The sequence below is a fragment of the Mirounga leonina genome, unplaced genomic scaffold, assembly GCF_011800145.1.
Source record: "Mirounga leonina isolate KUSES-001 unplaced genomic scaffold, KU_Mleo_1.0 Mir_170, whole genome shotgun sequence".
NCBI lineage: Eukaryota > Metazoa > Chordata > Mammalia > Carnivora > Phocidae > Mirounga > Mirounga leonina.
The window spans coordinates 10,069,787-10,182,800 of record NW_023270433.1 but is presented as its reverse complement, the minus strand read 5'-3'; the positions used below and the strand labels follow the sequence as shown (position 1 = coordinate 10,182,800).

The window sequence follows — 113,014 nt, the reverse complement described above, 5'->3', positions numbered from 1 at the left end:
CAGCCAAGGATTTTGTTGACAAGCGAAGTCGCTGCTGCCGAGATGTTGCCAAGATGCCAAAGTCACTGTTGTCCCAACCTGTTCTGGCTTTTTGGCAACGGGCCCTGACAGACGCAAACAGCTGCTGCAGCCGGACAAGCTTCTTATGGAAGGAGCTAGGGCTTCTGAAGCCAGACGGGCCTCGGTGTGAATCCCCGCTGTGCCACCTACCACCCGTGGAACTTGAGGGCGCTCCTGCACGTTTCTTACCTCAGTTTCCTCATCGGTAAAATGGGGATGACGACCTTGACCTTCCAGGAATGTTGTGCGGTTGAAATGAGATAGTGGATGTGAAAAAGCTCTAAGTGGGAGTATGGAGGGCATACAGCAGGGCGAGGCACAATTTCGGTCAAGGACCTCAAAGACTGACTTAGGGCATCATCTTGGTCCTACTCCCAGAACCTCAAGTTGTGGCAGACCTGAAGTGACATTTGTCAGCAAATGCAAGCATGTTCTCAAAACTGATGACTTTTCCTTGCCTTATATAACAGAGCCCAGAGGGCAGATTTCTTTCATCCAGTGTGCCTACTCGGATGGATTGGTACTGTCTGTGGAAGCCGCCCCCCCAGGCCCAGTGTAAGGGAGAACACTGAGAGATTAGTACTGTCTGCCATGAGAATAAAAAGTCAGGGGGGTGTTATATACGCTACATTTTACCATTCCTATTGTAGAGCAAGGTCTAAAAATACTTCTCGCTCTAGTTTTTGTCTAGATGTGTATGGCGGCCTCCACACTGATCTTTCTGCTTCTTGTCTCTTCCCACCCTCCGATCCTCAACTTAGCTGCTAGAGGGAATTTTCTAAAATGAAAATCGGATCATTTCATTCCATTACATAAGGGTGATCCGAAAGTCAAGTTTCCATTTCCAAGTGAAATTGAAAGATTGAATTATCCAAGGCTAGTGCAATTCCATTTCCTATCACCGTCCCATGGCTCCTCCTCTTGTTCCGAGGATCAAACCGCACTCCCAGGGTTGACATTCCAGGCCCCCACTGGCCTTCCCAGTCTCATCCATGGCCACTCATTTCCAAATACCCCCTCCTAGAGCCCCATCGATCTGAGCATCTTCAAGAGCAGACTTGTGAGGATTCAAGGCAGCTTGGAAAGTCAGACTGAAAACCCTGTATCCAGACTCACAAGATCCAATCAAGATCAGAGGGGCAGACAGAGACCCCTCGGCATTTGCCACCAGTGAGTTTAACAAACCAGAGGGGGCTGACAAACTTCCAAGGACCCCTGCGGTGCAGTTTACCAAGGCTGTCATCCTGCTCACCCTGAACCACACTGATGAGATTAGTCCTGAGTTGCCCCTACAGAGGGTAATGTACTCTGCTCTCTCTCTCGTGATTGCCCATTCCAAGACAATTTCCTCATCAGCAAGACACAGGATGGAGGCTTTCAGGCACTGCTGTGTCCAAAGCTTTCCTGCCCAGGGTCCAGACATGCATAAGGGTTCCTGCCCCACCAGAGCCAGTGGGGTTCTTCTCCATACCCCCTCAGTCCTAACTCTTGCTATTCCCCTGAAGGCAATCGGATAATTCAATCTTTCAATTTCACAAACTTTACCCTGAGCTCCTGCTCAGGGCAGGATCAGGGATGAGCACTGGGGATTCAGATGATGCACAATTGTTCAGTGGATATTGTCCACCTGGCTGGAAGGGCTGATAAACACAACCTGGATGGCATGGCTGGGGAATGAGGACCTCATAAACAAATCTCAGTGTGCTTCCGAGATTGGGATGTTTACTGAAATCATTAAGCGAGAGTTGAGGCTTGATGAAGAGGCATGAATGAGCATCTTGAGGGAAAATACCTTCATTAAAGAAAAGAATCCAAACAGGCCTTTTTCTTTTCTTTTCTTTTCTTTTCTTTTCTTTTCTTTCTTTTCTTTCTTTCTTTCTTTCTTTCTTTCTTTCTTTCTTTCTTTCTTTCTTCCTTCCTTCCTTCCTTCCTTCCTTCCTTCCTTCCTTCCTTCCTTCCTTCCTTCCTTCCTTTCTTTCTTTCTTTCTTTCTTTCTTTCTTTCTTTCTTTCTTTCTTTTCTATTTAACTTTTTACTTTGAAATAATGTCAAGGTTCTAAGTTATAAGAGTAGCACAAAGGATTCCCATATACCCTTCCCCCAGATTCGCTTATTCATGTTTGTGACATTTGCTTTATCATTCTCTCTCTAGGTATATCTTTTTTCTGAACCATTTGAGGGTAAGTTGCAGATATGATGCCCCTTTAGCCCTAAATACTTCAGTGTATATTTCCCAAGAACATAGATACGCATGTAACCACAGGACAATTAGCAAAATCAGGACATTTAGCATGGACGTAACATCCTATCTAATCTACAGCTCTTATGCAAATTTGGCCAACCTTCCCAATGATGCCCTTCAGAGCAATTTTTCTCCGGGTTCAGAATCCAATCTGGAATTATATGTCACATCTAATTATCATGTCTCCATAGTCTCCCCCAACTTGGGAACAGTCCCTCATCCTTTTTGTCTTTCATGACATTGCCATTTTTGAGGAGTACAGGTCATTTATTCTGTAGGGTATTCCTCAATCTTCATTTGTCAGATATTTCTTCATGATTAGATCAGGCTGTGCATTTTGGCCAGGGCAGAAACGATTATTGTCTTTTTCAGTGCATTCTATTAAGAAGCACTTGTTGGGTGCCTGGCTGGCTCAGTTGGTAGAGCATGCAACTCTTGATCTTGGGGTTGTGGGTTTGAGCCCCACGTTGGGTATAGAGATTACTTTAAAAAAATAAAATCTTAAAAAATAAAAAAGAAGTACCTGATGTCAAGTTGTCCCATCACTGGTGATGGTTATTTTGGTCACTTGGTTAAGGCATGTCTACCACTTTTATCTACTGTACAATTACTATTTTCTCTTTGTAATTCACAAATAATTTTTATGGGAGTACTTTGAGACGGATATTTTATTCCTTTTTTTTTTTTTTAATTATTTATTTTGAGAGAATGAGCAAGAAAGAGAGAGCACATGAGCAGGGGCAGAGGGAGAGGGAGAAGCAGATTCCCCTACTGAGCAGGGAGTCCAATGCAGGACTCGATCCCAGGACCCTGGGATCATGACCTGAGCCAAAGGCAGATGCTTAACTGACTGAGCCACCCAGGCACCCCAGATATTTTATTCCTCATCAAACTTTCACCCTCTATGTTTAGATCTTGACAATTCTTTTTTTTTTTTTTAAGATTTTATTTATTTATTTATTATTTGAGAGAGAGAGGGTGAGAGACAGAGAGCACGAGACGGGAGAGGATCAGAGGGAGAAGCAGACCCCCCGTTGAGCAGGGAGCCCGATGTGGGACTCGATCCAGGGACTCCAGGATCATGACCTGAGCTGAAGGCAGTCGCTTAACCAACTGAGCCACCCAGGTGCCCTAGATCTTGGCAATTCTTATCTATATTCATTATTACTCTGATGATTACAAAATTGTGACTTAAAATATCTGTTGTTATTAGCATTCTACTGTAAAGAAGAGCTTACAGTAGATGTACAGATATGCTTGTATGGATGCTGGGCCATGAATTCTTATTCAGTGGGTTATAATTCATTACTATCATTATTTACTTGATAACCAAACTGTTACAGATTTGTCTGGAATGAAAGCTCATTCAAGCTAACTACTATGGAGTTTTGCTGGATCTCTCTTACTCATTGAGTCCTTGCTTACTTTCAAGTGCAAAAGGATGCTCCAGGCTCATCTTGTACTCTTTCTTGCCTGGCCCAGATATCAGTCCTTTCTCCACAGAGCTCTGGTTCCTTTGGTAGAGCATGATATTTAGAAGCTAGGAGCTAGGGGTGCCTGGGTGGCTCAGTTGGTTAAGCGGCTGCCTTCAGCTCAGGTCACGATCCTGGAGTCCCGGGACTGAGTCCTGCATGGGGCTCCCTGCTCAGCAGGGAGTCTTCTTCTCCCTCTCATGCTCTCTCTCTCATTCTCTCTCTCAAATTAAAAAAAAAAAAAAAAAAAAACCTTAAAAAAAGAAGCTAGGAGCTAGGCACTGGGTGGGCTTATTGTTTCTAGGTCCTCTCAGTGGACAGAACTAGGAAATACATGCATACCTAAATATAAATCCAGGGGTTCATCCTGCTACCTCCTAGTCCAGGCCAGTACCACAGCATTCTTCCTGGACTTCCCCATGGCATATTTGTGTGTCCCTTCCATATCAGTGAGAAACCTGGCTCTCAATATCCTCAATGTATTTCATCTTTTACTCTATCCTCCAGTACACAGAGAATAGGTTTAGAATTGCTAATCCATGCCACTATGAAAAACAAGCCTATTAGGTAGAGTTTTCAATATTTGTTTGCAATTTTTTAATCTTTTTTTTTTTTTTTTTTAAGTAAGCTCTACACCCAAAGTGGGGCTTCAACTCATGACCTGAGATCAAGAGTTCGGTGCTTTAGGGCGCCTGGGTGGCTCAGTGGGTTAAGCGACTGCCTTCGGCTCAGGTCATGATCCTGGAGTCCTGGGATCAAGTCCCACATCGGGCTCCCTGCTCGGCGGGGAGTCTGCTTCTCCCTCTGATCCTCTTCCCTCTCATGCTCTCTGTCTCTCATTCTTTCTCTCTCAAATAAATAAATAAAATTAAAAAAAAAAAGTTAGAGATTCTTGGGGCGCCTGGGTGGCTCAGTGGGTTAAGCGACTGCCTTCGGCTCAGGTCATGATCCTGGAGTCCCGGGATCGAGTCCCGCATCGGGCTCCCTGCTCAGTGGGGAGTCTGCTTCTCCCTCTGACCCTCCCCCCTCTCATGCTCTCTCTATCTCAGTCTCCCTCTCAAATAAATAAATAAAATCTTAAAAAAAAAAAAAAAAAAGAGTTCGGTGCTTTACTGACTGAGCCAGCCAGGTGACCCTTTAATCTTTTTGGTTTTTTTCTTCACAGATTTGCATGTCATCCTTGCTCAGAGGCCACGCTCATGTTCTCTGTATTGTTTGAATTTTAGTATATGTGCTGTCAAAGCAAGGACACAATTCTTTTTATCTTCAGACTGAGAGTATATATCAAAGTTCTGTATTCAAAAGTTACCTGGATTGGTTCTTTTTTTCCTTCCAATGTGGTTTGTTATTCATTTGAAATATAATTCAATAATTTATAAATACAGAGTTATTTCATTGGAGATTATTTCCTTCCAAGGCTTGTTTTAGTTCCCTTACCAATAACACATAACTAAACTTTCTTTTTCTGCTTTTTCACTTATCTTCTTGCTATTTTTGTTTTCATAAAGGAAATTAACCCATTTACATGTATAGTGAAAGCTAATATGTCTGGTCTTTTTCCTGATATTTTGTTTGTGGTTTTCATTTGTTTACCTCTTTAATATGTCTTTTTTTTTTTTTTTTTAAGTAAGCTCCATGCCCAACGTGGGGCTCAAACTCACAACTCCGAAATCAAGAGTCAGAAGCTCTACTGACTGGACCAGCCAGCTCCCCTACCCCCGACCTCTTTAATATGAATGGGAGAGAATTAGCAGCCCCTTTCATCTGCCAGTGCCCCGCATTTGGGCTGGAACATAGTAATGCTCAGCAAACGTTTGTGGAATGTTGACTAAAAGCTCAACAAGTAGCTTTTCCTTGTACCTGGACAGAAAGACACAGAGTCTTTGACCTTATTGTGATGAGAGTGATGACTATCACAATAGTTGCCATCAAGCTGAAAAATGCTGTGGAAAGTCTTAGCAGAGGGCTGTTGTAATCACTGAATAAACTACACGTGTTATATTTGAACACTGACTAAGAACCAGGCATGGAGCTATATTATCTTATTTGATCCTCACAATAATCCTATTTTACAGATGAGGAAACAGGGTTTAGAGAAGTAATTTGTCTTCACAACTAGGAAGCAGTAGAGTTGGGATCTGAATCCAGACCTGACGTCAAAATCTACCTTTTACCCACCACATGTCCCTGCATCTACATATTCAGAGACAAACACATACACAAGTAATCCCAGGAATTCTGAAGCTGTTGCTTACAAGGTCAAAGTTTCCTCAGCTGGACCCAACTGCCAGCCAGTTCCCCGGAAACCCGTGGCCAGAATGGAGACTAATCCCATGTGGTCAGGCCCATGAAGGGGTAAGGAAACGTTCCTTTGATGGTTTAGAAATGTTCCACCGTACAATGTCCTCCCCATCAAAGTTAACTCGAATTTGTAAGGTTTGGCCAAAGTATGAGTAAACGAACATTCTTTGGTTCTGCTGGTGTGAGTGTAAATAATGACAGTCAACACTGATAAGAGCTTATTCCAGTTCAGGCCCTTTACACAGGGATTTCTCAACCTCAACACTATTGACATTTGGGACTGGATCATTTTTTGTTGGTGGAGGGGCGCTGTCCTGTGCATTGTAGGATGTTTAGCAGCCCCTCTGGTCTCTCCCCATCAGTGGTACCACACCCCAGTTGTGACAACCAAAAATGTCTCCAGACATTGCCGAATGTCCACTGAGGGGTAAAGTCATCCCCAGTCGAGAACTGCCACTTACGTATATCACACTAATGTAATTCTCAAAATAATCCTGTGAAATTGGTATTTTCATTACCCCCATTCTATAGATAAGGAGGCTGAGGCACAGACAGGTTAAGGTCCTACCTTTAAGGAGCAGTAGAAAATGGATTAAAACCCAGGCAGTTAGAGTCCAGAAGCCACAATGTTTCACTGTAGTGGACAGTTTTTCTGATCTGACCTTTCCCTAGAAAAATTTGGGAGAATATAAAAAGAAATAAACATGCATGCCATTTGGCCCACAGTCCTATGTCTAGAACTTTAAGGAAATGTACACACAGGATGCTCTTCTTATCATTTACTCTCATGAAAAGCTGGAAGGGCAGTGAAGACCCATCCAGAGCGGGTCATTCTTTTCTTTCCTGTGGGCCTACGTGCTTAAGCACTGAACTCAAGCCAAAATTATTATTATTATCTTTAAAAGATTTTATTTATTTATTTTATTTTGGGGGGGCAAAGGGAGAGGGAGAGAGAGAGAGGCAGACTCTCTGCTGAGCTCAGAGCCTGATGTGGGGCTTGATCCCAAGACTCTGAGATCATGACCTGAGCCCAAACCAAGAGTTGGATGCTTAACTGACTGAGCCACCCAGACACCCCCTAATTACTTTTTAACCTCATAAGTTATTCTACAGACATTGAAAAGGGTTATACTGACACAGATAAATGTCCTCAATATTTTATGAATAATAATTTAAGAAAAGAGTAGAAAACCCCATGTAGACTATGGTTTTGTTTCTAGAAAATTTCTATGTACATATAGCCAGGGGGAAAAGTACTATTTGTAACTCGAGGTGATTGCAGTAGCTCTTGCCCTTGTTGAGAATATTACCTGATGGGATGCTTGGTGTGAGAGGAGAGCCAGTCACAAAAGGCTACATATTGTATGATTCCATTTATGTGAAATGTCAGAATGGGCAGATCCATAGTGAGAGAAAGATTAGCAGTTGCCAGGGGCTGGGGGAGTGAGAACTGGGGAGTGACTGCTGATGGGTATGAGGATTTTTTTTTTTTTTTAAAGATTTTATTTATTTATTTGAGACAGAGAGAATGAGAGACAGAGAGCATGAGAGGGAGGAGGGTCAGAGGGAGAAGCAGACTCCCTGCTGAGCAGGGAGCCTGATGTGGGACTCGATCCCAGGACTCCAGGATCATGACCTGAGCCGAAGGCAGTCGCTTAACCAACTGAGCCACCCAGGCGCCCGGGTATGAGGATTTTTTATGGGGTGATGAAAATGTTCTGGGATAAAATAGTGATGATGGTTACACAACCTTGTGAATATACTAAAACTCACTGAATTCAGTATACTTTTACAGGCTGAATTTTATAGTATCTGAATGATGTTTCAGTAAAGCAAATTCTGACAGAAATGCAAGGAGAAATTGACAAATCCAAAGCAATGATTAGGAAGCCATTTACATGATAGAGTCTGGCTGCCCAGGAGCCCTTGGGACCCCTGGAGGGGCATTTCCCACAGTGCATAGAAAAAGGAGCTAAAGTTAATTGAATATCAAAGAGTACCTGGACAAGATGGGGACAGTCAGGGCTGACACAGGGCTTCCATGCACACCTATGGGTACTCACTTCTGCCATATCTCCTGGCACTCTCCCATTGCTCTCTATGTTCAAGCCCCAAGAACCTCTTAGATTAGAGGTTATTCCCTTTAATGGGCTTTAGTGGAGCCAAAGGACAGTTTGGGGGATGATGGTCATAACCTCCATCAGCCCCCACTCCTACCCCTAGTAAGCCCACAATCCAGGTAAAAACAATGTGCAATTACTGCAGGACAAACCCTTCAGCCCCCACCTCCAACTAGACCGACTTCCCCAAAACCCAATTCAAAATCACATAAACAACAAGGAGCCTTGTTTTCCTTGCATAAAAAGAAGTCCCAGCTAGGGCAGTACAGAACTGTTTATCCAAAGGCTAGAGGACATCATTGAGGACCCAGATTCTTGCTTTTTTTTTGGCTCAACCACCATCAGATGTTAGTCTCATCCTCAGGGGTGCAAGATGGCTGCAGCAGTTCCATATATCACATCCTCACCATCAGTGTTCAGAGGTAGAAAAGAGTTTGGCTGATCCTTCCCAGAAGCCCTCCTACAGACCGTTTTCCCCTCCTCAGAGTCAGAGCTGGACCACGTGCCCTCCCCCGCCCCCAACCACTGGCAAAGGGATGAGGTCCACTGTGATCTGCTTAGACTCATTAGGATTTACCTGAGTAAAGTAGTAAGTTAATGGCTGGAGGGGTAGACACCAGAACAAAATCTGGTTTCTATAGCGATGGAAGAAGGGGAACTGGACACCAGCCATGGTGGCCACATTGGAATTCTTCCTCCAGAGGCTTGCCCTCTACAGCATGCTCTTTCCCGATCTCTCCAGGTTAATATCTCCTCTATACTCATATCAACCTGTCACCTCCTCCACGAAGCCCTCCCTGTCCTCACTGGCTAGGTCAAAGAACCAGCACCTTCTTCACAGCTCTGGCCACAGCTGCAACTAAATAATCACATATGTCATTCTTTGATGAAAGTCCGTCCCCCAGAGGCAGATCTACCCTTTATCCCCAGGACCCAGTCAAAGCCTGGCACATAGTAGGTACTTGATAAACAGTTATTGGTTAGACAAATGCATCAATATATTACCAGAGGGAGATGTGAGTTCTGGAAGATGATATCAAGAGCTTTCTCTGGGTGATGAGATTTTTTTTTTTTTTAAAGATTTTATTTATTTATTTGAGACAGAGAGAATGAGAGAGAGAGAGAGTACATGAGAGGGAGGAGGGTCAGAGGGAGAAGCAGACTCCCCGCTGAGCAGGGACCCCGATGTGGGACTCGATCCCGGGACTCCAGGATCATGACCTGAGCTGAAGGCAGTCGCTTAACCAACTGAGCCACCCAGGCGCCCTGGGTGGTGAGATTTTTTTATTAAAATATAACACACAGCAGAGTGCTCACACCTTAGGCGTAGCTCAATGACTACATAAATGTGTAAGCAGCTGGGGGGCGGGGGGATGACATGGAGTAATTTTATTTTCCTCCCTGTCCTTTCATGGGAGGTTTAAATCTTTTTCAGTCTTACAAGGGGATGAGTCATTTCTACAAAAACAAATCCTTTATCATTATTATTATTATTTTAAACAAAGAAAATGTCATTTTCAACTATTGGGTATGTGGAAGGAACCCATGGGGTGCTAAGAATGTCTTCCTTCCCTTGTTTTGTTTTCCCTTCCTCCCCGGTCCCCCAGCAGGAGCACCCTCCTGGAGTTTTAGATAACCTCCTCCTTCCTCCAGGGGGTAGGTAGGAGTGTTGCAAAGGCCCAAAAGGCTATGCTGGGCTCAGGATTACAATGAGGCAAAAAGGTAAATTTTCATGAGAAAAATGATATAGGTGTTTGTGTCTTACTTTCCTTTTTCTCCAAAAGCAGGAATTTGGGGGATTTGAAACGTTTGGCTCTTAATAGAGAACTGGAATTTACTCTTAAAGATACGCCCATGTTAATCATTTGTATGTGATGAAGTGTTCATTGGTTCATTTGTTCACTCACTCATTCACTGGGGTCTGCCTCCGTGCCTGGCCCACCCTAAGCGTGGGGAACAGAGAGATGGATCAGATCTGGTGCCTGTCCCTGGGGAGACAGACAACCGTCACAACAATCACTTCAGAGTATGACTGGTGCACCAGTGGTTACTCAGTGGGCATGACGTACAGCAGAGACTATCGTCCCAGGGAAGGGGCATTTGAAATGGGTTTTGAAGAATTCATAGAAGTTTGCCAGGCAGAGAAGGGGTGGAAAGGCATTTCAGGCAGAGAGAACAGCTGAGCCAAAGCACAGAGGCTAAGATAGCATAGCACGTTGAGTGCGGTGGTCAAGGCACGGATGCATAGCCGGAATGCCTGGGTTTGCGTCCTGCCTTACCCACCTCTTAGCTGTACCATCTTGAGCAAGCTTTTCGCTCTCTCTGTGCCTCAGTTTCTTCATCTATCAAATAGAGCTAATGACAGCACCTACCCCATAGGGTTCAAGAGGACTAACTCAGATAAATCACCAAAGAGCTTACTCCTTTTTTTTTAAAGATTTTATTTATTGGGGCGCCTGGGTGGCTCAGTCATTAAGCGTCTAACCTTCAGCTCAGGTCATGATCCCAGGGTCCTGGGATCAAGCCCCGCATCGGGCTCCCTGCTCGGTGGGAAGCCTGCTTCTCCTTCTTCCACTCCCCCTGCTTGTGTTCCCTCTCTCCCTGTGTCTCTCTATTTATTTGACAGAGATGCAGTGAGAGAGGGAACACAAGCAGGGGGAGTGGAAGAGGGAGAAGCAGGCTCCCCGCTGAGCAGGGAGCCTGACACAAGGCTTGATCCCAGGACCCCGGGACAGGACCCTGAGACCACGACCCAGCCAAAGGCAGACGCTTAACTGACTGAGCCACCCAGTCGCCCCCCCTTAATGTCCTCTTTAAAGACCCTATCTGCAGGGGCGCCTGGGTGGTGCAGTCGGTTAAGCGTCTGCCTTTGGCTCCGGTCGTGGTCCCGGGTCCCGTCTCTCGGTGCTGGGATCGAGCCCCGTGTCAGGCTCCCTGCTCAGCGGAGAGTCTGCTTCTCCCTCTGTCCCTTCCCTGTTTGTGCTCACTCTCTCTCAAAAAAAAAAAAATTAAAAAAATAAAGAGACAGGGTGCCTGGGTGGCTCAGTTCGTTGGGTGACTGCCTTCGGCTTGGGTCATGATCCTGGAGTCCCGGGATCGAGTCCCGCATTGGGCTCCCTGCTCGGCAGGGAGTCTGCTTCTCCTTCTGACCTTCCCCCCTCTCATGTGCTCTCTCTCTCTCTCTCTCTCTCTCTCACTCTCTCAAATAAATGAATAAATAAAATCTTCAAAAATAAATAAATAAAAGTAAAAGTAAAGAGACAATTAAGGTAAAATGAGGTCATTAGAGTGGACCCGAATCCAGTTTGACTGGTGTCCCCATAAGAAGAGGCTAGGACAAGATAAGCATGCAGGGAGGACCACATGAGGGCACAGGGAGAAGGCAGCTGTCTACGAGCCAAGGAGAGAGGCCTCAGAAGGAATCAACCCTACGATACCTTTATCTGCGACTTTCAGTCTCCAGAACTGTGAGAAAATAGATTTCTGTTGTTCAAGCCACCCAGTCTGTGGTACTTTGTCATGACTGCTCAATACGGAGTCCAACAGTGCGGTGGAGGGACTTGGGGTTGACTAGATGAGGGAGCTGAGGGACAGAGAGGACAGCCCGTGGATTCCGTAGTAGAAGGAGGCACTGTCACTGAGATGGGACGGGGTGAGGGCAAAGAGTGTGAATTCTGTTTCGGGCTGGTGGGAGACGTCCACGAAATGAAGTATGAAGTATGCCGGGGGAGGAAATGCGGGTCCCGGCTCCGGCCTCCACCCCCTCCCGTCTCTGCATCTTGGGCTCCGAGTGACCTGGCCCCGGACCTACAATGGCTCTAGCAAAGCTGCCGTGGTGACAGATGCTGTCACACTCAGCCCTAGTGCAGACTGGGTGGGGTGCTGCCAGCCGGGCCTTGCCTCAACGTGCAGAAGTGGAAGGAAGGGTGGGCCAGCGAAGGCACAGGGCTCAGAGACAGGGCCAAGGGCGCCCATCCTTCCAGGAAGAGTCTGGTCACCAGGATAAGGCTCGTTTGTTTTATGTCACCTTGCAGCTGGCCCAGCCCAAGTCACAATCTACTTGGGCACACTGGGCTTTCACTCCTACTGATGGTACGCGTGCCTCCTCCCTGGCTGTCACGTGTCTCCCCGGCTCAGAGAGGTGAGGGGCTCTGTCCAGCGGGTCGCACGGGTCTGCGCCACACTGGAGTCCGCGCTCTTCAGAGCTCTGACAGCCAGCTTGGTTCCAGGTTTCCCTCCAGGTGGACTTGGGCCATCCACACCAGACTTCGGCAGTCACTTCTAGAGAGGTCATCTCTGAACATGTATTCCTAGATTTTACGGTTAAGAAATTTGTTTTGTTTTGTTTTGAAGGAGGTTTCAAGGCTCATCTGCTAAAACTATTTCATGTAAGAACTTGGAAGCCTTTGGAGGCCGGAAACCATGGTTACCGCAAAGTGCTCGGGTGGCACAAATGTCTGCCAAGTCCTGGGCCATCTGGGGAGCCCAGGCTCTGCCCCAGCGCAGCCCTTGGGGATTCCCCCCACCCCCTCAGGGGTCCTGGCCAAAGCCACTTCCTGTGGACCAGGTCTGAGCTCAGCCCGCCTAGAAACTGGCCGGCTTCCCAGCTGTGGTTTTCGCCGTGATGTGCTGAGAGCCGTCCCACGGTCTGAGGCCTGGCTCTGGCCAATGCCTCGCCTCCAGGGGAGGGCTAGGGGAGAACTGGGGCTTGCATGCAGTGGGTCCTGGGTTCAAATCCCACCTCTACCTCCCAGAGGTCCACGAGACCTGAGTGTGGGCAATGGGGCCAGACTCTGGATTAGAACCCAGATTCAACCACTGCCTAGCTACGTGGCCTTGGGCAGCTCATTGTTTCCTCTGCACACATAGGGACGTAGAAGAGTACTGACGTCACAGGCCTATGGAGGGTATTCAATGACCTGATATGTATAAAGTGCTTGGCACAGCGCCTGACACAGACTAAAGGCCCAGTAAATGCGGGATACTACTGTTACTGTGCCTTTGAGCAGTGCCCCTTCAGCTCCCTGAGCCTCAGTTTCCCCATGTAAAATGGGAGTGATATGGGACCCTACCTCAGAGCACTGATAAGCTGATTAGATGAGATGACGCAAGGAAAACATTTAGCACAGTACCTGGCAACTAGTGAATGTTCAAGTTACTAGCAATTATTTTTATTAGCCCAAAGCCCTTCTGGGAAGCTCACCCTCTGGAAAAACTGCCCGAGAGGTTAAAGGATGGAATTAGTGAGAAGAGAGGCAAAGCCACACATCCAACAATTTCTAGTTTAAGGCTGCCGGCAGCCCTGAGGCCCTGTAAGCCCCTTGGTGAGCGCCACAGGTCGGGCCTAGGGAATGTGGAACGTGAAGGGTCTGGAAAGCAGCATATCCTGATGCCGAGGCTGACAGCTGACGGCAGGGGCTTCTGGGAATGGAAGTGGCTGGGAGGTTGTCAGCTGTGGGGCTGGGGGACTGGGCTGGGGGAGAGCAGAATGCCAAGGCCAAGGGTGGGGCAGGGTGTGGCAGCCTAGAATCTGAGCCTCTGGGTGGGACAAGGGGCACAATTCCAATCTGGCTGGGAGCTCAGGCGAGTTCCTGCCCCTGTGAGCGGCACTTTGCTCCTCTGTTACGTGGGGCCAGTGATGCATTCGATGACTCAGAGAACATATGTGCGCTCCCTGCCAGGTGCATGGAAGGTGCTTAGTCACAGGGCTGTTGCTACAACCTGGAGGCCTAGACCAGTGCAGGGGAGAAACTGGGGACAGATCCTCCTGACTGCACGTGGGACAGAGCATAGCCAGAGGGTGTAGGATGGCTGAGTCTGGCCTTAGAGCATCTTGGCTTCCCACCTCAGCAACTTTTGCAGGCTGAGCAGACCCAGGCAGTTTCCCTGGCATCCTAAATGCGGAAGCAGATTTCCCAGCCGAAGGGTGGGCCTGGTGATGCCAGTGGGCACTGGAGAGGGACCCTGTGGGTGAGGCTGCCCTCCCAGGGACTTTCTGTACCCCCACCCCCATGCTCTGCAAACTACTTCTTCCTGAGACTCACTCTGGGCCCTTCCTCCATCAGCTAGCATCAGGATCACCACACATTCCTCCCCAGGCTCCAGACTCCAGGTTTGCTGCACGGGGAGTTCAGCCTCACTCCTCTCCGAGCACTGGGACGGTGACCTCCAGCTGCAGGAGCCCTGATGTGAGGTGATAAAATGCCTACACGATGAGACGAAGTGAGGTGAATGACGTAGGTATTGTGACCTGGCGTTAGGCTTCTACTAACCTGACTGAATCATCTGCTCCCAGACCACAGCTGACCACGGGTAACTGAAACCGTGGAAAGCAAAACCTCAGGTAAGGGATCTACTGCATGACACAAATCTAGGACCCTGCAGCCCACACCTGCAGAAGGCACGCCCATGACAAGGACCGTGCAACATTTACAAAAAGTGACCACACACTGGGCCGTAAAGCAAGGGGTTGAAATCATTCTGAGCACTGTGTGACCACGTGTATTCAATCTAGAAATAAAGAGACCCCCTGGGGACTTGGGGGAGGGCAGCCGCCCAGGCACCCCGTCAGTCTTGGTCATTGGAACAATGGGATGTGTGGCCATCTGGCCTCGTTGTTCCTGAGGTGTTTTTCAAAACCAGCATTTATTGAGTATCTCCTGTGTGCCAGGTCTGTGCTCTCTCTTGTGACTTCCCACCAGAATGTGGCAGGTCCCATTATCATCCCCACTCCATAGAGGACAAAGTGGAGAGTCGGAGAGTTCAAGTGACTTGCCCAAAGCAAGTATAAAGCAGTCCAGGGCTGTAAGACTCCATGAGTTTAATTACCTGCGAGGCTGGTACGATTGATAACCTCATTTTTCAGATGAGGAAACAGAGGCCAAGGCACAAGGCCAATAAGTCATAGATTTGAACTGGGGATCTGAACCCAGGTCTAGAGATGGGTATTAAGTCTTTATAGGGTGGGAAACTGAGGCTGAGGGCTGCTGGGACCTGCTTGGGAACACACAGCTGGGGGTGGCAGGAGGCTGAGATTCAGGCCTGAGCTTCTAGAAAGGGAAACAAGTCTGAGAGGAAATGACCACAAATGCCTCCCACCTCCACCCAGACAGGAACAGAAGGACAATGCCCCAGACAGACTGAAGGAGAGGGCTTCTCACCCCCCACCCCAGCCCCAGACACGGGGGCCCCAAGGCGGACAGGCATCCATTATCGTGAGGTCTCAGGGTTGGGGCAGCTGAGCAAACAGCCGTCCCCCCGGCAACGACACAAAATGGCCATTGAGGAAGATCAGGGCCTGGGGGAGGGGTGGGGCTGCTGTGAGCCGTCCCTAAGTGGAGGAGGGAGGGGCTGCCTGCAGGGCATCCCAGCCACCAACCCTCTCAATCTGCGGATGCGCAAGCTAGGACACTGGCCTGGGATCACAGAGCTGGTCAGTTCCGTTCCCATCACTCTGGAGTGGGATGGGGGGCTGGGTGTTGCCCTGAGGGAGCCAGTGCACCGTTCCAGGCATGAGGGGAAGAGCCCAGGAAGCCACAAGCTGCCTCTAGTTACTCCTCGAGCCCCAGCTCCAGGTGGCTCAGAGCAGCCCTAGCCCAGGGAGCTCAGGGTCCCGCAGCAAGTGGAGGCTGCTGGTCTCTCCTTGCCCTGCTGGCTCCTGCTTTCTGGCAGGAGCTCTGCTTTTCACCCTACCCTTATCTCGCATGCCCCCTGCCAGCTGTCTCCTAGAAGGGCAGCACAGGCTGCTCAGATTGCCACAGGGCACATGGGCGCCAGGTGTGGCCGAGACAGCTGGGAGGGCAGGTGGGCAGAGGGGGCTGTGGCCGCCAGAGGCTGCAGCTGGGACGGGACACCATGGCCCCTGCCGCACGCCTGCTCAGGGCCGCCCAAGGGGGCCCGGCCTTCTGACATCCTGACTCTGCCACTGAGGCTGGCTGCTGACCCTGGTTTTGAGTCTCTTCCTCTGCCAGGCCCTCGATATCCCCATCTGCCAACGTATTTGCCTGGGGTGAAAATGTGATGCGGTGCGCATCGCATGGCGCCTGCTGGCACCGTGATGCTTGCGTTAGTAGGATTATTATTGCCTCCTGGTGGGCCTGAGAAGAAAAGGTCAGGAGGCCAGAGAACCTCTGCACAAAGGCCTGGTGGGTTACTTGACCCCTGGAGTTCAGTTCTTCCTCCAAGTTGGGCCACCCCCTGTCCCTGCTGAATACCATTCCCCGTTCCTCGTCGCTCGCCCCGCGCTTGTGGCAGCCCAGCCCACCAATGTGAAATTAGAGCAGGGCCAGGGGCCCAGAATCCCACCCCTGGGTCTCCTCTTCCCAACCTTCCATTTACCCCGTCAAGGAATCCCAAGGTTCCTTCTTTTTCTTTTTCTTTTTTATTTTTAAGTAGGCTCCACATTCAGCGTGGAGCCCAACGCAACGCTTGAACTCACATCCCCAAGATCAAGACCTGAGCTGAGATCAAGAGCCAGAAGCTTAACTGACTGAGCCACCCAGGCACGCCCTCCCCCCCAAGGTTCCTTCTTGCACCCTCTGGGTTCCATGACATCTACTCTGAGAACCACTGCACAGGGGATGTGAGCCAACCCCCTTACCCTGGCATTTAAGGCCTCCATTTCTTGCACCTCTTTTCAGCTTCTTAATCTTGCTTCCCATAGATGTCCCTCCAGGTGGCCCACACCCCGTTCCTGCCTTCCAGATCTTTTTCTCCCTGTTTTGCATCTGACAGATACATCCTTAACTTCAGGAGCCTAGAAGCTCAGAGTCTCCTCCCAGATGACCTCTCTGACTGCCCAAAGGGGGCCCACTCCTCCTCCCTGAGCTCTCTCAGGCCCTGCAGAGCTCAAGTGGCAGGCACACAAGGGCTGAGGGGCAGGATTTGGCAAGAGCAGGAGAGAGGGATCTAAGTGGGAGGAAGGCAATGGGGGTGGAGGACAGAAACAAAGAAAAAAATGAAAAAAGGGGAGAAGAGGAGAGGAGAGGCTGGTGTGGGGTCTGGCAGCATGCCCATCCCCTCTCTTTCTTCCCCACTTTGCCCTGACGCCAAGCCCATCACTCCCAGCTCCACTGGGATTCCAGGAGCTCCATTCAGGGCCCAAGTGGGTCAGCAGCCCAGGGACCAAGGGACAGAGAGGGGATAGGAGCCACCACCCATCCCTCAGTCCTCTGGGTCAAGTGTTAGGACGGGGCTGGTCCAGGTCCCATCTGGGGCCACACTGGGAGGACTCAATGAAGTAGGACAGGGTTTAGTCCAACTCCGTGAGCAGAGCTATGGCCATGCCTGTCTTTCCGACGCTGTTGGGTCAGCCAGGCCGGTGCACTGGTTTCACCTCTCAGGGCTCTGCTCCCAGATGATCTGTCCTCCTGGGTACTTCCTAGGGTAGGGTCAAGTTCCCCCAAAACACCAGCAGGTGAGGGTAGGGCCACCAGATGCCCAGAGCCTGGGCCAGACCTCACCCTTCTCCCCAACTCTTCTCCCCCAGAGCCAGGATGGATGCAGGGAGACCAAGGAGCTGGACACCAGCTTCATCTGGGACCTCTCTATATAGGATGCAGGGGAGGCTGAACCAGCTGGGGTAGGGATGGGCATTTGGGAGACTTGGGCAAGTGTTCCAAGGCCTCACCATTTATTTGGTTCCAAGCAAACAAATAATGCATACATTTCCTCAGGGCATTCATGCAAGCATCTGGTGGTTCAATATCTACTGAGCACCTGCTTTATGTCCTGCCCATGCTAGGCTCCTCCAGAGGCCCCCAAAGCTGGCCCGGGCACCATGGAGAGAGCAGTGGGGGCCAGGGGAAACAGTTCACAGGGCCTCTGAGTTCAGACACTTTGGGCTTGAGTTCTGGTTCTGTTTCCTTGTCATGCTAAGGCTAAAGCCTTGGGCAAATTGAACCTGTTTCCCCACCTGTGAAATGGGGGTGAAGCTTTCCACCACTGTGGAAAAAAACACAGGAAATAAGGGATATGAAAGGAAAGCCAAAGCTGTACTGATCGGAGCGACATAGAATATATATAATGTAGCCACCGATTCATTCATTCATGCAGTCTCATCACTCAGAAAGCATTTTCAAGACCTCCTCTGGGCCTAGGCTGAGCACAGGGATGAATGACAGACTTGCAGTCAGGGTGGCATGGCAGGAAGGACCATTTAGGACTCAGGCCTGGCCTCCATTCTGGCTCTACAGCCCACCAATTGTGCTGGCTTGGGGAAGTTACCTCCCCACTCAGACCCTAGTCTCCTCATCTGCAAAAAATAAGATTGTACTCGGTAGTCCATATCAACTGAGGTCAATCACCCCAGGCAGGCCCTTGAGGGCTGTGAGTTTCACTCCCTCTTCTTCTGCCCTGATTTTTGTTGGCCTGGAGCTAATTTCTTCTGAATGCATCTAGAAAGTAGTAGGTGGGGCTTGACTGCAGGCTGCAAGTTGGGGAGACAGATGGAGTGACTGAGGCCTGAAGGGTCCAGGTTCTTGGTAACCACTGAGAAATGGTATTAGGCATGAGGCCCCAGGCCAGGTTCTGTTTACTTGGTCTCATTTAATGGGGCAACCCCTCCCTTCTCAGAGCCCCTTGGACCAAGCATCACTGTTTCCACTTTACAGAGGGAAAACAGGGTTCAAAGGCAAAGTCACTAGAAGGATGCCCACCCCACAATTGTTTACCGCTGTCTCCTTTAAGGAATGAGGCTAGAGGTATGGGGGAGTGACTTGTGTTGTTTATTTTTTAGCCTTCTATATATACATATATATATTTTTTTGCAGCCAGCATGTAATTTAAAACATTTTTAAAATTAAAAACATCAGTCTGTCTGCTAGGAGTAAAGCTGTGTAGAAATGTAGTGCCCAGAAGAGGCACAGAGAAGTCACAGACCCAGGTTCCATCCCCGAGGCCTGGACCCATCCCTTCCATCTCCACCACAACCCCAGAGTCATGGGGAGCCAAATGCATCCACGGAGATGCAGGTGCAGACCTCACCTGAAGAATAAAAACAGCTACCACACTGGGAGCTGGGGAAAATGGGTGACTGTCCCTCTGCTATGTCCAGGATGTTTTAAGAATTTAAAATAAATAAAGGGGCGCCCGGGTGGCTCAGTCGTTAAGCGTCTGCCTTCGGCTCAGGTCGTGATCCCAGGGTCTTGGGATTGAGCCCTGCATCGGGTTCCCTGCTCCGCTGGAAGCCTGCTTCTCCCACTCCCCCTGCTTGTGTTCCCTCTCTCTCTGTGTCTCTCTCTGTCAAATAAATAAATAAAATCTTAAAAATCAAATAAAATAATAAAAAAGTAAATAAATACCATAAAAGTCCTCTCTGGCTAGGCCGAGGCCCTGTCTCCACAAGTTGGATGAGCCTGTCACAGAGGCCCTGCCCGGACAAACCCCCCCACCCCCATTCCATCCTAATATGGGCCTGGCACGAGGAGTGTGTTCATGACCTTCCTGGTGCTTATCCCAGGGCCTCAGAGATTTCTCCTTTTGTGTAAGAGTTACTGGAACGTGGGATTGGCCCAAGAGGCCTGTGGATAAGTGTCCCTGAACCGGAGAGCTTGGACGGCAGCACGGGGCCGTGGCCCACGATCGGGAGAGTGGGTGGTGGTCAAGCCCCCTGAGCTTCTCCAGTTCCCTCTGGCGTCTGGGTTACTCTGCTACCCAAACAGAAAAACGGTCTTAGAAAAAAAACATGCTAAAAATATAGTAAGATAAATAAATACAACCGAATTTCTAGGTCTAGCAAATTGCACGCCAGGAGAGCCGAACAGAAGGTGTAACTCTGATCCCACAAGGAACCGCCAGAGGTCGGGACCCAGAAGAGAAGAAAACCACTGCAGTCGCACTTTTCCAGAAAGGGTAAGCCCGGCAATCATGGACTCATTAGCCCAACACTGACTGCCAAGCAGTTCTGGACAGATTATCCAGCAGTGATCTGAGAGTGCTCAGAAAAGGACGCAGTGACTAGAAATGCCATGGAGGGTCACTGGGAATGAAACCGCTATGCTTCTCCCTCTCTCCTTTACCAACAGGGCAACAGCGCCCTTTCCAGATACACCTCCCAGAGTTTCCGTAAGACCTGGGAGTTGATCTTCATCTCTTTTGGGCTACACTAGAAAACCGTGGACTCACGATATAATATTTCAGTAACACAGCTGACCAACACGGAGCACTTACTACGTGCCAGACGCTGTTCCAAGCACTTGGCATGTATTAAAATTCAATCCTCAAAACAAGTGTAGGAGGTGGGTGTTAATCATTATCCTAATTGTAGACATGAGGAAAAGGAAGCACAGAACAGTTGGGTAACTTGCTGAGGTCACAGAGGAAGGATGGTGGAGCCAGATTTGAACGCACTTGTCTGGCTCCTGATCCCACTATGCGCAGCAGGTATCGAGCCTGGAGATCCCTGATTGATTAGCAGAGGAGCATGGAGCTGAGGGGTAAAAGCCCCAGATCCTACCAGGAGTGCCAATCAAGGTGCCCTGCCCCCGGCGTGCACATAAACCATGTGGGACCAATCATATGCTCTCCAAGGATCCTGCTGCATCTGGGCACACTGGCTTAACTGCCCTGTTTCCTGTCCTTCCCTGGCATAGCAGTGTTGCTGTCTTTCCCATCTTTGATTCCCCCCAGCCCCTTATCAGATGGTCTCTTTTGGCCATGGATGGTTTCTGTTGTTTGCAACCAGAGAGCAGGCTTGAGGCAGGAGCTCATTGCTCTCCTCCCCACCGAGATCTGCTCCTAAGGGAGTGGGCCCTCCTTCACCGCACAGTTAGTTTACAGTTCATGGGCGTGGATGGGTGCGGATGGGTGCAAAGAACCCAGAATCGGTGGAGGTCTCTAGTGGTAGGCCACAGGGCTCTGTCTATATCCTCTCCCATTGATCATCATTTTCACAGTTTGAATTTAGAACACAGAAGAACTGTGTTCTTCATAAAATTCGCAGCTGCCACGGTGGCGGAATCAATGTTTTGTGCAATGATTTAACAATGCTTTCAAGACTAGATGGCTGGTTGGGATCCAAGAGGATGACATCTAACCAGCATAAGGTAACGGTTTGCGTGTTTCCAATGAATCCATTGTGCAAGTAACATATAGCGGAGGGAGAGCTGGCTGGACAGTAGTTCGTGGGAAAAAGCTCTCACTGCAAATTCATTGAGTCACCAGAATAATGCAGCTGTTGAAAAGACAAATGCTTCCAGTAATGCAGGCTGCATTGCTAGAGATTGAGTGTCTAGAAAACTGGAAATGACAGTACCTTTCAACTTGGCACTTGTCAGTCCATTTACATAGAGCATGTCTCCAGGTCTGGTCTCAACACTTTAGTAGGAGGAACAATGACAACTACAGTGCATTCCAATAAAGGTGGTCCAGGTGTTGATCCCACTTGGGGAGCCAGGATCCCTGTGTGCCAGTAACTGCAGGGGAAGTCCAGAGAAGAAGCCCCACAGACACAATAGTAGGGGACCAGCTGTGAAAATCACAGAGATGTTTTAGCCAAAGCCCTTTGGGAGGCAAGTCAACAGAAAACAAAACATTATACAACAAAAACCATACTGGAGCCAACTCAGCAAAAATAGGACTTTAAGGAAATGGGTGTAGTTTAGGATGGCAACCTTGGGGACTGGAGCTGGGAGCTGGGAAGCTGGCAGGAACCAGGGCAGTCTGACTTTCCACCTTTCCTCTGCTGGCTCTCAATACAAAACAGCCTTCTCTGTTTCCTGGGGCACTATGGGAAAGTACATCCCATCCTTGGCATGGTGTGACACGCTAAACTGCTCAGGCATGGGATTGGTGGGGACAAGGAATGGAGGAGGGTGTGAGGAAGCCAGAAGCGGGCAGGAGGGGTGGGCAGGGGCCACATAGGCAGGGCAGAGTATTAAAGAATAATCCAACAAACACCTGGATGCCCAAGGCCCATCTGTGAGCCAGAATATCACCAGGAGCAAGTACCGTTTGGGGCCCCCTGCGTCCCCTCCCTTCTCCTCATAGTTAACCACTCCGCTGATTTGCAAGTTTGTCATTCCCTGCTTTTCTTAAAGTTTCAGTGCATATGGATGTATGCCTGAGTAATGGAGGGCTGCCTTTGGCATGTCTTGATTTTTATATGATGGGATCGTGTCTAGAGCATCTTTGGCCACGTTGCTTTTTGTTGAGCATGTTTGTGAGACGTTTGCATGTTGATATGCAGAGCTACGTTTTGTTCATTTCCCTGGCTGGGTAGCTGTCATTGACTATACAGTCATTTATTTCTACAGCTTTTTTTTTTTTAAAGATTTTTTTTTTATTTATTTGACAGAGAGAGACACAGCGAGAGAGGGAACACAAGCAGGGTGAGTGGGAGAGGGAGAGAAGCAGGCTTCCGCCGAGCAGGGAGCCCGATGCGGGGCTCGATCCCAGGACCCTGGGATCATGACCTGAGCAGAAGGCAGTCGCTTAACCAACTGAGCCACCCAGGCGCCCCTATTTCTACAGCTTTTGACTATTTGGATTGTTTGCCGCCTTTCGGAGCTAGTTGGCTGCGTCCCTGGAGTGGAATTGGAGGGATGTGGGCTGGGCCTGTCTCCCACCCTGTTAGTACAAGGCAGATTCTGACTCACCCAGGACTTTCCAATAGTGGGAGTTTCCTATGATGGGACAGGCTGTCCTGAGGGGTAGTGAGGTCCCATTCACAGGGCTGTGGGGTGTGTGTTGGGGGGGGAGACGGGCTCATATCCCAACTTCTCCAAGCTATATTGAAAGAGTGTCTGGTGCAAGGAATGAGCTGAGGCCTTGGGGGTTATCGGACATAGGTTTGAATCTAAGCTTTACTATTTTCTTTATTTTTTTAAGATTTTATTTATTTGAGAGAGAGAAAATGCGCAAGGGGAGGGAGAGGGAGAAGCAGACTCTCAGCTGAGGAGAGGAGCCCCCCCCGCCATGCGGGGCTCAATCCCAGGACCCTGGGATCATGACCTAAGCCGAAGGCAGACACTTAACCAACTGAGCCACCCAGGCGCCCCAGCTTTACTACTTTCTAGCTATATGAACTTGAGCAAGTAATTTCCCTCTGAATTTCCAGTTTCCTCTTTCAAGTGGCTGTGTACTCATGGCAGTTTGAGAGGGAACCAAGGGGCCTGGGAAGGCAGGTATTTTGAGAAAAAGAAGAGAGGCAAGGCTGGTCCCAGGACCGTGGGTCACCTTCAAGAGTAGGAAAGGCCAGCAAAAAACCCCCATCCCGGACAATCTGGGCTGGGAAGGAGAGAATGTGGCAGACTCCCTGAGAAGGAAGAGATAGTCAAGGGGACCCTTTTGGAGAGGTTAGAATCAGGGTCCCCCAATCCCATAGGCAGAACCTGGGCAGTGAAATACTTCTGCTGTCATGGTGACCATGATCCACCACTCGCACCCTCCCTTCCCCCACCACGGACCACACCCTGCTACAGATGCAGCCTCTGCCCAAACCCTCAGCCCCCGCTGGGCATGGAGTCAGACTGCCCCCCCGCACCAGGTTCTCTCTACATCGTGAGGTATCTCCGGGCTGCGGGCCACTTGGGTGAGCCTGACGAAGGGCATTCAGAGCTTCGTGTCTGGATTTTAGGCTTGTGGCTGTCACAGGCTCCTCCACTTCTTTGAGTGCTTATTGCACCCCAGGAGCCCTTGACGGCTCCGTCTCACTGATTCCTTACAAGACAGACACTGTGAGCTTGCTCATTTTACAGTTGAGGAAACAAGGCACTGAGTGATCAGGTGACTTGCCCAATACGCAGAGCTGGTAGTTGGCAGAACTTGGGTTTAATCCAGACTGGTGGTTCTAAATGCCCCATCTCTGGGGCAGGAGCTCTGACTTAGTCTCGGGGATGGGCAAGGGAAGGCACCCTGGGGAAATGATATTTGAGCTAGATCCCAAGGTAAGCATCAAGCCAAGAGGACGGGGAACCCCATATGCACAGGCCCAGGTGGGGAGCGAAGCTGGAGGGATGGGAAAAAGGGCCCTTGTAGTTGAGTTCAGGGAGCAAGGTGGGGGTGGGAGGGCAGGGGACAGGGATAGGATGTGGAGAGGTGGACAAGCTTTGGCTCCTGAGGCCCCTGGAATTCATGGTGGGTAGTTCCAGCCACAAACTCCAGTGTCAGGCAAAAAGGTTTTTATTTTATTTTATTTTATTATATTATTTTATTTTATTTTATTTATTTTATTTTTTATATTTTATTTATTTATTTTATTTTATTTTATTTTATTTTATTTTATTTCGTTATGTTAGTCATCATACATTACATCATTAGTTTTTGATGTAAGCAAAAAGGTTTTAATCCTGGGGGCTGGCTCAGTCAGTAAAGCATGTGACTCTTGATCTTGGGGCTGTGCATAGTTCAAGCCCCACATTGGGCATTGAGCTTACTTAAAAAAAGGGTGGCTCAGTTGGTTAAGTGTCTACCTTCAGCTCAGATCATGATCCCAGGGTCCTGGGATCGACCCTCACAGCTTTTCCCTCTCCCTCTGCCTCTCCTCCCTGCTTGTGCTCTCATGCTCTCTCTCCGTCAAATAAATAAATAAAATCTTTTTTAAAAGGTTTTTTTTTTTTTTTAAGAGAGAGCGGCGAGCAGGGGGAGGGGCAGGCAGAGGGAGAGGGAGAGAATCTTAAACAGGCCCCATGCCCAGCGTGGAGCCAGACATAGGGCCTCTCACGACCCTGAGATCATGACCTGAGCTGAAATCAAGAGCCACCCAGGTGCCCCCCAAAAAGATTTTACCCCCAGCTCTACCTCTACCAGCTGAGTAGTCCCTGGGCCTGGTGGACAAGGTCTTTTCACAGGGCTCTGGGAGTGATGCGCTGGGCCAGGTTAGGTGGTTTTGGGCCCTCCAGGTAGAGCAGGAACAACCAACTGGCTGGGGAAATGCCAGATGGGGCATGGGCCTGGGGAGGGGGGCAGGGTTTGCTTGTGCAGAGGGAGGGGAGAGGGCCTGGGGAGCCAGACCATTTGGGGAGCTGTGTGCGCACCCATGTCTGGGGATGACGTGGTGGCCTTATAGGCCCAACTGAGACGGGTCCTTGAGGAGCCAACTCCGTGACCTGGGCCCTTCTGGAGTTAGGATGGGGGTGGGGCTGCCTCAAAGCCACCATTGTCGCCCCATCTCCCGCCTGACTGTCTGGGACCTAAAATAGAGCAAGAGCACAGTGGATCTCGTGAGAAGAGTCTGGCCAAGAGGTCTGGGGGGGAGGGGTGTGAGTCACGGCTGGGAACCCTTGGGTTTGAAGCTCCCAAAGCCCAGCTGCCCCACCCCCACCCCCAGGGAGCCTGGAATCCACTGGACAGTAGCAGGGAGGGTGTCTCTGTTCCATCCCTGTCCCACTGTGGGGAAGGGACTGGGCCCTGGCCCCAGCTCCGCCATAGGGGTGCTGGATGACTGGGCCAAATCTGCCCCCTCAGAACCTCAATTTCCCAGATGTACCAGGAGTTAGGGACCTAGGCATCTGCTTGAAGGCCCCTGGAATTCATGGCAGATGGCCCTAATACAGGCCCACAAAGTCAGACAGACATGGGCTAAGTCCCAGCTCCTTTCCTATTGCCTGAGTGACCTTGGGCAAGTCCCCCCACCTTGTAGGGCTTCCGTTCCCTCATCTGTAAAATGAACATTGAAACCAAGTCCTATTCTTGCCTGGTTTCAGCTTCAACTATCCAACAAGGAACCTGACAGCTCCTGGGGCCTCCTCCCACCACCTCCACATCCTCCACATTCTCAGATGCCACATTTTGTGCTGCCAAGATGTTAACAAGTGACCCCACTTTCTAATGCCCTGTGCTTTACACACACTACCTCTGGTTCCCCCACATTGTGCAGGGCAGAGCTGGGTATCAGTTCCAGCCCCCTCCATGGGAGCTGTTCAGCCTCAGGACTGGGCATTCCAGGAGGAAAGAGGTCTTGGCACCAGGGTGGGCTCTCCTGGGGCACCTACCATGTGCCAGGCCTTGCTCTTGGCTCAAGCCTGAAGTCCCGGGGGGGCAGCGATGAACCACCCCATTGCGCACATGGGGAAACTGGCTCCTCTCAAAGGGGTCTGGGAGCTCCGCAAACCGCTCGCCTCCGTGCGCGGGCTGGGGCAGGCGCGGTGTGTGGGGCTGGGGTGCCCTCTAGCGGCCGCCGTGGTCCGGCTCGCGGCTGCTGGGCGAGGAAGTCCCTAATTCGGGCCGCGCGTGGTTCTGCCCGCCGCGGCCCCACCTCCCAGGAGCTGAGAACCATCTCTCCCAACCTGTCCTCTTGGCTTCCCAGAGACCCTACGCGGCTGCGCGCCCCGCCCCGATTGCCATGGAGACCGCTTGTACACAACTTCCTCCATCCCCTCTACCCTGTCCCAAGTGAAGGCCCTCGGGCCGAACCAGCGCCCGCCTAGGAGACGGCCCACGGGGCCGGGCGGCCTGGGGCCCATGAATAGCAGGGCCCCAGGGCCGCTGGCCGTGGGGAGAGTGAAAATCTTCGGCCGGCACCGCGGGGAGGTGAGGTCCAGTAGGGCTCTGCCGACTCTAGTCTCCTGGCTTTGGGTCTAGAGTGGTTCCTGATTCTGCCTGGTATTCTCTGGCCCCCAGCTCCAGAATGGGCTACAGATTCTAAGCTCCGGTTCTAGAGGGCTCAAACTCCTGGTTGACTCCAGTGTTCTTTTGACCTTGGCTTTAAAGTGAACTCAGGGCTTAGAGTAGATCTTGAACTCCTAGTTCTAGGCTTCAGCTCTAGAATGGGCTCTTGGCTCTGGGGTGCCAGGCTCTTCTAGAGAAGGCTCCAGGCTCTACCTTCAGTGAGGGCCCTGAGCTTCAGGCTCAGGTTTTACAGGATTCCAGAGAGGGCTCTAAGTTCTTGCCTCGGACTACAAGAGTGGTTCCTGCATTCTGGGCTCTGGTTGTAGAGAGAGGCTTGAAGTCCAAGCTCCCTCCCAGGGTTCCTGGGGCAGTGTTTAGGGCTAGTCCTGGAGTCTGGGGTCAGGGATGAGCAGACAGGTGTTTCTTGCCCCAGGATGGAACTACTTTTGTGCTCTCCTCCCAGGTCAACTCCTCCGCCTTCTCTCCGGATGGCCAGAGGCTGCTGACAGCCTCTGAGGATGGCTGTGTTTATGGCTGGGAGACCCAGAGCGGGCGGCTGCTGTGGAGGCTGACTGGCCATGCAGGTGGGGCTCCTCAGGCTGGATGTGGACACAGAGGCCTGTGGTTCTGTCTGGCATTCTGCAGAGCCTATCACAGTGACCTCTGACATCTGAGCTGGGCATCCGGACAAGACAGCCTGGGCAGGGCTGGAGCAGGAGGGCAAGGACACAGGACTTGGTCCCTGGGGCCTTTGACTCCGACAGACCTGGACTCAGATCCTACTACTTTGTTTTTTGTTGTTGTTTTTAATTTTTTAAATAATCTCTATACCCAACACGAGGCTCGAGCTCATGACCCTGAGATCAAGAGTAGCATGCTCTACTGATTGAGCCATCCGGGTGCCCCAATCCTACTACTGTTTTAAAAATTGTTTAAAAATATACATATTACCATTTTAAATGCACAGTTCAGCAGTGTTAAGTATGTTCATTATGCAACTTGTCTCCAGAACTCTTCATCTTGCAAAACGTAAACTCTATACCCATTAAACTCCCCATTCCTCCCTTGCCCCAGCCCCTGGCAACCACCATTCTTTCTGTCTCAATGAATTTAAGTACCTTGTCTAAGTAGAATAATACAGTATTCCTTTTTGTGATTTGCTTATTTCACTTAGCATAGTGTCCCTTAAGGTTCATCTATGTTTAACCACTTTTTTGACTGTGATCATAAGTCATGTCACCTGAGCCTCTATTTCCCTTCTCTTTAGAATAGGGGTAGTTAGGGATAGTTGCTACCCTATGGGATGAGATAAGGCAAGCCAAGGGCCTAGCACCCAGTAAGGACTCAGTAGATGTAACTACTATAATTGAGACAAAATTCTGGTAATCACAGGGCAGATTGACTAATGCTATTAATACAGGAAGTCCAGCGCTGGGACTCTGAACCCAGGGTGGGCTCTCAACAAGTTTCTGGGAGGCGCCTGCGTTCACTTTTGGTACTGATTTTACAAATGGGCAAATCAGGGTTGGGTGTTCTAGGCCAAGCCATGGAAGCTCGGCTTGTCAGGTGGCTGGAGGGTTGGGAGTGAGTGAGGAGAGGGAAGGGAGGTGCTAAGGCTGGAGAAATTAGCAGGGGCCGGTCAGCAACGGCCAGAAGGGGAGGGCAGCACCCTGTTCCCTGACCACGGCTGCTTCTCCAGGCCCCGTGAAGTTCTGCCGCTTCTCCCCTGATGGCCGCCTTTTTGCCACCACCTCCCATGACTGTACCATCCGGCTGTGGGATGTAGCAGAAGCTAAGTGTCTGAGTGTCCTCAAGGGTGAGTAAGCAGGATGGGACGGGAGCCAAGCAGCCAGACCGCGCTGTGTCCCCTTCCACCTTGCCCCGCCTCCAACCCGGTCTCTGCAGGTCACCAGCGGAGTGTGGAGACGGTCAGCTTCAGCCCTGACGGAAAGCAGCTGGCATCGGGTGGCTGGGACAGGCGGGTGATGCTCTGGGAGGTGCAGGTGTGTGGAAGGGTGGCTAGAGCGGGACCTGGGACCCAGAGGAGACACACCCCACCCCAGACAGTGGCCCAGAAAGGTCGTTCCATCTTCCCCATGGCCCACGCCCACATCTGGCAATCCATCTGTCCATGAGGTCCCCCCGGCCTGGACTGTCCCCTCCCATCAAGGCCCCTGGCATCTCCCCAGACCGTGTCACCACATTACCCAGGCAGCCCGCAAGGAGGGCCTTATGTGACCCATCTGAGGCCTAGAATCTGGCGCCGCAAGACTTCTGGGCTGCCCTCCAAATCCAAAGCTCAGGACTCTCTCCTGCAGTCTGGGCAGATGCTGCGCCACTTGGGAGGGCACCGAGACTCCATCCAGAGCAGTGACTTCGCACCCAGCTCAGACTCCCTGGTGAGCCACACCACCTCTGCCCGGCCCTACCTCAAGGAACCCGGAGGCCACACCCACTTTCCCGCTTGGGGCTGAGCCGTGGTTAGGGTTCCAGACCTTGACTGGGTGACTGCTCTTCTGAGCCTGTCCCCTCATCTGTAAGCTGGGAAATTCAGCAGGGTTCAGAATGCCTGCTTTCTCGGAGTCTGGAACCACAATGGTGGGCGTGGGCTGGCTGGTTTGTGCTCACGGCAGACGTCTGCAGGCCACTGGCTCCTGGGACTCCACTATCTGCATCTGGGACCTCCGGATGGGGACCCCAGTGACCTTCCACCAAGAGCTGGAGGGCCACAGTGGCAACATCAGCTGCCTGTGCTACTCGGCATCTGGCCTCCTGGTGAGCTGGGTTGCCCTGGGTTCAAGGCTGGCCCCCTGTGGCTCCAGACCCATGGGCTTACAGCTGTCTGCTGTCCAGGCTTCTGGCTCCTGGGATAAGACTATCCACATCTGGAAGCCCTCTACCAGAAGCCTGCTTGTTCAGCTCAAGGGCCATGTTACCTGGGTGAAGAGCATCGCTTTCTCCCCTGATGGGTCACAGCTGGCCAGCGCTGGCTACTCCCACATGGTAAGCCCACCCCACCAGGCCCATCCTCCTGGCAAACTCCTATCCCCACATCTTCCTTTAGCAGAGCCCTCCGCAGTCTAGAAATGTCCACACCCTATTTGCCCTAAATAGGACGGTGTCACGGGCAGAACCCAGGTGCCGACCACTTCTGTAACTAGTGCCTGGCACTAAGCTCTGTGCTGGCCCAAGTGCTTGTGGCACTGACTTTTTTTTTTTTAATTTTTATTTTGTAAAGATTTTGAGAGCATGCACACGAGAGAACAGGAGCTAATGGGAAAGGGCAGAGGGAGAAGCAGACTCCCCACTGAGCAGGAAGCCCAATGTGGGGCTCAATCCCAGGATCCCGGGACCATGACCTAAGCCAAGGGCTGACGTTTTAACACAACGAGCCACCCAGGTGCCTCCTTTTTTTCGAGTGTGTGCGTGGGAGCAGGGAGGGGAGAAAGGCAGAGAGAGAAAATCTCAAGCAGACTCCCAGCTCAGTTCAATGCAGGGCTCGAACTCATGACCCTGAGCCCAAACCAAGAATCAGAGGCTTAACCGACTGCACCACCCAGGTGCCCCTGGCATTGACATTTTTAAGACTCACCATAGCTTCAGGGAAAAGGCAATTGCACTACACTGAGTTTTTGCATCAGATATTCTGCTGAGCATGTTAAATATACCTCACGGACAACAAAACCCAGGCCAAAGGGTTAAGAGGTTGGCTAGGACTCACCCCAAAGTGATTTTAAGGATGCCAGACTTGTGGGGTGAGGTCTCCCCACCCGTCTGCTTGTTTTATTTCCAGGTCAAAGTCTGGGACTGCAACACAGGAAAATGCATTCAGACCCTGAAGGTAAGGCCTGTGGGCGTAGTAAAAGGCCTGCCAGGGGAGGCTGGGGGCAGGCAGGACATGCACCCCGAAAGTGAAATGCTTTTGGCAGGGAGTCCTGGATGTGGCCCATGCCTGTGCCTTCACCCCAGATGGGAAACTCTTAGTGTCTGGAGCTGCTGACCAGGCAAGACGCCAAGTCCACTGCTCGATCAAATCACCCAGAGCCTCTCGGATATAACATCACAATGGTTCTCAGATCTCAAGCCCGTCTCTCCCTGCCCAGGGCCCATGCAACCTGGCAGAATGAACTCATGAAAGGACAGTGAGGGCACTTCCACATCACAGCCCCCAAACCAACCACAACAGAGCACCCACCAGATCCCCGTGGCCAGGACTGTCACGGCCCCCCACCAGGGCACAGCAGCCCACCTCTCCAGCTGGGCCAGTCAAAACGCCCGCAAACACAAAGCAACACCAGCCAGTTGGTCTGTGTTTTATTGACGCCAGTGCTCAGGCTTTGACCGCATACTTCCGCAGCGGGTACAGCCGCTCCTTCCGCTGCTGCTTCTTGGTCTTCAGGTTCTCCTCGTGCTTGTTCAGCCGGCGGCGCATGGCACGGGTCTTCTTGGGCCGCAGATCCAGGGGCTTGTACTTCTTACCCTGGGTGATGGGAGAGCAGGCGAGTCTGAGCAGCAGGGTTTAGGAGCGACTGTGGCAGCAAAGGAAGCCCCAGAGGCTGGAACCGAGCTGCTGGGGGGCATGGGGAGGATGCCGGAAGCGACTGAAGGAGGCCATGGGGGTGCGCAGGTTACTCTGTAGACCTGAGTGCGAGGAGACGTAGTACACCCAGCCCAGCAGGGGACTGAGGCCCTGTCGGGGGAGCTGTACTAGTGATGAATCAGGCCTGGTCCCTGCTCAAGGAGCCCCCAGCCCAGTGCGAAAGACTGAACAAGCTAACAAGTGGCCCATCGCTGGTGGGAGGAAAGAGATTAAGAAGGCTTCACCTAATGACTGGCAATAGCCTGGAAAGCAAGCAACTTGGTGAACACCACTTCCAAGGGGGAGAACACAGTGTACAAAAAAGCCCCGAAGGATGGCAGCTCAGGTGCTTTCTGGAAACTGCCAACAGCTCAGAGAGGGAGGCACAGGACTGGGGTGAGCTAAGTGGGGTAACAGCATCAGGGCAGAGAGCTGCCGAAACCAGCCGTGCAGATGGGAGTAAGCGCTAAGGTGGGGGCTCGGAAGCACGAGTCTTCGCCCACCCACATCCCGGTTACCCACAGCGCACTGGCCAGCCAGGGCCTCGTCCGTTTCAGGCCAACTAAGCGCTCAGAGCTCGGCTGTCGGCCAGATGAGGCACTAGCCACACACGCGGTCGCCACTAAAAACCCAGGCCTTCAGCCACCATAGCCACATGTGGCCCGAAGTCACTGTACTGGATGGTGCAGGCAGAGCACTTCCAGCACTAGAGAAAGTCTATCGGACAGAACCACCACAGGGCAGAGGCCTCACCTTTGCCGCCCTGACTTACTGGTGCCTGGCAGGGGCTGTACTCACTGGAAGACAATTCTTCCTGACGACCACCTCTATAGTCCCCCCAGAGCCTGATCAAAGAGTTTCAAGCCCAATTCTCAGAAAGACGCTCCCACACACAAATGTACACACATCCAGGGATGGCGGCACCCCCCACCCAACAGTACATGCTAGTGTCCCCTGGGGCAGCCAGCCCAGGCCCACCATGATGGCTTTTTTGACAAGTCAAAGCCTCCAGCTATTCAAATACTAACTGGGATGTTGATGTGAAGCCGTTTTGCGATATACTCAAAGCCCCTCATCAATTGACTTTAAGAGATTATCTCTTACTGGTTCTGCTTCACTACTTAAGCCCTGATAACACCAGTATTAAGGATAAGAACAAAAATTGTCGCAAAAATCCTAGGCCAAGGGGCCAGACACCTGTGGAAATCTCCCAGGAGCACTCAATCCACCCCTCCCCAAGGCATGGTTTGGAACGTAGACCCAGTCACTCCATTTACTGGTGACTCTGGACAGTTTAACCTCTCTACACCCTGAGGTTCCCATCTGCAAAATGAGAGTATCAGGTGCTTGAAAGTGACTGACATAGTGCTGGTAAGACAACTAAAACACTTAAAGTTAATCCTCACAGACGGCCCAAGTTCACTCAGCTGGTGAGGATGAATTCCTCATTCATGGACCTCACCATGTGGTGAGGTCTCCAGCCAGACTCTCACCACACTGTTGATTTCCAAAATTTATCAATCTGAATGGTTTTATCTGTAAGCTAAAAAGCTAGCCATAATACATGGGGTTTTTTTTATAAATTTACTTTTTTTTTTTTTTTTTTAAGATTTTATTTATTTATTCATGAGAGACAGAGAGAGAGAGAGAGAGGCAGAGGGAGAAGCAGGCTCCCAAGGAGCAGGGAGCCCGATGCGGGACTCGATCCCAGGACCCTGAGATCATGACCTGAGCCGAAGGCAGACGCTTAACCATCTGAGCCACCCAGGCGCCCCCATAATACATGTTTTTAATGGAAATGAAGAATTTAGGAAAGATGACTCCAAACACATGTTTCATATAAGGCTATTAAATATGCAAAACCTCTGAAGAGTTTAAAATGTGAAAGCTGTACAGCATTTAAAATTACACTTAAAATCATTCTTTGTTTTCATAAAAAAAAGTTTATATTGATTCCTACAATAAAACCTCAGTGATTAATATTTTCAACTATTAAGGTATCAGTTATGATTAAGAAATTAAGTATTTATTAAAGGAACCTTGCAATAAGCTTTCTACATACCACATCATCTTTGCTTTCATTCTTAAAGACAACTGCAGCCCTGAGGAAATGCAGTCTGCGTGCCATGCTAGTGGTAAGATGCTGGTTTAGAAGCAAACCCACCTACCAGTTGGGAAGGCTCTGTAAAGCCCAGTCCCATGCAGCCCAGCAGCTCTTCATACTATCCTTCTGGCCAAGGGAGGGCTGGAACTTTGCTCCCTGTAGCCAAGCATCCTAACTCCCCCAGCCCAGGCTCACCTTGTAGAATTTCCTGAGGTTCTCTTTCTGCGTCTGGTTGATGACTGTGAGAACACGGGCGATGGATTTGCGAACAACTCGGCTGCAAAACAGAGAGCCATCAGTGAAGGTGGTGGAGCCCTACAATGCTGCCACCCCCTCAAAGGCATCTTACTCAGGACCTGACCCAGATGTCATAAGGCAGGGGTATTCCCCACCAGCTCATCCATATTCACCCAAGGGGGGTACCTAACCCAGTCGAGGAGGCAAGTGTTTTGGGGGTAAGGCCCAAAGACTCTAGGAGGTGGGCATCTCACAAGTAGGGACAGGGAAGGGCTCCTGAGAAGCTGAGCAGAAGTGGAGGGTGGATTAGGAAAGATCTTCCATCCCATAGCCTCAGAGCTGTGGAAGACCTAACCAATGCCAACCTGACTGAGCGGACTGTGGGAAATCATGCCTCAAGCTGGGCGACCAAATTAAGGAGTCACAGGAGGGGCCACTTGGGAGGGAGAAACAAGACGTTTGAGAAGTAGAAAGGCGATGGGGGTAAAGGATAAACCTAGGAACAGGCTGGGAATAAGTGATCTGAGTCATGTTGAATAGCAGGCGTGGTGGGGGAAAGAGCTGGTAAACACGGTCTTGAGGATTCGGCATGCAGCTTGTGTGTTCCCCAACTCATCCAACCCCCACCCCGCACCAGAGGTCGGTTGTTGGGGGCCCATTTTAGAGAAGAGCAAAACAAAACAAAACTTCTGGGTGGTGAGTGAGCACACCCATTAGGTAGGATGTGGCAAAAGAGGAACGTGTGCCCAGTTCAATGGACTCCAAACCCACGTCCCCTGCACAAGTCCTGACGCTCGATGCATGTAAATCAGTAAGTTAAGTACAACTCAAGTGAGGGGGGGGCGAAAGGCACCCACCCACCAAGTGAGGGGGAAAAAATCAAGTGCTGGTGGGAGGTAGTAAAAAAGGGTCCAGTTAGACTTTTCAAGGCAGTGTGAAAAAGGGTCTTGAGGGACAACCCGTTCTTTCTCTGGTCAGAGAGAAGCTGAGCAAGGGCACTCGAGGCAAAAGGACAAAATGGTCCAAGGCGGACAAGAGGAAAATCACACAGGGGGTGTCCCATGCGGCTGGGTGCAAGTACGGGGAGCCCAGAGAAGCTGGGTCAGGACGCGCGTGACACTCCAACCCACGGGTCCGTTACACGATCACTTAACCCAACGCTTCCTTCAGCCAACTTCGAAAACCCACAAATGCTTCCGAAGCTCAGGTGCCCCCACACCAGAGAACCGGGCTTCGGCCGCCCCTCACTCACATCTTGGAGAGCTTGGAAGCCGCGCCGCCTGTCACTTTGGCGACGCGCAGCTGGGACAGCTCCACCTTCAGGTCTTCCAGCTGTTTAAGCAGCTCCTCTTTCTTCTTGCCGCGAAGGTCTCGAGCCTTAATCTTGGCCTGAGCGCAAGCACAGGTCGGGGTCAAACGGCCGGCAGGGCTGCCTCCCCGCGCCCAGCGGCCATCCTCCCCTCCACCCGCGGCGTGGCCAGCCCCAGGAGGGCGCGCTGGGGGCCCAGCTTTCCTCGCCTAGGCCGTGCCCGGGGCAGGGTAACCGAGGCCCCGGCGGGCCCGCCTTCTTCCAGGTCCGCCACGAGGCTGAGCCGCTACCCCCATTCCGCAGACGGGAAGACGGAGGCGCCGGCAGCGCGGGCTCAGCTCTCCGGGCCCAAACCAGCAGGGGAGAGGGCGGGAGACCTGCGGTGGCGGCGCGAGGCCACTCCGCACGGCGCCTTACAGGCCCGACTGGCAGATGGGACCCCAGCGCTCACCTCGAGCTCCCCACCCCTGGCCCCGAGCCCCACAGCGCGCGGATGGCCCCCGATTCCAGCGCCCTCACCATGTCTGCACAATCCGCCGCTGCCGCCGCCGGAAAGAGGCCAAGGAAAGAGAAAGGGGGCGGGGCTGACCTCCGCAACTACTGCCGGGTGGCGGCGGGCGCGGCCAATGGCCCCGCGGCGAGGGAGCCCTAGCTCCGCCCCTGACACCCCACCCCCTCGCCTGGGGAGCGCCGTGGTTCGGCCCGTCTAGCCCCGCCCGGAGGAGCTGCGCACCTGCGATTGCTCTGGTCGGCCTCGTCTCCTGAGCAGAGCATTTGGGGAAACCGAGGCCCGGGGTGACCGGCAGCTTACCGGAGATGGCACAGTGAGGACTCGAATTCGTCCATCCTGTCATTTACTCGTTCATTCATTCATTCGGTAGACCTTGCAGGATGCCCAGTCCGCTGCTCTGAGCTGCGCGCCAGTGTCCTGGGGGTGGAAGGGCTGAGGGTTTTCAGAGATGAATTAACACGGCTTCTACCTTGGAAGACTTTAAAATCCGAACTGGCGGGGAGAGGCAGGATCCGACAGCTATACTCCCTACTCCATAAACCGTTCTAGTGGAGGAGGCAGCATGGGACAGGGGAAAGAGCATTCAGGGCCTTTTTTTAGTGAATCCCTTCCGATTTCAAATTCCTGCTCCGTTGCCTCGAGCTCGCTGAGACTCTTGGCAGATCCCCTCCCCTCTCTGAGTCTCAGTTTTCTCACCTGTGAAATAGGTATTTTTGAGGATTAGGACCATGGAAAACTCTTAGCACAAGATCTAATGTGTAACAGTCCCTCAAAATATCATTGGTATTAATGTACCAGTGAAATGAACCCTTGAGTTGGGTCCTGAAAGTTAAAGAATTCACAAAGCAGGGAAGGTGCTCAGGCTTTCTGACTGGACAGTTTCATTGTTGCCTCAGCCAGCAAGCACGAATCACTCTAGTGTCTCTCCATTGCCGTTAACAAAGATGCTCCAACACCTCTTAGAGCACTAGTTAAAGCCAGGTTGCCCCGTTGTTGCTGTCAGGCTCGAGGAAGCCTTCTTCCATTCCTTTATGGGGTTCTATGAAAGGGCTTTAGCTTTGGACTAAATTGGGATACTACCTCCCTTTTGTCCCAAGCTTTCTGTTTTTGTTTTGTTGTCATTTATCTATTTTTAGTAATCTCTACATCCATCATAGGATGTGAACTCACAACCCTGAGATCAAGAGTAGTGCTCTTCTGACTGAGCCAGCCAAGTGCCCCATGTCCCAAGTGCAATCCTCTCTTTAGCCCCAAATATACTGAGTTAAATGTTAAATGTTAAAGTGTCTGTCTCTACAGCCAGCCTGGAAGTCAACCATGGCTGACACCTGATTTGGTTTACCTAGCCTCCAGGCCCAACACATGGATGCTTGTTGGATGAATGAATTAATGGGCCTTGCCACAGACCACGGTGAGGCAGGCTTCCAAGAAGTGGATGGGTATGGGGAAGAGAGCAGACAGAGGGCAATCTTGGCATGGATTAGTCCTAAAAGGAAGTTGAATGGTGCACAGGGACTTTGCTGTCATATTTTCCAAATGCTTATAGTTCTTTTAAAGCTAATGATTGTGCACATCTTTCTGACCTTGGAAGTTATCTGTTGCTCCCGTTTCTCTTACAACGCCACTTCCAACACACCAGTAAATTCTGCAGCCTCTACTTTCAAAATAACCCAACATCTTCCCACCACTCTTAATGGCAACTTCCTGGCCTAAGCTACCACTGTCACCTAAACTGTTGGTGTCACCTTTTATTTTTTTAAAGATTTTATTTATTTATTTTTCAGAGAGAGCACAAGCAGGGGGAGAGGCAGGCAGAGGGAGAAGCAGGCTCCCCGCTGAGCAAGGAGCCCGATGTGGGACTCGATCCCAGGACCCTGGGATCATGACCCAAGCCGAAGGCAGCTGCTTAACTGACTGAGCCACCCAGCTGCTTAACTGACTGAGCCACCCAGGTGTCCCCTTTTAAATCACCTCTCTACTACTGGCTCTTATTCCCATGTATTTTCAAGACAGCTGTTAAAGGGACCCTTTTCAAACTTAAGTTAGCTCATGTCACTGCCCAGAATTTCCAGTGTTGTCCCATGAGGTAGACCACATCCTTTCCTCAGCCTACAAAACTTTACAGCAGCCCCTCTACCCCCCCACTTCCATCTCACCTCTTCCCACCCTTGCAGTCCAGCATGACCTTTCTGTTTCTGGAATATACCAAGTCAGCCCTGTCTCTGGGCCTTTGCTTGGCTCCCTCCTTCACTTCTTTCAGGCCCCTGATCAGTGTCACCTCCTCAGGGACATCTCTCTTGACCACTTTATTTAAGGTACTGCCAGGCACTGTGTGGTTTTATACCCTCAGCATGCAGTCATCCCTGACATAGACATAGACTTTTAAAATTCTGCCTCCATGACTGGGAGATCCACAGTCATAAGCAGGGCCATTATTTCATTCACCCAAACAGGCCATTTCTTTACTTGTAAAATGGGCATTTCTGGTTTAAAGTTCCTTCTGACCAGGAAGTTCTGGGGATATGAATTTCTGCTGTCTTGTGGCCTGCCTGGATCACAGAGATTTCTTTCAAGAAATGGAGCTGAAAGGCAGGTGGGCTTTGCCTGTTTCCAGGACCCCTGAGACTTTTATTCGGCACCTATTTCCCAGCATAAGAGTATCTTTAGCACCCAAGATTAGATAGCATCATAATCTGGCAATAATTTTTTTATCTGTAGACACAATTCAATGAGAAGTATTTGAGACAATAAAAAAGAGTCATATTTCATTAACTATTGGCCTTTATTAAAGGCCAAAGTACAACTGGGGGCACCTGGCTGGCTCTGTCAGTAGACCATGTGACTCTTGATCTTGGGGTTGTAAGTTCCAGCCCCAGGTTGGGGGTAGATTACTTAAAAACAAAAAATATTTAAACAAAAAGTACAATTATATGAAAACAAAGGCCCAATTTAATCTAAGGTTAAGGCCTGTTAACAGAATCCCTCAAGCAACTGCCCAGGCACTCAATTTTGGCACCAGAGTCGTCCTTGACTCTGCCCTTAGTCCCCTCACTCTCATCTTTCCCCATCTCATACTCTGGGGATTCGGCTTCCCACCAGGATATGCCTCTCCAGCCAGAACTGACTTCTCAGCCCCTAGGACCTCGCCCTTCCCGTCAGGATGGTGACCACATCTTCCTCTCCCCGCGTCCCCTACCCGCCAGGCCCAGGTGACCACTACACTCGCGGGGCAAAGTCCAAATGTTTTGTCTTGTCAGCACTTTGGATACACTTTAAACGTCTTTAAAGTCTCCCAGTCCGTTAACGATAGAGTCACTGTGCACAAGGCAGGGCACCTTCCTCCGAGCTCTGTGGTGGCGTTCAAGGTTCCTAAGATACGAGAATTAGGGTCTCCACCCCGCCCCCCGTCACTCCTGGAGGTATAAGAACTACTCAGGCCTCAGCTCGAAGGTCTTTTTCTCAAAGAAGTCTGCCCAGCACTCGACAGGCAGAGCCGGGAGCCTTCTCCTGGGGGCCCGGGCACCCTCAGTCTGGGCAGTGATAACCCCCCGCGTCCGCGGCTGTGTCCGCGCAGGCCCCTTCCAGGGCCAGGGGCTCCTCGGATTCAGGAGGGAAGCTGAGCGCAGTTATGATGTCCACGATGCTGGGCCTGAGCGGGGACGGAGTGCCCGCTCCTCAGACGGCAAGAGTGAGGTTCCCCGAAGATGGGAGTCCGGCTGGGGGCTGTCGGGGTGACTACCGGGCGGATTCTCCAGCGCTTCCAGCCACTCCCCCACCAGGCCCCGCCCCGCCCGCCCACCGGCACTTCCGGTTCCGGCGTGGCCCGGAAGTGGGCGGGCGGCGGCGTCTGCGCGCGGAGGAGGTGGAGGAGGCGCCGGGCGGCCGCTTCCCGCCCCCGAGCCTGAGCCGGTGCCCAGCGGGCTAGAGCGGAGGTCGGACCCGGAGCGGAGCCGGCTGAGCGGGCGCCGAGTCCCCGCCATGGCTCGGAACACGCTGTCCTCGCGCTTCCGGCGGGTGGACATCGATGAGTTTGACGAGAACAAATTCGTGGACGAGCAGGAGGAGGCGGCGGCGGCGGCGGGCGAGCCAGGCCCGGACCCTAGCGAGGTGGATGGCCTTCTGCGGCAATATCCTTACCCAGCGCGGCGGCCCGGGCGCCCCTCAGGCCGGCCTCCCTACTCCTCTCACCCCCGGGCCCCTGAGGTCCGTCTCCCAAGTCCCTTCCAATCCGGTCCCCCTCGGGCCGGGTTCCCTTACTGCGGGTATCCCCCCTTCCCTCTGATCCGGTCTCCCCACTCCCCTTGTCCCGGGCTCCCCTTGTCCTGGGCTCCGGTCCTCGGATCTTCCCTAGCCCCTGGTGGACCCGCCGGCTCGGCAGCCCCAGAAGCATGCCCGACGCGCTTGCAGCCCCGCAGGCCCCTCATTCCTCCGCGAGGCCTGTCCTCTTTTCTTCCCCTCTGTCTCCTCATCCCCTCAGACTGACCGTTCCTTGGGTTCCCCATCACTCCATCCCTCCCTTGCAGGAAATGGGGCCGTTCTCGAGCTAGATGGGCGGGAGGGGCCGAAGTGAGCCCCGCTGAGTAATTGAGCGGCCTAGACGGCTCCCGGGTACAGCCCTCTTGGGCTGGCTTGCAGCACCACACGAAGGTCGGTGGGTGGATGGCTGAGGGATAGAAAGGACCCAAGGGGGAGCGAAGGCTGGAGCCTTAGTCCAGCCCCGAGGTCAGAGATTGTGCACGTCCCACCCCAGAATCAGTCTGACCCTCCAGCTTAATGCTCCTCTTTTTTCACCTGTTCTCAGCTTCCTGTGAACGAACACCCTGGGCTGTGGACCTTGATGGTCTCAGCCACGTTCAACAAGCGAGTTTTGGCTCCCTCCCTCAAACAGCCTTCTTGTGCAGGAAGCAGGGAAAGACTAGTAGTTGAGAGCTAGGAAAAACCAGACAGCATCAAGTGAAGTGTAAAAGTAGAGCCTCATGACTGGAAATGACTATTCTTGTGGCCACATAAAGCAAGCATTTAGAAAACAAGATTAAAAATAGAGGTGGTTGTCACAGCCTGCTTGGTCCCTTAGCCGTTTGAGCACAGGAAACTGACTTATTCTCACAGGAAGGATTTTTCTTTATTCAAATGGTGTTACAGGAAGTGCCTGCCCCTCCCCCGCATTTGCCAGGGCAGGGTTGGAGGCTCATGCTGTATATAAATCAGGTTCTGGGTGTTTAATCAGTTGACTCAGCTTGGGAAGTCAGGCCCATGGACTACCTTAGGGAGGAGTCCTGCGCTGTTCCAGTGTGCCTTTGAACCAAAAACCAGACTTTGAACAGGAATGTGCTTTCAAAGATGGGGATTCAAACTTGTATTTCCTGCCCCATCAGGATCACCCTGCTTACCCCATTGATGAAGGGGGATCATGAGAAGGACCCCCATGAGGGAAGATTGATTCTGCAGTCTGGTGCAGGACCTGGCTTATGGGCAGGCAGTACCAAAAAGGCTCCGGGGTCGGGCCTATGGCCCAGGACCATCCACAGATGGGGAGAACAAAGGCTGGTGATGTGCTATCTTGGTCCTGGTGCTACAGGGACTTGTTGAAGGTCATCTCTTGGTACGCCCCCTGACTAATGATAGGTTCTTTGAGGCTGCTCAGAGGCCAAGGTTTAGCACATCCAGTTGGTGGCAATTTCTCCACTAGTGACAGTGCCAGAAACCTTGTTACCATAGACTGTCTACCTCTTGGGATTGGAGAAAGGGAGGTTAGCAACGAGAACTGAAATCCTGGCTAATGTGGAGCCCAGGGAGGGAGGAGGAAGGAACTGGTATTTACTGAATCCCTATAATGTGCCAGGTATTGGACTTATATTAGATCACTGAATTTAAACTATAGAACAGGCTTCTGGGAGTCTTAGAACAGAGGCCAGAGGATTAGGGATAGAGATTGATTGATTGGAGTGGGGGAATGTAGGGAGGAGGAGGCCTGTCTTACTGCCTTATAGGGAATCGAGTCTTGGTAGGAAATCACTCAGATGAACTAGAACATGGGCTGTGTATCCATGCAGACCTAACTCTATCATGCTATAGCTGTGTGACCTCATCCCGTCTCTGAACCTCAGCATCCTCTTCTGTGAACAGGAGGGGAACCCCGCGGGCCTTACAGGTCCGTGGGAGCATCACAACAGCACTGTGAGGTTTCATGGTGCCGGGCACCCAGCAGGTGTCCTGGACATGTAGTGTGGGTCTTTGGGTAGAGCGACAGTAGGGGAGTGTAGAAAGAGCTTGGCTTTGGAGTTGGGCATACTTGGGTTTGAAGGCCAGCTGGACAGCTTAGCTTTTTAAGCTTGGGCAGATCATTTTCCTTCTCTGAGCTTCAAATTCATTGCCTTTCAAATGAGAATAATGATTCTTGTCACAGAGCATTGTTAGCAGTATTGAGATGACATACGAAAGCACCTGGCACAGGAGCTGAGACCCTGTAGGGAGTTTAAAATATTCGTTTCTTTTCTTCGTCACTGAAGAACCTTCTGGTCCTCAGGAACAGGGATCTGTCCAAAGCAGTGGTTTTGAACAATTTTGCACTCTCTCCTCCTCCTGAAGAAATTTGGCATTGTTTGGAGACATTTTGATTGTCACAACTTGGGGAGCACTGCTGGGATCTAGTGGGTGGAGGCCAGGGATGCTGCTAAACATTGTGCGGTGCACAGGACAGACCTCACGTCAGTCGTGTGGTCTAAAATGTTAACAGTGCTGTGGTTGAGAAACCCTGATCTGGAGATGAGGGGCAGCGGCCCCCAGGCTCCACAGCCTTTGTAAGCTGAGCACGGGGGCCAGCTTGATAAATGCTGTGCACTCCCTGCTCCCCAGATGTCCCCAAGCTGCTAGAAGCCCTGTATCCATCAACACCTATAGCCAATGCTTGGTGGGTTGGAACTACGGAGGTAACTAAAGCAGTGACTCTTCTTGCCCCCACGGACTAGTTTCCCTGCCCTTCCCTGTCCATCCCTTGAATGATTCTGTTTGTCAGCCGTGCTGGTTAGTGAAGAGCGCCGGCCTGCATTTCATTCTAAGCTGCTGAGACTCTGCGTATTGATCTGGGACGCCAGATCGGAAAACAGTTCCAAGGGAGACGTTATCAGTGGCTGGTATCAGACTGGCCCTTGCCTGGCTGAGGAAGAGGAATTCCAAAGCCAGCAGATACAGGGGGTGGGCTGCCTCTCCATTGTGGAAGGTGGATCAGGGCTCAGCAGGCCCCTGGGTGGTGCAGGCCCAGCGCGGTCAGGATGGAGCCCACACTAGGGAAGATGGGACTGGGCTTTGCTCTGGAGCCTCTGTTCACACAGGTATCACTGCACAAACAGGAGTGGAGACCTGATTGGGCAGCAGCCATTCCTTGTTCTATTTTTGAAGCTTTTTGGCTGAAGCCAGTGTTTCAGATGAGGAAATGAAAGTTGGCTGATGTAATTCAGTTTAAAATAGGTGTCACCTTTGGGGACCTAACCCAGATTGTCATTTTCTTTTGAGTGCTGTGTATTCAGACCTCAGCAAAGAATGTGTCAGGATTGCAACCAAGGTTGAGGGGAGTGGGAAGGGTCGGCTCGTATTTTGGGGAAAAGCTTTTAGATTAATAAATCTCCCTTCTAGTAGCAGTTGGGACGTCACAGACCTGGGTGGGTCTTGCAAGATAGCAGTTTAAGCACATCTTAATTTCTTTAGCAGTTGAATTGATAAAACATTGGATTAAGAGTTAGACCTCCATTTGTGCCTTCGTCCTTCCCTTTTGAGAATGAGAAGGTGACAGGGCTAGCCTCGCATCACTGTTGTTGTGAGGACCCAGCAGGGCAGCCGCGGTGCCCAGTACCAAGCAGGTGCAAGTGAGCTCAGTCAGTTTCTATTGCAGGTCACCCCGAGAGGGCACTTGCTTTGCTCCTGCCTTCCAGGGTGGGAGGGAAGGAGTGTCCAGACATGTTTCGGGGGTGGCAGAAGGAGGGGCACTCTTGGTATGGCTCAGGAGAGCTCCAGGCTGCTCTCTGAATGGGCCGCGGTCACACCTGGAATCGGCAGTGGGGCGCGGTGGCGGGGGTGGGGCATGTGGATGTCATTTGACTCCTCTCTCTCGAGCTGTTTTTGAAAGGCGTTCATTAATAAAAGCACGGACATGCTTGAACCCAACCATCCTTAACTGGTGGGGATGCACAGGGGACATGCTTCGGGCATTCCACGCAGCCTTGCGGAACTCTCCCATCAACACCAAGAATCAGGCCGTGAAGGTACAGAGGGTGGTGCTGCGGCTTTGCTGGGTGGTGCTGGGCTCGGGGCTGAGCCAGGGCCTCGGGGCTGAGCCAGGGCGAGCGAGCGCTCCCTGGGGCTCCAGACAGCCTCCGTGAGGCTCTGCCGAGGGAGTGAGTTAACCCCGGGGCGGTGCTTCCATGGCAGCCTCCGGGCACTCCTACCATCAGAGCTGTCAGTGTTTATAGTAAAAGCTCCCCAAAGAAGCAGGCCTCCCCAGGGCCTGGGGGGGGGGAGGGCGGTGAGGAGTCGGCCCAGCCCTTGCTGCTTAGTGAACCTATAAACTAGCTTGCCAGTGGGACTTAGAGCAGTGTTTCTGCTTTAAAGGTTATTGAATAGGCTTTATTTGCGTAAGGATTTTCAGTGCTTTTAAGATTTCCTGTCTTTTAAAAACAAGGTGAGGGGCGCCTGGGTGGCTCAGTCGTAAAGCGTCTGCCTTCTGCTCACGTCATGATCCCAGGGTCCTGGGATCGAGCCCCGCATCGGGCTCCCTGCTCAGCGGGAAGCCTGCTTCTCCCTCTCCCGCTCCCCCTGCTTGTGTTCCCTCTCTCGCTGTCTCTCCCTGTGTCAAATAAATAAAATCTTAAAAAAAATAAAAGTAAAAACAAGTTGAGAAGACACAGTCGTGCTTTATTGCATCACAGCTGTTTAGAAGCTGTCTGAAATTTGCTCCGGGGAAAGGGGTCTCTCTGAAGCTGGGGTTTTTGCCGGCTTGTGACAGCATGTTGATGTAAGCAATGGCTGCACCTCTCAGGTGGAGGGAAATGACCCCCCTGTCACTGGGGTGAATGCAGAGGGAAGCTGCAGCTTTTCTTAAACGTGTTAAGAAAATAGATCTCCATAGTTGTGATCTTGGGGAGTCTGAGCCTTGCAGGTGTCCTCAAAAGCAGTGATGTTTCTCTCCGGGAAACCACTTACTCTCCCCCAAAGAAGTGAATAACTTTTTTTTTTCTTTTTAAGTACTTTATTTATTTGATAGAGAGCACAAGCAGGGGGAGTGGTAGGCAGAGGCAGAGGGAGAAGTAGGCTTCCTGCAGAGCAGGGGGAGCCCGATGCGGGGCTCAATCCCAGGACCCCAGGATCATGACCTAAGCTTCGAAGGCAGACGCTTAACCGACTGAGCCTCCCAGGCGCCCAGAAGGGAATAACTTATTGGCCACTTACTTTGTAACCGTCCCAGACAAATGAGAAACCGGGCAGTGTTTCTGAGAGTTCTGACCACTCGGTTTGGCATTTCTGTGCCTGTCTTGGAGGACATGGATGTGCCTGGGCTTCGGCTCTGGGTGTCACTCCCTTTCTCTCTCCTCTACAGGAACGAGCCCAGGGCGTGGTGCTGAAAGTGCTCACAAACTTTAAGAGCAGTGAAATTGAGCAGGCCGTGCAGTCGCTGGACAGAAATGGCATTGACTTGCTAATGAAGTACATTTATAAAGGGTTTGAGAAGCCCACAGAAAACAGCAGTGCAGTGTTACTCCAGTGGCATGAAAAGGTACGTGAACACAGCGCTTGTGCAGGCGGCCCGCCGACCAGCCCCCAGCCCAGGGGTCACAGCAGGGGGCCAGAGCTTCCGAGACAAACAGGACGGTCTGACAGGCATTCGAGAGTAAGGGGAACATCTGGTCCCTTCTCCCGGGGAAGCACCTGCTAGGGGCTCCCTGGTTCTGGTAGTTGCAATTGCTTTAGCGGCTGGTTTATGCCCGGTGTGTCATGGGGCAGGTGACGTGGCATGGTGAGAGAGACAGGGAGTCCCAGGTGGGAGGGAGGCAGGCTTGCTTGCTTGTGGCTGGGGCTTCATAATACTTGGTTTGCATCAGTGGAGGTAGCCGCTTTGCATTGGTGAAGGTGGTGGGTCAGGGGGGTGGTCTCAGGAACGCAGGCTGAGCCCTCCAGCTAACTCTCGGGGCGTCGCCCTCTGGCCTCAGCCTCACTAGGCCGGTGGGGGCTGGGGGCAGTGGCAGAAACCTGGATGCTCACTGAAGAGGGCCTGCACCACCTGAAGCGCAAAGAGCTGTGCCTGTCCCCTGCTCAGGTCGTTACAAGAGCAAGGCATTTCGTCTAGCCACCGTCCCCCTGCCCCGTGGAGTCACGGGAAGCTTGCTCGTCATTATCGGAGACCGGGCCGCTACCAACAGCATGTCCTCCCCAAAAGGCTCTGTTGAGTTGGGAGGGGTCAGCCACTTGGGCAGGCTCGGTGCTGGGCTGTGGCGGCCTTTGGTCCTGTTGCTGGCCGTGCTGTGCCTGTTCGGCCAGAAGGTGAACGGGGCTTGGCGGGGGGAGGGGGGTGGCCGTGCTGCTCAGGAACTGAGCAAGCCCTCTGCCTGGTGTGGTGGCCAGGCCCTTCGTTTGGTCCCTTTAAGGCGACTTGGTGCTGAGCCCCGTTGGCATTTCTAAGGAGGACTCGGGGAGGCAGCTGTGATGGGTCCCATGTCCCCCGGCAGGCCGGGCTCCCCCTGGGCCAGCTGGGTCTCATTTGATTCCTTTCCTTTTCCTGCCCCCACAGGCATTAGCAGTAGGAGGACTAGGCTCCATTATAAGAGTTCTTACAGCAAGAAAGACTGTTTAAAAAAATAAAAGGACTCATGTTACCTTGAGAAGAATTTTGGATGCACAGGCTGATGAAGAAGGGATTGACAATGGACCATCTTCCTGGGATCTCCCAACTAAACTATTTCAGGACATGCATCCGCTGAAGTGTATTTTATTTTCAAGGTGGAGGGAGAACTTGTCTGTTTCCTAAATCCTTTGCAGGATCTGATAGTCTATGCCTTTGTCCACGAGTAACACAGAACTGACCTCGTAACTGTCTGCCGGAGTGGCTGGTCAGCGTTGGTGGGTGTAGCTGTGTGCTCTGCCTATTCCACGTCGGGGAGGGACGAGCTGGGCAGGTGCAGATCCAAGGGCTGTGGTCAAAGGGAGAGCTTGTTTTTTTGAAGTAGTAAAACTTGGAGGGTTTGTACAGACATCCCGTCTTCCGACAGAAGATGGGCTCTCTTGGATTCATTGTAAAGTGCCTGCTGCATCAATAAAGCTCTTGGCTTATTAGTATGTGCTTTGCGGTGTGTTTCATGTATGTAAAGCAAGTAAGGAATGGGACAGTAACGGCTGGGAGACTGATGGGGTGGGCGTGTCCCTGCGGAGCCGGGGCCAGGGAGTGAGCGTGGTGTCCGGCCCGTCCCGCCGCAGTACCTCCGGCCTGGGCTCCATGCTGCTGGATGCTGTGGAGTTGGCTGAGTAGCTGTTGATTGGTTTTACTCCTTTGATTTGTTTGTAATTTTGGAACTTACTTAATAAAGTGCCAAACATTCAGTAGTTGATCTAGGCTTTAAAAGTCTTTAGTTTGTGTGACTACACTTGGAATCTTCTGGGAACACACCCCAGAAGGGCCCGGTCACCATCTCCTGACACTGGCTCGGGCTGTGCGGCAGGAACGCCCTGAGATGCTAACAAGGTTTTTTAAAGGATTAAAAGCCAGAAACAGGTACTATCAGCCTACAGATACAAAAGGAACATTTTGTTCCCTATAACCACTAACAGCCAGCTTCTTTGAAGAGCAAGATGTTTTTTTAACCTTTTAAGCACATGGAACTGCAGTCTGCATTGTTAAAGGACCCTATTGATGTGGTTCTTGGAGAGAAGACATTGACCAAAGTGACACAACCCTTCCAATTCCTCTGCAGAACCCCCACCATTCCTGGGAGGTAGGACTAGACTGCTGGCTTCATTAAATTACACGTATTTACCTAAATTGGGGGGGGGGGTGCTTTCTGAAAGACAAATGTCCTATAGCCATCTCCCCTTGCCCCCTTTTTGTACTTATTAGGTTACTGGTTTATCATAAAAGGATATACTCAGGAACAGCCAGATGGAAGAGCTGCACCGGGGAACGGAAGGGGGAAGGACACGGAGCTTCCATGCTCTCCGGGCATGCCACCCTCCCCACATCTCCGCTCTCCAGCCCAGTAGCCGCCCTCCCCACGTCTCTGCTCACCAAACTGGAAGGTCTGTTCTGTAGACCATGAAGTTGGCCTCGGAGTATTAAATACAAGACACAAAGTACCAAATTTCATTAGTCAAATACTGACACCAGACTATCAAGTAAAACCCACTGTAGTTGCATCTGGATTAGTGGCATCTGGATTAAAGAGCTTTAATCAAAAAGTGACACCACAAATGAATTTTCTACAGCAGTCTTAGATAATACAATTCCTATTTACAACACGGAGAGAGATCCAAATCCAATGCTCATATAAAGGGCTATACATACTGTCTCTATCACAGAACGTTTTATACAAGTAAAAGTGCATTAAATCATTTAGAATATTTACTCCACTCTTCCTCTTAAAGCTGAAGGAAATTCGACATGCAGGAGGAAAGCCCACTCAGAAGGCACCCTAAGCAGGTCCAGGCTGAGTGGAAGCTGCCGGGGGCTGTGGGCAGGGCGGGGTGAGACCAGCTCAAGGGCTGGAGAGGCCTCAGCGGAGTCGGACCGGTTGGCAAGCCCTGAGCCACCCGATGTGGGGACTCTCCTGGAACAGCTGGAAAAGCTCCCTCTTACTCACCGCAGTTACAGAACAGAAGGAATTGCTGTCTTGTGTCCCCACCAGATAAATGGAAATTCTAAACAAAGGAAAGCCATCTGCAGGGAGGAGCCACGTGAGGAGGGAGGCACCTGGATTATGGGTGGCTCGGGTGGCAGAGAGCCCAGCTGGGGTGACGGTGATGCTGCCCTTGCTTGGTACGCCCAGGTCTGTGGAAACGTAGTACATTAACTCTGCAAATCCGTGTTTTCCCGTAGATATGTTTTATTCCTGGGCACTTCTGAGAAACATGGGGGTGGGGGTGGGGGGAGAGGTGGTGGTTCCACACATGTGGCAGACGGCTTCCGACGTTTTGGTCAGGGATGGGGGAGGGACCACTGCCGCTCGCCCTGAATGGAGCAGACTGTCCTTAACCGGAGCAAACGTGGGATTAGCATTTGCTCAGTCTCACAACACAGAATTAAGAGCAAAGCAAATGAAATACCACCACTGCTTCAGAGGGAAGCAGAGACCATAGAATGCTAGTGAAATTAAAAAAGGGAAAGGCATCCCAATCTTAGAAATAATTTCCTCTTGATGCTCTGATTTGCCTTTAAGAACACCAGTTAAATGGATTTTATAATACACGTTTATAGTAGTGAAGAACTTCAGCTATAAAAAATAGTTTAAAATGGTTTACCAGCAACCTATCCAAGACAAGTACATTCATTAAAAAGGCAATTGAGTGTATTTGGTACTAAGGATCTTTTTTCATATATCTGCTAGTTTTCTTCAGTAAAGTGAGATACTGTCAGAAAGTTGCATATTCATGAATCCACACTGGCCCCAGAGTACCTTAAAGATGGGCACATCTAAAACTCTGGGTGGTTTGAGAAACAAGGTGAAAGGGGTAAAAAGCCTCTTCTATCTCATCTGAACCCAAACAAGCTAACTGGGAAGGGGAATTTGAACACCCACCCCAGTGAGCTGGCTGCGTGGCAGGGCACGAGGCTCGGGCCTGCTGGGCACCACGTCGAAGGGCTGTCTTTCCATCCAGCGTGGTCACTACGGGGTGGACCCAGTGCCTCCTCCCTGCCGGAGGCTGAGGGCTTCAGCTTCAAGCGCTAGCGTGGACACTTAAGAGGATTCAGGTGCGGACGGGTGCCGGCCAGAGCTGGGATTTTAGCAGCACGGCGGAAATGTGGGCAGTGCCAGGACCCTCCCGTTTGGTGAGCACGATGAGGCAGGGACAGCCACCTCCTGAGGTTCAGATCAGTCTGTCGGGAAGGGGGCCTTAAGTCTTGTAAACAATGTTTTGACGCTTGTACAAAATACTGCAGTTACAGTGATTAAAAACCCACCCAGACTGGTGTGTCAGTGTTCTTTTCACAGAAAAAGTGTCATCGCGTGGAGCCCCGCCTGTCGGCACTTCCATCTAGGACCACGGTATCCGAGGGTTGGAGATGGATGGCCGGATGCTGCCCTTGGGGGCTGGCTTGGACCCAAACCATGACATCTGGGTTGGAAACAGAAAGGGTTCCTGAGACGAGCATCAGGATGAGGTTCCAAGGAAGCTGAAGGCACCCGCCCCCCATCCCCGAGCCGCCCCTGCGGCCCTCCACGCCCGTGGCGCCTGCCGTGAGCTCGCCGTGAAGACGCTGGTTGCGGAAACCAGGCTGCGGGGCGCGAGGGGGAGCAGCAGAAAACGGAGCTGACCAAAACCAGGGGCTGGGACTGTAGGTAATTCTGCCTTAAGATTTTCTTTTTGTTCTATCCCTTCAGCAGGTACTTTCTGAATATTTTATTTTTTAAAAAGTCTGGATGCCGGGGGTGCCTGGTGGCTCAGTTGGTTAAGCGACTGCCTTTGGCTCGGGTCATGATCCTGGAGTCCCTGGATCGAGTCCCGCATCGGGCTCCCGGCTCAGCGGGGAGTCTGCTTCTCCCTCTGACCCTCCTCCCTCTCATGCTATCATTCTCTCTCTCTCTCAATAAATAAATAAAAATCTTAAAAAAAAAAAAAGTCTGGACGCCGGGCCAGCCCCGGGGCTGCTGCCGTTAGAGACGTTGGTGAAAGAGCCCAGGAAAGCACGAAGCCTGTGGGTGGAGCACGCATGAACGTTGTGTGCAGGAAGCAAGCGCATCCTGGGGACAGCTGGCTGAGCGCGGGGCTGGTAACTCCAGTTTCTAAGAGCCACGGCAGCCGGCGACCTACCTTGTACTCCAGGGTTTCTTTGAGCATGTTCTCTTCCTCTTCTGAGAAGTTCAGCAACACTGAGACAGCTTTTATAAGGTGGAAAGCCTGAAACAAAGGAAGTTGTGCTGTCATGGGCCTTGGTGGGGATGGAGCGGGGGCGCCGGGGGGGTCTAAGCAGCAGCGCTTCCCGGGCTCTGCTCCCGACGGGTGAGCAAGGACCACGGGGAGGGCGAGGTTGGGCTTTCTCAGGTCTAACGACAATGACCGGTTCTTTTTCTCCCCTCCATCTTTTCCTTTGGGGACCGGCGAGACCGCCGGGACATCCACGCAGCAGCTGCCCTGCTCTTCAGCAGAGGCAGGAATCTGGGGCAGATTCAGCTTCCTGAACTCAGCATCCGCCCCCTTCTCGGCCCCCCTGCTTGCTGCAGTCCGCAGGTCAGGGCCCGCTGGGCAAAGGACGAGGTACCCACACTGGTGGGCAAATCAGAACGTGGCAGAGGAAGAAAGAAATGGCCTTGGGGGGAAGCCATGAGAGGCTTGGACAATGAGCCAGGCACTCGGAACCCAAAAGGCAACTCAAGCCCTTTACCTCAGATTCTCGGCAGGACATGAATTTCAAAACCACGTGTTTCAGGTATTCAAAGTTGATCTCTCGGGCATCAGTCAGGTCAGTGTTATTCGTGACAGAAGGGGCCATGTTCGGCATCTCAGGGCCAGGCTTGTCCCGGACTTCAAACAGCTCGTTGTCGGGTCTGATTTTCTGAAAACCCAATGGAAAGATGCTACACTGAAGCCCCGAGACAGGTGCGAAAACCACCCGCCGATCCTTTAGCAGGCCTGGCGCGCTAGCTGAGAGGGCCCCCCGTGGGAAGGGAGTGCCTTCCAGTGTCTGAAGAAGGCTCGCCCCCCAGGTGGGGTGGCCGCTGGCGAAGAAGGAGGTCATGTGGGGAAGTTCAGACATTTCCTTTACCCGGGTCAGGACACCTCTGGGGCAGGGAGCACCCCAAAAAGGGCAGAGGCGCTGCTCTCCCAGGTCTGGGCACGGCACGCGGCGCACAGGTCATGTCACTGACTTCTCAGAGCTCAGGGCTCGGGGAAGGACGGCACATGTCCGAAGTCACACGGCTACTTTGCAGAGCCATGTTCAAGCGGGCAGGGCCATTGTCCCACCAGCCAACATCTGGCTTTCCAGAAACCCCCTGCAATCAACAGGCGGGTGATGGGGGGGGCGCATCATCAGGCATGAGGCAGAAGAGGGGCACTTACCAGTTCCTTCTGGAGAGTCTTTTTGAGTTCCAGCATCCTCTGCTGCATCTGCTTTATGGTCTGAGACAAAGCCCCGCCCCCACAAAAAGCCATTCATCAAATGCACTTTTCACCATTGTTAAGGTGCAAAGAACAACAGAACAGCCAGCCACCGCCTTGGGACCCCACACACCTATTCTAAGATCCTGCCCTGTCTCCCCAGAGCCTTGTGTTGTCACACCTGCGTGCCCGGGGCTCTAACCCCTTCTGGCCGCTCTGCATGCACGAGCTCTCCGGGCCCTGCAAAGGCCACTGTCGCACCCCCTCTGTGGAATGCTCGGGCCCAGGGCTGCCCCAGCCTCCCCACAGGGGCTTGGCCCTCAGGATGGCTTCTGGTGCTTGCTCTGGAAGGAGCGCAGCTGGAAACCCCTCTGGACAGTACGCTTTGTCCTTCAGGATTATATTTATGTGCCATGATCCCACATCACTGCTCTCCTGAAGTATCATCATTCTCAATGCTTATTTATTTATTTATTTTTAAAGATTTTATTTATTTGAGACAGAGAGAATGAGAGAGACAGAGAGCACATGAGAAGGGGGAGGGTCAGAGGCAGAAGCAGGCTCCCCGCCGAGCAGGGAACCCGATGCGGGACTCGATCCCAGGACTCCAGGATCATGACCTGAGCTGAAGGCAGTCGCTTAACCAACTGAGCCACCCAGGCGCCCTCAATGCTTATTTTTAACAGTGTAAGAGATCATGGTTTTTCTGTCCTTATCTAGTCTTTAAATTTTCTTTTATTTATTTTTAGTGAATTTAGTCTTAAGTGTAATTTGCTACACACTCCAGTCATCACTAGAAAGGCTAACCTGTTTTCCCGATGAAAGCATTTACTGTATAATCAGCAATAAAGGAAAAAAATGTTAAATGTTTCTCCCAAGTCTCACAACTGTAACACCAAAATTAGTTTTTCCTGTGGACTTCTGTCTATGTCACCAATCTTGGATTCAGTAGCTAGAATTTTTTGTTTTTTTTAAAAGATTTTATTTATTTTGGGGGGTGGGCAGAGAGAGTGAAGGAGTGGGGAGGAGGGGCAGAGGGAGAAGCAGACTCCCTGCTGAGCAGGGAGCCCGATGCGGGACCCTGGGATCATGACCTGAGCCGAAGGCAGACGCTTAACTGACTGAGCCACCCAGGCGCTCCGCTAGCTAGAATTTTGAATAGTGTTTTTCATTTATCAGAGTTTTCATACCTTTCCACAGATTTCCTTTTTTTTTTTTTTTTAAGTAAGCTCTATGCCCAGTGTGGGGCTTGAACTCATGACCCTGAGATCAAGAGTCACATGCTCTACCAACTAAGCCTGCCAGGTGCCCCCTTAATTTTAACCTTTAATGTGACAGTAACTCTAGGGGATACCCCAGGTCTTACAGTGGGGCTGAGCCTCCATTTTTAAAGCGTTGGTCAGCTTTGCTTTCTCCAGAGGTATGTCCACAGTCTCTCCACAGAATGAGATGGCTCTGTCAGAGGCTCAGCTCCTATCAAGCACATTAAATGGCCTCCAATACACCCTATTTTATAAATGGTAATGTGTTGTTTCAGTCTGTTATTCTTTTGGCTGACCACGAGGCTGGACATTCATCTCAAAGTACATTTGCTATTTTATGTTACCTGATTTTCTAGGTTTTTGGCTCATGGATTAATTCATCTAACAAATACCGATTGAGTCCCTACTATGTGTTAGACACTGATCTGGAGGCTGGGGGAAAACAATAAGCAAAACAAGAAAAATGTCTGCTCTCAGGAGGGAAAAGTGCCGATAACCAGATATTAGTACATCAGAGGTATTAAGAGGTATGGAGAGAAAAGAGCAAGGTAAGGGGACAGGAGGTTCTGGTGGTGAGGGCTGCCAAGGGTAGCAGGGAGGCCTCCTTGACAAAATGACACCATAAAGGAAGTGAGGGAATTGCAGGAAGAGTCTTCCAGACAGAAGGCTCAGCAAGTGCAAAGGCCCTGAGGCAGGAGGGTGCTTAATATTCACAGAAAGGCAAGGCCAATGTGGCTGAGAGGAAGTGCTGGGGATGGCAGAGGGGGTGCAGTAAAAAGGGTACCAAGGAGCCAAACCACACAGGGCTTTGTGGGCCCCTGCAAGGACTTGGCTTATAGAGAGAGGAAGTCATCAGAGGGGTGGAACCCTGGGGTGACGGGGAAAACAGTTAGAAGCCGAACAGCAGCCTGTAGGGGAGAGACGATGGTAACCTGACCTTGGGTGGCGGCCGTGGTGGGGATGGGGAGCAGCTCAGTTTGGGTGTAGCCTGAAAGGAGAGTCAAAAGGACTGGCTAAAGGTGTGGCTGTTGCTCGTGGGAGAGACACAAGGGTTGAAAATGACACCAAGATTTTTACTTTTCACACTTACTGAGCTAAAGGGCGGCAGCCGGTGCCGGGCAGCACGGTGAGTTTGAAGTTTGGGTGGTTTAAGTTTCAGATGTGTTTTAGACACTGCCGCGGAGGTAGAGACGATCTAGGGCTCCCAGGAGCGTGTGGGCTTGCGAGCAGCGTGCAGCAAGTGACTGAGTGCCATGAGAGCGGAGGTCTGAGGGCTGGGCCCTGGGGCACACAGTGTTTGTACACTCTTCTCTATTTTACATTTCACACTAAGATTAAATGTGTGTGTGCACGCGCAAGAGAGAGGAGATGAGCACTTTTTCCTTTTGTTAAAGGTCTAGAAAAATACACACCCGCAATCACACTCTGGAGGCCAAGCCACGAGCAGCCAGCACGCTTGACTTCCAGGGCCCTTGGACACCAGGACGGAACGAGAGCCCGCACCGGAGGGTGCAGCGGCTGGCGGGGTGCGTGCAGTCATGGCATTCACTGACCCCCTGCCAACTACCAGGAACGTTACAGGACAGCTGGCAAACGCTTTCATTTCCCCCCCACCCCTGCCCCCCGGTCAAACCACCTGAAGACCGGCATCGCTGGGTCATGTCACGGCCGTGGAGAGGAAGTGAGAGGTAAGGTGACTGGTCCAACAGGACCCGCTGGTGACAGCACAGGCGGCTGTGAACACCTGAACTCACAACTGCTCGAGCTCTAACACTCCGAACAGTATCTCAGCTGGGGGGGGGTGTGACAGGCACGCAGACAGGTGGAAAGACAGGAAGAAGGCCCTCTGCCAGAGAGGTAAGAGCTCCCCGAGACGTGCCCAGGGGCGTCCGCCGAACTCCAGGAAGGGACCGGACGGTTTCAGGCACAAATCGGGGAAAGTGCAGGGAGAGAGACAGTTGAGGCAAGAAGCACCCTCACCTTATTTTTCTCCAGAAGCTGTTGCTCCAAGTCCTGTTTCTCCTTCTGTAGCTGCCCCAGGTCCACGACCCCCACCTCACCGTTTGGGATTCTCTCTGCCGCTGGAATCTGGAACATGGGGTCCTGTGTGGCCCTCGAGGTTACCTACAGGGTGGTGGCAGCAAGCTGACAGCCAGGCCAAGGTAACGGTCAAGCTAAGCTGCAGGTCCCTGGGGAAGGGGACCAGATCGGTTCCAAAGGTGCGGACTGATGAGCTCGAACAGGCAGCTGGCCAGGAACCACGCCTGAACTGTGGAGATCCCGTCCAGGGCCTTCCAGAGGGACAATCAGCTTTCCCCGCAGCGAGTGTGCTTGGAAGGAAAGGGCTCTTAACACCTGAACCCTGACACGTGGTGCCACATCCGATGGGCTCCTCGACACCCACAAGCACCCCCACTTTAAAGAGAGGAAGCTGGAGCACAGGGAAATGACCTGCTCAACATCCCGGAGCTAGAGAGCACCAGCTGTGTCGTCCTGTAAGCCCGCCACCCCCTTCCCACCACCTCCCCAAGGCCAACTGCAGTGGTCAGCCGTGCGTCCTGCCGCGCCATGCCCGGCCCACTGCTCCAGTGGGCACTTACGTGAGGCTCAGGCACTGAGCGCGTCAACCCCTGCTCTGGGCTGGGCCGCCTCAGCACGTCGTCGCTCACAGCAGCCTCGGACTCCTCTGCCCTCAGGCTCTGCAGGGATTCCAGCTCACGCTGCAGCTGGTGCATCTGTGACAGGGCAGAGTCGTGACCTAGGCCAGGCAGAGGGGGGCAACCGTCAGCCTGGTGACTCTGCGCCACTTCAGGGCAGGGGTACCTGGTGGGGAGCAGGTCAGAAGGCTCGACGGGGGCAGACTCCTCACCTTTCTTCAGTTGGAAAATCTCCTGCTCTTTCTGGAGAATCACTTCAGTTTTTTCCTGCAGAGTCTGCTCCTTCTCATCTATGACAGCTGTGAGGTTAGCAGCCTTGGAGAGAAAGACCAACAGGACGAGGCTGGCAGCAGTAACCGCCTTTCCCCCAAAAGGAATCTCCAATTTTCCACTACCCAGGGTCCCCCATGAATCCCTCCCTGCAGCCCACAGCCTAGAACACCCCCTAGCTAAGCGCTGCTCGTCAGGGCACGCACGGGGCCGGAGCCCTGCACAGGAGCTTCCCCTCACTGCCCACCCAGCCTACGCTGGGCCTCCAGGACATGCGGCTGCTCGGCCCGGCCTTGCGGGTCCTGAGTGCCCGTCACATGCCTGGCATTTGATACATGTGACCTTGTCACACATGTCTGTTACATGTGTAATTATCCTCAAGTCTTTTCAGAGGCAACTGAGACTCACGTTTGTTAAGGACTTACTGAAGGCCTGGGGCCCAGTAACTACCAGGTCTGGGGCCTGATGCTGAGTCTGTCTGAAAAGGAAGGCACTTCCCATCCTTCCCACTGACAGCTCAGCTGTCTTACAGTCTTGGGGGCCTGTGGCCAGTGATGGCCCCCTCACAGAATTAGAGCCCGGTAGGTGCCTGGATATGGGCTTTTCCCCAGGTGAGCTTTAGAACAATAACTGACCATCAAAAATCAAAAAAGACCTATCCTGTGGGGTGAGGATTTCTTTATAACACTTTTCTCCCACCTTCCAAAGACCTCAGGGGAATCACTCAGTTGCTGGCATTCCTGAGACCTAGGTCCAGCCCCTGTCCTGGACACAAGGGGAGGTAGGCTGGTCCTACCTGAGGCTGGAACTCACCACCACCCCCGGCCCCACCCCAGGCCCACGCCTCTGGGTCAAGCGGGGCCTACCTGTTGCTGGAACTCTTCCCTCTGTTTCTGCACTTCATCCAGGGCTTGAGCCATGGCGACACTCACAATTTCTCTTTGGCTCCATTCTTCCTACAATCCAGAAAACAGGGAGGAGATTGGGTCTCAGAACTCATTTCACAGTTTCTTAGCTGCACGCTACCTGAAGCCCACCACGGGAATACGGCCTTACAGGGCCAGATTAATGTTCTTACTGCTTCTCGAGGTTCCCAGGCTGCCTGCTCACTGCAATGCCTTCTGTAACCCTCCGGGAACTGTCCTCCTGGGCAACCCATCGGCCTCTCCGCAAATGGGCACACCGCGGAGGGTCGGTTATCCCCTGGGCACACCAGTCAGTTCTTGGGCCAAGGTTAGGAGAGACCGAGAACTTGGAAGAGAAGAGCTGGTCTAATGAAATCAACACGGAACACGAAGATCCTCAGGCCCACGTGAATGGACTAGTGGACTGGAGCAACCCAATTACAGGAAAAATAAGAAGCAATTACTGAATTGTAATAAGACAAAATGCCACAGACTCATCAAAATTATCCATTTTAGAGGAGAGAAAAAGGCTCTGAGAGGTGAATGTGCCTGAGGTCCCACAGTTGGTGGGACAGCCAGATTTCAAGCCAGCATCTGTCTGAGCTCAGAGCCAAGCCTCTGTTAGACTCTACCAGCCAGAATATTTTCTACGCCGAGCACGGCTACCTCCTCAGCCTTCCCCAGAGCACAGGAACTATCTCCTGACAAACACATCAGTTCTCTTCCCTGTGACGGATGCTGTGCTCACTGCTCAGTCCCCAGACTTCTCAGGCGCCTTCGTTCTGGTCAGGGACATCTGTTTTTCCGGTCTACCCAGGATCGCCCCAGTTTTGGGGGTAAGAGCCTCATCACTGCTCTTCCCCACTTGCGCCCTGCAGTTCCACGTGGTTCTGGTAGGGCTGCCAATAATGATATGCCCATTTTGTGGCTACAAGGATAAGCATGTGATTCAGACCTGGCCAATCACAGTACCCCTTGGCCAAACTGACCTGTCCACGGGGTGGCTCTGTCACTTCAGATGGACCAATCAAAATCCCCTTTTATATCAGAATCCTTTTTAATATGGTGAAGCCTAAGGGGAGAAGCCCTCTTTCCTGAGCTGGCATGTTACCAGCTTGGAGCTGCTGTGGTGATGTCCACCCAATTTGCAGGCCGCAGTCTGCATCATGGAGAAAAGAGTTTGGCTAACTGACAGGGCAGGAAATAGCATGATGCAGGAAGAAAAGAGACCTGAGGGCTGCCCCCGCCCCCGCCCCGCCCGGTTCCAGTCGGACAAGTCTTGCTGGTTCTGTGAGCTACTTATCGCCCCTTCGACACCTCCCTTTCCACTGGGTGCGGTACAAGTTGGTTCACGGAGGGGGGAGGCCAGCCTCCTGGCCAGGGGCATTCTGGCTCCTACCGTGGAATTGTCAGAATTGACCTTCCGTTGAGTCCATCTCTAGTAAAGATGAGAAAAACGGGTGCCTGAATTCAAGAGGAGGGACCTTGCCCTACCTACCCCAGACAACACCTCTCATCAGGAGGCTCTGTTGACATAGGAAAAGCAGTTCTGAAACCCTGGTCCTGTGGGTGGAGGGTGGCAGAAGGCTTTTCTGGGGAGGATGAGAGGAGAGCTGGGACTGCGGACGTCTCAGAGGATGGCAGGCAGACTGCGCGGAAGCCAGGAAAGCGGGGGAAGGCAGGAACCAGACTCAAAGCTGCCCCCTGCCCGGCACTGCACGCGTCACTTTTCCTCAGGGTCACACTGGATCCTCAGGCTAATCCTCTTGAAGGCAAGGGTGAATAGGTTCAGTTTAAAAAAAAAAGGAAACTAGATTCCTTCAAGAATGTGTTAGTGAGCGGCCAGCCGGCAGGCAGAACAGAGTCGGTGTGGTTGTGAAGCCCCAGCCGGTCCAGGACCACGGGATTCGGGGCCACCTGGCTCGGCTCAGCCACCGGGCTCCCCGCCTCCGGCAGCCCTCTGCACCTGGGAATGCCTTCCCGGAGGGAATTCGAAATATGTATGCACCGAAAAATAGTGCTTCAAAGTACGTGAAGCAAAGATGGGCCGAATTAAAGAGAGAAAGAGACAAATCCCTGATCATAGCTGGAAGATTCAGCACACCACCCTTACGAACTGATGGAACAAGAAGACAAAAAAGAAAAATCAGAAAACACAGAGAAGATCTGGACAGCCCTCTCACCCAACCTGATCTACGGAGCACTTACGGAATGCTTTCCCCTCACGGCGGAAGTGCACTATTTCCCCGGGCACTACAGGCTGGGGCATAAAACAAGCCTCAGTAAATATCAAAGAACTGAAATCAGTTCGTGTATTATCTGACCATAATGGTATTAAACTAGAAATCCAAGACATTGAGAACATTCCCCAAACGTGTGAAAATTAACCACACCTCCTAACAGCCTGTGCGTGTGCTGGTTTTTGTTACCGCCTATCGACCCGCTTCCCCCTTTCATATTCTGCTTTGCCCTGCTATGCCTGGGACTCCACAAACCCCATTTCTGCCTGTCTAGCTGGTTCCATATGAATCTCTGCCCACAGGAGGAACTCAAGGGAGCCTGGAAGGCAGGGGGACAGAGCAAGAGACTTGCTCCTTCTTGTCAGCTTCCTGTTTCTGTGAGCAATGCTGCTGCATGGGGCAGCAGAATTTCGTCCTGAAGTGCCAGGACGTGGGGCTGACTTCATTCACTGCCTTGTTCCCCCGACACACACCAGCACCCACTGAACAGCGTCCCCTGCTCAGAGGTCCGAGTGTCAGATCTGTGGGGCTCTTTGTCTTAATTCCTAAGATTAATAATTCCACCTTCTCTGCTTTGTTCCCTTAGTTGTAGCCATTCCTGCATTCCATCACCTTCGTGACAGCTTATGACTGTTTCTGTGCTGGACTAAAAACCTTACATGAGAACATAAATTCTCACTCAAATAACTGGTATGGTTCCTTTCTCCTGACTGGACCATGATGGATACACTGCAGGACAGATTTTCTGTTTCTTCTTGTGTACATTAGTTGCAATGATCATCACTCTTCATTCTTTCTTACTGCCTTACATCTTCCGTGCATCTATGGAGAATCTTCCTTCACCTGAATGATGCTCTCTAGCACTCCCTTTAGTGCAAATCTGTTGGTGGCTAATTCCTTGTTTCTGTTTTATTGGTTTTTCTAGTTCTACTACCATGCTGTGTCTGGATATAGATTTTAAAATTTATCCTGCCGGGGGGGCGGCGCCTGGGTGGCTCGGTCATTGAGCGTCTGCCTTCGGCTCGGGTCATGATCCCGGGGTCCTGGGACTGAGCCCCGCATTGGGCTCCTTGCTCAGCGGGAGGCCTGCTTCTCCTTCTCCCACTCCCCCTGCTTGTGTTCCCTCTCTTGCTCTATCTCGCTCTCTAATAAATAAATAAAATCTTAAAAAAAATTTTTTTTTAATTTATCCTGGGGGCGCCTGACTGGCTCAGTCAGAAGAGCATGTGATTCTTGATCTCGGGAGTCATGAGTTCAAGCCCCACACTGGGGTAAGAGATTACTAAAATGAAATAAACTTAAAAAAAAAATTAAAAAATAACTGGTGCCTGGGTGGCTCATTTGGTTAAGCATCTGCCTTCGGCTCAGGTCATGATCCTGGGGTCCTGGGATCGAGCCCCACATCAGGCTCCCTGCTTGGCAGAGAGTCCACTTCTCCCTCTGCCCCTCCCCTGGCTCATGTTCTTTCTCCCCCCTCCCCCCGATGTCCCCCCTTAAACAAACAAACAAACAAACAAAATCTTTTAAAAACATTTTAAAAATAACATTTACCCTGTTTGGATTTGTAAGCATCCTCAACACCTGGGGTGCCTGGGTGGCTCAGTCGTTAAGCATCTGCCTTCGGCTCAGGTCATGATCCCAGGTCAATCCCTGGGATTGAGCCCCGCATCGCATCGGGCTCCCTGCTCAGCGGGAAGCCTGCTTCTCCCTCCCCCACGCCTCCCACCCCCGCTTGTGTTCCCTCTCTCACTGTGTCTGTCAAATAAATAAATAAAATCTTAAAAAAAAAAAAAGAATCCTCATACCTATACCTGTGACTTGACAGCTTTCAGCAGTTTGGAAACTTCTTAGCTATTATCACTTCAATAACTGCTGTGGTCTCAGAGCACCTGGGTGGTTCAGTTGGTTAAGCGTCTGACTCTTGGTTTCCACTCAGGTCATGATCTCAGGGTTGTGAGACTGAGTCTGCCCAGCGTCAGGCTCTGTGCTCAGCATGGAGTCTGCTTGGGATTCTCTCTCCCTCTGCTGTTCCCCCTGCTCTCCTTCTCTCTAAAATAAATAAATAGGGGCGCCTGGCTGGCTCAGTCGGTGAAGCGTCTGCCTTCAGCTCAGGTCAAGATCCCAGGGTCCTAGGATCGAGCCCCGCATCGGGCTCCCTGCTCGGAGGGGAGCCTGCTTCTCCCTCTCCCTCAGCCCCTCTGCCCCTCCCCCCCAGCTCGTGCACTTTCTCTCAAATAAATAAAAATCTTTAAAAAAAAATAAAATCTTTCGGGGCGCCGGGGTGGCTCAGTCGTTAAGCGTCTGCCTTCGGCTCAGGTCATGATCCCAGCGTCCTGGGATCGAGTCCCACATCGGGTTCCCTGCTCAGCGGGAAGCCTGCTTCTCCCTCTCCCACTCCCCCTGCTTGTGTTCCTGCTCTCTCTCTCTCTGTCAAATATTTAAAAAATAAAAAAAAATAAAATCTTTAAAAAAAAAAAAAGTAAATAGGGGCGCCTGGGTGGCTCAGTTGGTTAAGCAACTGCCTTCGGCTCAGGTCATGATCCTGGAGTCCCAGGATCGAGTCCCATATCGGGCTCCTTGCTCAGCAGGGGGTCTGCTTCTCCCTCTGACCCTCCCCCCTCTCATGTGCTCTCTCTCTCAAATAAATAAATAAAATCTTTAAAAAAAAAATAAGTAAATAAAATCTTTAAAAAATAGTAATTGCTTCAGTCTCACTTGTGCGCTCCCTTCTGAGCCCCCACTGACCTGGGATCAGGTACCTCCCAGGATCCTGTCTTTTATCATGCCTTTTCTATATTTCATTCTGTCCTTCTTTCCACTTCACTAGTTCTCTCTTGAGTTCTAATCTGCTCTTAAACATATTGTTTTTTCTTTTTAAACATATTGTTTTTAAAAACAACTTTCCTGAAATATAACAATATGCTGTGCATATTTCAAGCGTGCAATGTCGTTAGGTTAGGGTGAAGCCGTCACCACAATTAAAACCGTGAAAATACTCATTACCCCCGAAAGCTTCCGCATGCCCTTTCCGAGTCTACCACATTCTTAGTTCCAGCTCTACTTTCTCTGGCTCTCATGTTCTAAGTTGTTTCCCTTTTAACACTGCTACCTTTTAGGATAGTTTCCAAACCTCTGCTGAAATTTTCAATTTTGTCCTTTATGCCCTTAAACAGTAATATAATATCCGAGCCTCCTAACAGGTCTTCCTGCTTCTCTACTTGCTTCCTTTCCAGAACATTCTCTACAAAGAGCCAGAGTAATTGTTTTAAAACAAAACTTCTCCCTGCACCCTCTCAGGTCCCATCCCTCTTCAGGAGCTTTGTACTATCGCTCAATAAACTTTGCTTTGCTGCCCACCAAAACAAAACAAAACATCCCACAAAACTTCTCCCATCACTTCTTTGCTTAAAACTCGCAACTATTTCCCTGCCTGCCTCCTCTCCTCCTCTTCTCCCCCAGCCCACTAAGCGGCAGCCACACTGATCTTTGTGCTGTTCTCTGAACAAACTAAGCTTTTTCCTGCCTCAGAGCTTTTCTATTTGCTATTTCTTCGGTCTGGACTATTCCCCTCCCAAACATGCACACTGCTGGCCCCTTCATATGATTCAGGGCTTTTGCTCAAATTATCACTGAAGCCTTCCCTAACCTCCATATCCAAAAGAGTCCACTCCTCCCTGCTCTCTGTCCCTCACTCTGCTTTACTCTCTTCATGGCATTTATGACTACCGCTCATCTGCCATCTCTAGTTACCGGCTCCACAGAGGGGACGTTTCGTCTGTTTTGCTCATATCCCAGCACCTACAGTGGCACCTACGGGTACTCCAATGTTTGTTGAAGGCATGCAGGGAAACAGACTGACTGCAAAGCACACAGCTCCCACCATTCAGCACTACTGCCTTAGCAGCTACCTACCCTAGCAGAGACTATTACCGAGAGCTTACTTAATGCAGACCCTCAGCTATGGATGTTCTGTTTTGTTTTTTTAAAGGGATCTTTTTTTTTTTTTTTTTAAGATTTTTAAATTTATTTATTTGCCAGAGAGAGCGAGGGGGAGAGAGTGAGAGTACAAGCAGGGGGAGTAGCTAAGCAAGGAGCCCAATGTGGGACTCCTTGAGGTGAAGGCAGATGCTTAACTGACTGGGCCACCTGGGGGTCCCATTACGGATGTTTTGAGAAGGTCTCTGCCAAAAGACCCGTAAGATCTCTGTGTCATGACCAACTTGGGCAAGTACTGCAATGATCCATCATCTAAGGGCTTCTTTGAAAGGGGACCGAGGACCCTGGAGGCCTCTAAGAAAGTGGCAGAAACTCTCTTTCCTTTGCATCCAGTTATGTCCAGGCAGAGAAGCGGGCAATGTCTGATTAAAGCACCAAGTTCTCAGAAGGTAGACTGTTCCTTCATCTCTACACACGGGCTCCAACGTAAACGGACAAGGTCCTTACGACCACGTAAGCCCTTGCTTTACTAGTCCCACTGGAAAGATCAACACCAGTGCTTTGACAGCATGACTTTCAGGCAGCTGCAGACGGTGGCACAGAGGGGGAGCTGGTTGAGTGAAGTAAGACCAGCATCACCTCAAACTAACTACGGAATTTGGACAAATTACTTATACTCAGAGCCTCAGATGACATTAATTACAAAATGAGCATAATTCTTCCTACCATCCTGGATCACTGAGAGGACGTACTGAGGTGACTGTTTCCAGCAAATGTCTCACGGAACTGTTGAACAAATGCCAGTCCACGCCTTCTCCACTCGGAGCACAGAACGTTCACTGGGCTGCTCCCAGTACACACGTGAGAGACAGGCCACCGCTGCGACACGCTGGCGCCGTTAGGTACATACCTTTAGCTTCTTCAGTTCAAGTTGGTGGTGGTGTAAAGAACGTTCACATTCATTCTTACTTTCTTTGAGGGCTGCATTTTCTTGCTCCAGCTCTCTCTGCAAATTGAGAAAAGCACGTGTAAGAAGAAAAGGGCTTTCCCCTACTTCCCTGGGCACAGCCCTACAGACATGGAGCCATTTATTTATTTATTTATTTATTTATTTATTTATTTATTATTTATTTATTTATTTATTTATTTATTTAAAGATTTTATTTATTTATTTGAGACAGAGAGAATGAGAGAGAGAGCATGAGACAGGGGAGGGTCAGAGGGAGAAGCAGACTCCCTGCCGAGCAGGGAGCCCAATGCGGGACTCGATCCAGGGACTCCAGGATCATGACCTGAGCCGAAGGCAGTCGCTTAACCAACTGAGCCACCCAGGCGCCCCGACATGGAGCCTTTTAAAATGCATCGCACCCTCTGTGTCACTACAGGGGCGGGCGAGGAGAATGGGGCAGGGGTCAGAAAGAGCCAGGGGACACAGGCCTCACAAGAAGACACATGGCACGGGACTCAGAAGCTGTGGAACGGGGAGGGGGACCAGAGAGCGGGAGGGGCCCCGAGGGAGGAACAAGAACACTGTGGAGACTTGGCGGGAAGAGGCTGAAGGGGCCGCACAGGAAGTGCCAGCAAGTCCCTGCACAGCCCCCAAGAAAAGGAAAGCCATCTGTTTGGGGTCTTCCTAACAGCAGCCTTTTTACAGCCACTCTCATGAGCAGGTCCCTTGGTGGAAAAATAAAAACTGCTCCAAAAAAGTGGTTCCCTCGTTTAGAGGGGGGGCTGGGCCTCTCGCCGGCACAGACCCGGCAGCCCCGCCCGCGGGAAGCCGGCGCCCGCCGGGCCTCGCTCCCGCCCTCGCTCGCCGCCGCCTGCGCGGCCGCCCGGGCTCTCTCCGGGGCCGCGAGCTGCGCCTCGAGCGTGCGCATGCGCTCCGGGCACTGCCGCTCCAGGGCCGGCGCCTGCAGGGGCGCGGCGCTGCTCTCCCGGGCGGCGGCCTACGGCGGGGGGACGACAGTTAGCCGTGGGGACGCCGAGGACCCCATTCTCTCCCTCAGTGAGCCAAAGATGGGTGGCCGGGAGAAACAACTCTCCTTCCTGATCTCTGGCCTGCGAGCTGTGCCGGTCCCCACTTGCAGCCCCGCCTCTTGCCGCTGGCCCGTTCAGAAGCCGAAGTCTGGGACTGGTCTCGGTGCTGGGGGGACACCTTAGGGCACCAGCCAGTCCCAAGACACAGCCCTCCTTCCCTTACTTGGTGCTGCTTTCTACGGCTGAGGCTTTCCCCGGGGAGGCAGTGTAGATCTCCTTCAGCTTATGATGGGGTTGCAACCCGATAATCCCATTGTAAATTGGAAACAGAAGTCAAAACAAGCATCCCGGCTTAGCCTAGCCTACTTTAAATGCTCAGAACAGGGGCGCCTGGCTGGCTCAGTCAGCGGTGCATGTGACTCTTGATCTCGGGGTTGAGAGTCTGAACCCCACATTGGGTGGAGAGATTATTAAAAACTTTTAAAACAAAATCTTAAAAAAAAATTTTTTTTTAATTTATTTGACAGAGAGAGACAAAGCGAGAGGGAACACAAGCAGGGGGAGTGGGAGAGGGAGAAGCAGGCTTCCCGCCAAGTAGGGAGCCCGATGCAGGGCTCGATCCCAGGACCCTGGGATCATGACCTGAGCTGAAGACAGATGCTTAACGAATGAGCCACCCAGGAGCCCCAAAAAGTTTTTTAAAAAATTGCTCAGGGGCGCCTGAGTGGCTCAGTTGGTTAAGCGACTGCCTTTGGCTCAGGTCATGATCCTGGAGTCCCTGGATTGAGTCCTGCATCGGGCTCCCTGCTCAGCAGGGAGTCTGCTTCTCCCTCTGACCCTCCTGACCCTCCCCCCTCTCATGCTCTCTCTCTCTCAAATAAATAAATAAAAAAATCTTAAAAAAAAAAAAATTGCTCAGAACACTTGCATTAGCCTACAGCTGGGCAAAACTTACTTTATACTGAAGTGTTGAGTATCTCATGTATTTTATTGAATGCTGCACTCAAAGTGAGAACCAGAAAGGCTGTGTCAGTACAGACCACTTGTTTACCCCGTGATCACGCGGCTGCCTGGGAGACGGGGCTCCCTGCCACAGTGGCGCATGGAGGGAGAGTACTGTACTGCCCATCCTTAGCCCAGGAGAAGCTCACACTTCAAAATTTGAAGTACAGTTTCTACCAAAGGCATATTGATTTTGCATCTCATAAAGCTGAAAAATCACTAAGTTGAACCATCATAAATCAGGGACCATCTGTATAATACAGTGATGATGAACAAGGGCTTTGACCTAAGAAAGGTGAGGGTTTTGCCATTTATTAGCTGGGAGACCATGACCACTGGGTTACTGACCCAGTTTTTCCGAACCAGCTTCCTCTAGAGAATGAGGCTAATTGCACATGCCTCTTAGGTCTGCAGCAAGGACTAAGTGAAACACGGGCAGATACTTAGCACAGTGACTGGAACGGCAAGCATACAATAAATACTGTTTATTTCTCTAGATTCTAACTCAACACCGCACCCGGGACTGTGACAGCTGGCCAAGCCCTGGCCATGTTCTCCCCAGAGCTGGGACCTATTCTCCACAGCCCTGGCTGCAAGCCACCACCTCTGACAGTCCCAGAAGTAGGCTGGGCCCTACGGCCAGCCGTCAGATGGGCATTAGCCGGGCTCCACCTCTTTGGGTAACTCGGATCCTCCAGCAGGTCCTGACTCCCTCTACCCGAAGCCGCCCGCTCACATCCAGTTCCACAGCTGTATCTAAGGTCAGGCCCAGAGACCCCACCGGAGTGAGTCTGGGGCAGCTGCAAAGGCGTAAAGGTCAAGCATCGGGGGCCCAGAACCACTTACGAGCTCCTGAATCTGAGCTTCCTGAGCCGCCATGACATCATCACTGTGCTTTAGCTTCTCCTCAGACGCTTGCAAACTCAGCTCGAGTTCTTTCACCTGAGGGGGAAAGAGAATCCTCCTTTCATTCAAAAGAAGCTGAAGAGCGGTAACATATGGCTTTAAAAATCAAATCCATTTAAACTGTAAAATGGGTTCATTACAGAAAAGTTTTAAATTAGAAAAAAGACACTCATACATCTACGATTATACAACGCCACCATTCTAACACCTTCTCCTCTGGTGTATTTTTACGACCTTTTTTTTTTTACAACTTTGTATACAGTTCTAGGAAAACTTTGTATTTTTCCTCCTCACTCAAGGTTCCTTCTGTGTTCCTGTGGGGTCTTCAGAACTTAGACTATTTCCTTCAAGGACACCTCATAATTTACTGAACCACTGCTTCCAGCACTGGCGGTTTCCCCACTCTCCCACCTGAGACCATGCAGCAGTTAACATCTTCACCCAACGTTCTGTGACCTGGCTTGAGCCACTTCCTTAGGATAGATTCCCGGAAGTGGGATGACTGCTCATGACACAAACTTGCACTCATTCCACAGGCATCAACCCCCACTGACTTTGCACGAGGCCGTGCGGCTGGCCCTGGGGACAGGACCCCGCCTGTCCGCCCAGCTGGATGTGGCTCTCCACTGGGGCGTTTTTATCCGGCTCGAGCCATCTTTGCCAATTTCCTTGCTAAAGTCCTCTTGTTTGCTGAATAAGGTCTGACCCTGAGGAAGCTTACTATTAAAACCTAAACACAAGGAAGGTTGCAGCTTTGTCGAGAAGAAGCAGGTACCCAACGAGAGGAGGACACTTTCAGGTCTCATGGATCCTCTTACACATTCACATGGAAGATTGAGCTAAAGCAACTCCCAGAGAGCAGTGTATTCCTACAGAGTTCTCGAGAACAGTAATGTTATTTGTCCAGAGTCACAAATTTTATCAGTGGTAGAGCCAGAACTGAAACCTAGTTTTTTAAACTCCTGGGTTCAGAAAGTAGCTACCCAAGTCTCAACTTAGAGGCAGAGCTCAAGAAAGATTCAGATCCTCCAGAGGTTAAGCACAGAGTTATCATATGACCTGGCAATTCCACTCCTAGGTATAAACCCTATAGAAATCAAAGTAAAAGCTCACACAAAAACCTTGTTCATAGGGGCACCTGGGTGGCTCAGATTGTTAAGCATCTGCCTTCGGCTCAGGTCATGATCCCAGGGTCCTGGGATCGAGCCCCATGTCTGGCTCCTGGCTCCTGGCTCGGCGGGGAGCCTGCTTCTCCCTCGCCCTCTGCCTCTCCCCTGCTCATGCTCTCTCTCTCTCTGTCTCAAATAAATAAAATCTTAAAAAAAAACAAAAAAACAACCTTGTTCATAGCGCTACACTAATGTTTATTTTTCACAACAGTCCATGGACAAATGAAGGGATAAACAAAATGTGGTACAGACATATAAAGGAATGAAAGCCTTTTTAAAAAAAAGCTTATTCAGCCCTGAGGCACCTGACTGGCTCAGTGGTAGAGTATGTGACTCATGATCTCGGGGTTGTGAGTTCAAGCCCCACTTGTGGTGTGGAATTTACTCAAAATTAAAAAAAAAGGCTTATTCAGCCTTAAAAAGGAATGAAATTTGGACACATGCTACAACATGAATGAACCTTGAAGACATATGTCAAGTGAAATCAGTATGATTCCGCTAATATGAGGTTCCTAGAGTAGTCAGATTTATATGGACAGAAAGTAGAATGATGGTTGTCAGGGGCTGGGGGTGGGAGAGAATGGGAAGTTAGTATTTAATGGGGACAGAATTTCAGTTTGAGAAGATGAAAACGTTCTGGAGATGATGGTTGCACAACAGTGTGAATGGGCTTCATGCCGCTGAACTGTACCCTAGAAATGGCCAAAATGGTAACTTTTATGTCATGTATATTTTATCACAATAAAAAGATAGATATTCAGAAACAGAAATGAATTCTAATAAAAGAAACCAAGCTGTACTGAGAAATAGAGAACTTTAAGCATATTTATCAGGAAATAAGATTTTAAAAATGAGCTATGCATTTGCTATGGTCTGACTGGTTGTGTCCCCCATATTCATGTGGAAATCCTAATGTCCGATGTGATGGTAACAGGAGGTGGGGCCTTTTGGAGGTGCTTAGGTCATGAGGGAGGAGTCATCATGACAGGGTTAGTGTCCTTATGAAAGAGGCCCCCCAGAGATCTCTTACCCCCTTCCACCACTTCACACTCATTAAACTGGCAAACAAAACAAATGGCTGGACAAGGCAGCAGTGCAGATGCAGAAACTCCAGGGGAGTAGAGCCAGGGGCAGCCCCTGCAGGAACGTCCTTGTCCTACTTAGTCACATTAGGTCATATGCATTCTCTGTCCTCAAGGTGACAGGGACAAGGCTATTCGGTGCAGTGAAGCCTGTGGTGACAGGGGGGCGGCCAGCTGGATGTCCAGCATCTGGTAGATAACCACAACGTGGAGCAGTAAACACAACGACGTGGACACGGACAGAGTGGAGCGGGTGAAGGGGACGGTGTGTGTGAACTATATCGCTTACGTAAATTCACACACATGCACACAAAACAAGGCCGCTCATTTTAAGGTAACCCCACAACACAGGGATCTGTAATAACCCCATCAGAATGGTTTCCTGTGGGAGGGGAGGCAACGAGGATAAAAGAGAATAAGCAAGAGAACAATGTTGTGTGGAACAATGGCAGCGATGAGGCAAGAATGAAGAAGATGACTAACAGCCATGTGTAAGTAAGAGCCGAAACAGTCCCTTCAAAAGAAAACCTCTGAGTCCAGGGGATTCTCCCTCAACGATGTTGTCCAACCAGGCTACCACCCAGAACAGGAATCCCTGGGAGTGAGGTCAGTACCCGAGTCTCCAGGATGTCAATGGCGTTGGCCTGGCTGCTTCTGGCTGCCATGAGCTGCTGTCTGGTAGCCTCCAAATTCTGCTCAGCAACAGTTTTCTGTAAGTTGAAAGAAGAGTAAAAGAAAACAGTCACTTTTCCATTGAATAAATACTTATTGATGTCACCACATACTGTGATTTGCCTGAGGCACAGGGGACACAAATGCATTAAAAATAACAGCTGAGATAGAATTCATATATAATGGAAGTACACACAGATAAATCTGACACACTCCTTTGACCTTGAGGCTGAGGCAAAAGACTAACAAAAAAACAGAGTGCAATTAGTGCCCGCAAAGATGCGTAGAGCAGGCCACTTACCGCCTTAGGAAAAGTGGGTGCTTCCTAATTCACAGGTGGCCAGGGCGGGGGGTACCCAGGCAGAGCGATGATCAGAGGAGTCGTGAAACAGCCTGGGACATTTGGAGAGCTACGACTTGCAAAAAGCTGAAGTAATAGTGGATTCGGGTCAAGAAATAAGACTAGAGAGTCAGGCAAAGGGGCAGATCATGGGAAGCTTTTTATGCTGCCGAAAAGAGTTTGAATTTAATTCTGTAGGCAATATTTTATAAAGTGGGGTTGTCCACACACTGGTGTTCGACTAACTTGGTGAGGTCTTACACTGGGCCTACTGAAAACACGATGTCTTGGGGCAGGAATATACACTCTAAACAAACTCCCCAAGTGCCTCCTGTGCACACTAAGCTTTATAATAATGATGATGGCACAATACTAAGGATCATAATATTAACAGCTAAAATATACAGAGACCCTACTATGTTTCAGAGTTTCATTCTAACACTTCACATATTGTAACTCCTTGAATCCTAACAATTCTATTGTTTGGTACAATTATCCACCCTATTTCACAGAGGAGAAAACAAACACAAACAGATTAAGTTACTTGCTCTAAGTCACCAACTAGTAAGTAGAAGATGCGAGATACAAACCTAGGGCAGTCTGATTCTAGAAATCAATTTACACCCCAGAAACCATGCTATACACACTGTAGACTGCAGGGGAGCTGGGGAAGAAGGTTAAGGGAGCAAGGCGGCCAGGAATTCCCGCTCGGCAGTGGGCACGGAAGACCACCTCAGGGGTGAGGGAGGAGACCACTGCTGGGGAGGCCAGTCTGGAGACCTCTGCTCTGGACTAGGCTAGAGTTGCTGGGAGCCCAGAAGTACAACAGTGGCAGTGGAGATGGAGATGTTTAGTTGAAATGAAGACAGTGAGGATCTAATCTAGGCCCAAGGTCTTGGCTTTGTCACCTTTGTCATGGTGAGGTCAGTCACTGGGATACAAAGAGGAGGAGGAGCAGAATATGGGCAGACAATGGGCTCAGGCCTGATGAGAAAGCAAGTTCACCTACACCACTGGGGAAAAAGCCAATCTGCTCAACAGCCTCGCTCAGCAAAGGAGGGTCCCCTCACTGCCGAAGGCGATTCCTGCTCACGCCACAGGCAGACAGTAACGATTTTCCTTGGCCACTGGAAAGTGCAAAAGGGTGGAAGAGAGCAGGGCGGTAAGATAAGACAGCCCGAGTGGCATAAATTACCAGTTGGGGTTCACTGGTGATTAGGATGCTGTTTGTTCATAGGCATCTCTGAACGAAGCTCTCCCTTTGCTGAGGAAAACATGGTACACACAGGTGACAAGTGGCTGTTTTTGCCATAAGCAGGACAGTCTGAAGACAGAGGGAGTGCTCTTCTCTCCCAGCTGCTTGTGGACCTTCTGGCTCTGCAGCTCTAGGACTGTATGAAATCTCCAGTGTTCCCACTCCCTCCCCAGCAGTGGCTATCCGAAGAGAGCTAGTTACCTCTTTCAGCAGTTCCTGCACATGTTCTTCTCCTGATAAGTTCTGCTCTAGTTTCTTCTCCAAGGATGAGACCTTCTCCTGCAAATGGGTGATGAGTTTTTCCTTCTCTTGAGTCTCAGCAGTGGCCTGCAAGTGAAAGCAGAGATTACATTACACTATAACCCCTTTCTCCCTCCCACTTTCTGTCTCCTCTTGGACCATCACATTTCCCCGAAATTGTGTTCTCAACTGCCTCTCAGAAGAACACAAAGCTAAGAAATCTTCCTTGAAAAGGGACACAGAAGATGCCAGACCGGAACTCAGCACGACCCAGGCACCAGTTCAGACCTAGTGCAGCAAGAGGCAATCGCCCATTCAACTTAAGCAACTGATGATGTGGGAAAGAACAAGGCTATGACCTCAGTGGAACGTAGCCAGGACCTTGAGAAGATGCTCCTCTTAAGACAGCCCGTTTGTACTGTCATGATCTACTACCTTCTACTCTCATCAAGCACACATTTAATTCTATTAGTCCATCCAACAGGACCTACATCTTTAGCCAAGATGCCAAACTTGGCAGAGGAATCCCACTCAAGAAGGACCCCACAAGCGCTACAAATGACCAACAGAACAATGTTGCTGGAAATGTGGGGCTGGATGAAGCAGTAATGATGCCAATGTAGCTGACTTAAGGGCTAAGAGAGAACTTCTAAAACACAGGAGCACATTCATCCTGGCTCCCAGCACAGAGACCAGAGCAGAGCCACTGTGCCCCTCACACCCTGGCCCCAAACAAACAGCTATCTACTTGATCTCAGTCTATCTCTCTTTTTTTTTTTTTAAAGATTTTATTTATTTATCTGAGACAGAGAGAATGAGAGAGACAGAGAGCACATGAGAGGGGGGAGGGTCAGAGGGAGAAGCAGGCTCCCTGCCAAGCAGGGAGCCCGATGCGGGACTCGATCCAGGGACTCCAGGATCATGACCTGAGCCGAAGGCAGTCGCTTAACCAACTGAGCCACCCAGGCGCCCAATCTCAGTCTATCTCTTTAGCAACGATGGCAGTGATGGTGGCGGCGGCTTGGAACTTGGCTTCTCTCACTATTACCAATCTTCAAATGCTGCTAATGTCAAAGCAGAGGGTCCAGGAAGCTTTGATTACACAAGGTCTTAGATCCCCAGTGGTCCTTGCATACAATGAAGATGCCCATTCTCCTCTCCAAAAAAAGTTCGTATAGGGGCACCTGGGTGACTCAAACGGTTAAGTGTCTGCCTTCAGCTTGGGTCATGATCCCGGGGTCCTGGGATTGAGCCCCGCACTGGGCTCCCTGCTCAGTGGGGAGTCTGCTTGTCCCTCTTCCTCTGCCCCTCCCTCAGCTTGTGATCTCCTGCTCTCAAAAAAAAAAAGTTCCTATAGCATCAACTCTTACTGTGAAGACCTGTACCTCCTCACAAGCACTCTACTTCCTTACTTTATGCTTCTTTTGATCTATCTCAAGCTACTTTCATGTTCAGCTTGGAGCCCAGCCAATCTCTCCTCAGAATAAAATGTAGCAACTTGGGCTTAAAATTTTAAGAGGAAGCACTTGCCATTCTAAATTTTCACAGGGGGAACCTGGGTGGCTCAGTCAGTTAAGTGTCTGACTTCAGCTCAGGTCATGATCCCAGGGTCCTGGGATCGAACCCCGCATTGTGCCCCTCACTCCCCACTGTCCCTCACCCTCTGCCCCTCCCCCTGCTCATGTTCTCTCTCTCAAATAAAATCTTTAAACAAAAAATTCTCACAGGGGTGAGAGTATAGGTAGCAGAGGGTTCCAGAGATTGAACTCTCTAGATTCAAGTTTCCATAATTCAGTAAACTTTTATCAAGTCTACACCGTGTGTAGTCTTCTGAGGATACAACCAGACATAGTTCCTGACCCTCAGAAGCAAAGTGGCTGGTGGTAAAGACACATATACACACAATTAATTATAAAATAATACAATCATGCTGCAACAGAGGGACATACAAGGGCTATATCAAAGTCAGGAGGGATTAACTGTTTAGGGAAAATCAGATCAGGCCTCCTGACGAGGCAAGTCCAGGGAGAAGGGGGTTGGGGCAGAACAAGCCTGGGTACAGTGCAGCACATGCAAAGAGGTGAGGGCCAAGTTCAGCATGACTAGGAAACTGGGAGAAGAGGTAAAGACAACTCCCAAGTCTGTAACTCAGATGGCTGGTGAAATGGTAACATGATACAAAACAGAGAACACGGGGAAAGAGTTTGATAGGAAAGAAAAAGAGTTTGGCCATGATGACCAATCATGGTGGGTCTCTCACTAATAATGCGATAATCATAATGTGTAGCAGGGTGGTAGCAGTGGTAGCTAGAGTCAGCAGAGCATGAGGAAGCACTTCTCATGCTCCCTAGTCCTTCACTGTGTCCATTTAGAAGGAAACTGAAGCTTAGGAACTAGCCCAAAGGCACATACCAGTGATAAATTAAAGATTCAAGCTCAGGTCTTCTGGAGCCAAAACCTGTACTCATTCTACTACACATCAATGTGAACTTGAGAGATACAGGTGACTCTATTTTGAAAACCAAAGTTTTGGTGTTAGGCAAAGTCAGGGACAGAAAAAGAATCAGTCACCAATTTCTATTTAGTCTTCTTGTACACCATATCCCACATGGAGCCCCCCTGTCCACTCTGGATGCTTTACTTCTAGCCCCCAACACCTTATATGCTACAGCTAACATTATCCTTAATGGTGAAAAAGCTTTTCCACTAAGATCAGGTGCAAGGCAAGTATGTCCCCTCTCATCAATCCTTTCCAACACTGTATTAGAAATCCTTGCTAATGTAATAAGACAAGAAAAGGAAATACAAGTACATAGATTGGGAAGGAAAAAAAAGGTTGGGGGCTCCTGGCTGGCTCAGGTGGAGGAGCGTGTGACTCTTGATCTTGGGGTTGTGAGTTCAAGCCCCACACTGGGTGTAGAGATTACTTAAAAATAAAATCTTAAAAAAAAAAAATTGCACTTTTTCAACTTTTCTGGATAATGCCTAGTTCTTTTCCATAGTAGTTGTAGTAATTCACACAGTCCCATCAGCCACAAATAAGAGCTTGCTTGGCTTGTTCTGCTTCCTTGCCAACATGGTATATTATCAAACATTTATTTTTTGCCAGTCTAATGAGTATGAAATATTATCTCAACATGATTTTAATTTGCTTTTTTCAGATTACTATGAAGTAACACTATCTTTTCATGTTTATTGGTCATTATTGTTCTTCTGTGAAGTACTCATTCTTTTGCCCCTTTTTCTACTGCTCCTTGATTTTCTTTTTCTCCTTGATTATAGGAGTTCTTTATATATCTCCTGGCTGCCATGCTCCCTTGTCAGTTATATGGGTTACAAATGTCTTCTCCCAGTTTTTGCCTTGTCTTCACACCCTTTACAACCCTCTTCTGATGAAAATATGCTCTTATTTTTAGTACAGTTGAATTTATTATTTTCCTTTAAGTTCACACTTGCTTTTTTATTTTTATTTGCTTTAAAAAAAATGGTTCCCCTTTCAGTGGGATTTCCATTTTATTTATTTGTTTTTTTAAAATAATTTCTATACCCATCATGGGGTTTGAACTCTACAACCCCCAGATCAAGAGTCACATGTTCTACTGACTGGATGAGCCAGCCAGGTGCCCCCACTTTTGCTTTTTTAAAAGAACAGAAACACCCCAAAGTCGATGGTCAATAGGATGGATAAATTTTGGTAACTTCATACTATATAGTTGAGAAAAGAACAAATTATAGCTGCATGATCCATATGCATGATTTTTAGGAATACAATGTTGAGCACCAAAAAGCAAGTTTTAGAAGAATACCTACGCCCAATTTATATAATTTTTAACAAGCATGAGAAACAACAGAAGATACATACTGTTTACGGATAAAATAACAGCAAAATTAGAAAGCAAAAAAAAAAAACCACACAAAAAACAAAAAACTGAAATGGAACAGTTTCTAGATTCCTTACAAAAGAAAAAGAAATGGAATGAAACAGTGAATGGCACATGGGGAACCTCAAAGATAAACATATTATTCTTTTTAACCTGGCAGTTAGCTACCTAGGGGTTCACTGCCTTGTTATACTCTCTACCTTATTAATAAACGTTACATCTATTCAATAACGATATGGACAACAAAAAAACTGACTCCAAACTCATGACCTTTGTGGTAAAATTGTCCTTCCACTGGTGCTCTGAGCCCAATGACTGACACTATCAGCCACTCAGTTGATTAATTCAGAAATCATCACCAAAACTTCCTTTTCTCTTGCTCCTCCTACATCCATTACATTAGCAAGTGGGTCAGTCTCCTCACTATTTCATAAATCTGTCTACTCCCCCATTATCTTCACCACCACTCTTTTTTTTTTTTTAAGATTTTATTTATTTATTTGAGACAGAGAGAATGAGAGACAGAGAGCATGAGAGGGAGGAGGGTCAGAGGGAGAAGCAGACTCTCTGCCGAGCAGGGAGCCCGATGCGGGACTCGATCCTGGGACTCCAGGATCATGACCTGAGCCGAAGGCAGTCGCTTAACCAACTGAGCCACCCAGGCGCCCTTCACCACCACTCTTATCAAAGCCACATCTTATGCCTGGACAGGCACAAGAGCTTCCTAACTGGAAACCCATTCAACGTTTCCTCCTCAACCAATCCATCCTTCTCTCACTCAGTGTGTCCTCTCTTCCAGTTCCCTGAATGTGCTTATCCTTCTACCGCCTCAAGGTTTCTGCGTTTATAGTTCATACTGTTCCCTGTTCCTTGCTTAAAATTCTCTCCCACTGCCCCTCCCCCTCCACAGCTCAACTGTTACTTCCTCAAGGGATGTGTTCTCTGACTCCAGGGCTAGATCTGATCTGATGCCATTAAAGGATCCTACAACATCCTGTAGTTTTCCTTCACAGCACACATCACAGTTTGCAATTATATATTTATGTGATTACTGATTGATAGGACTTCCCCTCTAGACTAGAAGTTCCACAAAGGCAAGGGCAGTATCTGCTTTTGCTCACCACAGTATTTCTGACACCTGGCACAGAGCACTAAGCCTGGCACACAGGAAGGCTCCAATCATATTTTTAGAATGAAATGAGGGAACTTATTAGTATAAACAGTCTAGAAAATTATTTTTTCCCCATTATGAAATGGTTCGATGGTTCTAATTGATATCAAAGGGTTCCTTGAATCCCAAAATTTTGTGTATGTTATCCCCCCCACCCCTGTGTATTCTGTGCCCTTCTGCTTTCTCTGCCTCCTGCTGTACTATCCATCTTTGAAATTCCAGTTCCTCCAGGAAGAGTTCCTTGACTCCTGTGCTGGAAATGCGCACCCTCCCTATGGCATATCTTTTCCATTACGAAATGTATTTCACTTGTTTGGGACTTGTTGAGAATTTGTTTTCTTATGGTCACAGGAGGTTTGAGTTCTATAATGAAACTGTAAGCCTCTGAGAAAACACTCTTGAATATCTAGATCTTCAGTTCACTGAGGGTAGAGACCTTGTATCACAGTCATTCATATATGTGAGATCTATTTACTGGGTGACCCTTGTTGGGAGGCAACACAGTCCAGTAGGACAAGCATGAGTTCTGGGTTAGGGGGCACCTGAGTGGCTCAGTCGTTAAGCGTCTGTCTTCAGCTCAGGTCATGATCCCAGGGTCCTGGGATCGAGCCCCGCATCGGGCTCCCTGCTCAGTGGGAAGCCTGCTTCTCCCTCTCCCACTGCCCCTGCTTGTGTTCCCTCTCTTGCTGTGTCTCTCTCTGTCAAATAAATAAATAAAATCTTAAAAAAAAAAAAAAAAAAGACGGGTTAGAATCCAGCTTTGTCACTCACTGCTGAACTCTTAATGAGGTATATAACTTCTCTTAGTTTCCATCTGGGCATCTGTAGATATGCTAAAACCTAGAGGGAAGGGGTATACAGACTTCTCATCACACAAATCTTACTCTACTGTAATGATGCTGTAAGTCTCTGCTGTGCTTGAGATTAGCAGTTCTCAAGGGATGAGGGTAGAGTTGGTCATACCACCCACCAGCAGGTGTTTTTTTATATGATGGAAGGGCGGGACTGTCAATGCCTGAAGGATGCTACTGGCACTAAGAACCCAGGGGCCAGGAAAGCTAAAGTCCTGCAATGTGAGGGACAATCATACAACTGTTGTATTCAAAATGGTGAGAAGAAACCTACCACTGAGAAACACTAGTCTACAGTCAATAATACTTTTTATTCTTCTTTATAGTCTCAAAACTTAGCACAGGCCTATAATAGGAGGGCAATAAATGCATGTTGGCCAAATGAACGAATGAATTATAAAGATTATCATTTGGAACAAACCGGATTAGGCCACATCAACCATGACTGTTAACATTTTCTTGTGCTCAAGGTCCACCATGTAGTACTTAGAGACAAATTTGTGCAGATCAAATGGTGTGTTTTGAGACTTCCTGCCAGGACAATACTGACCTCTCTGTTCAGCGGTGTGGCCACTTCCATGAGAACGCAGCCTGGCTAGATCAAGAACTAGGGCCACACAGACCACATGAGAAACAGAAGTTTCAGCAGCCATCCTGAGACAGAAAATCCTGATGGATTTAGTTTCTACCCCACTGATGAATCCTAGCAACCTGGATCCACCCCTAGCACTCTACTCACCTTCTGCAAATCCATGGAAAGCTGCTGAATGAACGTTTGGAGCTCTTGTTCCTTTTGCTCCAGGGCTGAGACCTTATTTTCTGCACCTGTTTTTGAAGCTGTCACATGATCTCTTCATTGAAAGAAAGCAGACAACAAACACATTTGGAAATCTCATCTAAGAGACACTCTTCTACAGGAAAAATACAGATGGTTCTTTATATGTCAGGGTTGCAAATGTCAGGCATGTGAAAATTATCAGTGGAGAAGACTCCTTGGCTCTTTCTGGAGTAGAAGCCCAAAGGGAAAAATTCCTTAAATTTGCTTAAACCTAGGTTTAAGCAAAAAATCATGATCTGCCTTTGGTTACTCAATAGCTTAGAAACAAAAACACATCTGAATCACTTGGCAGGCTTGGAAGCTGAGCTTAGGCAGGTGAAGGGGAGGGAGGGTGTTGGGTGTAGAGGGTCTCGAGCCCTGGGCAGGTAAGGATAGTCTAGAAGCCTTTGCCAGAACTGAGATCAGAAAAGTGTTGCAAAGAGCAGTGGGGAAAGGCAGGCAAGCTATAGCCGGAGCTACACTAACACCGCTTCCCAGGGGCCCCACAGACCAAGCAAGAACCTCTGCTCTTCCAGCGCTGAGCAGTGTCTCTGCAATTCTTCTAGCTTCTGGCTCAAGTCTGATGACATCTGACTGGAGGTCATCAACTCCTCCCGGGTGTGACTAAGTTCTCTGGTTCGTGCCTCCAACTCTTGCTCCATTTTCCCCAGACTTTCTTCTTTTTTTAAAAGCTGATACAAAGATAGAAAGTTTCACTGGGCCACTACTAAGAAATACTACTGAGACCTATTTTTAAAAATATGGACCAACAAGCCAAACTTTTATAACAATTTGGTGAGCTTATAAGGGGCCCAGTAGTAAAAAAGAAAGAAAAGGAAAAGGAAGCATATTTCAAACAGAACTTTCCCGCTTTGATAAGCTGAAAACATACATATATGATTAATATCAGAGACTACTAGGGTATGTTCATCAGCAATTAGAGAATGATGACTAGTAAAATCAGAGTAATTATCATCTATACAGCATGTAGCTATGAAAACAAAAATGCGTACCATGTGCTTTACTTTACTTAGTTCCTGTTGCTGGAACCCCTCTAATTCATCCATTTCATCCCTCCTTTGGAAAAGATTCAAACTCTGGTTCTTCATTTCCTGTAACTGAGCTGTCAGAAACCTTTTCTCCTATTTGGAGAAAGAAGACATCATCTCAGGCAATGAAGACACCACAGATCCATATTATGTAAGCAGAATGCTTCTTTAAAAAATCTACACAAAGTTTTTATTTTATTCAGCAGAATGCTTTTATTTTTTTTTTAAGATTTTATTTTTAAGTAATCTCTCCCTGCAACGTGGGGCTTGAACTCACAACCCTGAGATCAAGGGCTGCTCGCTCCACTGACTGAGCCAGCCAGGTGCCCCCAGCAGATTTCTTAATAAAGGAAAATCTTTAAAAAACTCTCTTGTCAGCAGACAATAATAAATAACAGGAAGCTTTACGGTGATATGACCAATACAGCATTATCTAACTCTCTTTAAGTTAAAAATAAATGTGTTTTAAATGATAGAGGTGTGAATAAGGGGAATAAGAGCAACAATTACTTGACACTTTAAAGTTCTTAAGTTTGATTAGAAATTGCAGATATTCATTTTACATGTCTATTCTCAGTGACATACTCAACTGGATGAACAACATGAATAACTGGAGTAAAACTGAATACCCTGAAAAAATTAGATGCATTTAAGTAGAACTGATGTCAGTTAGCAATTTCAGTTAGGAAGTCAACAAAAATTAGACATGACTGGTGTCAGCAGGTTACAATTTACTAAATGACAGCTTCCCAAGATAGATTCTCTTCAGGACAAGCCCTGCTGCTACAGTTTCCAATTCCTGATTGAGAAGAAATCAAAACAGTCTAAAAATAACATTTCCAGAAATTACAATGGCTTCAAAGACCTACATAGATGTCTCATTGCTCTTCTGGGTCTAAAATATTTCCCAGGACCTCTTTGGGCAGGGGAGTGGGGGTGGGGATCGCCCTAGTACACTGAAGTAGGTTCAGTCCTGTATGTATCCTTCACCATAAATTTAAAAGGTAAAAAATAGTTCAATGAGAATTTCAACTACTACAATCTTAAGTTTCTTTTAAGAAAAGAAAACTTTAACCTAACCAATACCTCCATATTAAAGAAGACCATCATTAACACCATGTCCAGATTTTTTAAGCACAAATTTCTTTGGGAGATAGCTTGACTTTCCTGTAATTCTTTCCTTACATACGTATGTTCAAGCATTCTTTAATAAATTGATAATCAGATTTCTACAGAACACACACAGAGAACTGGTTTAACTTGGAGTTTTATCCCAAGAATGTAGCAAAAATAAAACTCACCTACTTAATAAAATGAACAGTATATATATATTAGAAATGAGTTATTTTATTTCATTTTTAAAAATATTTTATTTATTTATTCATGAGAGACAGAGAGAGAAAGAGAGGCAGGGAGCCCAATGTGGGACTCGATCCCAGGACCCTGGGATCTCGACCTGAGCCGAAGGCAGACGCTTAACCGACTGAGCCACCCAGGCACCCAAACAGTAAATATATTTTGCAACTGAATATATCAATCTAAGAAATAATTTTTCTATCACGAAGAGTAATTTACGAGTATTCAATGAAAACAAAAAATGAATTAGGTAGCAGCATATAATTTGGGCTGAGGGAGCTGACTTTTAAATTAAAATGTTTTTCTAACTATAGGCCTGAAATTTCATCTTCCTGTTCCATGTCTGGGAGCCAGGAATACATTACATTAAGCACCTACACAGTGTTACACAAGCTATGGTGACAGAGTAATCAATTTTCCTCATCTGTGTTTAGCCAAGAAGTGCTCTTATCTGCTCAATGCTGAGCCTTGAAAAATGCCCTCCTTTCCCACTGCCTCCTCTAAAAGTATTCCTAACATTACCACAGTGCCAATTAGGGCCCCAGCAGGAAACAGATGGCAGTCTTTTTTGAGAAGAGTTTAATAAAGGGACTTTTCAAAGCTGTGGGTAAGAAAGCACAAAGCTAATGTGCTAGTAACAGTTGGGTGGGAAGGGGCAAGGGGATGTAGAGAAACCCAGGAATATCCAACTAAAGCTGTGACCTTTGGCCATGGGATACAACTAACCTGAAGGGATCCCACATGGAGAAGGCTGGAGGAATAAATCCTGACCACACTCTTCTTCCACCCCCAGTTCCTTTGGAGTTCCCCCCTGGCAGAACTGTTGGAAACCAGAGGGCAACGGAGCCCAGCTGATGCAGTGTCCATCAGCCTCCAGGGACACAGAGAAAGGTAAGAGAGGGGTGGAGAGGATATTGGGAGGGGCAAACAAAAGATATCCAGCGCGCCCCTCAAGAAAGGGGATTGCATGAGCTTTTCAAGTCAGTGTTGAATCAACCAGCACCCTAAGTCTAAGAGGTGGTAGAGCGATCTGTACACTGGATATCAGAAAAGCCATTTTCCAAGCCCTGAGGAGAGGCCGACATTCATATTGAGATAAAAATAAAAGATAAACTAACCTTTTCAAGCTGATCCATTTTTTCTGACCATTCCTAAAACAAAACAACAAAAAAGTACAGTTTCCAGGGAAGAGTATCAGTAACATAAGGTTTTCAGAAAACAAAACAACCTAACTCCCCCTGCAAAGCAAGCAAGCAAGCAACCAAAACAGCAAATAAAAAACCCCATAAAGTTGACTTAGTATTAAGAGAACCAAGAGTCCTAAAAGGAGAAGAAAATGAATTTTACAAAAAATTCTAGAACACAAATATAAACCTGCAGATTTTACTAAGGAGAGCACCCAACAAAGCTGTAATGTGGTGTTCTGATGCAGCTTTTCACTTTATTCGTGAGTGTTTTTCCATGAATACTATTATTATTTCTTGGGAGTGGGTAGCTGGGACCAGCTGAGTTGGTAACTCTATAACTGATATTTAGAAATTAATTTAATGAAGGTAAGAGGGACAGTCTTCATCAGCCCCTGATAATTATTTTCCTTCTTATCTTGAGTTTACCAAAATGCTTTTTGCCATCTGGTATAAGTTGAAGGAAAAAGGATGATGCCCCTTACTCACAAATCACAGAACAGGAGGAAAAATCACCATTGGTACAAAAAGCCATATTCCAAGTGCCTACAATCAGAATCCACCAATTTTAGATGATATCTTCATTTATATATGTTTATACCATAGTTATCCACTAAGTATTGGTGAGTAATGTCTTTTTCTGGCTAGCAAATGTCCTAATACTCACTTTAAAATACTCACCCATCCACCCTCCCACCTACTGTAGATGCATTATATATTTTCTTAAGTAAAACGTAATAAATTGACCCTGTCTTACTTAAAAAATCAAGATTATCACTATAATATCTTGATGGTTTTCTTAAATTTAAAATGCCATCAAACAAAATATACTTCATAATTATTGTAATAGCTAGTAATAGTACTATTTTCCTTTCTTATTCATTCAGCATCTGTCAAAGGATGGTTCTAATGAGATTACAGGAGTTCCTTTCTGTCTAACTCATTGGGTTGAAGACACTAGGGAACAGAGATTGTAAGAACCATGTACATCATAGAAGCTGGCTAGTTTGATAGGATTCTCCACTCTAAGAGGCAAATGTTTGGGGTCTAGGCCTTGAGACAGGTTTTTAGAGGACAGAGACCATTTTCCTTCTCTTGGGATATGCCACCAGATTAGGACACATGATTTCCCTTCTCCCTGTTGCAAAGTTACATAGAATGACAGAATGATATTCTCATATTCTGGATGCATTTCATGATTACAACTGTAAATTATATAAGCATTCCTTTTCTCCTAGGCTGTAAATATTTTCTGCCAGGTTTATGTCATGATTTTTGAAATCATGTCACTAAGTGAAATCTTTCCACCAGTCTTGGGTGTCACATATAAAATACCTGGTCCTTTCTGGCTAATGCCAAAGCCAGTCCTTCTGCCATTTTGGCTCTGTTGGCTTGGAATGTCTCATTCTGCTCTTGAAATTTCCGCATGGAAGCTGTTAACAAAGAGGCTCTATTTGAGATATGGCAATATTTCAGAAACGGCATGACAAATAGCCCATGTGATTACTTTACAACTGTCACCTAACAAAAAAGATCAAGGTCACATAAGTGGATAATGAGACTGGGAAAAACCTGATCCGTCTCAACTCTCCCAGAATCTTTTGGGCTTAGTAACAGACCACAGTTGTTTTTTTTTTGCTTTCTCTTGTTCTGTTTTGGTAACAAGCAAGTACATACATTTAGGAAGATGCCAAAAGTAACTTTTTCAATGGTACAATGATAGAACATGAGTTAGGTAGGTTGCTAGAAGATGCTAATGCTGTTGCTAAGTGATGGTTACTACCACTTTATCAGAATTAAAAATAAAATCAAAACTAGGCAAAACAAAAAAACATTTCTTTCACTTCGTTTTCCTTTCAAATTTTTTTTAGTATATATTATATCAACAGAAAATAACTTTCTACTTCTTTAGCATCTTTCTTGGACTGAATCCAAAGGAGAACATATGAATTAGGACAGACTAAACAAAATGTATGTTCTATTGTTGGAGGAGTGATGACAGCTAAAGATTTCCCCCCATTCTGAATGTAGCAGCATGAAGCCACAGCTAGAACCAGGCTCCTAATCTAGGTCTAAGGGCCAGGCACATGATTTTACTAAAATCTAACGGCAGCCAATAAACTGGTCAACTAGATGAAAACAAGCTGATACACATACTGACCTTCTCCTAAGAAGTATGCCCGTAACACAACATAAATAGGAATTGTATGCTTATAAATACCAAATGTTTTATCACCCTGATTAAGAAGTACACTTACAAAGATGTGAGCTATGATGAAGGACAAACTTAACCATACACTATTGTTTCATTAAAAAAAGCTAAACCCTGAAAAGATTGAAAAAAAGCAGGAAAAAAAATACGTACAATCCTGGTGTTTTTCTAATGCAATTTCAAGCTTCTCTTTTATCTTCTGCAAGTTTCGGACCTGTTCAGCATAGTCTTGGGTGAGGAGGGTGACGCACATACCAGGAATGGACAAACATCAGGAAAGGAAGTTAATTAAACAAAAAAATGAGTGAAAATGATGATGATTTTCTCAACCTGAAAACCATTGCTGTTAAGGAAAGCTAGGCAGACAGCCTCCCATTAACAACGAACAACACAGGCAAACAGGTATAGTACAAACCATCCACGGTGTAAATGGTGAATACAAACAGGCAGATTTGTTTAGCCTGGATAGAGAGCAAGAACTGGGCCTCGTCTGGTCATCAGAAATGCCCTGCTCGTTAATTTCAAACCTCAGTTTTCACTTCCCCTTCCAGTATTAGCAATAGGATAAGGCAAAGGGAATTCACTGAACAGCTCACAGTTCATACAACTGAGTTAACAGTGGTTGGGGCAATAGCAAACACCTTACCACAGGATGGTCTTTACCATGAAAGTACTTAGTTCTCTAGAAAAGTCAGTTTCCTTTCTACACAGGAACTGAGCTTCCTATGCCATATTAAAGGTGAAAGTCAGAATTAATTACCTGGGTGGCCAAAGAAGATAGTATGGTATAGGGGAAAAGTAGGTAGGCTTGGGCCAAATCCCAGCTCTGTCAGTCTGTAGCTGAGAGACCGTAAGCAAATTATTGATCCTAAGTGTTAGTTTCTTTACTTAGCAAATGATGGTATTAATCGTAATGGCCTCAAATGCACTTAGTAAACTAAGTGTTTTATGTGTCCTAATTAGATAACAAACTAGGTGTTTTCTATGCCAGAAGCACCTGACACAGTTCAGTAAGACGTTCAATAAGAGGTGGCTGCTGCTGTTGTTCATACGAAACCTGGAGGAAGATACCTGGGACATAACCGGGCTTTCTAAGTGTCCGTTCTCTGCCCTGTCCCTTCTCTAATTTCAGTCAAGCCCAAACGATTCTTCCGTCTTCTGTATTAGGGAAGGCACGTAGTATTTCACAGCTTTCTCCCCAACATTAAACAAATGTAAAGTTATTTCACCTCTGTTCCTGATATTATTTACAAGTAGGTATAACAGGATTGTAACAATTGAATTTAAAGAAGACTGTAGTTAAGAGTATGGACTCTAGCGAGCAAATCTGGGTTTGGATCCCAGCTCCACCACCTACTACTTGTGTGACCTTAACCTTGCTAAGCCTAGTAAGGCTATAGTAAGGACAAAAGGAGATAATGGACCAACTGGGAGCTGTGAGCTATACTACGGACCTTTGATAACCTCACAAACACAAATATTTTGCATATAATTTGGTGACTTTTGTAGTCTACGGCTTTCATTTCAATAAAATGTGCATAAGGCCAAGGGACAAAAAGAAACACAGAAGCCATTGACCACTTCACAGGATGAAACTTTCAAAATGTATCCACTGGCAGAAACCAAAATAAGAACTCACAACTTTATCACAAACATGCCCTGTTCAGGCAAAGGATATAACGAAGTTGTGTAAATTGTAAACTACACACAAAAGACATAGAGTTACAGCTTCTATACAGGTGTTGAATATCATTGGAAAGTGGTCTAAAGACCCAGAAGGACACTTACACAGGTGGTATGTAGCTACAGCAAGTGGCAACGTAGCACCAAACCCTCTCTGGCGCTGAAGAATCTGTTGGCCATTCCCTGTAAATACTACCCCCTACCCTTCTCCACCTGAAAGCTATGCTAACAGGTGAAAGATCATCAAATCTAGTCTACATATACTTTTCATACCTTTTATATCCATGGCTAGAAACCTCAGGAGCAGAAAAACCTAGGTTGTTTTTTTAAACTTTAAAACTCAGTTTTGAATTTACACTATTCAAAATACTAACAAAAGGAGGGAACAAAAAGGGTACAAATTGCTCCATTTGACTAAGAAATATGTCAATATATGTCAATATAACCATAAGGTTATCCTATATGGCTATTTGATATAGACAAAGGGTCAGCCAAGGCAAGTTTTCTTTGCTTGCTTTTTATGAATTCTTAGACATACCAGAAAGTCTGACTTCTAATTTCCGTATCTGTTCATTCCTTCTCAAAAGCTGGGATGAAAGATCTTCTCTGGAGCTGCTTCCATCGGAAGCCTGTTGAAATACAGACAAGAAGAGGTCACATTTATACATGGGTTTTCAGCAGTGTGAGACCCCAGTACTGAACCAGAAAGCAACAACTCTTGTTTCAGGTTTCATTATACTTTAATTGTGATCACTGAAGAGCTTCTTAACATACCTGGGTCCTAGCTTCTCTACCTATAAAGTAGAAACAACACTATCCCCTTCCACAATGTGGAGGAGGTAGGAGATGCTAAACAGACAAACTGTGTGTGTGTGTACATGGTATTAGAATAAGTAGTGGTAAACAAATCCATTATGATCATATCACACCAAGTACATAATACAAAGAATATATTTTCAGTGATAAAAAAGAAAATCACTTTATTTTTCCAAAGGTAAAGTCCTGGCAGAAAGAGGGGGAAGGTTCTTAAACAAGGGGTCGAAGGCTGATGAAGAACTGATCACTGAATTGATTGATAAAGTTTCAGTATCTTCATCTAAAATGCATCAAAGACTTTAGCAGATAATATGGATTCAATAATCAATATATTAATGAGACATCAATTTTCCCCAACAATCTATTTTATTTTTAAAAATTTTAAAAAAGATTTTCTTTGAGAGAGAGAGAGAGTGAGAGAGCAGGGGGAATGAGAGAGGGAGAAGCAGACTCCCCGCTGAGCAGAGAGCCCTATGCGGGGCTCAATCCCAGGACCCTGAGATCATGACCTGAGCTGAAGGCAGATGCTTAACTGACTGAGCCACCCAGGTATACCCTCAACAATCTATTTTAAAATGTCTGGATATTACTATTACTTTGGGCACTGCTTACTATTGCTAATAAGTAACTTACTTTATCTTTTTTCTTTGGATTATAAAATTTTTTAAAATACAGAACAGTAGGGGGAATGGTTTAATGAACGTTCTCCATCGACTTTAATAAATGCTGATGTTTTCCCCTATTTGCTTTATTATTTTACTGAAGTACTATAAATAACAGACATCATGACATTTTGCCCTAAATACTTGGATAAACATTTCCAAAATATAAGGTCATTTTCCTTTAGAGCCACAATACCATTACCACACCTAACAAAATTTTATCTGGTATCTATTCTTTAGTCATGTTTCCCCATCTTATACCCAAAATATCTTCAAAGGTGGTTGAAAAATTCACTTTAAATATTCATTTATGCATCTAGACACTTGCCCAGTCCAACATTTATTGAGACATTAACTATAAACATTATTTATAGTTAGGAGGCAGTCTCTGGAGGTGGACGGCCTGGGTTGAAGTCCCATCCTCACCACTTATAAAATGAGAACTTGGGCCAAGTAGTCACCTTCTCTGTGCATTGATTTCTTATGTAAACTATGACAACAAACATGATCAATTTCACAGAGCTGTGATGAGGATTAAATAAATCAACACTTGTCAAGTCCCTAAAACAGAGACTGGCACATAATTAGTTGTAACACATATCATCTATTATTAGTAGGCGTTATGATTATTACTGCTAGTGAGACATCCTCGTCTCCGCTGTGCTAAGCACTGGGAACAGTGGTGAAACAAAGAGTCCCCACCTAAAACAGCAGCAGAAGCAGCTACTATTATGAAATACCTGTTAAGAGCCAGGCACTATGCGAAATGTTTTTTTCACCAGGCAGAAGACGTAACATCGCAGGCCTGCAACCAAAATCCTTAGCAAGGTCTGCTTGTAAGGCCAGCCCCGGGATGGCCTATGGGAACTTAGACTTTGAAAGGGTTCCCACCATTCCTGATAAGAACAGTTCACTGCATCTAATCTATTTGTGTACAAAAATATGGTTTATGCTGAACACGTTTTCCTTCTGGGAGTCTGGAATTTTGGTAAATGCTTGGCAGAGGGTGCCTATGTGAAGAGCCTCCAATAAAATGCCTGGGCACTGAGTCTCTAAGGAGCTTCCCTGGAAGACAACATTTTACGTATGTTGTCACAACTCATTGCTGGGGGAATTAAGTATGCCCTGTGTAACTCCACGGGGAGAGGACTTTTAGAAGCTTGCACCTGGTTTTCTCCAGGCTTTGCCTCATGCACCTTTTCCTTTTGCTGATTATGCTTTGTATTCTTTCATAGCAGTGAATAAAACCATGCTGAGTTCTGTGAGTCCTCCTAAATAACTGAATCTCAGGGTGAACCTTGGGGACCCCGAGACACATACTTTATAATAAAGACAAGTACAGTTCCTATTTTACAGATGTGGAAACGAAGGCATAGAAAAGGAACTTGCCCCAAGTCACACAATAATGATGAAGCTGGGAATCCAATCTACGTCTGACTCCTTAACCTGACCTGAGTTCCTAACTACTACTCTCTACTGCTTTTCATAAGCCTCCCAGTTTAGTGAGAGACAAACAAGCAAATCACCAATAATGCAGTGTAATAGGTGCTGTTACAGAGGTCAGTAGGAGATAAGGGACCAAACTCGGCCAGGAGGGGTAAGTGGTAGAGGGGGTGACAAGGGCAGTTGGGGTCAAGAGGGCTTCTTGAAAGTAACATGTAAGTGGAGTCTTTTTTTTTTTTTAATTTTTTAAAAAATATTTTATTTATTTATTTGACAGAGAGAGACACAGTGAGACAGGGAACACAAGCAGGGGGAGTGGGAGAGGGAGAAGCAGGCCTCCCGCTGAGCAGGGAGCCCGATGTGGGGCACGATCCCAGGACCCTGGGATCATGACCCAAGCCGAAGGCAGACGCTTAACGACTGAGCCACCCAGGCGCCCCGTAAGTGGAGTCTTGAAGGAAGCACAAAGTCTGTCAGAGGAACTCAGGAGCAAAAGGAAGAGATGAGACATTTCAGAGAGGAGACAGCATATGCAAAAATCTGTGGGCATGAAGGAATGTTGCCCATTCTAAAAATGCAATAGGCTCAACGTGGATGGAGCACAGTGTCTAGGAAAGTAGACTGAGATGAGGCTGGACAGGTAAGCTGTGCCACGACCTATGTATGAGTTTGCACTTCATCTTGAAGGTGATGGGGAAACCACTTTCGTTTTAAGCATTGAAGAGACATGTCTCCTTAGAGACTCGGTGCCCAGGGATTTAAAACCACCAGGGAGTTTTACGCATTGAAGAGACATGAACACATCTGCTCTGGGGAGTTACTGGAGGCAAGGAGTCCAGACAGGCTACCACATTTGTCCAGAAAAGAAAGACAGCTTGAAATAAAATGGAAGCAAACGCACTACTAGCAAGGAGTAAAGGGAGCAAGGCTGAGGCATTCAGAAGATGGAAAACCAAAGTACTTGTTGACTGGACACCAAGAAATGGAGGGAAGAGTCTAAAATGCTTCAAAAATTTCTTGCTGGTGACTTGGGGGATGGAGGTACACATTTGGAGATGGAGTTAATGCATTCAGTTGTGCTCATTTTAGAATTTGAGACACTAGAGGAAAAGCATCTGGTTGGAGAAATATATGCAGCGGGATACACAGGTGTGGAGACAGGGAGTGACGATCAGAACGTATAGACAGTAAGTTCAAGTAGATTACTTTAGAAGTCTCAAAGGAAAATACTTCCTGAATTCAGGCCAGTATCTCTACCTGGAATACCTTCAAGATGAGAGACTTCATTTAGCATGTCATCATGAAGGCAAAGCAGGTACTTCTGCCACAGAACTCAGCACTGAAACTGTATCCTTCAGCCTGGGGATCAAATGTGCACTACATTTCCTGTTAAATACAGCAGCCAAGGATTTAGATCAGGTAATCTTATTGTTCCATCCCAATAACCTAATAGCTTCTGCCATGTAATCTGACCCAGGACAGGTAGTATAAGAAAGGAGGAAGACGACTCATCTGACCCTGGAAACAACTCAACTGTCTATCATGAGGAAAAGGCAGAGATAAATTGTGGCCTTGTCAAATGCTGGAATCTTATACAGCAGTAAAAACAAATGAATCACAGCTTCATGGAAGACAGATGCATTCTGGAAACATGGCGAGTTAAAAAAAAAAAAAGTTAAGTTCAAGAAAACTATGGAGGGACGCCTGGGTGGCTCAGTTGGTTAAGCATCTGCCTTCAGCTCGGGCCGTGATCCCAGGGTCCTGGAATCGAGTCCCACATCGGGCTCCCTGCTCGGCGGGGAGCCTGCTTCTCCTTGCGCCTTCTGAGAGCACGCCCTCTCTCTCTCTCAATCTTTCTGACAAATAAAAAAAAAAACAAACCAAAAAACTATGGAATACCATTTTTATAAAGTTCACAAATAAGCAACACTACACAACAAATTATTTATAAATATATACATATCTGGGAGGGTATTTTAAAAATCAAGAGAATGATAAATACAAAATTTAGGATGGGGTTATCTGGAGGGCAGGGAGGACGAAAGTGAACTGGGCAGGAGCATACAAGTGCCTTCAAGAGTATCCATAATGTTCTATTCTTTAGATGGGTGACACGTTAACAAGCATTCATTTTATTTTTATGCTTTATACCTTACACTTATATACATTCTTTTACATATATCAAGCATTATAAATTATTAAAAAAAAAAATCTGACTTTGAGAGGATCCTGTCATATGTCAGAGACATACTTTTAATCCTAAGGCGTGACATCTACCTAACACAACAGCATCTTCATTTTTCTGAAATCTTTCCAAACACAAAGGTCCTTTACAAATAAGGGACATACTGCAGTCAGGGGTGTCATCTTTTCATCAACTTCCCAGTAAAATAGTGTACTCTAACTCCACACCGTAACTCACAGACCATGTTAGGCAACAATGACTTAAAGTATATTTGTCTGCAGAATAGGCCAAGGCTTTTTGAGAAATGAAATATAAAAGAAGATGCATAAGGTATAAAAAGAGTACAAGAGGACAATGTAGAGAATATGAAAAGGGACTCCGAAAAAATAGGAAAGAAACAAACAAACAGAAAAGCACCTCAGAGTAGGAAGAATCAGATATGAACTCCATATAATCTTTCAATTTTAAAAGAAAATATTTATGGAAAAGACTTTCTGAAATACTATTTTATTTTTTTTTTAATTTTTATTTTTTAAAGATTTTATTTATTTGACAGAGAGAGACACAGCAAGAGAGGGAACACAAGCAGCAGGAGTGGGAGAGGGAGAAGCAGGCTTCCCGCGGGAGCAGGGAGCCCGATGTGGGGCTCGATCCCAGGACCCTGGGATCATGACCTGAGCCGAAGGCAGACGCTTAACGACTGAGCCACCCAGGCGCCCCTGAAATACTATTTTAAAAATAGATCAAGACTGTACCAAATATTAAAAACTACAGAAGATACTTACAAAGTCATCTCCTGAGTCAGCTCCCATAGAGGCAACCGATTCCTTGCTCACCGACCGTGGGATCCTAGTAGCACCTCCTGGCCTCTGGGCCACAGCAGTCTCTTCTGCAATTTTCTTCTTTAGTTTTGCAAACATTTTTGCTCTGTGGCTATCCTGCACAGATGACCAGCTCGTGAACCACCCCAGTAGTCTAGTCCTTAGGCCAGCAACCAGGACTTCAGAGACTGGTGCCTAAAAAGTTCCAGACATCCAAGATAGCTGCATTCCCACTTAGATGTGGGCCAAGGGCTTATGGGACAGTATCTATAAATCAGACAAAAGAGAGCTAAGTTAAACACAGGAGAGATTTCGCCACTGAGTTGCTTTGTTAAGCTTCAGGTTTCAAAATTAAGTTTCATAATTTTACATGTACATTTAATAGAACACAATTGCCAAACATTTAAAAAGCACTCAGGTGCTTCACACGCATAAACAGATAAGGAAATCCAGTCTCGAGATGAGGTAATCTGCCAAAGAGTGTGTGCTTAAGTGGCAGGGCTGCTTTTTGAACCCAGGACTCTGACTCACAAGTCCTTACTCTTTCTTTATTACGCCACTTTGGCTATGGCATATAACACATATAGTAAAATTTCCCAGGGTACACATTAACATCACATAATGGCTTGGAATCCTTCCTCCAACATTAACTACAGTTTACTTTTTTTTTAAGATGAAGACAAAAATATGTAACTCAATATGGGGATAAAGGTATCACCTTCTAATGTTCTAGGATGGTTTGCCAACAGCTGTTGACTAGAAAAAGCTGACAACCTAGAAAAAACAGGCAAGCCAGACAACTATCCTATATAAGCATCAGATACCCTTAAACATTTCTTAGAAATACTGCATGGTTCTCTTTAAGGGTGATTAAAATGACCTGAACTTAGTTTCGTCTTCAGAATGCTTTACATGATATTCAACATGAGATTCAAACGTCTTTTCCTCCCAGTGTTATATGAAACACCAATATTCTGGATCCAACCTTAACTTTCCATGTTCTGTGGAGGACACCTAAGTTCTGCTCTAAGATCTACAAATGACTTCTTACCACTTCAGATTATCCATTTAAATTTGTACAGTTCTTCAATGTCTGTAAACCACCTACTCACCTGGCTTATCTACCAGATTTAAAACAGCCTGGAGGTCAAAGCATTCTGTCCTGCATGGAAACAAAGATAAAATGCATTGGGTGTTTCCTTTCAAGTGTAAGGCCAAAATATTGGGGGGAAATGGAAGAGGGGAGAGGGAGGATTAACCAGAAGACAGAGGGGAGAATCTATCACTGCCACAATCCTCAGGGGTTACCTTCTCCTTTGCATTTGTGATCTGCCCAAGAGCTTCACTAACAGGCACAAAGAACAGAATCTCTCATTGCTGCCTAAACTTACTTCACCTTGGGAGGCCCCAGCAAAAACAACCTGAATGAGATTACGGTTTCCCAGGGCCAGTATTTATTTCTCAGTTGATTCTGACAGTCACACGTTGTTTGTTTACCTGGCCAGACCCGGGCTGTCTAGTCACAGAACCTTGACTCGCACTAAGTACGTCGCTGAGAAAAAGAATGGCTAAATTGGGTAAAAAAACCAACTGCCTTACGCCCAGGGATAGGCAGGTACCTGCCACGGCAGTCTGGACCCCACTCACTCAGGCTCCTAGAACCGCCCGCGTTTGGACTGTCAAAGAAGGGAACGACTCAGAGTCTCTCCCACCTGACAGCAAGGAAACTGAGACCCAGAGAGGTGTAGTGACTTGTCCAGGGTCGCTCGGGGGGGAAAAAATCCTGAAACCCTAGGCTCCAGACTCCCCGGCCGGGCAGCTCCTCTGCCCCCACCCCCGCCCTTTCAGCACCCCGGTACCGCCCCCCGCCTTGGGTCTGGGGCAGAACGAGGCCACCGGGAGAAAGAGGGGCCTCCTGGCATCTCCGGCCCCCGCCCGCGCACCTGCCGCTCTCTGGGCAGCGGGCAGAGCCCCGCCTCCGGGACCTCTCGTGAGCGCCGGCCCGCGTCACCAGCCCCCACGGCCGGCCGGCGAGCGGAGCAGCGACCCGGAACCGCACCTCCACTAGCGCGCCGGAAGTGGCTGAGCGCGGGGCGGGCCTGCCACGCGCATGCGCCCGCGCGCGGTCTCCGCGGTCGACGGTGAGCTCTTCGCGGCTGCGGTTGGGCTGGGGCCGGTGGAGGGCGCGGGCACGAGGCTGGGCGCTCCCTAAGGCCGGCCCGCCACGTCACCCAGCGGCCCGACCCGTGGATGATGACTGGGTGGCCAAACCTTTATTGTTGTTCTTTTTTTTTTCTTAAAGGGGGCGGTGCGCAGCGGGGGAGTGGGAGGAGCCTTGTGGCAGAAGAGAAAAGCACCTCCTTGGTGCCGTGGGGCCAGCGTGAGCTGTGCGGTTTTGAATCCTAAGGCCGCTGCTGCGCGGAACTGAGAGGGAGTTTCCATTCGGCTCCCCGCATCCCAGTCCCACTGCGCCCTGCACAGCAGCCTTGCCACCGTGTAGTAGGTCATCACTGCGAGTCCGTGCCTCCCTCCTCACACAGAAGCCTGTGGCTTCGGAAACTAGGTCTTCGCGCTTTGTGACTAGTTTTTAACTTTGGTGCCTATGACCTACTGGAGGTTACACGTTTTATATCGCAACCCAGGACACACATAATGTACCATTGAGAGAAAAGTTTCCAGAATCATACCCTTATATAATGCACTCCGATATACTGCATTTCATTAATAAACAAGCTGATGGCAGCCCACTACATTCATTTCATTATCTACTAATGGTCCCCCAACTTTTGACAGTTGAACAAACTCGAGAGAGGTAAAACTTCCTCGTTCAAAGTTACACTGCAAATTAGCCTGCGTCGGGTCTCTGGACGCCTCAATGACAACCAAGTCAGACATTCAACATTGAAGTCGCTCTTGTTCTTGCCCAGGACCCCAAAACAGCCCGAGGGTCAGCAACTTCCACCCCCCCGCCAAACAGTCCTCCCTCCGCGTGTGACAGTTTTGACCACTTCGAGCAGGGCCGGGAAAAAACCAATACTAGGACTCAGAAGAAATTTACCAACTAGAAGAATAAGCATCGAAGCTACGACCCCAAGACAGTCCGAAGTGTCTGAGATATTATCTGAAAGAAGCAAACCCTAACAGTTTAGCACTTACGTTGTCAACAATTCTGAAGAAGTACCAAAAACTTTAAGCAAATAATGTTTATTTTTATATTGATGATACACTTAATATACACGTGGATTCAAGATACAAAATTCATTTTCCAAGAGTTCACACCTGATGAATGTAGTCACATTCCTAGAGAACATTTATCAATGCAAAAATGTTTTCAATACACTGACAACAAAAATCAAATTTTCTGTAATCCTTGTTATTAAAAAAAACATCAAAACAACAATGTTTAACTTTCCATCCTCTACCATTTAAGTGCCCTTAAGGTGGTAGGCACCATAACAGAAGAAAACATTGGAAAGAAGGGCCTACTGAATCCACTCTGTGGAATCACAGTGTTTACTCTGAAATTCATTTAGTGAAGTAGTTAGTGAAAGGTTTGCTATCCTTTATAACAAATCACATACCATACAAGAGTCAAAAGTGATGAACTCAAGAAAATAAAATGTTTCAATAACTTCTCAGTTTCTAACATCTATGAAGTATTAACTGTAACAGACAAAGCAGAAAAAGGCTACTGAAAAGGAACACAGCAGGAAAACATCCTTAAGAGTATGTATGGCTTAAGCAATTCATAAACACAACAAATAAGACTTTCACAATACCACAAATGTTCAAGTCAAATGATATTGACAATATAATTTTCCCCTAGTCATTGGTAGTAAATAGCCCCTTCAAAATTTATTCTACTGATAACACATATAAAACTAGTGAATCTAAATGGTTTGCTGTCTCACAGAGCTGAGTTGACAGATTTTGATCTAAAATATTAACACACAATACCCAAAATTTAGTACAAATGAGCAACAAGACAAAGTCTCAAGGATTACAGTGATTTGTGAATAGCTAGATAGGCAACCAAATAGCTTCATTATTTGCAAATAGATTAGCAGCACTTGGATAAGAACTGTTACATGAAAATTATTGTGCTTCAATCACTTGAGGAGAGCTAATAAATATAACTCTATAATCCCTATAGTGTTACAATTCTATAACATTCAGTTACAGACGAGCACAATTTTTTAAAAGTATTTCACACCACTACAAAATCAAGTAATTGTATTCTCCAAATGTAATTTCTGCTATGATTGAAACAAGTGCATTTATGCCTAATATCCATAATATAGACAATAGGTTCACCATTATTTTCAGGGAAAAAGATCAAACATAACTTATTTTTAACTCCTATGTGATTAGCTTAACCTTTAGTGATGATTTGAATAAAGAAAAAGGATATTTAACCTTACAATGGAAACTGCCCAGAGAATATAATAATGTGGCCTGAAATGACAATAATCTTTAGAGCAAAGTAAGAAATGATTTATAACTGCTTCATCTGACTCAATGATAATGAAACCACTATTTGTACTGGTACTACACAATGAAGATAACCTACTTGGATACTTTCCTTCACTTGTAAGCTCTACTGTGAAAATGTTAGGACATTGTATCTGCTTTTCCTATTATCTAAGTCCTGTCTACCTCAACTGGAAGAAGTTTCTAAAATACAAGACTCCTTGATTGCTGAACAGCAAGGTTTATTAAAAACAAACAAAAAATCATTGGAGAACTAGCCATATGGTCTACGTGGCAAAAGCAATGTATCCAGATAATTATAAAAAGCTACAAACATGTCCTAAAATATTTTATCGAACCATTAAAAGTTATTTTTAATAAGATAACCAAGAGCTAAAAAAAAACCCAAAAAACAAACACAACCTCATTCTTCAGGAAATAATAAAAATTCTTATTGCCCTACAACATACTAAGCAATTTTTTTCCTGTAGATTTTTAATACATCACAACATACAATTTAGGAAAAAATCGTAATATGCAGAGGAGGGTAAGAATAAAATTTTTTAAAATGCAGTGGTTATTTTTCTATGGTTTGGAAGTATTTACTTTGGGATTATCATATATTATCATTTCACAATTTATAATGGTTGGTCATACTGATTTGATGTTTGATAAAACTTATGCGTCAAATTTTAATGTTCACAAATCTTAATTTTCATCACAGACAAGTGGATATTCACAATAGCTTCAAAAGGGAAAATAATACTAGTGATATAAAAATTTAAATACTGTTTACTGCAGACCTATAGGAAAGCTAGCTATAATTCCCTATCTCATTCTGAACATGATAGAATCACTCACTCTATTTCATCCCATAAGCCTAGCAGAAGAGTAAAACTCTGAACCCTGAAATTACCAATGTTTCAATAAACAATACTATACCTAAAAAGATGATTGTCTTAGGATATAGACTGGAAATGTTCACCAAAATAGGAAAATATTCCTAATAAGTAGTATGTTTTATGACCAAATTCAGGCTTAAGTGAATCTGGAGTGCAGAATTAACAAAATGTACTTCTAACTATTAAAAAACTGAATCTACTGTTCAAATAATGTTTTTAAAAAATCGCACTGCTTAAAAAAAATCACACTTAGAGTAGTCTGATAAGTAATAACTTTTAAAGAAAACACAAAAGAAATTAACAAAAATATTTTAAAATTAAGAAATGGTGCTTCAGTGATTAACAGTATTATACAGAAATGGAATTCTCAAAAGTTACACCAAACTAGTAAGTGAAAAATACCAAATTTACTTTAAGAAAACATTTCATATTTACAGACTTCCAAAGGAAATATTTCTATGGCACCAACAAGTCAGTTACACTTAATTCAATACATTTATCTCTACCCAATTTAAGGGTATGTCTCCCTACATTATCCTGACACCTTTCCTTTCAATAGGTGATTGATTCCATTCACACATCAATTATTTTTCCTTAAACACAAGGCATGCTTAATAAGTCTGTTCAAAAACTCAGTTAAGCTGGAACACAGATTATACCATATTCTGAAATTTTAGCTTGAGGAAGATGAATTGCCCTTTTTTTTTTTTTTTAAGGTAAAGTGGTCACAGTATCCAGGAGAGACTGGGAAGTGCAGCATGAATAGAAATAAAGTATCAAAGTCTTAAGAGTACAGAATGGGGGAAAAGTTTGGTTTTCTAAGCAATTCTTACCTTATTTAACTGCAAAGTAACTGGCTTTACAACTGTTAGAAACAGAGGTCATATTCACAATGTCAGTCTCATCTACTGCACTTCTTACTGCTGCTCCTTTCCTCAAATTAATGTCCATACTGAGCCTGAGTCAGTTCTATGAATTTTATTTTATTTATTTATTTTATTTTTTTAAAGATTTTATTTATTTATTTGACAGAGACAGAGATAGTGAGAGCAGGAACACAAGCAGCGGGAGTGGGAGAGGGAGAAGCAGGCTTCCCCCCGAGGAGGTAGCCCGATGTGGGACTCGATCCCAGGACCCTGGGATCATGACCTGAGCCGAAGGCAGACGCTCAACGACTGAGCCACCCAGGCGCCCAGTTCTATGAATTTTAAATAGCATAACATCTACTCTGCTACTCTCCAATTGCAACGAATGATTTGGTGACTAGAACAGTAGAACGTCAGACATGATGGACATTTTCACTGATTTTCCAGAAATAATACATTACCAAATTTTAATATTTATTTACGAAAAAGGCGATTACAACTTTATTTTAAATTTAATACTGTAACTGAGAGGTGTTGTGAATAGTTGGCTTCCTATTAAAAATACAATGAAGAGGCAAATGTAACATTTGTTGGGTGGTAAAACCGACTTCTGACTCTAACTCCTCTTTTTAAGATAATTTAATATTGTATTACACAGATGTGATCGTCTGAAAAATAATGGGGTAAACAGTTGTTTTGCAGTTATATTTTATCATGCAAAAATAACCTCTACTTAATTTTTGCGGTGAATGTGTTCAAGGGTATACTAAACATCTCCTACACTCTTCCGTGCAAATACACAGGCCAGGTGAAAACAGGAGTAACAAACACTGATACTCTGTGATATTCCATGTTCACACATTGGCACTGCACATATTCACTATCCTCTAAGAGGATATCCTCCCCCACCCATCATCCTTGGTAGAGGTTTGGAGGCCCAGATCTGACAGCATGCCATGCACCTAATATTAAGAATTCTATTTCATGTGTGAATATATCATCAATTTGCAGAACACAAGTGGTCTCATAGAGACAAAGAAATACAACTGGAGGCATTTTATTCACTAGAAGCATTTTCTCAGATGAGCCTACTCATCTTTGATATGCAACTCCAATAAGAAAAATCTATAGTCTGAAATGCCAAGACAGGACTAAATTTATCACAGCTGCTGCAAATATACAGATTAATAATCTCTTGTTCCTTATTAAATCCCACCCCCACCTAGGTACAGCCTTCCCCTACCTAATGCCCCTTTTTCTGCCTCACAGAGACAGATATAAAATGGGACACATCGGTGAAAACACTGTTCCAAAATTAAAATTTAGTATCAGGTATTGACATGGCAACTACAAACAGAATTTCTCTATTTAAAGGACATTTTCCTATCTATTTTGAAATGTGATCAAAGTAATTTTTTCCACAGCCCCTTAATTCCCAATATAAATACTACTCAATAATAATACTCAATTATGGGTCAAGAAAAATAAAGGACTGAAATGGCTTAAGAACCTGCTGGTGTCTCAGTTTCACACACTAAGGTTTTTCAGGTTTATATCACTAATTTATCATCCATTTAAATGGAAGTTGACAGATGATTTTAAAGCTAAGAATATCCTGCTTTCTGTTAATATCTTCATATCCTAATTCCAACTCCAAATTAGCCAATTTTACCCAAACACAAGCCCCTCAAAATAGAGGCTCATGAATGAGATACAGCCACAACCTAATTACAGCAGCATGAACGATGCCACTATGATGTCCTCATAGAACTTAAATAAATTCAGCCCACAGTGGGTATGGGTATATAATATACACATACTGCATCATTGCATACCAATATATTTACAAATATGTACATATATACAAAAAAGTATACAGAGATTGCATTTAGCATCACAAAAATATACACATGCGATTACAAATAAAATAAGATTTTTAAATAAATAAGGTCAACAAAAGAGCCCCCCGTGTAAATACCCTTTGTACTCTCCAAACACACACAGGAACATACACATCCAAAATATCACCAGGAGATTCATACCATTCATATTCGTATCAAATCTTTTTACTCACTTAGGGTAGGGAGGTGGTTCTGAATCACTGGCAGTAGCCAAGTTGGCTGACCCTTGGCACCTTACTCTATTTCCAGTCCAGAATGTTCTCTATATATCAGGCTGATTACAAGTCTTCATGGATAACTAAGTACAAGATTTTCCAACTGAGTCCAAACCCCTTTTAAGAGACAGAAAGTTATGAAGTCACACAAGTCAGAGATTAAACTTGGAGAAGAATGCTAAAGAAAGCTCCACAGATTGATATATAAATCAGATTGGATGCTTTTCCATTTTCCTCGATGAAATTCAGTACACTTACCAACTAATCTGTTTCAGGGAATTCTATTACAAGAAGAAAATAAAGGGCAGTAGCCACAAGTAAGGAAAAAATAAACCCCAGATCCTGTATCAGGAAAATTTCAGTCATGACTAGATTGCACTTTGCTTTTATAATTTCAAAACATTTCAACTTGGTAAAAATATAAAGGGTATAATAAATTCTCTGTGCTTTGAGAGGTTTTGAGAGCACCATTTCCTAGGAGGAAAACACACACACATATACAAAAAAATATATCCTGGCTGGAATCAAGGCTAAATTGTCTGACTTGGGGATTTCTTATAATTAATAAATAAAAATTTGCAGGGCTGACGGATTTCCTGGTTTCAATATTTGATACATTTTAAAAATACCTTAACCTTTTGTGCCAAAATGGAAATCTCTAATTATTCCTTTCTTGTTCATTACAGAAAGCAACCTGAGCTACCAGAAAGACTGGGCTGAGGTTAGGAGATTTGAGTTTTAGTTCTAGCTCTGCCACTATGAATAAACCTACAGTGTTTTAGGGTCTCAGCTTTCTCTTCTGAGAAGTAGGGGAAATAGCTGCTTTACCACCTTCAGAAATATACGGATAAAGAAAGAGAAAATAATTCCATTGTGCTTATTAACACTGTTCTCTGTGTAAGGGACTTCTTGCAATCCTATACCTTGTTTTTTTTTGCAGTGATTCTTAAGGGAGGTGAGAGACTGTATCAGAATCTCCAGGGGGAGCTTGTACAATTTGAAAACAAAGAAGTGCTTTTTTCCCTTTGCTTTGCTTTGTTCTTAGTTCCAATGTTTAAATTTCTATGAATTCTAAAATTAAATAAATAAAGGGCTTAATATTTATATATTTATAAAGGGGAGTGGTATGCACTGAAAAAAGAGATTCTTTGCCTATACCCATGGGTGATTGTCCTTTTACACTTCTTATGCCTTGCTTAAAGTAATGTCTTAAAATGTAGAAGCTTGGTGATGGGTACAGGATGGTTCATTAAATGCTACATATGCTTAAAATTTTCATAATAAAAGTAAAAAAAAAAAAGAAAGAAACATGAATTGTTTGCACAAATATAATCTTCTCACTAAGGCTTACCCTGATCACTCACTTAGACACTGTTCTTCACCCCAAAACAATCAAACCATTTCCCTTACCATGTTCTAAATTTTCTTCATACAACTTACAACTCTCTAACATAAATTTTATTATGTTCATTGCCTGACTCCTACTAAAATATAAGCTTCATGAAGACAAGGATTTTAAAGTCTCATTCATTTGCTTTCCCAATGCCTAGAACAAAATCTGGAGTATAGTTTGTTCAGTCCACGTCTTCTTGAAGGCATGAATGAAACAATGGTACAGAATTTTCTAGCACAGTTTTCCTTTCTTAAAGATTCAAGATCGCTTCGGCTCACTTTAGATTTTTAACCACCAATAAGAAATTACACTACTATCAGTTTAAGTAACAATGTCATCATCTAAACCCTCGTCGTGATTTCTAAGACCCCTTGCTCTTGGACAAACATGTTTCTAATCACAAAAGCTCTAATTTCTTCACCAGATTAGCTTCTACAGTAACCGAGACTCAGATATTCTCGTGAACAAAAACAAGTTAAATATGACTTAGAAAAGAAAATGTCTATGGTAAACTCAGAAAAACTAGTTTTCCAGGTGGCACGGGGAGGGAAATCAAGATTGCAATTATAGAACCATAAAACTGGATAGGACCTTGGCCTAATGCCTTCATTTTACAGATGAGAATACTATAAAACAGAAACATGAAGATACTTGTCAAAGGGCATAAAGCTAGCTACCAGGGAAGCCAGGATTAGAACTCAGGTCTCCCTAGTTCTCAGACCAGGGTTCTTTATGCTAAACAGGTGAGAATAAAGCTCAGGAGAATAAATACTATTTTAAGCATCAGAGGAGAGGAAAATACGTGAGGTCAGGTACATTACTGGCACAGAAATTCAGGGGGACTGAAACAAGAGGTCAGCCTATTGCTATAATCCAGGTGAACACCGTTATGAAAGGAAAGCCACAAAGTTTATAAAGGTACTGAAGAAAAGAAAAGCAGTCTTTATCTGATAAAGAAAAACAACCCACTAGGCAAAGGAAAACTTATCCTCCAGGATAAGTTTTCAAAGCTTCTGAAACAAGGTTTAAAAGAACAAACAAAATAATGAAAAAAAAAAAAAAAAAGAATGAAATACCACGAAGTCCCCTAAACCCAAGAACAATAATTTCAAGACTTCAGATGAAAAATCAGCAAATTGGGACAGGTATATGAATAACTTAGTCCCAAATAATTCCCTATGCCTGAAATGAAAACCAAGTTAAAAATATTACAGTAAAATTTCCCTAAGGACACAGGAAAGAGGCACCAAAAGCTATCACCTTATTTCCCCTGGGACTGCCAGAGGTAGAATGTGAGCCTGTACAAAATCTACAGTTAGGTAGACGGGCTTTTGGTTCATAGATTTCTGAACTTGAATGCTGTGGAGTCAAAAGAAGGGGGGAAAAAAAACCCAAAGCATCGTCACAATGCTTATGAAATTATGAAGGGGATGACAGAGAAGAAAAACACAAAAAACTTTATATTATATATGGAATCCTATTTAAAATAATAAAAAAAAACCTTGTGCATGAATATGAAATATTAAATACCAGGAGTTTAAAAAAATCTTATTTCCAAATTGTCAATGCAAAAGTTACTTCCATTTTAGGTTAAGTAATAATTCAGTTATCCCCAACTAAAATTAATAACATCTCTGACTTTGACATCTCATAAACGTGAACTAGGCAAAAAGGTTATATAATCTCTGTACTCTATGCCACAGCCCTCAATCTGGATAGTCTTTAAACTTGATATCATGAATTAAGATTAAATAGAATTCCTGTGGAAACATTGTATTATGAAACCAACAATCTGATTTTTTGACTGAAATACTTAAAAGTCTTTTTTTTTTCATTTCTAGCATTCAGATTACAAAGAAAGCAAAATATGCCAGCATATATCATGATAACACAGGGCTCACACATTCCAAGTGATATTTATCATCTTAAGACTCCAATTAAAGATTTAACTTTTAGATGCAAATCAATCCTATACAGTTTCTGAAATTATGACAGGATTTAATGAATTAAATGATTTCAAAAATGGTCTTGATAATGCTTCAAAGAATCACACATTTGTCTACCTACTAAGTTGGAATGAAAAGAAATATTATGGAAAGACTGTTCTTGATTTTTAATAGTCCATGCTGGGTAGTTTCATCTTTGTGAACAATGATATATTTTCTAAATCCACACATTTAAGGTCCAAGTATAAGAGTTGGATTTTCTTCATTATATAAAAATAAATGATTTACTCTTCTGAGGGTGAGAACATTGACTATATGTGTGTAGGGATAGATGTTGGAGGTAAGTAGCCATACTTCAAAACCGAAAAGTAAAAATTCCAAGATTAATTGAGTTTTTTAAAAGACTTGAAAGACTGTATTTTAAAACAGTTACCCTAAAAGTCTGAACAATTTTTTCAGTTTGTTTTTAAAATGGTGGCCTTAAATTAAAAAATTAAAACTAAGTAACACCACTATGTGTCTGTCATCACATTAAAAAACGGCACCATGTAAAATCTGTGGCAAATGAAAAATTGTTTCAACAAGAGGATTTTTGTTTTAATAGTCATCTATGGTACTCTCGAGGAACACATTTCGAACATCCAGAATGGACGCTAATTCCAGAATGTGCTTCTGGAGGTGAGGGTTCTCCACTGTTTCATCCCTTGGCAGTTGGGGATATGATTCTGGATAGTTTCGTGTTTCCTGGTAGGCAAAGGAGAGAAAAGTCAAGTTTTAGAGTTTAATGAAGGAAATTATATACAACATTAATAATATTACTGTTAACATTACAATATTAGGAATAACTTAATATGTAGTTCTCTGCATAGTAGTATGATTATTTTTTTAGGTGTTTTTTTTTTTTTTTAAGATTTTATTTATTTATTTGTCAGAAAGAGAGAGATAGAGAGAGAGAGAGCACAAGCAGGGGGAGCAGGAGAGGGAGAAGCAGACTCCCCGCTGAGCAGGGAGCCCGACATGGGACTCGATCCCAGAACTCTGGGATCATGACCTGAGCTGAAGGCAGATGCTTAACCGACTGAGCAACGCAGGCGCCCCTAGTAGTATGATTCTTAATAGCAGTGTACTTGTTGAACACAGGAAATTGCTGATATTTGACTACTGTGACCTTCAAAAATTACAGTTTCATACGGTTCAACCTAATATATTCATTCAGTGAGTTATTTTACAAGTATTTATTGGGTCTTGCCACTTTTGAGTACTCTGCTATATTGTAGAAATCATATAATGCCAACTACTTAGGGGAAAGTCCTAGCATATGTAGGATTTCAACAAGTATTTGGCTAAATGAATGAATTGCAGCAGAAATTAAAATGAGAGGAAAGACATGAGAAGCACTGAAAAAGTCAAATTAATGAGCTTGGCTGGGGCACCTGGGTGGCTTAGTCAGTTAAGCACCTGCCTTTGGCTCAGGTCATGATCTCCGGGTCCTGGGACTGAGCCCCACATCAGGCTTCCTGCTCAGTGGGGAGTCTGCTTCTTCCTCTCTATCTCTCTCCCTCTACCCCTCTCCACTGCTCATTCTCTTTCTCTTTTGCTCTCAAATAAATAAATCTTTAAAAAAAATTAATGAGCCTTGGCAATTAATTATAGGACAGGGAGGTGTCAAAGATGACTGTGAGATTTTAGGAAGAAATGACATAAGAGAAGAGCTGGGAGCCATTTGAGAGAAAAAGAGAAGTACAAGAGGAAATGATTTGGAGAGAGTAATAAAAGCTTCAGGTTTTAGGTATATTTTATTTGAAGTAATAGGGTAATACAAACAGAACTGCCCCTCAAAAGGAATTTGAAAATTCAGATCGATCTCAGAAGACGGGTTTGAGCAGTATATGTAAAGACGGATATAATATGCATGGAGATAAATATTAAAGTCATGAAAATGGCTAAGATCTCTAAGAATATTAGCACACAGTGTGAAAAAAAGAAAGAGAGTCCCTAAAAAGGGAAATACCAGAAAGAAAGGGAAAAAAAAACCCAAAAAACAGAAAAGGAACAGGAACAGTAAAGGAAAAAGAAAAAAAATTGTAATTGCATAGAAGCAAAAGAAAGAGACCGTTTCAAAAATGAGGTATTCTCACTTGGAAATTCTTCTTTATTTGGTAATTTCTTTCTTTTTTTTTTTTTTAAGATTTTATTTAGGGGTGCCTGGGTGGCTCAGATGGTTAAGCCTCTACCTTCAGCTCAGGTCATGATGCCAGGGTCCTGGGATTGAGCCCTGCATCCGACTCCCTACTCATGGAGAGCCTGCTTCTCCCTCTCCCTGCCGCTTCCCCTGCTTGTGCTCTCTCTCTCTCTCTTTAAAAAAATAATGAAGATTTTATTTATTTGAGAAAGAGAGAGAGAGAAAGCATGAGCGGGGACGAGTGACGGGGGAGGGACAGGGAAAGAGAGAGAAGCAGGGAGTCTGATGCAGGGCTCAATTCCAGAATCCCAGGATCATGAACGGAGCCAAAGGCAGCCGCTTAACCGACTGAGCCACCCAGGTACCCCTTGGTAATTTTTATAGACTATAATTCTGTCACTCATTTAAAATTTCCTGGAGAAATAAGTTACTGCTTTTCTATGCATCTCACATGATAGTTCATATATTCAAAAATCACTCCTACCATTCTTCAGCCCTTAGGCATTACTCATTACAATTATAAAGACCAAAATTTTGTTTTACCACACTAAATACTAAATAGTCCTCATAGAGACAAAAAAAGAACTGTTCAACAACCCTAAAAAAGAAAAAACCAAAAAACAAGATCTAATGGGGGACTATTATATGGTGAATAATTCTCTCAGCTCACACAGGGCTGAGAGATGTTTGAGTTCTGACCAAACACTTCCTAGAGTGGAGAAAATCTGTTGAAACAGGGGACATATGAAAGAGACCCCAGAAAAATTATGCCTCTTAGTATTGGGCCAAAATAAACCTACATTTTATGCTAACACTACTCTAAATCTATCCCTAAAATGCTTAAAAACAAGCCATAGGAAGGTCAAAGGAATTTGCAAGTTGATTAAACCCCTGCTACAATAAAGTCCAATATTATTCAAAGAAAGACAACAAAGTCCAGAATTCAACATCATGAAATTCACAATGTACATACTCTACGAGAAAATTACTAGACATATAAAAAATCAGGAATATGAGAGCCCTAACCAGTAGGAAAAATCATAAACACAAACTTATAAATAATAGAGAATATAGTATTAGCAGATAAGGACTTTAGCTCTTACACATACATTCAAGAGCACAAAGGAAAACATAATGAGGAGGGAAATGGAAAATATTAAAAGAACCAAACAGAACTAGAGATGAGAAAAATGTAATTCCTGAAATGAAAAACTAACTGGATAGGATTAACAGCATTTTAGACACTAAGGAAGAAAACATCAGTGAACTTGAAGACACAGCAATAGAAACTGAAACAGAAAGAAAGAAAGAAAGAAAAAGACTTTTTTGGAAAAATGAAGGGCACATGAAGTGATGTGGAGGTTAACAACAGGTTGTCTAATATATATGTAACTATGTCCCAGAGAGAATGGAGGAAGAAAAATATCTGAACAAAAATGACCAGAAGTATTCCAAAAATATTCCATAGATCCAAGATGATCAATGAACTCTAATTAAAAAAAAAAAAAAAAGAAAACCCTATCAAGGTATATCATAACCAAATTATAGGAAATAATATGAAGAAAAAATCTTAAAAATACCCAGAGAAAAATGAAAAGACACATTACACATCACGATAATTGATAGAACAAGTATTCAGAAAATCAGTAAAGATATAAAAACCATGATGAATAACATTATAAGTCAAGGTTATCTAAAAGACATTTATAAAACTCTTTACCTGATGTTATGACATTACTAGCATGTATGTTTATTGAAAGTATCTGTGGAACATTTACCATGATAGATGACATCTGGATGATAAAACAAGTTTCAATAAGTTAAAAGGATTTAAGCCATACAAGGTATATTATCTGACCACAAAGGAATTAGCTTAGAAGTCAGTAAGATAAAGATAACTCAAATATTTATTTATTATTTAAAAAAAAAATATTTATTATGTGAGAGAGAGAGCGAGCGAGCAGGGGGAGGGGCAGATGGAGAGGGAGAAGAGCCTCTCAAGCAGACTCTGCCTTGAGCATGGAGCCCAATGGGGGGCTCGATCTCACAACCCTGAGATTATGACCTGAGCTGAAATCAAGAGTCAGACACTCAACAGACTGAGCCTCCCAGGTGCCCCAATAACTTAACTTATATATTTAGCTACAAAACAACATATTCTTAAATAACCTATGGTTCAAAAAAAAAAAAAATCAGAGTGAAATAAAGACTGTTTCAGAGAAATAAATAATGAAAGAATTACCATCAGATTTGCACTCTAAGAAATGATAAAAGATTCTATAGTAAGAAAAATGATAGCAGACGGAAAATTAAACACAGGAAGAAATAAAGAGCGGCAAATTTTAAAAAGATTTTATTTATTTGAGATAGAGAGCGAGAGAGTACGAGTGGGGCGAGGCACAGAGGGAGAGGGAGAGGGAGAAGCAGGCTTCCCGCGGAGCAGGGAGCCCAATACAGGGCTCAATCCCAGGACCCTGAGATCATGACCTGAGCCGAAGGCAGACACTTAACCAAATGAGCCACCCAGGTGCCCCATCATTTAAAAAGTTTTTTAAAAGATCATTCATTGACTGTTTAATGCTATGCTAACCACAAAGTATCATTTAGTATATACCGATTCATAAAAGTCAAATGTACAGAGTTGGGAGGGAGAATATAAAGGTATACTGTTATAAGACAATTATATTAAATGTGAAGTCATATTAATAAGTAAAACAACATATAGAGGTAAATCAATACTATTGTTAAAATAAAATTCTAAACCAAAACAAAACAAAACCTCTGTTAATTCAAATAAAGATGAAAGCAGAGAAAGAAAAAAGGTACAAACCACAGCCAGGACAAATAGATAACAATAGTATATTTAAATCAAACTGAGTTTTTTTTTTAAAGATTTTTTATTTATTTATTTGACAGACAGATAGAGAGCACAAGTAGGCAGAGCGTCAGGCAGAGGGAAAGGGAGAAGCAGGCTCTCTGCTCAGCAGGGAACCCGATGAAGGGCTCGATCCCAGGACTCTGGGATCATGACCTGAGCCGAAGGCAGCCGCCTAACCGACTGAGCCACCCAGGCGCCCCTTAAATCAAACTATGTTACAAAATTACATTTCATATTAACATAATTCAAAACTAAAAATATCAAATGAAAGTAGAGACTGGCAAACTAAATAGAAGAAAAAAGCAGGACCTAACTAATGCTATTGAAAAGAAATCCACTTTAGGGGCACCTGGGTGGCTCAGCTGGTTAAGCATCTGCCTTCAGCTCAGGTCATGATCCCAGGGTCCTGGGGTTGAGGGCGGCATCAGCATCTGGTTCTCTGCTCAGCGGGGAGTCTGCTTCTCCCTCTGCCTCTCTGCCCCCCGCCCCATGCTCTCTTTCAAATAAATATATAAAATCTTAAAAAAAAAAAAAAGAAGAAAAGAAAAGAAAAGAAATCCATTTTAAGTATAAGGAGAACCATAGGTTAAAAGTGAAAGGGTGAAAAAAGATTTGCTGTGCAAACACAAACCAGAAGAAAACAGGTATGGTTATATTAATATCAATCAAATAGATTGCAGATCCAGGAATATTGCCACATGTAATAGGTATTTCATAAATGAAAGGGTAATTTCAACAAGAAGACAGAACAACCCTAAGTATGTGTGAACTCAATAACAGCTTCAAAATGCACAAAGAAAAATGAGAACTGAAATGAGAAATTAACCAATTCATAATTATAATTATAGGTTTAGATACTCCTCTGTCAGGGATGGAACAAGCAGACCAAAAAATCAGTAAGAATACAGAACACTGTTTAAAATAGTTCAGTAGCAAATTGAACAAACTGACATTTATACATAACTCCTTTTTTTTTTTAAAGATTTTATTTATTTATTTGACAGAGAGACACACAGCGAGAGAGGGAACACAAGCAGGGGGAGTGGGAGAGGGAGAAGCAGGCCCCCCGCGGAGCCTGGGGATCATGACCCAAGCCAAAGGCAGACGCTTAAGGACTGAGCCAGCCAGGCACCTCTCCCTTTTTTTTTTTTTGTTTTTAACAGAGAGAGAGAATGGGAGAAAGCATGAGGTCGGGAAGGGGCAGAGAGAGAATCTTAAATAAATTTCAATTATTTAAATCATATTAAGGCAGTGCTTAATTGAAAGTGCTTATATTAGAAGAGAAAAAAGTTGTTAGGTCTAAGCTTAAAAATATAGGAATTAAAAGAGAAAATTAAAATCAAAATACAGCTGACCCTTGAACAATGCGGGGATGGGGGTTTGGAGTGCCAGCCCCAGCACCGGTGAAAATCCACATGTAACTTTATGGGGCACTGGGCTGGCTCAGTCGGTGGAGCATGCGACTCTTGATCTTGAATGTAGAGATTAGTTAAAAATAAAATCTTAAAAAAAAATCCATATATAACTTTAGACTCCCCAAAATTAACCAAGAGCCTACTGTTGACTGGGAAGCGTTACTGATAACAGAAAGAGCCAATTAACACATATTTTATATGTATATGTATTATGTACTATATTCTTACAATAAAGTAAATTAGAGAAAAGCAAATGTTATTAAGAAAATCATTAGGAAGAGAAAATACATTTACAGTACTGTACTATATAAAAAAATTCAAAGATAAGTGGACCTGAGTGTTCAAACCTGTGTTGTTTAAAAGTCAACTGTAATTAAAAAGAAGAGAAACAATAAAGTATATATGGAAATAGATTATAAAAGATGAACAACAGTAAAAAAAGTCAATGAAAGCAAAAGTTGTTTATTTGGAAAGATCACTAAGATTAACAGACTTTTAGCTGGACTGAGAAAGAAAAAACAAGACAGGAAATATTACCAATATGAGGATAAAAGATCACTGGAGGGGTGCCTGGGTGGCTCAGTTGGTTAAGCGACTGCCTTCGGCTCAGGTCATGATCCTGGAGTCCCGGGATCGAGTCCCGCATCAGGCTCCCTGCTGGGCAGGGAGTCTGCTTCTCCCTCTGACCCTCCCCCCTCTCATGTGCTCTCTCTCTCTCATTCTCTCTGTCTCAAATAAATAAAAATTAAAAAAAAAATAAAATAAAATAAAATAAAATAAAAGATCACTGGAGAGCCTATATGGATTAAAAGGATAATGGAATATTATGGACAATGTTTTGCAATAAATTAGACAAATGAACTTGTAAGACACAAATGATCAAAATTGACTAAGAAAAACAGAAAACATGAAAAGCCTTTGAAATTGAACTCAAAATTTAAAAACTTCCAAAAAGGAAAACTCCATGTCTAGATGCTTTACTAGTGAATGCTATCAACCTTCAAGGAAGAAATAATACCAACCCTAAAGAAACTATAAGAAGTAGAAGAGAATGAAACACATCCTAACTCAATTTATGAAGTCAGCAATACCCTGATAACAAAACCAGACGAAGACATTATAAGAATAGAAAATTAAGTCCCGTACTCACTCATAACAAAAGATGTAAAGATCCATAAGGAAATACTAGCAAATTGAATCCAGCAATGCAAAAGGATAATACATGACCACAAAATACAATTAACCCAGATATACAAGGCTGAACTTACTGTTAGAAAAATCAACCAATGCTATTCACCGTGTTAATAGAATTAATATTTATTAGATCATTTAATGAAGAAAAAAAAGTATTTGACAATCTTCCATACCTATTACTGATAAAAAAAAAATCTCAACAGATTAGGAACAGAAGGGAGCTCAGTCAACCTGAAACAGGACATCTATGAAAAACCAACAGTCAACACCTAATTTATGGTAAAAGATTAAATATTTTTCCCCAAAACCCAGGAACAAGGCAAGGATGTCCATTCTCACTAGTTCTATTCAACATTTTACCAGAAGACCTAACCTTGAAATAAAGTACAAAAGCAAAAACAAAACAAACAAATCCCCACCATAATAAAAGAATAGAGATTGGAAAGGATGAAGTAAAAACTATTTTGTTTGAAAATGACATGATTATGTACATACAAAATCTTAAGGAATGTATAAAAAAAGCTAGCAGAACTAACATTTCAATTTAGGAAGACTGCAAGGAAACAAGGTCAATTTTAAAAACAGCAGTATTTCTGTGTATTAGCAACTAATAATTAGAATATGAAATAAAAATATAATTCTATTTATAATACCTCTCTAAAATTGAAATACTCAGGAATAAATTTATTAAGATACATATAACACCTATAAGATGAGAATCACAAAACACTGCTGAGAGAAACTGAAGACCTAAATAAATGGGGAAATACACCATAGTCATTGATTGACTCAATATTATTAAAATACAATTCTCCATAGATTGGTTACATAGATTAAGTGCAATCCCAATCAAAATGTGAAGTTGCTGCTAAATTTCACATAGAAAGGACCCAGAATAACCAAAACACTTAAATTTTAGGGGAACTCACACTACAGGATTTTAAGACTTACTATAAAACTGGAATAATCAATCAAAAAAAAAAACTGGAATAATTAAGGTAGCAGTGTATTGGAGAAAAATGCCATTGGTCAATGAAACAGAATTTAGAGTCTAGAAATATCTCTATACATATATGGTTGACAGAGTTTCAAAAACGTTACAAAAGTAATTCAAAGAGAAAAGGATAACCATTTCAATGATACTAAAATAATTTCATATCCATATGAAAGAAAAAACCATTAACCCTTACCTTACACTGTAAACAAAAATAACTCAAGATACATCATAGACCTAAGTGTAAAAAAGCTAAAGCTATAACACTTCTAGAAGAAAACTTGGAAAAAATCTTTGTAACTTTGGAATAGGTGAAAATTTCTTGGATAAAACACAAACCACAAAAGAAAAAAATTGGTTAGTTGAAACTTCATCAAGAATTTAAAAGCAACTGTTAAGAAAAGCCACTGTTCAAGAAAAGAAAAAGGTAAGCCACAGAATGCAATAAAATATAGTTGAGAAGCACATGAAAAGATGTCTAACATCACATTATTCAGTGAAATGCAAATTGAAACTACAATGAGATAACACTATAAATTCACAAAAATGGGGGCGCCTGGTGGCTCAGTCAGTTGGGCATCTGCCTTCGGCTTGGGTCGTGATCCTGGGGTCCTGGAATTAAGCCCCACATTGGGTTCCCTACTCAGCAGGGAGTCTGGTTCTCCCTCTGCCCCTCCCCACTCATGCTCATTCTCTCTTAAATAAATAAAAATCTTTAAAAAAATATTCACAAAAATGGTTGAAATTTAAAAGACTGACAACACCAAATGTTGGCAAGGATATAGAGAAACTTTCATACACTGTTGCTAGAAACATAAAATGGTACAAATACTCTGAGAAA

At 46.6% G+C, this 113,014-nt stretch overlaps 5 protein-coding genes and 1 non-coding gene across 7 annotated transcripts in view; 2 read left to right on the top strand and 4 right to left on the bottom strand.

Moving 5' to 3' along the window:
• Nucleotides 1-4,916: 4,916 nt before the first annotated feature.
• LOC118018288 lies at nt 4,917-5,019 on the bottom strand. Its single transcript, XR_004681365.1, has one exon. It is a non-coding gene; the product is annotated as a U6 spliceosomal RNA (small nuclear RNA).
• A 21,574-nt stretch (nt 5,020-26,593) lies between these two features.
• On the top strand, nt 26,594-30,798 carry WDR38 (WD repeat domain 38). Its single transcript, XM_035016586.1, has 9 exons — nt 26,594-26,662; nt 27,204-27,324; nt 28,440-28,556; nt 28,646-28,743; nt 29,059-29,139; nt 29,384-29,515; nt 29,594-29,743; nt 30,534-30,581; nt 30,670-30,798. Exons 1-9 carry the CDS (start codon nt 26,594-26,596, stop codon nt 30,796-30,798), a joined length of 945 nt encoding a protein of 314 aa, XP_034872477.1.
• Nucleotides 30,799-31,038: 240 nt separating this feature from the next.
• Nucleotides 31,039-35,577, bottom strand: RPL35 (ribosomal protein L35). The gene is made up of 4 exons (XM_035015825.1): nt 35,489-35,577; nt 34,913-35,049; nt 33,619-33,700; nt 31,039-31,220 (listed from the first exon to the last, which is right to left on the bottom strand). Exons 1-4 carry the CDS (start codon nt 35,489-35,491, stop codon nt 31,071-31,073), a joined length of 372 nt encoding a protein of 123 aa, XP_034871716.1. The 5' UTR covers nt 35,492-35,577; the 3' UTR covers nt 31,039-31,070.
• A 3,736-nt stretch (nt 35,578-39,313) lies between these two features.
• Nucleotides 39,314-46,805, top strand: ARPC5L (actin related protein 2/3 complex subunit 5 like). Its single transcript, XM_035015824.1, has 4 exons — nt 39,314-39,607; nt 43,666-43,738; nt 45,070-45,246; nt 46,258-46,805. Exons 1-4 carry the CDS (start codon nt 39,459-39,461, stop codon nt 46,318-46,320), a joined length of 462 nt encoding a protein of 153 aa, XP_034871715.1. The 5' UTR covers nt 39,314-39,458; the 3' UTR covers nt 46,321-46,805.
• Nucleotides 46,806-47,879: 1,074 nt separating this feature from the next.
• GOLGA1 (golgin A1) lies at nt 47,880-93,877 on the bottom strand. Of its 2 annotated transcripts, XM_035015823.1 has the most exons (23): nt 93,761-93,877; nt 92,930-92,979; nt 91,782-92,084; nt 86,429-86,519; nt 84,361-84,435; nt 83,331-83,428; nt 81,930-81,962; nt 79,420-79,548; nt 78,929-79,098; nt 78,329-78,440; nt 71,648-71,773; nt 69,794-69,889; nt 66,869-66,964; nt 64,837-64,989; nt 63,954-64,043; nt 56,829-56,918; nt 55,905-56,007; nt 55,636-55,793; nt 55,016-55,159; nt 51,735-51,794; nt 51,058-51,228; nt 50,487-50,573; nt 47,880-49,790 (listed from the first exon to the last, which is right to left on the bottom strand). In XM_035015823.1, the coding sequence occupies exons 3-23, from the start codon at nt 91,914-91,916 to the stop codon at nt 49,710-49,712; spliced, it is 2,298 nt and encodes a 765-aa protein (XP_034871714.1). In that variant the 5' UTR covers nt 91,917-92,084; nt 92,930-92,979; nt 93,761-93,877; the 3' UTR covers nt 47,880-49,709. The 2 variants fall into 2 exon arrangements, with proteins under 2 accessions (XP_034871714.1, XP_034871713.1); XM_035015822.1 differs by lacking the exon at nt 64,837-64,989 and having other exon boundaries at nt 63,954-64,049; nt 93,761-93,876.
• Nucleotides 93,878-101,862: 7,985 nt separating this feature from the next.
• Nucleotides 101,863-113,014, bottom strand: part of SCAI (suppressor of cancer cell invasion) — a 135,497-nt gene continuing 124,345 nt past the window's right edge. Inside the window, exon 18 of the mRNA XM_035015821.1 lies at nt 101,863-104,254. Within this exon, the coding sequence (XP_034871712.1) occupies nt 104,108-104,254 (147 nt within the window). The 3' untranslated portion in view covers nt 101,863-104,107. The remainder of the gene's footprint in view (nt 104,255-113,014) is intronic.

Coding starts and splice junctions, on each gene's coding strand:
- WDR38 (XM_035016586.1), top strand. CDS start 26,594: ATGAATAGCAGGGCCCCAGGGCCGCTGGCCGTGGGGAGAGTGAAAATC. Junction 26,663..27,203: donor TCGGCCGGCACCGCGGGGAG/GTGAGGTCCAGT, acceptor CTCTCCTCCCAG/GTCAACTCCTCCGCCTTCTC. Junction 28,557..28,645: donor GTGTCTGAGTGTCCTCAAGG/GTGAGTAAGCAG, acceptor CGGTCTCTGCAG/GTCACCAGCGGAGTGTGGAG.
- RPL35 (XM_035015825.1), bottom strand. Junction 33,701..34,912: donor GCTTCCAAGCTCTCCAAGAT/GTGAGTGAGGGG, acceptor TCTGTTTTGCAG/CCGAGTTGTTCGCAAATCCA. Junction 31,221..33,618: donor ACCTCAGGAAATTCTACAAG/GTGAGCCTGGGC, acceptor CCCATCACCCAG/GGTAAGAAGTACAAGCCCCT.
- ARPC5L (XM_035015824.1), top strand. CDS start 39,459: ATGGCTCGGAACACGCTGTCCTCGCGCTTCCGGCGGGTGGACATCGAT. Junction 39,608..43,665: donor GTGGATGGCCTTCTGCGGCA/ATATCCTTACCC, acceptor GTGGGGATGCAC/AGGGGACATGCTTCGGGCAT. Junction 43,739..45,069: donor CCAAGAATCAGGCCGTGAAG/GTACAGAGGGTG, acceptor TCTCCTCTACAG/GAACGAGCCCAGGGCGTGGT.
- GOLGA1 (XM_035015823.1), bottom strand. CDS start 91,916: ATGTTTGCAAAACTAAAGAAGAAAATTGCAGAAGAGACTGCTGTGGCC. Junction 56,008..56,828: donor GGGAAGAGTTCCAGCAACAG/GTAGGCCCCGCT, acceptor TTTCTCTCCAAG/GCTGCTAACCTCACAGCTGT. Junction 55,160..55,635: donor GCTCAGTGCCTGAGCCTCAC/GTAAGTGCCCAC, acceptor ACCACCCTGTAG/GTAACCTCGAGGGCCACACA.